A 118,584-nucleotide genomic window follows, 5' to 3' on the forward strand; every position below is an offset into this window, starting at 1 on the left:
TGCTTGCCGTCGCTGCGCTATCGTCATCGTGTAAAGCCCACCTCAACGGTTGTGATTGGTGCCTCGATTTGGAAAAATTGGAAATGGGCTTGAATGGGCTCTTAGCCAGACGGACTTGCAGAGCAAATCTCAAATTTGCCGGAAGTTCATCAGGGTTTTCCCAGGCTAGGAAATCCTCACATTGATAGGGGGAAAAAAACAGGGAGTCATTTCTGCTCATTAAAGTACTAACTGATAAACCAGTTGTCTAAATTGTTGCTGATTAATTTTCTATTCATAACTAATCAACTAATCTTTCAGCTCTATAATCATGTAGTCTACATCCACGACATTCCACTTCAGGCCGCAGGAAATTCCGCCGGATGCATGTCTTTTCACCGATGTCCGTTACCTTCTGCTTTCTTTTTGTTGGAATTTTAAACTCCGGTTGATTTATGAGGACTATGGTTAACTGCTCCTCAGATCTCTGCTGGGTAAATTGAGACAGCTAGCTAGACTATCTATCAAATCTGAGTTTCCTCTCGCACGACTAAAACAACTTTTGAACGTACATGTTCCACCAAAACAAGTTCCTTCCTGAGGCTATTTTGCAGCGGCTCCATGCGGAGCTTAGTGCCGCCCATGGAGATTGTGATTGATTTAAAGAAATGCCAATAAACCAGAGCACGTTGTTCTCCCATCCCGGAATGCTGTGTGGACTAGCCAGACCCTCCTCCGCAGTGCTGTGGAGGAACGTCTGGCAAAGCGAGACTAATCGCTTAGTCCCGTCGTAGCTGGTTTTAAGTCTACCATCGACGGTTACGATTTTATGGCTTATACTCCAATTGTCAATGGAGAAACTGTATTGTATCCTTACTTCCGGAACCGGCTGTGGGCGGGACTGTTGAGGTCTATACATAACAGTAGAACACATTTATGTTGAACATCAGCTTGTTTAATGTGATTATAAATATTGGAGAGAAAAAATAAAATTGTGATACGTATATCACCCTAATTTAAACACAAAAACATCAGTTTACTTGGGTTCCTTTGGGTTTCAGGACTGTGACCCCGAGGTCAGAGAGCTTTACTGCATCATCTGCTCAAGTGTCAGATCTGAATCCCTAAACCAGCTCCACGTTTGCTGCTCAGCATCCTGGCCATTTACCTCCTGTGAAGGAGCAAACATCACTCATGGAAAAACAACTTCTGGTTCATTGATTCATAGTATTTATTTAACATGTCACGTCACCTGTATGTATAGCCAAAATAAGTAAAACAGGCCAGTTCCAATCTGTCTTTCATGGGAAAACACAAGAGAGGGATAACTGCAGCGACGGTAGGCCTATGTAAAACTATTGAAACCTCTCTGCCTTTTAATAATGTGCAACACCCACATGCATTCTCTGCAAGTTGGGATACATGCTGTGCTGAATGTCATTTACAACATAGCAGTGTGTATACAGTCAGTGAAAGCAACACATATTGCTTCAGCGATTAAATTTCAGAGATCACCTGAAGTTAAATGTCTGCTACTACCAGCAAAATACATACATCAGAGAAAATAGTCCCAAAACGTCATAGGGGAGACAATAGATTTTTAATACATGAGGAAAATGTGTTTTTATACGTGAGTGCTCAAATGTCCCTCTACCATTCAGGTATTATCAAATCACAGTGACAGCAGAGATGCACTCAGCTACTGGACACCATTGATTAAATTTTTTTTTTTTTATTAAAAGGATAGTTTGTAATGAGGCTGCAACTAACAAATATTTTCATTATCTCTAAAGTAATTTATTATTTTATAAAATGTCAGAGTTTTAGAAAAAAATATCCATCACAAGCAACCCAAATTGCTAGTTTTGTACTATTAACAGTAAAAAAAACCCCAAAGATATTTAAGTAGTAACTTACTAATAACATTGACGATGGTGTCCCAGTAAACGAGCAATACCCTGAAGACCCTGAAACTGAAGCAACTATGGAATTCAGCCATATTTAATTTTATTATTTATACCTGTGCTTGTCAAAATGTCTTCAGTAAAAAAAGGCCTATGATATAAAACTGAGAAAAACAGCAATTATTTCAGAGGCTGGAACCAGATAATGTTTGGCTAATTATGAAAACAGTTGCAGATTATTTTTCATCAATTGACTAAATGATTGTCTAATCGTTTCAGCTTTATTGGACTTAAACATGTACTTGCCCATGACCGCAGTGCATCATATCAAAGTACTTACCTGGACTTAACAAAACAAGCTCAACTCATGGTCTACTTATTTGTTCTGGAGCTTTTCCGCCGTACATAGCTTATTCAGCAAATGCATTTCCTCAGTTGTCACTGAAGATGTTAAAAGCTAAGATGATTTTGTTTAAACATCTACAGTCCATTCAAACTAAGCAAACCATATCTGCTGTTGAAGACCTTATGATAAATGGTCCAAAGCGCCAGAACAAGTAAGTCTACTGCTTGTTTTACAATGTTCCTCTTCAGACCCTGGCCCATAATAATAACCACTCGTATACGTGCAGTTTAGTGTCCCAAATTTTTTTCCAAAAACTGAGTGTCCCAAAGCTATCATTTGCGGGATTATGACTGAACGCCTAACCCTTAACCCTAACCCTAACTTTGGTCACTGTGTGTGTGTGTGTGTGTGTGTGTGTGTGTGTGTGTGTGTGTGTGTGTGTGTGTGTGTGTGTGTGTGTGTGTGTGTGTGTGTGTGTGTGTGTGTGTGTGTTTTGCTGGTCCAGCCTGCCTGCCAGAGAGGGGAGTCGAGAGCTCTGCTGGGAACTACATGGTGCTCAATTTTTCAAGATGTCGTCGTTGGAGCAGAGGCTGTCGCGAATCGAGGAGAAACTAAAGCAGGAAAATGAAGACGCTCGCCGGAGAATCGACCTTAACATCGACATGAGTCCGCAGCGACCACGTCCGAGGCCAAGTGAGTGTCCACCCGGGAGGACCGGGGAGTCGGTAACAGGCAGAATAGCAGGGGGAAAGATCGGAGAGGCGGAGGGAGGAGGGACGGAGTGGCGGTGTTTTGCTGCTCCGTGCTACGACATGCTAACAGGCTAGCTACATAAACAAACACCGACTCAGCTTGCTCGGTTGATTTTACTGTAAAACACTAACTTAACAAGTGGGACAATTTCTAAAGTTAGTAAAGGAAAAAAAACAAAAAGAATTCAGCGCTGTCATGAAATGTCTAGCTGGCAGGCACGTCCCGAAATCTGCTCTGATTCTGTCAAACCAGCTAGCTAAGCTAACACAATCTGAGTGATAGTCGGTGGCAGGCCCAGCGTCAATCTAAACATTTGATGTAGCTAGTGTTCAGCCTAAGCCTAAAATCATATGGAGGTGCCATTTATCCCCAGCTTAGCTATAGTTTCACATAAGTGTTAATCAATGTGTTTGCTTGCGTGACTCCTGCGGCAAAGTCAGTTTTCACTGTCAGATTTGACCCTTGACGAAACAGACGCTAATATGTGGAAGCTATTAGATCTAGCTAGCGTTACCAACCCTTATGTTGTTATGCTAGCTATATAAACTAACGTTACTACTTAATAATACACCAGATTTATATAGCGCTTTTAGAAGTCCCCAAAGACGCTTTACATAGTAGGATACAAATAAAAACAAGTAGTTAACATTTTAATAAATACAATAAAAATAAGATTGCAAGATAGATAGAAACTTCTACTTAACATATAATGGTTCAATTCCTGTCTGCTTTTTAAAACTTTAAAAACATTTAAAACAGATAAAATACGAGAATAAAAGTTACAGTGCAGTATAAGAAATGAAACATTGAAGAGCAGTTAAAACAGTTAAATATATAAAAGCAGATAAAATAGGAATTTCTCTCTATATGCTCATATAGATTGTCATAGAGTGTCAACAATGCAACTTCAGTTACAATAAAAGATAGAGGTAAATAAGATCCAGAACTTAAGATATAACAATATACAAGAATATAAATAGTTACAACAAATACCATCTGTTAAGAAAAAGCTTGATAATAGAAGCTTTGTTGAAAAGATTGCAGTGAGTCTGAAAAAGGGACTTAAAGGAAGACACTGTGATTGCCAGTCTGAGATCCTCAGGCAGGGAGTTCCAATAAAGTCCTTCACAGTTTTCAGTGAATATGAAGTGAGAGTGTTGTAAGAACTGGTGAAACCGTAACGTTTGGGCACTTGAACCGTCTGCAGGAGAAAACTCTCAAACAAACGGAACAGCTAGTTCAACAGGAGAGTCTGCAACATGCCTGTGCTGACTGATATGTAACACCGAAATAAACACTGTGGTGGAGACAGAAAGCTCTTTTTTATCTTACCAGGTTAACATGGTGGGCTTTTAAAACTGTTAGCCAACAATATAAGAAACCCTATTCACTCACTGACTGTTCAGAGATCATTCTTTCCTACAGATCATCACTTGTCTGTTCATATGAGCTTTGAGAGACATTGACCACAGACCTGCTTCTTTTCTGTTCTTTTTAAAATGTTTCGTGAGGTTACGTCAGCTGTCTGTTTTGTGAATTAGTTAAAGGAAAGGCTGGTGCTGTATTTTTTTTATTATTGTCAACAAATCTCATGAAAAGACCAAAACCATGTTTTGACTGTGTATCCAAAGCCTGGTTTATTCCTCCGTGACGTAGACCAATATCTAGTAACGCTCCAATCCGACACTGACCTGATTAAGTTGATCGTGTTATAACCATGATATTACCAAACCCCATTAAATACAGTTTCTGTCTTAATGTTATTATAAAATTCATTCTTTTCCATCATCATTAAATGGTGGTCAGTGGGCCATTTCTCTTTCACCAGCAATCCCATCCTTTTAGTTAGCTTACATTAAGTGATCCCAATAAGTTCCACACACTGAGTTATACAAATCAGTTTTTTGGGAAAAAGAGACCTGTGTTAGTGGGTCTGTACTTTGTATCAGCAGATACTCTGAGTTTCTAGGAGGTGTATCCCACTTTTTTATTTTATTTCCACAGACAGGGTTTGGAAGTCGGAAAGTATTGAAAGATGGACTAGCACATTGCTGATTTTGGTCTTTTCATAGGATTTATTGACAATAAGAAAAAGAATAAAGTGTTTTTTTCCCTATCTGTGATGATATGATGGAGCGTGCGTGTGTGTGCGTGTGTGATCGTCTCAGTAGAACAGTGCAGTAATGTGCGTGTGTGTGTATATTTTCTTTCCTCTGTCTAGTCATCGTGATCCAGCTCAGTCCTGCTCCAGCCCCTTCCCAGCGTGCAGGTATCATTCAATCCATCGCTCTCTCTGCCACTGCACCTCTCTTTCCCCAACACCTGTATTCCCTGTTTCACCTTCTATCCCCTCCTCTCTCATATTTGTCCTTCTTATTTTTTAATCCTATCAGACAAAAACACAGGCAGTTCCCTACATTTTCACTAGTTAACTTTCCTTTTTTTTTTTTACTCCTGCCAGTAGAGCCTAATAGGCTCTCAATGCTGCTACTTCACTTACTGTAATTACTCATGTTTATCTTTGTAACACTTTTATCCATGTTTTTTACATCCAGTGTAATAATAGTCTAAAAAGGACAGACTGTGTGGAAAAAAGTTTTCTTACGCCTTTAAAAAGTTGCTGTAAAAGTCAGTTTACTCTCTCCAGCAAATACAGGGGCACATTGTATTTCAGCCGGATCGACTAAATGGTCTTTTAAGTAACATATAAGAAGTAACTTTTGTTGGCATAAGTTGACAAGGTTGGTTTTAGAGACACGGATTAACCACAACATTTAACATGCCAGAAAAAACACTTTCACATCCATACTTTCTCTCACACACTAAATTTCTGAAGAACAACCTCCACTGAGGGGTAGAAGTCCATGTCTATGAAACCAGTCTTTGAACAGTTCTGATATTTTCTCCCAGCAGTTATTTACACCTCCCCTCAAATCACATCCTCTCTCCATCTTTCCATTCTGACTCCTCTCTCTGTCTGTGCCAGTGGCAGGGCAGTGTTGGTTGTGTGTGTGTGTGTGTGGACATGTGTCAGATGATTAACCTTCGTTTTGCTGTAGGCAGAGAATCACGGTGCATGTGGCTTTTCTGCACGATACGATGTTTTGGGTTGCGTTTTGTCCGACACAGTCTCTAATCCAGCATCCCCACTGGTCCGTCTGCAGGAGTGCTGTGAACACTCTGGCTGCTCTTTCCCTCTCTGTTTTCTCTGTGTGGCGACTGAGGACTTCCTGTCCGAGTCTGACTGACTGACTGTCTGACTTCCAGCTTACTCTGCTATGCAGTTTTGGCTGAAATTCTCCTCTCTTTCTCTCTCTCTGTTTGATGTTGTTTCTCTGTTATTCATCTTCTGGCATCCCCCCTACTCCCCCTTCCTTTTGCAGCAGTACTGTGTGAGCTGGAGGCGGTACAGCAGTGCCTGCGAGTATGTTGTGTGTGTGTGTGTGTGTGTGTGTGTGTGTGTGTGTGTGTGTGTGTGTTTATGTGTCTCCCCATCGTCTCGCTCTCTCTGCCCGTCTATGCTCACATCCGTCCATCTGGAGCCAGCTGAACTATGGAGATGCAATCTGTGCCAGAGACTGCCTGAATCCTTCTTCCTCTCCATACTAACAACTCCTCCCCTTCACTAACTGATTCTCCCCTTACAGGCCGATCCATCCACAGGTGACTCGTGGATACAAACACCTGCTGGCACTCTCAGAAGAGCTGCCAGCCTTCTGCTACAAAAACTATAATAATGTTAATGATAACATTAACCGCTGCATGGTCCTTTAAATGTTTTGCAAACTGGTTTCGAACATAACAAAAAAAAAAAAAAAAGTTGCTGGTGTGAATTTGATAATAAGTAGGGATTTAAACTCTTCTGAAGCCACACTTAATGTTCATAGTCATAGTCTGAGCATTTGGTTGCATGACAGGTTTGTGCTAATACTACTTTAGATTGTTCTCCTGAAATTCTATAACATCTCTATTTGAAAATTAGTCAGTGCTTGCCTGCACGTACACCTGCTATTTCAAGGTCAGCTGAGTTTGAACATGTCTTTGAATGCATGATTTAGACCTACGGGGCTAGAAGCATGTTGCAACAGCCACTCAGTCGGCATCCAGGGTTATAAAGCCATTTAGGGCTATCAATCAGGCTGAGTCTCTTTGTGTGGATAATATTTAATGTCAAATTACGCTTTATTACAACTTGGGCTTTATTCTCATTATTTCGGCCATCAGTTCTGTCGGTTATGATAACATTGTGCTATTCACCAAAATACATCTCGGACATCTTGGAACATGGCGACGTTGCTAAAGATGCACAAGCAAGCAGTTAAATGATCATACAGGTTGTAAAAATACCCAACTTAGCCACACTTATTTGAATAGAGAAAACAAAAGTTAATCGTAAAATTATTACTCAAACTGTTAACATCTATTACATTTCACAGATTGACTCTCTGGTTCAACTTTAAACAATTGTTTTCCGTGGTTGTGAACACTCCCAGTTGTCCTGTACAATGAGGGATTAATAACAACATTACATGTGCTCTCACTTTTGGTTTTTCCTCCAAATAAACAGTTGGGTTGTTTATAAGTTAACCTGTGTGATCAACTGATTGTACTTTTTCCCTGTTGGTCGTATGTTTTGTGTAATGTGCATTCTGAGATCCCAGCAGTCATTTTAGTGTGTACAGTGCTGCCATAACTAATACAACTAATGGCTGCAGCTAATAATAGAAAACCCAAATGTTTATAAACCGTAGTTTTCCTTTAAGAACAAACTGTGGATCTCTACATCCCTAAACTGTACCTCCCAGTCTGCAGGCTAACCCTGTGCTGTCCCTCCCTGCCTGAGAATTGTGTTGCTTTTGCTTTGAGATAACCGTCCTGTTTGTTTTAACATTAGGTCGGGACATCAGCAAAACAAAAACAAAGCTGTGACTTTGGGGAAATAAAAACAAGTTCATATGGTGGTTAAATACTACGCAGGGTCTAGATAGCAAGGCTCTAGTGAAAGAACTCTTTGAGGCTAGTTTCTCTTTGTGCCTCATGGGAAATCATTTTCAGTCTGTACTAAACAGGATATGATAGAGCACATTCTTTTCTCATCAGACACTTTGATTTGTATAAAAAGAAAACCTGAAGCCCAGTTTTTAACAAGGAAATGCAAAGTCAAAGAGAAATTTGTTAAAGAAAGCTAATAAATCACAAATAACAATATACGTATTATCATATTCTCTAATGGTGCACAACAGCTTTAAACCACTGAAATGATGAGTCAGCAAATGCGTGAATAAACATAGTCATTTTACACCTTCTGGCATGCCGGCCTCGGGTGCAGAATGCACTGTACCATTGGTTCTGTTCTTCTGTCTGTTTCTAAAGTGTCATGTCCCCCCCACCCCAGCGCTCCAGTTGCCACTGGCCAATGATGGAGGCAGCCGTTCATCATCTTCAGAGAGCTCCCCTCAGCACCACCCCTACCCCAGCCGCCCGCGACACATGCTCACCCTGCCCACGCCTCCGTACGGCCTGCAGAAGAGCTTAGAGAAGTATGTGGACGTGTGTGTGTGTGTGTGTGTGTGTGTGTGTGTGTGTGTGTGTGTGTGTGTGTGTGTGTGTGTGTGTGTGTGTGTGTGTGTGTGTGTGTGCGCAAATGCATCCACTCTTATCTTGCTATGGACATTCACACTAAAACATATTTCATGTAGCATTGTCCTCCCTCACTTTGTATGTTATTGTGTGTGTTTTGTACCCACAGTGCAGAGATCGACCAGAAATTGCAAGAGATTATGAAACAGACGGGTTACCTGAAGATCGATGGTCAGGTGAGATGTGATACATGTTGAGTTTCTCTAGTCTGGAAATGTGAATCTCCTACATGTCATAAATTACATAACTTAAACCAGGGTGAGAGGTCATCAGGCAGGCCATATTTGATACTTTTCTTATGGTCAAAAGACCAAAACCAACTAACATGTTCTACTAAGTCTGATATATACAGTCATGTGAACAAATTAGGACACCCATGCTAAAGTTGACTAAAATGTCCATTTGCATGGAGAGATGATTTTATGGAAAGTACCCCATGCCAATCTCTAGGTATGGTGAAGGGTATGTGATGATGTCTGGCTATTTTAACACATAAGTATTTTTAACACTTGTTGGTTCTCCTCAGTATTCAGAAAGAATTGATTTCACTACGATGAAAAAGCAGGTCGGCTGGTATAGTAAGGGAGACCATTGTTAAAACCCTATGAAAGCAAACACCTGGTTCTTGGTTTCATTATTTTTTTAATTGCTGTATTGCCACTACCACAAGTGTCCTTGAGCAGAGAATCTCTATCAAGTAAAACAACCGCCCTCTCTGGCATTGGTTTCTCTTTGGCAATAAACAGAATATTATAACAACTCAAAAACAGTGAGATGTGTGTTGTTTTTGTCTACCAAGATAAAATCGAGATTAAGAATGGGTCGGCTTCATTTTGTTTGTTTTTCCTCCCTCCTATAGCCCTCTGGTCCAGTATCGCATCCTAAGCCATCCAAGGTTTGAAGATGCTGGGGAAAATGAGTTGACTCATTGCTGTACTCCAGATAGTTTTTACTTCCTCTCATTAGCCCAGAGAGGTTGCTACATCAAGCACTCAATCAGACGTCACTCACAGCATCTCAGTCACTGGTGATTCAATTTTAACGAAGCAGGGAAACAATGCATCGCCCCACTGTGTGCTGGTATTCTCAGACATGACTAATGGGAGAGCAGCTTAATTACACATCAAAATGTTTATAACTAAGTGGCCCAAAGGGGTTTACTGGGGGGTTATTACTTCTTACAAAGCAGAAAATCAGAACTGGCCTCTCATCTATTTTCAGCTTGGAGAGTTTGCATAAAAACAACTAACATTTTAACCAGTAATACAAATATTTTGAGAATGATCTAAAGTCTTGTTTTGTCTGTGGTTGTGCCTCCTTGTCCGTCCACAGCGGTATCCAGCGGAGGTGACAGACCTGATCAGTGAGGGGGAGATCGGCAGCGGGACCTGTGGACAGGTCTTTAAGGTGCGATTCAAGAAGACCGGCCATGTCATCGCTGTCAAAGTAAGACCCTTATGCCCTCACCTGTTCACTGTTCACACAACACATAGAAAGAAAGAAGATGATAACACGAGGACTATGAAATGCATCAAAAATGTAATATTTGATAGCACAATTACCTTTTAAACAGAACAGAATTGGTACATAACCCAGAATGAGATAAGAGACAAGCCCAAGAAATATTACCATATTACCTAAACTATATGTTACTTACTACTAGTTTAAACCTCTTTCTATTAGTAATGTATTTGATGGGAGTTGGTAACAGCTTCCAATCAGAGGAGACTGTACAGAACAGTGCGTTTCCGATCATTTGTTTTAGGTTTGGGAAGACATAATTTACATTAATGAATTAATTGGCATGATTGATTGTTAGCATTCCTTGTAAGCTGCTGGTGTTTGTGGCTAGTATGTTTAAGCTGTGCTAAAAAGAATTGAGGAGATGGGTTCCTGATAAACAACAGCAGCACTTAGACAACGTTTGTTTTTGACAGGTAACCAGGATCATTTGAACTGCCATAAGTCTCCTTAATACGATCATTGTGTTCTGTAAAATTGATGATCGGAACAAATTGTGATATGTGGGCTGGTAATTTTATGGCTTATTTTTAAAATAAAAGAAAGGAATTCCCTGCAGGGATCACGAAGACATAACCTCTTAAACATTCGTCCATATGATCAAAATACAGCAGGAGCTTGATGCTAACCCCAACTTAGCTCTCTAAATTTTCAGTTTCTGTTCTGCTTTAATTGTGACTAGTGTACCAACACAGTGGCAGTAATAACACCACATAACAACCCACCTATTTAAGAGATGACTTAATTGTAGAGGTCCGAGCTGTTAAACAACCAGGCAGTCAATCCGCACACCAGAGGAGTCTTTGTTTTGTGATTTTCTAATGGCTTGTTTTTACACACCCAGAATTGTGTGCGTGTTTTATACATTCAAATGCTGTCAGTAATCTCTGTGTGTGTGTGTGTGTGTGTGTGTGTGTGTGTGTGTGTGTGTGTGTGTGTGTGTCACCAGCAAATGCGTCGTACAGGAAACAAGGATGAGAACAAGAGGATCCTGATGGACCTGGATGTGGTGCTGAAGAGTCATGACTGCCCTTACATCATCCAGTGCTACGGCGCCATAGTTACCAACGTGAGTGTCCCCAAAGTACATTACTGTCTGTATTCTTAACAACAAAATAGTAGGGCAGAAGTAAAGTATATTAGCATGCAATGTGACTGCTTTTACTCTTATACTATATGTCAGTGGACTCCCCTGTGGTACCTCCTGAATAGGGGTGTAAGAAAATATCTGGAATGGCCATTTTCACAGGAGTCCCTTGACCTCTCACCTCAAGAGATCTGAATGAAAATGGGTTCTACGGGTACCCACGTGTAGCGGGTGTGTACTCTCTCTCTTGCGTTGTTATGTTACAGACTAAGCCGTCGCTCTTCTTTGGCTATCACAGCCGTTTATTCTGGTAAATAGCAGAACAGTGTTTCACAATCACATTCGTCGCTATAAAGAGCTCCAGTTAGCATGAAACAGGCTACTGCAGACTGGTGATGGTGTGTAAGAATTTACCCTAAAGTCTGCAGAATAGCACCAATAGATGGCGCTCATGTTACAGAAAAAGCCTGTCTCATGGAATCTACTAGCCAAATGAAAAGTTACTTTTTAATGGCAAGTGGAATTATTAACACCGCTACACATGCAGTTTGGAGTTTTTCTCATGCAGTACAAATGTGTTCTGCATACTGCGGCCCCTAAACAGTCTTTGAGTTGCATAAATTCCCACCATAAAGACATGCATGCTAGGTAATTAGGACTACAGTTGAAAATTAGCCGACTGGCTAACACTGGCGCATTTACAGAAATGTTGATTAATGTGCATTGGCCTAATCAAATAAACTTACAAACTTAAATTGGGGATTACTGGAAAGCTGAGACTCTTGTGGATTTAATGAGCTTAATTGTATTCATGTGTGATTATGTTAGTCCCCATGGTAGCCATTTCATTGTATTGAGACCAATTTTTTGCAACTTGACCTCACTATTAAAAATATTATTATTATAACATATTATATTGTAATATATTGAGTCATAACCATGACTGTAACCCCTGTATCATGATACGTATCGTATCGCCAGATTGCTGCCAATACACAGCCCTACCCCTGACCCTAACTGCTAAAGTCTGGATGAAACTGTGTGTTGTATTCATGTACAGACGGATGTATTCATTGCCATGGAGCTGATGGGAACGTGTGCTGAGAAGCTGAAGAAGAGAATCCAGGGCCCCATCCCAGAGCGAATCCTTGGAAAGATGACAGTGGCAGTAAGTGGGAGAAACACACAGATAGGAAAGTGTAACACTGCTCACTTGATTATTGTGTTCTCATATTCTTACTGTGTGTATGTTTCTGCTCCAGATAGTGAAGGCGTTGCTGTACCTGAAAGATAAACACGGTGTCATCCACCGAGACGTCAAACCCTCCAACATCCTCCTGGACGCTAAAGGTCAGATCAAACTGTGCGACTTTGGCATCAGCGGACGCCTCGTTGACTCCAAGGCCAAGACCCGCAGCGCCGGCTGTGCTGCCTACATGGCAGTGAGTGAAAACCCACACAGTCTACAAAGTATCTCACACAAAGTTACCACCTCCTGTCTAACACAATATAAAAAAAGACGTATGACACACACTGATTCCCTGAACAGAGTGTTTCCTGTTCTTGAATCCTTTCAGCCTGAGAGAATAGACCCTCCAGATCCCACCAAACCTGACTATGACATCCGAGCAGACGTGTGGAGCCTTGGCATCTCTCTGGTAAAACGGCTTTCATTTTATTACCATAAATTAAGTGTACTTGTTTTTAAAGTAGGTGCTGGGCAATCCTGGGGTGCCATAAGAACTGGTAAGCACCGTAACAATTTGAGCATTTTTTTTCTACATTTCATTGCAGTAAGAAAATTGAGTAAGAAAAATTTTTCAAAAGTGTCAAAATGGAAGAAATATGCAACACATCTCAAAATCATGCATATTAAAACAGTTGTTGTAATGCACAGCATGACGAGGTGATGGATAACATTTTGTGGAGAGTAATGACGGAGGGCCGTGGCCTAAAAACTTAAGGTCAGCTCAACATTTTTTGTATGACATTAGCATATAGTCTTTAACTGTCATCACAGTGCTCTGATGCGCTGACCTCAGACCAGCGTTCACAACCGGAGCTTGCTAGCTTATCATGAAGTTTGAAAGCCATAATGATTGTTGAAGTCAGGGATTTTTTGCCTCATCTGGAATTCCAGTTGTAGCTTCATCCATTATTCTGCAGCTGTGAACCGAGAGTGGTTACCTGATAACATGTTCAAGTTAGAGAAGGGAACTCACAGAACATGCACTGAACATGGATGGATAAAAACACTGACAAGAACAATTAATTATGAATTACTAGTTTTCTTCCTGGTTGGAGGTTATTATTACTATTATTATGTTTGGGTAAAAAAGAAATCCATGGGCAGCAGCATAGGCCGCCTGGGGGAATACATGGCCCTATGCACATTTCATTAAAAGCATATAGGAGGAGGTGGTGCTGCTTTATTGACAGTGGATGGGTTAATGTGTCCTTGTGTCCTCTAGGTGGAGCTGGCCACGGGACAGTTTCCCTACAAGAACTGCAAGACAGACTTTGAGGTTCTGACCAAAGTGCTGCAGGAAGATCCTCCTCTGCTGCCCCTCGGCATGGGTTTCTCCCTCGACTTCCAGTCCTTCGTCAAAGACTGGTGAGTGCTAATCTCACTCTAAAACTGATCCAGTCAGAGCTCTCAGGTCATCAGATGGTGGTTTTCTAACTGGACATAGAATAAGATTCAGTTCTGGTGAAGGTGCTTTTAGCTACTTTGGTCCTGTTCTCTGGAACAAACTGCCTGATGACCTAACATCTATCACAACTGTCTCCACGTTCAAGAGTAAACTGAAAATGTTATATCAGGCTTACATGTTTACTTACTATGTGCGTGTATCAGAGGTTTGATTCTCTGCCTGAATCCGATTGGGCCCGACCCAGACTGTGATTTCTCAAAATGTTCCTGGCCTTGATACGGGTAGGGTGTGTGTAAATGTCCCGGTGTTTTTTTTTTTTGTTTCTTTTATGCAGACCTTATAGTCTGTGTAATGAATAATATATGGGCTGTGTACCGCTGTATGTGTTGAGCGCCATCATCTGAATATCTTTTCAACTTACACGCATGGATTAAAAAGCACACTGGTAGAGAATATCAACTAGGTGTGTCGCCGACTAAGAATTTTCATAGTCGAATCAGAAGTCTTATCGACTGATCGTTGAATCATGTGGGTGGGGTCGACCGTCGGTCACGGATCATGGAAAGTGAAACTTAAATTTGTCATGGGGTGGATGGATTTATTTACCCACTTTAAAAAAGATTTATTAAAAGCTTCAAAGATTCGCAACGAAACCGATTTAGAATGTTACAGGGAAAAGTTGCAGCGGTCTGAACCGGCCCGGAGGCTCAACGAGCACCCGCAAGCACAGTATATGGTCGAGCGACCCAGAGAGTGACTGAAGAGAGCGAGCGTTGTTAAAACAAAGCGCCGCAGAGCCATTGTGTTTCCTGGTTGTCTGTCCCATTCTTGTGAATGGCTATCTCAGGACCCCCTGGAAAGAATTTCTTCAAATTTCTCAGGATCAACTAATTAGATTTTGGTGGTTAAAGGTCTAGGTCACTGTGACCTCACAAAACACGTTTTTGACCATAACTCAATTCATACACTAACTTTTTACACAAATGTCTAATAATAACCGGTGTGTAATAACTAACTACAGAGGGAAAAAATGTAATTTCCCCCTGCGGGATCATTAATCTTAATAGAATTAAATTAAATGAAGGTCATCTTCATTGTGGCATCATAATGTTCTGCAAAAACGCTTTACTGGCCATTATTCAGCGCCAAAACTCAGGAACAGAAGAGGAGACATTTGTCGGATGCTGAATTGATGACACTAATCCTGTGATAATCTGGTGATTAAATAGATCTTCTGTGCAGGACGGGTTCACGTTTCGCCAAAAAAGCACTTAATACCTTCTATTCAATTCCTTTAAACCTATAGTGCGTAGCTTCTGTCGCCCCCATGAGGAATTCTAAGTAATGACAACAAAACTGTCGGCGCGTCCACATGATACAAGCCTTCTGTGACCGCGCACCACCCCCCTCTTGTATTTTATTTATTTTAGTAATGTCACTGTTGCTATATGCACTTTCATGTAAAGAGAGTTTAATTTCCATGTAATGAAATGTGCAAATATGAATACAATTGTCTTAACTTGCCTTAAAATGTATCTTTTAAAATTCACAGCCTCACAAAGGATCACAGAAAAAGGCCAAAATACCACACGCTGCTGGTAAGACACCAGTCATAATGATGAACAAACATTTGGTTGAGATTCACCAGAATTACCTAATGGTCAAATGTAACTAAACTGTCTCCCTTCCTCTGTATCTCTTTGTCCGTCTCCCTCATCCAGGAGCATAATTTCATCCGCCGTTATGAGGTGTTGGAGGTGGACGTGGCCGGTTGGTTCCAGACGGTGATGGATCGCACCGAGTCGCCTCGCAGCAGCCAGTGTTACAGCCATCAGCACCAGCTCCACTCGCTCTTCAGTAGGTAGCCTAGCCCAGCCCGGCGTTAGCTTAGCCAGACGCTAGTCTTGCCTAGCTTTAGCTTTGCCAAGCCCAGACAGTCTGTCCTAGTCAAGCCCAGCGTTAGCAGCTAAGCGTAGCGTTAAACCCAGCCCGCCTGTCCATCTGTCCACCGGAGAACCTGAAGAGCCCAGGGAGGAGGGGGAGAGACGGAGACTTGATGGAGGGATGGACGGAGACGTGGACTGATGGATGGATGGATGGATGACACAGGTGGTTCTGTTTATCAGTGTGTTGAATCTGGACAGGCAGACATGGGAAGGAGGGGGAGAGAAAAAGGTGCACACTGCAGTTAGCTTCACTCGTTTACACACTGTTGCGTCTCGTCACACTATCATATCACGTCACATCACTGTGTGTAACAGCCACACACACTCGCATACAAACTGTGTGTGTATGTTGTATGTGTTTCTACATTTCGTCCACTTGTCATTAGTTTCTCACCTACATGTCTGTCTCCAGCATTGATCCAAGCCGTTGGAGAAGTCAACAGAGTAGTCACTACACACTGGATTAAAGCATCTGCTACATTAGCAAACCTGAATCTCTATTGTACATAAACGTTCTGGAGGGCACAGCCATGTCCGGTGCAGTTATGATTCTTCAGGTGTTTCTATTATCACACATTCTCAGGCTGTGTGTGTGTGTGTGTGTGTGTGTGTGTGTGTGTGTGTGTGTGTGTGTGTGTGTGTGTGTGTGTGTGTGTGTGTGTGTGTGTGTGTGTGTGTGTGTGTGTGTGTGTGTGTGTGTGTGTGTGCACGTGCGTGTTTCCTCGCCATTTTCACCTTCACACTACAGCTGTAACACACAAACCACAATGAATTAATCTGTTAGCTGTGCTTCATTTTTAATATGTAAGGATAGTAACTCTTATTAACTTTTGAATATCCGTCATTGTATTTAGCAGCTGCACAATTGGAAAAACAATGAAAAAGACTTACAAAAAAAATAGTGTTAGATTTTTAGAAAATTAGTGGGTTTTTTGTGTGTGATCAGAATGACTTAGATAAACTAAAAGAGATGGAGGGATACTAAGAAGAGAAGAGATAAGTTTGAAAGGAGAAGGAGATTTTTTCGAGGTGTAGGAGAGAAAAGCAGAGAAAGTAGAAGAAGGGAGTTGTACTCTCGATGGCGATTTGGAAGCTTGAATAACTGTTACAAGTGTGAGAAATGAGAGAGAGCTTGCAGGTACAAATGGGAGCAGAGTGTTTTTTCATTGAGAATGCCAAGAACAGGAACTTATCTTGTACTAAAAATATGAGTGGGGTAGATCTTATTACCTGTGGAGCATTTCTTTACTCTCGGTTGGTCTACCTCTTCCTCCTTGTCCACCTCTCTGTCTGCCTCTTCTGTTTAGTGTGATCTAGTGCTCCACAGTGTTCCAGACCAAAGGCTGCGTGTAGGTTGTTGTTCGTTGAGGCCAAGAGATTTAGACCTGCTCCTGCAAAAATTAAGAAACCTCACAGACACGTCTTGGTAAAGCACGTTTTCTTTGTGTGTTGTAAGAACCTAGAGCAGGGGTCTCAAACTACTAACCTAAGGTCACATCTGGCCCATGTTTAGAATTGATTCTTGAACTGACTTTGTCTGATCAGTGAAGGTTTTTAGTCTTTATAAGTCTTTAACTAACAATTTCAATAGCTCTCAATCGCTAATCATCTCCTAATTATTTTCTCAATTAATCATTCAGTCAGAAAAATGTTTCCAAGAGTCAGGGTCATAATTGCTTTCCAAAATGATTTTCAGTTTGCATCGTCTAAGACAAAGAATAGCAGCAAATTTTTTTTGGGCAGTTATGCTTGAAAAAACGATTTATCAATTATCAAAATTGTTGTAGATTAATTTTCTCATCAATCGACTAATGGATTAATCAAATAATCTTACCTACCTACCATAAGCAAAGACCAACAGCAGTCATATTTAGCCTAGCACAATTGACACCTAATTGTCTTTTTCAAACCCCAAAAGAAAGGTTGACTTGGAGCGCAGACAGTTTCAAGAGACCTGAACAATTGACTATTTTTCTTATTGGTTTTCAATGTGGCAGTTGTATCAGTCATCTAAGGACAACGCTGTCGTTCTCTGGGCATACAATCAGAAGCAGCATTAGGGTTAGTGTTTAAGCAGTGAACCTGGAAAACCTGCCTGGCCAGTGGGGCCCCAGGTAATTTGAATTTGAGACCCCTGAACTAGAGGATTGTTAAGATAAAATTAAGTGTGTCAGGCTTGATAAACAAGGCAAACCTGAACTGGTCAGTGTGTTTTAAACTGTGATGTGTAGATATACGTTATCAGCGCAGGTCTTTAGAGACGGACTGACTAGAGTCCTACTGCCCCCCCCCCTCTTGACGGGCCACAGCCAAAGCCTGCTAGATGTGCAGACTCAAACCTCCCACACCCCGACACGCACCAAACCAAATCACTGCTAGACACAGAGAACTGAGAAATGGCAACGATAGAGAGAGGAAACTGTTAAGTGTCAGAGAGTGAGAGAGAGATCCAGGAATGTTGTCAAGATGGCAGAAAAGATGAGTGAAAATCAAATGTCAGGAAAATGAGAGGAGAATACGGCGTGAGGTGAGAAGGAAGACAGGGAGTATTAAGAAGGTGTGATTGGAAGTTAAAGAAAAGTCAGAGACAAACTGGAGTTGGATGACAAGAAGTAAGTGTTTGAGTAAGGAGGAGAGATTTAAAAGGGAAGGAAAACATCCACCTGAGTTTTACAAGAGTGCCGAGCTCTGAGGCTAGCTGGTTATTGTAAAAAGCTTTCATGGTGTTACACCAACTTACCAATTATGATTTTAGCGAGTGAGTTAGTGTGTTGTGTTTATGATGTTTACTGTTCTGTTCAAACGATGTTATTTATTTACATTGCTACTGCTGCTGCTACTTTTTATTGCTTTAGACGCTGCTGTCACTTCTTTTCCCCAAAGGTCAAATACTTTTTTTCTTTTTTTAAGCCAAATAAGTGAAATAATGCAATGTCCACACGTGTTACCAAATACAGAGCAAGTCTGAAGAGTGCAAAAGCAAGTGAGAGATGGATTAGATGAGAAGGTGCAGGGAGGTTGGCTTCACAAAAAGTTCTAACTAACACAAAATATAAACACACCTCACCTCAAATGTAGCTCTATGTGTAATGGAAGTAGTTAATCATTTATATCCTGACGTCACACTAAACTGTACAGTGTAGATATGATTAGAGGGAATGTCTGTCCAGATGCTTTTTGTCACATCCATCCTTCACTCCGTCCATCAATCCCTCCATCTGTCCACAGGTCGCCTGCAAGCTTGACAACCTTGACAGTTCCCACCAAAGGTGTCCACAACTCAACATAAATACGAAAAGAGTGTTGTTATTGTTATGACTATTGTTTATGACCTTATAATTGATTACTCTCAGCTATGATATATATGAAATCTCTCTATAGCTAGTGGGAGAGGGTGACGGGAGGGGGACGCTGTACTATAGCAGTGCCATGTGTGTGTGTCATATACTGTACAGGGGGAGACTGGTGCACTAACACAAGACAGGGGCCAAGCATTAAAACCAGCTGGCTCATCCTTCTACTCAGTGAATTGACTCACTTTGGGCCTGCATCAGGAAGTAAATCCAACTTAGTCTGGCTGTGTCTGGGCTTCACTGAGCCACTGAACATGAGCGATCCTGGTTAACTGGTGTCACACAGCTGCTTATCAACTCCAATCCAGTCATGAGGGCGCTCATGTTAAAGAGTTCTTAATCGCATCCAATCAAATGTAACATCATCAAACCCATAAGCGGAGGACTTACTATGACACAGGTCATTAGGTTAGTGCAGCAGCAAACATTGATGTGATTCAAGTGAAATATAAAATCCTTACATACCTAGAGTAGAATAAGTAAGGCTTAACATAAGTGTACAAGGTATTTTTAAAGGGATATTTCAGACAAATTAGGAAATCTGGGCCTCTGCTGCTTTGATTGTAATCATTTTTTTTTCTTTAGGTCCCTAAGTAACCAAGATACACACTGAGCGGGACATTTTACAGTTAAAATAATCAACATGTCAATGCTCTCTGGTTGTCAAACTATGTAAAGGTGACACTGTTTCTCAATTACCTCAAATCTTGTTACTTATCTACTAACATATACACAGATCTGAAATAAGCAGTCTGTCCAATTTACTAGTCCTGCTCTACTACATTTCCCGTGAAAATAACCTTGATTATAATCAGGGCAATTTTTTTCTCCAACTTAGGACGCTCCCACCAGTACTGAGAAGGCTTAATACAACTGATGAGTAGACTAAACTTTCTGTGTAAAAAGTGAGGTGTCACTTTAAGTGCTATTGTGGATAAAGTGTGTGAAAGTTATCTACACTGTCAGGTGTAACAGTATTAATATGAAGCTATAATGGTCATTCATAAGGCTGTTTAGTGTGGTCATTTAAATCTCTTCAACTGCCCCGTTTTAAACCCACAGTGGAGACATGGTTGTATAAAAACAAACTCCCAACTTATGGAAATCAAAGTAACTCTATTGATACATTAAGACACTCTGTATGCCTGTCTCTTAATTACCTCTTACTTTAATGTGAACTCTGTACTATCTTTTCTGAATAATGACTCCATGTTTCCACTAATTGGTCAGTAGGTCGATCTGTTGGCAGGTTTGGATCTTCTGAAGTTAACCTGCTGTAGAGGTTACCATGGGGATCTACCCTGGTTAAACGTGAGCCAGCTTTGTGATACCAGTAAACCTGCGTTTAGCCCAAAGACAGCTCATGTCACTTCGTGATGCAGGCCCCTAAGCAAATGTGGTGGTGAGCTGGCACTGCTCCGTCAGCTCAGCTTCTGTCGGGTTTTGATCCGAAGACCTGAAACTGATTTAGCTTCCAACAGTAGACAGGGACTTTTTTTTGTTGGTCGTCCTGCTCTTGTAAACCCTGCAGATGACAGTATTCAGAACTGATCATGACAGATCTCCTCAGCCTCCCTGTTAAAACTCTTGTATAAAGATGTGGATCTGGTGCTTAGTATCCAGCAGCTGTACTGCACTGCCAGTGCAGCCTGAGGTGTGAACTACTCATTGGTGCAGTTTCAATAAGAGATGGGGCAACCCACTCTCACTACAACATTCACTGTTCAAACTGTGTGTGTGTGTGTGTGTGTGTGTCTGAACACAAAGCTGTGCTCAGTCTCCCACTGTCGAGGTTCTCCGTTATTGAGCTGATGTGTATTTTACAAACATACACTCGCTCAGCCGTGCTGTTTGTGTGCATTTTCATCCCAAGTCCTGATTGGGTGACGGTGCCACGCTACGCCTCTGTGAAACCAATCGTGTGTGTGTGTGTGTGTGTGTGTGTGTGCGTGTGCATGTGTGCATGTAAACAAAACATCTGATTACTGATCTACACACAGCAAATGTATAAAGTTTCAATTCTACACAGCAATGCTGGCTACTGCCAATAGTGGCTTCATGTGTGTATTAGCTTGCCAGTTGCAAACGGGTGTATAAAAACAACTAGTTGATAGCGTGTACCTGCGCCGTGCCTTGGCACCGAGGGGAACCGTGTGTGTGTGTGTGTGTGTGTGTGTGTGTGTGTGTGTGTGTGTGTGTGTGTGTGTGTGTGTGTGTGTGTGTGTGTGTGTGTGTGTGTGTGTGTGTGTGTGTGTGTCGTAAACCCATCTGTAATTAAACCAAATATCATTTTCTCTATGCAGTCATTCAAACCATGTCAGCTTGCTTTGATGGGGGGGGGGAAAAGCATCCTATACATACACAGATTTACTGATAAACTGGAGTTGGCGACAGTGTGTTTTTATTTACGAGCCCCCCTCCTAGTGTGATTAAACATCACCGCCTTCAGCTAGTTCACAGAGAGAAGAGAGAGAGCAAGAGATATGTTTTGAATGAGCTGACAAATATTTAAGGATTGTATTGGGGTCAGGGAGGGACACGGGGTTAGACCGGGGTTTGTATTTTGGGAGAGATACAGATCAATGCTGTAAAGTATATCAATTGCATGTTATTGTCACGTTTGTAACTGCCATTGTTTTGTTTTTTGTTTGTTTTTTTCTTCCAAGACGACGGTTGTTTGGGGCGGGGATGCACAAAACTTTATCCTTATTTATAATTTTTACACGATATAGTCTGTATGTTTGTTTTTGTTTTGAAAATGTTGAATTATTGCGTACTTAGGAAAAGACACACTTGTTTTTGCCTTTTAAAAAGAAAAATGTTCTTTCAACTTTGCAATATATTTTTTCCACTTTGGACTCGTCGTCGAGAACAAGCTGTATCTTTATTAGCAGACAGTGTTTGTTAGAAAACGTCCTGTTTCCCCTCATTCATGTGCCGTGTGTCTTTCTTAAAGTTAGCTGTGTGCGCGAGCGGAGTGTGTGTGATGTTTATTCGTCTACCAAAAGTCTTTATTGATGGTGATTATTATTAGCTTTTATTTTTGTCCATTGTTTTTTATTATTATGATAATTATGATTACTGTTTTATTATTATTTTGTTGTTGTTTGTTATTATTACCATTATTCAGGGCAAAGATGACACCAAATTGAACAAAGAAATAAATGGGTGATCCCACACAGTGCTGAGAGCAGGACAGTGTTGTCCGTCTTTCTGGAGGTTTCTTTTACCGGCGAGGGGGAGCAATCGTTTTTCTCATCGTTACGCTGTAGTGTCTGTCCACCTTATTTAAACCGCCACATAAAGATAACCTCTGAACTGAAAGTCTAATAGTATTTTTTTATTATTATTATTTTATGTTGTTTTCTTTGATCAGGTATCATGATCAATTCATTTCTTGTTACCCTGGTTTGGGTCATAAATTGTGTGCTGTTATTTAATTTCTTTTTTCCCCCCCCCCCCCCCATCCCTGCCCACTGCTTTTGGATTTAGTTTTTTATTCTATTTCATGTTCATGTTCATATTTTTAATTCTTTCTGGTTTTCTGATGCTGTAGTCGTGAGCTGATTAGGCAAATACCAGAGTTTTTTTTTTTTCTTTTTCTTCCTAATGCTGATACTGTCTTGACTGATGTTGCACTTGTGATGGGTTTTATTTTGGTTTGGTTTTGCGTTGCAGATTTGGGATTGTTGTGCAGAGAGGAGAATATCGGGTGTTTTCCTTATTTTCTTCGTCACAGCAGTTATTTGATCAATCATAGATCTGTGACACAGAGCACGAAAATGATTCAACAGTGTATTTATTTCACTGATATTTATTTATTGGTCATTTGTATGTTTTTTGGTTTGTTTTATTTTGTTTTTATGTGTATTGCTTTTTTGTGGAGGGATAACGGGACTCAAGGTAGAGCAGTAGTCTCTCATTGGCGTTTTACATTGTGTACAGAAAGCTAAATATTGTATTCAACCATCACACTAACGTACAGTCTATAAAGTAACAGATTAACCGGCTAAAATAGAAACCTACAGCACAGTAAGGCGTACTGTTTCTGGCTTTACTGTGACTGTCAGACTTATTTTATTTACTGTTAACCCTCTCAGAAGGCTCCAACAAACAAACGGCTAATGGTTTAAACTAGTCACGGCATGGTGTATTTGGACTCTAGTGCTTTGCTAATAACTCACAGTTAAAGCTTGTATTGTTTGAAACTTGGATGGTTTTTATTCTGAATGCCAGCAACAAAGCAGACAGGATTTGTGTTTTTTAAGTTAAAGGTATTCCAGCTGATGATAACTACTATGAAAGTGGACTGATTGGCTTGTTATTAACATGCACTCCCTGTTCGTGAGGAGGGACACGCTTGCTTTTAAATATCATTGAGGTTTGTTGCTTGGTTTTTCTGAATGCAGTCTAGATTGCATGACTTTGCTAGTTTGCAGGGTGGGGGGAAGATTGATGTCAGTCTCCACTGTTCAAAGGCATCTTGTATGTACAACACCATGGATTTGTCTTGGATTTAGCTTTACTGCCGTTTCCTTTCTTCTTCTTTTTTTTTGGCTGTATTCTATCCCCCCTGCCCCCAGTCTCATTTCAAACAGAATAAATGCCATTATATTGTGAATACCTCAGGATTTTTTTGGAGAAAAAAAACAATAAAACACTTAAAAATCAAATAAATAAATAAATAAAAACTCTGTCATGGTGGCATTTTTTTCCCAGCTCCCCAGTATGTAATGGATGGATGGATGGATGGATGGATGGATGGATGGATGGATATAAATTAATGGTAGTCTAATAAATAAAATAGAAATGCTATGTAAATTGGGTTTCTTGTTTTTTATTTTATTTTTATTGGGGTTCAGGCAAGAATTACATATACTTCCAGTTCTGAATATGTACAGAACCACTTTAACTCAAGTTTTAAACTTTAAGAATTTTACAAACACGATTTAAAAAAAAAAAAAAAATAAATAACACACACTACTAGGCTGACATAATTAGCTCGATGGTGTTTTAACTCCCCAACGTCTCCTTCCAGGCAGCGCAGCGACCGTTGACTTCAAGTCACCTAACCTTAACCCTAACCATAACTAGTGCCTAATCCTAGTGCCTTCCAGACAGTGCTGCCTGGAAGGAGACATTGGGGGCTTAAAACACAGATAAACACAAAATTACCTTCAAATCAGAGGGGTCAACTGCGTCCAAGACTGGTTGCCATATCTTAATAAATCCCTCGACATTGTTATGAATTGTGTAAGGCAGCTTTTCTAGAGGGAGTATTCTCAGTACCTCCTTATACCAATTGTGCAGTGCAGGGATGTCCTTATAAATCCAAAATGTATGAATAGTCTTTCTTGATATATAAGAGTGTTACAACCAATTTAGCATTATGGTTGTTCCTTGCAACGTCCACTTTAGCTGTGCTACCAAAATACACTGAAGAAGTGAAAGCTCCAAGTCATAACCAATCAAGACAACCACCTCATCTTTCACTTCTCTCCAAAATGTTGGTATCCTTGTACATTTGAAGTCATTTTAACCTTAAACTTACATTTAGTTTTCAGAGACTTTATACTTAGATAAATGTTGTATTTCCATCTTTACCACAAAGAGCACTGTGCTTTACTGCCTTAAATTTGATTCACATTAAATAATTTTTAGGAGAATGCTGACTATAAAATAGATGATAAATTAATTATTTAACTGTTTTCACAAATAAACCGATATAAACTTCACGTAAAATCTGAAGGTCTCCCCCTTATTTCAGAGTATAGTCAATATTCTCACTTTTTAATTCATGTTTTTGTTTTTCACAGGTATACATGTACAGTATACAAATGGTTGGCATTACTAAAACACTAAACGTGCAGCTCAAAAATTCTCCAAATGCGGACACACTTCACCTTGCAATTTACAGTTCTGTCCACAGCAGGGAGCACTATTCATTCAGAGACTGATGACTTCTGGTTGGTGTAGCGGTGCCATAACACATATAGAGAGAGGAAAAGAATGTATGAGAAATAACAAATCCCTCCATAACAACCTGTTTTAAATCTGACTTATCCAAACTTCTGTCACTGTGTTTTAAATAATCCTTGAAGTATTTTAGTGGGCCAGCAGGTGAGATCAATGGAGTGTATTAGGACGTGCAGTATTGTGTTTGTGAGTGTCACTGAACTTCTCGCATTCGTCTAAAATAAATTGAACTCATTGTAGGTCGTATCTCCCTTCTATCCACCAAACACAGGCAGGCCAATGTGCTCAAACACGTCAGAATAAACTTCAATGCAGATCTCTCCCTCTCTTCCTGCTACGGTTTCTGCACTTTCCCCCTCAGTGAAATTTACCATAAATACCTACATGACATGACTTGACATGACTGATGTTGCTCCTCGTTAAAAGCATGCACAGAAACAACAGATGATACATATTTTAACTGTGTTAACTAACTTGAAACACTTTTTTATGGTATCTACACTATTGTGTGTATTACGCAGAAACAAATAACGATAATTTTACACTGAGGCCATTATGAGGTGTGTGAGATGGTTTGCTGCCCTAAAGCAAGCTGCAGGAAGCTGCCTTATATGTGAAGTGGTGTAACAACAGACAGTGACCTGTGGCTGCAGAAATGAACCAACAGGATGATGACTGAGCGAAAGAACACAATCAGCTCTGGATAGACACTTTGTTTTCACAGTGTGCATATGAAAACACCATAATACAGTACGCTAACTGTTTACAGCAGAAAGATATACATTATATTTTGGAACATAGTTTATGTGTGTTAACCTGAAGTGAATATAGATAAAAGCCAGTATCATTTTTATCCAGTCACAAAGGAAGTCGGCAGCTCTGAGGGGGGGGCACCCTGATGGGTATCATTTGGATTTTTACGATTCTGATGCTGAACCGGTACTTTTAAAACAATTCTGATTCCTAAACCGATTCTTGTAAGTGTAATATGTTTACTAGCGATCACGTGCAGTGAATGGTTAATATGCTTTTACGTCCGTTTTGGTGAGCCCAGAGGGAAAATACTGCATTTTAAAAGTAGCCTACATTTACAGTAGCTAGCTAACGGTAGACTACAGAGAAAGTGTGATATTTTTACGTCCGTTTCGGAGCGACGGAGGGAAAATATTTCAGTCGACACATTAAGTGGAACCGAAATGAGGAACCAAAATTTGCATTCTAATCCGGTCCGATTCCTACTGGTTGCATAGGAAAACAGGTTTCAGTACCCAACCCTACTCGCGAGTCGCATATGCATAATATGCAATATGTAAATTAAAGCTGTATAATTACCTTTTTAAGGAAAAAGACCACAAGCCTATTTGAAGACCAATGAATCACCTAATACATACACAACATTGTTGTGGAACTTAAAATGGTAACTGTACCAGTATTAGTAACAATTACTAACATCAATTGTAAAATGTAAATTATGAAATCAAAGTATATCAGTAAGCATTTCCTTAACTCTCATATTGACATAGTTTTCAAGTAGCGTATATACTACAACAGCGTAATAATGAAATTTAGTTATGGCTTTTTGTTTTGGATCTATGAAAAATATTTCTGGGGGCGCCACTGAGCCCAATCAGGATGGACGGAGGCTAAAAAATGAATTGCTTTTTCAACTCTGTCTCAAAACAATACTCACACGCCCATATGTACATTGAAAGCAGTATTGGTTGATAAAATCATTCCTCCTTTCCGTACAAGGTAGATTTTATTATCATTCTCTCCATAGACAATATTTAGTGTTTTAGTATAATGTGCTGTACCTGTGGCCATGCAAGTATTGTTTAATGACAGTTTTAATATAATGTGAATCTATTATTATTGTTATTCGAACAAGATTGTTTTAATCTCTCCCTGAAACAAGTAACTGCATCAGAACTCGGACTGAATCAACATTAATCTAAAGTTTATGTGTATTACTGTTTTATTTTATTGCCTACAGTCATAAAAAATAGTGTATGTACACACCTTGTAATGCCAACAGTGTGTGAGTCCTTGCTCTGTTTCAATCATGCTGCGACACGCTGCCACTACATTTCTATCAGCCCATCTTTGATGTGGGACAGATTTGAAACAGCAGGAGGACCGGAGCTTGGGGTAATGACAGGGGTTGAAAAGAAACTTTACACCACACACAGCAAAAACACAACAATAGACCACGCCTCCCTCCACTTCTCTGCTCTTTTTGGAGATCTTTTTCTTTCTCTGTCTCCTCTCTCTGACCATATATGGTAGGAAATGAAACCAAAAGCTCATTGGTACATGGGAGACAAAGTGCAGGTAGCCATTTCCCTTGTTTGGGATGTGTTATAGTAAAATCATTTTCCTTCATTTATGTTTTGTTGTCAAGTAAATATAAGTTACTCTTTAATTTGTTTTTATAGAGAGATACAATACCAGAAGTGCAAAGACCTACTGAGAGTATACTGCACTGTACTGCATGTACATGCTTGCACTGACATGACTGACAGATCCATTGCCTTCTCTCTAAAACCATTAAAACATAAATATATGAATACACTCTTGCATGTTGGTTTGCCCCCTTTACATTTGCTTCCTCTCTCCACAAGCATTATTTGTTTTGTGTCATATTTCCACCTTGGACACATCAGCAGTGCCACACCCCTGCCGGTACAGACGAGACACACACACACACACACACACACACACACACACACACACACACACACACACACATACACACACAATCTGCCCAGATGCTCCAATCGTAAAAAGATAATCACTGGCTCTAACGCTCGGTCAAAGTATCAGACTAAGGCATTGTCATATCACCATTACTGTCTGGTAGTATCAGACAGTGTTGTTCAGCTCTGCTCTGATTGGACCAACTTGAGAGTAGATTGACTTTCAATCATGCACAATCACAATCAACCGAGTGATGAATGTGTTTGTGTCTATATATTGATTGCTTTGTGATGGTGGGATCAAGGTGCACATTTTTATTTGGAAAAAAAGTGTACACTAGGTTTCCAGATATATCTGAAAGTAAAAATACAAACATGAAACATTTTTAAGTGTATATGTGTATTCAAAATGGTGTCACAGCTATTTGCTATTTTTGTTATTGATACATATGTAATTGTTATTTTATTATTTATTATATTATTATAAGCAGGACACATCTAACAAAGTGTTGAGACTGTTTCCTGGATGATACATGATATCAAAATCATCTTAGTAGAGCCAAGAAAAGAATGCCTTTTTATTAAGGGTCTACTTTTTGATTCAGAGGTACTTTGCAGGCATTACTCATACCTCCACGTTTGCTGGTGAGCTCTTGAACGCAGCATGTACCGCGGGGAGGGAGGGAGGTGGGCGGGGCGTTTTAATTTACCTGCGAAAAATAAAACTGGGCGGATTAAAGGTGAAGACCGTCAGTCCTTGCAGGTTCCATACGCAGAGACACGCCTGAGCAGCTGGACCGAATGACAGAGAGGTGAGACGCGGCTGAATACAGAAGAGGCTTTTTCACTGAGCGGCTTCTTTTGAAGAAAGTATCGTCGAAACACGGACACAAACAGACGAACTGAGCTCACCTACAGTGCCTGCAGCTGAAAACCAGGTGTGTTGTCATTTTTATATAGAGCTGGGTGGTATTAACTGTGTCTTCAGCAGATGGGAATTGTTATTAACGACATTTTAAAGGGTAATGAAGAAAAAAAGACTTTTATTTTAAGAAAGACAAGTATGAATGTATTTGTTTTACTCAAGATGCCCAGGTGATCTCATCAGGCGACACAGAGGAGCCCTTTAAACCCGCGCATGCTCAATCTTCAGCGGCTTGTCTTTGAATATTGATTTATTTGTATTATAAGTTGTGCGTTAGTGTGCTAAACCTTTCTATGGGACTTTTGCTGAGTCAAGACTGTTGTGACATTCATTTACAGCTCAGGAAGTCACTTCTCTTTGTGATGCTCACAACACTAAAGACTCCCAGTATAACCATATGTAGCTTACAGACATCAACCACTTATATTTCCTACATAAATGTATATAAAGATAGCTTGTTTGATAAACTCTGTTTAATTGTAAATTAAAAGTTAAATTCATAGTTTAGTATAACTGTATGGACACACAACTTTGAATTTGACATGTAAAGACTGATTGCATGTTTTCTTTATTTACCAGGTAATAATAATAATATGCACTGTGACATAAACAGCATAAAGGTGTTTACTGTTTGGACTTTAGCTTATGTCTGTTATATTTACCGTTTGGATCCTGCAGTGTACTTTTGTCTTGTTGTTTTGTCAGGTAAACATGAGATGATCTTTTCTTTTTTTTTTCATAAAACAAACTGCACACACCCTGCTGCTGCTTGTCTACCAAGCAGAAACTTCCGGAGGCAATGCGGAAGTGCCTTATAAAACTGCATTCTATCCAATTTCCAGCAGGGGGCGACTCCACTGGTTGCAAAAAGAAGTCCCATTGCATAAGGAAATGACCGTACTTCTCACTTCATTTATTACCTCCGTAAACATTTTCCTAACCAGTTCATTTTCTAAATGATGGTCCCATTTATGTTAAAATAGATGATAAAAGCAGGGGATGCTTTAGGGGTGTGGCTACACACCGTCTTGTCAATTATGACAGAGGCTTAGCAATGCATATCCATGGCACAGTGTATATTAATAGGTGTCAACTTGTTTTTGTCTTAAACTTTGACCCTCTCACTGTGTTTTCATTTCATCGAAGTTAATTGGAACATTTTTGTCCCCTAAAAATGTATTGTTCAGCGTTCAATAACACCTTGCCAACCAAGCTAGCTAGCTTGCATTGGCTGGTAACTTAAGGGAAAGTCTTCTGATTTTCAACCAGCTCTGTATACCGCAGTAGGCCTACATGCAGATGAATGGCGCCAGTGCCCAGAGGCCAATCTTTTTTTTCCTACTATGGCCACGCCAAGACCCGCCCTTCAATAGCAGCTCGATTGGTTGGGGTTCGGCATTGACCTCGAGTGGTTAAGGTTAGGATAGCCGGTTGCGTAAGCATGGACGCCTGGCCAATAGTAGTGTGTGAATGCTATTGAAGGGTGGGTGGCCATAGTAGGAAAAAAAAATTATCGCAGGACGTCCCTGGTCCTAAACCACCTCTGACACTGGCTTAGCTGCGGCAATCTCCCCACTTAGCTCCGCCTTCTTGTCTAAAGATGCTCACTTCTGGCTCCAAAATACCAAGATGCCGACACCCTGAATGCAAACTTAAAATGGCATTCCACAAACCAGTGGGTGTACAAAATATACAACAAATACAAAATTGACAAGCAGTCACAAGAGGACATGGCTTTGTGGGGATGATGAAGAAGCGTGTCTGACAAGATAAGACTGTTTCAGCTGGGGCATAATTCTACTCATGACTTGTAGAAATAGTTTGCAGATCAAAATGTAGTCTTCCTCTTTTGGTTCAGCTTGAAAAATAAACAGCGTTGCCACATCTGGAACCCTCTCAGCCCTCTTAATTCTGCTCTCATCACCTTTTTATACATAAAGTCAAATGCAGACCTTTCTCCACTTTTTTGATGTCTTCAGCTTGCATACTTAACAGCTATCTACCCCTGTCCATTTAAAAAAAAAAAAAAAAAAAGCATCTTCTCATTCACTGTACTCATACTTTGACTAATCCCTTACGTCGGTGCCTCAACATTGTTGATATCTTATGAGTCCCTCACCCCACCGGCCTCGTACCAGCAGCCTGGCTGCAGATGGCCGGGCCTGGCTCTCTCTGAGGTAAGAGCCATGGAAGCCTGGATAAAGCAGGGATTGACTGGCAGCCAAGAACAGGAGAGAGCAGGGGCATGGAGATGATGAGAGAAGCATGCAAAGAACACAGGAGATGCAGATTAAACGGGTCCATGCAGACAATAGTGTTGTAAGGTTAACAAGGTGATTTTGTTTCCAGCATGGTTAAATAGTCTTGTGGGAAAACCCTTCCAGTCAGACACTAAGACTTAATTCCTCATCCTGAGGTTAGGCATGTGTTGGGTACTCTGAATCTAAAGACAAGAATTGATACAGAAAAGTAGGCGTGAAGATGGAAGCAGTTCGTTTTGAAATGTGCAGAGGCTGAGTTTGTGCAACTTCCTGAGGAAGTTAGCCCATGGATAGCTTTAACAGTGAAGCCACATACATGTGAATGTCACAAGTTGTGTGTGGGCTTTGTGTTTTAATGCTTTTGTGGTTTCAGCCTGAGAATGGATGATGCATTCAGGACCTCGTGTACTTACTGTAAATACGTGATGCTCTTAGTTTTCTCTGACTTCTGCTGCAGTTTTGATTTTAGTGCTGTATGATAAGAAATGTGACTGTGTTCCTCTTCCTCCTCCCCCACTGATGTTAGAGTCTGAGCACATAATGAACTTAAAAGAGATACGGATGACACCTTGTGCACTGATCCCTTTATCCCTCACTCTATAAACACACACACAACACACTGTCTTTATCCCTCTCTACACACACACACACACACACACACACACACACACACACACACACACATACTCAGCTGTTTTTTAATCATCTGTCCTCTACCTGAGAGGAGGCAGCTGCTCCTGTAAAAACATTCATATTGAAAACATTTATTTGTATAATTAATGTAGCCTAATGTTTTTTATTTATATATATATATATATATATATATATATATATATATATATATATATATATACATACATACATACATACATACATACATACATACATACATACATACATACATACATACATACATGTATCCGGTGAATAAGGATTTGGGAGAAGAAGACATTGCTTTACTAAAGGTTGAAAATTAAAAAAGGCTAGTAGGAACCACTGAGTTAGTCTCAACAGAAGTAAAAAAGAATGTGAATGTATTTGATTAAACAATCATTTGTAGGACCCTCTTGAAAATGAGAATTTGCATCTCAAGGGGTAGTGAAAGCAGATTGAAGGTGATGGATCTTATCTTTTTTAGTTTTTTTTCATTTTTTGTGATTCTTCTCCAGGGTGTGGTTGGGGGAATAATGGCATGTCTGTCTCTGCCCAGACTTGCTCCCAACATTCTTCTCTGCCTCTCTGACTGCAACGTATCCCTCCACCGACCTTACACTGCTAAAGGCTTTAAATGCTTAGAGCCAGTCTCAATGTCCTGAAGCCGGATATGTAATCGCTGCACATTTATCACCTGTGGCGGAAATTGCAGGTCTAAAGAGAGGGTTGGGGATAACGAGGAGTGGGAAAAGGAGTCGGGAATCTGTGGAATTCTGTGTAATGAGCTGGTGAGGAAAGACTGTGAGTCAGACAGGGACTAAAGGATGGACAAGTGGAAATGTAGAAAGCAAGAGTCATACTGTAGAGCTCTGGTGAAAAGCGGCTAATTGTTTTGTCTGACTGTTTTGAGCCTCAGTTCATGAAAACACTGGCAAAGACTGAAATGACCCATGTATAACTTTATGGGATTTTTTTTTCTCTGATAAGTAACATATTGCTACTGTAGGTTTTACCATTATCTGTACATGTGTCTGTTTTGAAGCACTTTAGTGCACATTTAGCTTTAGGTCATCGGTAAAAAGGTTGCGGTCTCATAATATTATAATAAAATAATAATACTATAAGATTAATAATACAGTGAAACAACATGAAATGACAGCTGTTATGATAATGTGCCCAAACCTGCGCTATACCTCCCTGTTACCTTCTGACAGAGCAGTAGATTTTATCGCCTTGAGGAGTTCATATTGGTTCACACACCTCAGTTAAATATTGATGTGAGAAGTTTAAGTCGCATATCAAAGTTTAAAGTCATTCTACAAACTCAACATGGGCTTATAATCCCACACTCATGCGAGCAGCAATAACCGACTCGGTTTTAGTTTCAGGACATGCAAAGTGCACTTTATGTCTTGCGTTGTACATAGTTGAATGTTACTTTAAATAATGTTTATAGTTTTGTGTCTCCCATCTGTATGTAATTGGAGGGTGGGCAAAATGTTCTCAATTCAATGGAGTCCAGTACAACACCAGCACTATAAAGAACTCAACGTAAGCTACAGTTTTTAATTGTTCAAAAGACAAAAAAATTATATTTTTGTGAATATGTTTTGGGTCATTTAGAGAAATGAGGGGAGAGAGAGGACTGGCCTCCAGGACACACCCCATGTTTAATGTTGATCTGCATCAAAATACACAGTAATACCGTAATGATAATTTGCTGTTTGTCATTGGTTTTCAAAGAATACCTTAATCCTGATTCTTAAGAATGAAAGGAGTTTCTTCCATTTGAATTCTTCATGATGCTTTTGCACCATTTGAAGTTTATAATTCAAAACTTAAGGCAGTTTATGTCGAGGCTTGTTGACCACTACAACAATATTGGTAAACCGTTAGTTCAAAATAATATAGAATATCAAACTAGTGAATATCTTTTTTTTCTGGTTCATCTAAATATGTTAGCTGCCAAATCTGGAGAGGAATTTCTGTCTTTTGTGTTTTTATCTGTGGTTTTATTTTATGGATGTTTGTTTGTTTGTGTTCTGTGTTTTGGTGATTAGTGTTTGTTGGGATGGGAGCCTTGTCATTCAATCATCATTATTCTAATATTCCATTATTTTATGGATTCATAAATTGAACCTTTGACATTGGTGAAGAATACATTTAATTTGTCGGTGAAAAAACTGTTGTACAAAGAATGCAAAATGGTAGAAAATCTAAATCCGTAATGAGCGTGGCATATATTGATGGCCTACAGTGAAAAATGTTCCTCTCCTTCACACCAAAATATTAGGTTCACACAGTGAAGCTTCTCTTCAGTAAACCAATAATGTTCACAGTAAAATATAAATTATTGGACATGTTTTGATGCTAGGTCTCTTTCAAAGGTCAGACTCCTCAAAATGGCTTCATTTTGTTTTAAAATGTTCTCTTGCTCTGTCTTAAAGCTATCATGACGGACGCAGACAAGTTCCTGTATGGGGACCGCAGTGGGGGGAGCAACCCTCTGGCCCAGGCCGATTGGTCCACCAAGAAGCTGGTGTGGGTCCCCTCGGAGAAGCTGGGCTTCGAGGCTGGCTCCGTCAAGGAGGAGCAGGGAGACGAGTGTGTGGTGGAGTTGACGGACTCCGGCAAGAAGGTGAAAGTGAAAAAATTCTCTTGAGTAATTTGTTTGTCTGTTTTTTAAGTTGTTGAACACCGTCCTTTACAAGCAACCAACCAGCATTTTCATTTGATTATCGATGTTAAAATGTGCTTTTAATAGGTTTCTGCTATCTACATCTTGTTCAGGGCACCCTTCTGACAGGTGTCTTGTCTCTTGAAATCTCAGGTGAAGATAAACAAGGATGACATTCAAAAGATGAACCCACCTAAGTTCAGCAAGGTGGAGGACATGGCGGAGCTCACCTGCCTGAACGAGGCCTCCGTGCTGCACAACCTCAAAGAGAGATACTACTCTGGACTCATCTATGTGAGTTTGGCTGGATACACATTTAGATAAAATCTCATGTTACAGATCTGTCTTCATGGCGAATGTTTTTTTTTTTTTTTTTTTTTTTTTTTGTGTGCGCACTCGTGACTGGTTGAATTAACACTCCTCTCTGACAGTAACCATCCTCTATCTTACCCAGACGTACTCTGGTCTCTTCTGTGTGGTGGTCAACCCGTACAAGAACTTGCCCATCTACTCTGAGGACATAGTGAACATGTACAAGGGCAAGAAGAGACATGAGATGCCCCCTCACATCTACGCTATCACGGACACGGCCTACAGGAGCATGATGCAGGGTACCACAGTTATGTTTGTTAAGGAAAACAGTTTTTGCTACAGGATATAAACCGTACAGAAACAATTTTTAGCCACATTTGTAGCCACCGATATGTGCATCACACATGGACACCAAATAAATGTACATAATTTAGGCTAAAACATATCAGAAAATAATGTCCATCACAATTTATTTTTTTTAAATTTGCATTTGTTTTGTTTCACCATCAGGAAAAAAAGCCAGTGATATTTAATTCACAATGATGTAAACAAAGAATAGAAACAAATCTTCACATTTGAGCAGCTGGATCCAGAGAATTGATTCATCAATTGATTAACCAATCAGTCGTTTCAGCCCGACATTAAAGCTACGGAGTTGAACAATCAATCACATGCTGTGTTATTACTGAGCTTCACTTCAGCTGCTTGTGTATGTTATGTCGACTTTTTTTCCCTGATTAAGATTTTTCCTCTTTCTCTTCCTCTCAGATCGTGAGGACCAGTCCATCCTCTGCACGTAGGTTACTCTGTCCTCTTGGTATCTTCATAATAGCTTGGTTTAGAACAGTGTAGTGTCTCAGTGTCTTTTCTTCAGTGATCAGTCTTTCTTTTGCACAGATTCATACAGATGGTATCTGTTGGTTGTAGGATCAAGCTTGAATTGATTGTTCCTCTCAAGACTGTATAGGCTTAAGTCAAAATTAAATTGTAATTGAGCAAAATTTAACAAAACGGTCTCACTTCAAGCTTTATTTAGTTGCAGTCCGCAAGCTTTTGAACATATCACATGATCTTAATCAGTAGATTACATTTGCCAGGAATTGTAGAAGTTATTAATGTTTTCTGAACAAAACAAAAAAAAATTAGGTTCTCTAAGTTCTCCGTAGAAGCATATTTCTTTTTTTTGTTATAGTTATATGTGAAAAGAGGTCAAACTCTTCCATTTATTGGAAACCTTGTCTTAAAGGTGGAATCTGTGATTCTGGAGAAAGATTGTTGATATTTGAACTCAACACCTGAACAAATACACCCCCCCCATCAGTGCTCCATCAGAACATTAGCATGAGTCAGATTTACTGTCCATCTCGCTCCCACTGCCTTTCTCTATATACATTAATTCAGATTCAGATAACTTTATTAGTGCCCAAGGGGGCAATTCAGTTTTACAGCCAACCCATCCATTAAGGGTTACACTTTAAAAGTGTATTAAAAAGTGCATTAGCACGCAATGTATATAATGTAATGTTATAATAATTTCAAATAAACAATAAATAGTACTGCAGCAGTCATACATCCCCCTGTATACAGATGCTTCTCTCTCTCCTGTAACATCCACACATTTACACATGACCCAATCATTACACACACCCAACCCCACCCACACACCCGCACACCCACACACACACCCACACACCCACACACCCACACCCACACACACACACACGGATGCATAGAATTCATTTACAGACCCCAAAAGAGTTAAGCTTCCTCAGTAGGTATATTCTTTGGTTTGCTCGCTTAATAATGCTATCAGTGTTCTCACTGAATTTCAGTTGTGAGTCAAACACTGTGCCTAAGTACTTATATGTTTGGACTATTTGAACATTTTCATTGTGTATTACACCCGGTTTTGGTTCGTCACTGTGCCTTCTAAAATCTATAATTAATTATTTAGTTTTAGACACATTTAAATCAAGGAAGCTGTCGTCACACCATCTGACAAATTCTGTAAGGGCACTGTTATGATCAGATTGGTTGCCCTGGAGAAGGGACAACAGGGCTGAGTCATCTGAAAACTTCACCAAGTAGCTGTTCTCCCAAGATGACCTGCAGTTGTCAGTGTATAATATAACAAGCAGGGACGCAGGAAACGCTGTCTTCTGTCCAGAGTTTTATGGTTTTTTCCTCACGCTCAAGGCGTCTGAAAGCGGGCTTGTACACAGGCATCAGATATATACTATTGTGGTAGGAGGCACCAAGGGGCGGCATGGCCATGGATCTATAGGCCCCATTTATTGAGCCATAGCAGAGATCTAAGGTGGTATTCCTCCACGTTGTAGAGCAAGTTATATACTGTTCATATGATCTTAGGGTCTTGTCTAAGATGCAGTGATTAAAATCTCCCATAAAAAACTTGGGAGCCTCTGGGCAAATGGAATCCAGTCTATTAGTGACGTCAGCGATCACTTGCGCTGCGATTGAAGCATTGGCTCGCGGGTGAATATACACACGCGTATAAAACAGCTGTTGGAATTCTCAAGGTCAATAGAACGGCCAGAGAGACACAGTCAACGTCGATGTCCGAAGTGCATATTCTTTCTCTCACTACCACAGTATTACAGTACCTTTTTATTTACGTAGAGGCACACTCCTCCCCGACTTTTCCCAGTTGTATTTGGGTCTCGGTCCAGGCGAATTGGGCTTCCAAACCCACTTATGCTTAAGTCCTCGTCCCGGTCTGACTCCCTCAGCCATGTTTCCGAAAAGGCGAGAAGAAAAGTGTCTTTTATTCCGGGTTTGCACCTGATCCAAGCTTCCAGCTCATCTGTCTTGTGTCTTAATGACTGGACGTTTGACAGCAGGATTGTGGGGAGTGGGAGTAGCCTACAGCGGTTGTCGAGCCTGAGATTTTTAAGTCTCCGATGCAGGCCTCCTCTTCTCCCTCTTTTCCGATGTTTGCTCCATGCATGCAATCTGCACAGCTCCGCCGGAATATCTGGTATAATACCGGCAGATGATGTTCGTAGGGAGATCAGAAACTCTCAGCTGTGAATAACTTTCCCAAGTGCTCCGTACTCCGAACCGTGGCAGGTGGAGAATTCCAGCAGTAGCATTATCACAATAAATTTTGCGAACAGTTAATCGAAAGTCCTTAGAAGCCGCATCTCTGGATCACTGGTGCTTTCACTCACGGATAAACATTAACATCCTCAATAGACACTCAATAAAACGATAAGAAAGTAAAAAAACAAACAATGGATGGGCAAGCTGCTGGGTCGCACACGCACTGGAGCGCCCTGAAAGTAGTCTTGTGTGTTTTTGCAACACAAAACACAATGACCCTGTCCTGTGCACGAGCAGAATTGTGATGTGTGGCTCGGTCAGAGCCATTTTGTTTCCCATTTAAAGAGCTAGGGCTGTTAATGAACACCAGATTATTTTTCAGCGCACACACAACGGACAGCTAGTGGACCATGAAGAGATGTTCCCTTAATTTTGACAAAAACATGTATTGCATTAGAATCACAGACTCCACCTTTTTAATTGTTGTGTGATGTGTTGCTTTTAATGCCTTAGGATTATGACGTTCAGTATACTAACCCCCTAATTGATATATACGGTGTCTAAATATTTCCATGTACTGCGTCTTTCTCTGCAGTGGGGAATCAGGAGCAGGGAAAACAGAAAATACCAAGAAAGTCATTCAGTATCTTGCCCATGTTGCATCCTCTTTCAAGTCCAAGAAAGACCAGGTCAGTAAAAAGTTTAAACTTTTTATTTCCTTCTCTTAGAAAAAAACATGATGGAACCCCTACTACATAATTGTATACAGTTAACCTGGGCCTACAGTAACCTGTAGGGCAGCCTAACACCTTTTTATACATACCTTTCTTTGCATACAATACTAAGCTATTAAAATAATTGTTGGCGTGATTTCATAAATCATGTTTTGATGTTAAACATATATGTGGCACAGTGAATCCTTTGAAATAACTGTGGATGGCCTTAGTGACTACCTTACTTAGGGGCCAGTAAGCCTATTATCAGATTTACATTTGCTAATAATATGTTGGATTCATGGTAGGCCAATTCAGTTACTTTGAGGACCCCCTAAAGGCCCTGGACTCCCTGTTGAAGATCTCTGCTCTAATGTTCCCTAATCGTTAGTGCCTCCCTGTTCTTCATGATGTATAAATAGACGGTTCTTCCCCTGATTAGTCCATCTCTAAAATGTAGTCTACCTGAACGATGTGGCAACTATTGCACATTCCTCTTTCAGGCCTCGACGTGCTGGCCTCACCTTTTTACTTGCATTGTGTGTGTACTTGTATTCTTTATATGTTGGTCATTTCACAAGTTTTTACAGGAAATGTTTGATAAATCACTTCATGATTCATCAGGTGACACCAGGTTTCCTCTGCAGTTATCTATTTTGTGTGCTGAAGTTGGTATCAAATGTGTTGAACTCTCTCCTTTTTCACCTCTTCTCCAGGGCATTGCAGCTTTGTCACATGTGAGTTAATCTCTCTGACTCCATGCATGGTGTCTGTTTATGCACATGCACTCTACTCACGGGAAATGTTTTATTGTCTTTGTCTGGGTTTTGAAGGAATTGCTTTCAAAAGCTATTTAAGGTCTATGGCTTTTTAGGAATAGTTTTACATTTTAAGAAATATGTTTACTCATTTTCTTAACGACCCCCGGGGCCCCGGGCTTCTTCCAGTCAGGGTAGCCCTCAGGTTCATAGGGACACACAAACCTCTCTACCACGATAAGGTGATGGTTCCTGGAGAGGAAACAGCTAGCCTGGCTAAAATAACGAAATGAACCTGACAATACACGGTTAAAGACAGACGGACGGACGGACGGACGGACGGACGTTACATTCGAACAAATACTAGACAAAGGCTAGCTGTTTCCCCCTGTCTTTAAACCAAGCAGCTTCTGGGGACTGGTGCTAGCTTTAAATTGACCATACAAATATAAAAGTATTATCAATCCTCTCATCATACTCTTGGCACAAAAGCAAAGAAGTGGATTTCCCAAAATGTCAAACTACCTTTTTAAATACAAGAAAAAATGAGCAAAAAACTACAATGTTAGGAAGATTTATCCCTCATATGTTTTAGATACATTTTAGATATAGTTTCTTTTAAAAAGCAAAAAAAAAAAAAAAAAAAAAGAAAAAATCACCAATTAAAAGAGTCTGGTATGGGTTTAAAGGATCAAGAGACATGATTGCTCAACGATTATTTCGCTTGTGACACCAAAGACCAGTTGAGCAGTAACATTATCTGAGGTTTGTCTCAAATGCTAAAATATGCCTCGGTGTGTGTGCCTGCAGTTTAAATGCCGTATTAGGGGATAGTAATCTACTTCACCCAGCAGCTATTTTTCCTCAGTCTGGTCATTCCTGATTTTGTCATTGTTATGTAGTAGTAATGAATATGTTTGGGGGTGTTAAGGTGCACTCCTGCATTTCCTTGAGTGATCTTGACTAACCAGCCTGTGTGCTTCCTGTGTTCTCTTGTTTGTGCCTGCATGGACAGGGATGGTCTTACAGGGGTTTTGTGCTTGAGTGGGCTTGCTGATATGTGTGTTGGAATGTGCATGATTCAGTATTGGCTTGTGTATGGTTGATTGGGCAATGATAACATCCCCTGAGATAAACCTTTGGAATAAACGTGTTTTTGTTGCACAGATCTTATGTTTGTATTAGCCAATGAATGTCTGCAGCGCTTTAAGAAAAATGCATGATTTAAAGCTGTGTTTGCCTGACTAATGTGCAGCTTAGAGTCATGATACAGTGTTATTGAAGTCTGTAGTTTCTGAAACTGTCTTCTCTTTGTCAGGGGGAACTAGAGAAACAGCTGCTGCAAGCAAACCCCATCCTGGAGGCCTTTGGCAACGCAAAGACCGTCAAGAACGACAACTCCTCAAGATTCGTAAGACCGACTTGATGCACCTGAAAGCTTACTTTTTTTTCCTTTTTAACATTCATGTAACATAACATTAATGTCTAAGCACCAATCAAAATAAAGGTGGGATAAACATCATTAGATATTAGAGTTTAAAAACTCGTGCTGCCCACTTAGAAAACAGGTTTTCAGGAACTTTTTAAATGTATCACATTCAACCTTAAAAAACATTACAATGTTTAGTGCTACATATGAAAATGGTTTGATTTGTTTTCTCTTGTAGGGAAAATTCATCAGGATCAACTTTGACGTCAATGGATACATCGTTGGAGCCAACATTGAAACTTGCATCCTTTTAGAAATATGCTTTATTACTAAATTTGTTCTGTAAAGAGATTAACTTGCTAGGTGGCTCCAAGGCAAAAATAAGCTTACCCAACCCCATTTTTCCAAGGGTGACAGAAACCAGTCAAAATGTCCATGCTGTAATTAGTTTGTGATAATTTGACTCAGCAAATTTGTTTAAAGTGGCTATGAGGAACTTTTAGTTTGTGTTGATTCTATCCCCGTTGGACAAAAGTGGTAGTGTTTTTACCACACCTGCTGTTGTAAACATCTTTTCTAGTGCGTGCCGTAATGTAATGTCCACGGGAGGAAAGCATGTACTACCTACTGTATTACTGGTTAGCGTTTCCAGTAGGTCATATAGTTGCGATGTTTTGCTTGGACAGAAAAGCATTAATTTAAAAGAAGAGAATACATTACTCTGTTGCATTTCAAGTGTTGCATATGGTAACTTGGCCTACTTTGGATGTATCGTGAGCTAAACCGGGTGTCACTGTAACTGTGTCACGAGCATTAGCAAGAGTTTGTTGTAGCAAATTTTATGAATGAAATAGACATTATATACCTTTCTAGGAGAAAGAGGGCCAATTCAGGGTCGGTTTTGAATCCTTTACAATAATGTAATTGTCTCCATCTGTTGAAAGACTGACTGACTGATGTCTGTCACTCTCCCTTTTTAGCTTTTAGTTGTTTAATTTCCTTTTTTTCTGTGATGGTCCTGCCCCAGTATCAGCCAACTTCTAAATTTAAAATACAATTAGGCCTGTATAAAGAAATATCCTGCTACCTTTTACCTGGCTGGATACTCACTAGAACACAGGCTTTTCTGGTGTTACACTGAAATCTATGACCCTTCAGAATGTGTTACTGTGGAGCCGTTCTGCCTGCTGTAAATTATTTTGTGACTTTTGACCCGGGCAAAGGCATTAATAAAAACTATAAAAATAGTATTCTGGGGTGCCTGGGTAGGTCACCTGGTAGAGCGTGTGCCCCATGTACAGAGGCTAGGTCCTCGACGCATTGGCCGCGGGTTCAATTCCAACCTGCAACCCTTTGCTGCATGTCATTCCCCCTCTCTCCCCTTTCAAGTCTAAGCTGTCCTTTCAAATAAAGGCTTAAAAATGCCCCCCCCCCCGTTAGTTTCGTCTAGTTTGCAGTTACAGGTCATTTATGATCATCAGATGGAAAATGAAACCGTTTCAGGAACATTTTTAAAAATTCCTCATAATTACTTTAAGGAATCGGATATGTATGTAAACATGATATAAACTGACTAATTAAAAGTAGTTTTTGACATAGGGCCCCTCTTTAAGACTAGGCCACAAGGTTGGGTAAAAATGCAGCTGCAAGAGCAACATTAGGTTCTTTTCAGTTTAATTGTACTTTAGTGCATATTACCAGCACATTTAGAAATGAATCGCATTATTACAAAGTACCACAAAAATAGCCTGTGGTTTTCAGAGGCCCTGAGGGTCTGTGTGTTTGACCAGCTTTGCTTCTGTACATTTTAAAGATGCTGTTTTCCCGCTGCGTTTGCATTTGTTTGTCCTTGACTGAAATGTTACCAGATCTGTTGGAGAAGTCTCGAGCCATCCGACAAGCAAAAGATGAGAGGAGCTTCCACATCTTCTACTACATGCTGACAGGAGCAGGGGACAAGCTGCGCTGTAAGACAATTTTATTACAGCGTAAATGCATCAAACTGAGCTACGTGGATGAAAGTTGCAGAGTAGCAAAGTAAATGTGTGGACTTGCAGTTCAAGAGCCAATACATTTGTTAAGCACTCACCTACACAGGAAGTCCACCAATATTGAAAACTGAGCTTCCCATTTCTCAGTTCAGTTATTTGTGCAATACAATAGTGCTGTCGTATGCATATAAGCCAAAGAGTTTAGCAGCACAATGAAAACGTACTGCCAGATCCCTCTCAGCTGAACAAGTCTATTAAAATGGTAATTTCTCTCCTCTTTTTCACCATCTAGCCGAGTTGTGTCTGGAGGATTACAGCAAGTACCGTTTCCTGTCCAATGGAAAAGTGACGATACCTGGCCAGCAGGACACAGACATGTTTACTGAGACCATGGACGCCTTTCAGATCATGAGCATCCCAGAAGATGAAAGAATTGGTACATATCATCTTGTTTTTTTAACTTGTTTATAGGTTTTTAAAGGATTATTTTTATTATCAATTAACGGTTCCCTGTGGAGTTTTAGACCTGTATTAGCACTATGAAACTGTTTTTCTAAGAGTTGGTCCCCCATTTTGTTTATCTCGGGCACAAGGACGCACATGCACACACACAGGTGACACAACACATATCAAGATTTGAAGAGTTTGTTTTTAAATTCTGTTATAATAGAATAAGTTTCCAGGGGTGTTTTTTTTTTAATAGTGAGATTATCAAACATATGGTTAGGTGGCACTTATTACTCTTCATGTGATTCTTTCCTCTGCAGCACAGAGCGACTTATTCTGTCTGTTTATCAGGTCTGTTGAAGGTGATGTCGGCAGTGCTGCAGTTAGGGAACATGACCTTCAAGAAGGAGCGTCACTCTGACCAGGCCTCCATGCCCGACGACACTGGTACTCACATTTACACAGACACCACCACCACCACCATTATCATCATCATCATTTCCTCTGTGCATGCTATTTGTTTCACTGCCATTTGTTTAAACCTTTCCAATTAATGCAACTTTTACATCCTCCAATCTGACCCCCATGTTTTACCCCCAGCTGCCCAGAAAGCGTGTCACCTGCTGAGCATCAATGTGACCGACTTCATACGAGCCATCCTGTCCCCCAGAATCAAGGTCTGCATAGCAGTCAAAACATTATTCGTTTCATTGACATTCAATAATAGAAAATGTGGACCTCATTGTGTCAGTTCATGTTTGAGTTAATTTTTTCACTTTAGTTTGAACCTGTTTTTTTTCTGTTTCCTCATCACAAATAAATGAACAAGTGTTTTTCAATTAGCCAGCTTCCTGTGTATTGATAATTTCAGTATCGCAGGATGACAGTGGACTATTTCTTTTTGCAGGTTGGCAGGGACTATGTCCAGAAGGCACAGACCCAGGAACAGGCTGAGTTTGCTGTTGAGGCTCTGGCTAAAGCCTCTTATGAGAGGATGTTCCGCTGGCTGGTCATGAGGATCAATAAGGCCCTGGACAAGACCAAGAGACAGGGAGCCTCCTTCATTGGCATCCTTGATATTGCTGGATTTGAGATCTTTGAGGTGAGGTGTTAGGGCTTGACAGATTGATAGTTATGCATCGTACCTCTAGTTCTGTGATCACACAGGACGCACTGATGGGGCTCTATTGGCTCAGCCACTCTGTGTGTTTGACACCACTCTATAGCATGACTCCTGTATTGCTGACAAAGTTCAATCTGATTAAAAGATGCAGGTTTAATTCACAACCAGAGGTGAATACATATTACCCAATTCCTCATAGAAATAAAGGGGCAGCAACATCCAGTGGGACTGCACCTAAAGAGGAGGTCCAATTATGCAAAATATGTACTGTGTTGGTAGGGTCTTTAACAGTGTCACTGGACTGTAGACTGAAGCCCGGAAATATACAGCAGGTAAAACTTGATGTCTGCAGCCCCATTGCTCTCCAGGCATCGAGGGTTTCTGAATAAAGTTGCAGATTAAATTTTCTGTCAATCAATTGTTTCTTTAATTCTCTCTTACAGTTGAACTCATTTGAGCAGCTGTGTATCAACTACACCAATGAGAAGCTGCAACAGCTCTTCAACCACACCATGTTCATCCTGGAGCAGGAGGAGTACCAGAGGGAGGGCATCGAGTGGAGCTTCATCGACTTCGGCCTTGACCTGCAGCCCTGCATCGACCTCATTGAAAAACCTGTAAGACGTCTCCTAGTTACTATTCCTCCCACAAATAACAACTCGCAGTACTTGTCTTAGCCTGAAGTAACCCTTGAGATGAAGGGTTGTTTACAAGACTTCTGCAGAAGTCATTGGCTGTATTTTCTGCAGAACAGGTGTGTAACACAAGCTGAGACATGTCAACTGCACATAGGTCAGTCTGCAGTTCAAAAGCTCATTTAATCATCTGTGTTTGTTGTGTTTTTTTCCCCCACTGTTCATCATAGGCCGGCCCTCCAGGCATCCTGGCTCTGCTGGATGAAGAGTGCTGGTTCCCTAAAGCCACAGACAAGAGCTTTGTGGAGAAAGTGCATCAGGAGCAGGGAACACACCCCAAGTACCAGAGACCCAAGAAACTCAAGGACAACGCTGATTTCTGCATTATGCACTATGCTGGAAAGGTCATTGATGAATACTTTGTTTGTTTTGTTGGATTTGTGACTTGTTTTTTTTTAATACAGAAATAGTATCAGCAAAGTGTAGTTAAAGTCACATCACTCATGCAGAATGGCTTCTGAGTGATGTATATTATAGTGGATTATTATTGATGCATTAACATGAAGGTAGTATTTCAAAGTTGTTGTACTTGGTGGAGGGGGAACAAATATTAGCTGCTTTGTATACTGTTAGTTTGATATATAAGAAATCATATTTTCTTAACTGATATACCTTTTATTTGAAGAATTTTAATATGAAGTTTAACTAATAATTACATCTGTCATAAATGTAAGTAATGAGTAAAAAGTATATTTTCCTCTTAAATGTAGTGAAGTAGAAGTATAAAGAAGCATAAAATGGAAATAATAATTAAAGTACAAGTAGCTGAAAATTTTACTTGAGTAAATGTACGTAGTTGCTTTCCACCTCTAGATGGCTGCAAAGTAACAACGTAGTCCTCTGGCTCAATTCTGATTACACAAAGTTTGGCTTGAAGAGGAACTTCTTTGCTAATTACACGGTTTATAAATCTCATAAATACTTGCACTGTGCTTCAGAATAAAATGGGGCATTGAGTATCATTAACTTCAATGGGCTGTACTTGATAATGAGAACATTGATATAGCAGCAAACAACTATTTGCTATGTAAAGATATAGTGGAGTAATGGCGTCCTGAGCAGAGAATGAAGTCCCAATCTCTGTGTGCTCTGTTGCAATCTGAGCTTCTCTGTTCTTTGTTTGTTCGTTGTTGAAAGCCAGTCCGGCCACGTGTGCATGTCAGTGTCTTGTGTGCTGGTATCAGACGCAGAGGGCCGTGACAAAGTGCTATTTGGCGAGTTGGAACGGTCTGTAAGAGCCGCGTGGAGTTAATCCGAGACCACCACTTTTTTCTGAATATTGAGTACAGCCCCTTTTAAAGTAACAATGGTTTGGGCGTAACCTCAACTGCAGTTCTTCATTACAAATGTGGCTGTCCTCTGCTGCAGGTGGACTACAAAGCAGACGAGTGGCTGATGAAGAACATGGATCCTCTGAATGAGTGTGTGGCCACTTTGTTCAACCAGTCAACAGACAAATTTACTGCTGACCTGTGGAGAGACAGTAAGTGGTGTAACTGAATTGATCCAAAATCTCATAACTGCTGTAAGTTACTGTTGGTACAAAAGGTATTGGAAATGCACCAGTTGAAAAAAATCAAAAAATGACAAACTGTGTGTGTGTGTGTGTGTGTGTGTGTGGTGACAAACAAACACGTTTAATTATGACAAATAATGATACATTTCCGTGTTATAAAACACACTGACAAAATTACTTTCCACTTTTTCTGTGTCCTCACAGTGGACCATATTGTCGGCTTGGATAAGGTGGCAGGAATGGCCGACTCCATGCATGGTGCATTCAAAACCCGTAAAGGTATGTTCCGCACTGTGGGTCAGCTGTACAAGGAGCAGCTGGGTAACCTCATGACCACACTCAGGAACACCAACCCGAACTTTGTCCGCTGCATCATCCCCAACCACGAGAAGAAGGTACAGAACAACAATCCTGGCACATTTAAATATAATGAACTACTAATGTGCACTGGCATGCTGGTGCCTGTATAAGACCCAACTTCAACTATAACAAAGAAGAAAAGAACGAGAGATTAATGAGCTTTGAATGCTGGGGAATAAAAGTGTTCTGCTTTACTTAACATGTGGGGATCCACCAGTAAAAGACAAATCTGACACATGGTGTATTAGACAGGAGATTAGACAAGTTTTATTTATACGGCCTAATATCGTATAACGTATGACACCCTCTATCTTCTGATGCTTTATTCAGATAAGAAAAAAACTCAACAATAAAACATTTATAGACAATTGCTAGATTTTGATTTGATGATAAATTATGGTAAAAAATAAACACACAATGGCGCTTTATGTATTTGTTTCTTCTTCAGGCTGGTAAACTGGAGCCTCATCTGGTTCTGGACCAGCTGAGGTGTAATGGAGTCCTAGAGGGGATTCGCATCTGCAGACAGGGCTTTCCCAACCGCGTCGTCTTCCAGGAGTTCAGACAGAGGTGACAAATAGCAAACTTGTAAACTTCATTCTTTTTTTTCAATATGTCCCTTAATTTTAGAAAGTATAGTACTAAGACTAATTCCTCAACATAATCCCCCCCCCCCCCCCCCCCACACCTCATATGTTCTCCCCTCTAAAGTAATAATCCTCCCACCAGAGCATTTTTAGACAAAACATGACCTTATTCTTTGCCTGAACTAGCGCATGTCCATGTTGCATCGTTTTGTAATCTTACTTCTGTTTTAGAGCAGAAGTGCGATTACTTTGCTTCATGTTGCCAGCTTTATTATCCTTGCGAAAAAGCTTTTTTTAGTTAAATATTTTTCCAGGCAAGAAAGTAACCATTTAGATTCTCAGTATGGTATCAGTTCATCCAAATAATAGCTATTTGGAAACTTGCAGACGTTTTTGAAAAACAAATTGGACCATGAAAGAGATAATGTAAACACATAAGACTTACCTCCTCAACAGTGAATGTGCCTATAATCCAATCTAAATTTATTTATAAAGCACATTTAAAAACAGTTGACCAATGTGCTTTAAGTGTTGTACAACTACTAAACCAAGTCATTACGCAAAAGAAATGGCACATTTAATTCCAAAAACAGATGTTGTCCTTTTTAGATTAAAAAAGTCCAACTACTTGAGTAATTTAATTCTGCTTGTCTGTCTGTCAGGTATGAAATCCTGACTCCAAATGCCATCCCAAAGGGCTTTATGGATGGCAAGCAAGCCTGTGTGCTCATGGTAAGAATAATAAATCAGTTTTAGAAGTAAGCAGTTCATCAAGAAGAAGAAAAATGCTCATTGTTCTCCATATCAAGCTTTAGGACTTCATGTCTTCATGTCTTCTTCATGTCAGATCAAAGCTCTGGAGCTGGACTCAAACCTGTTCCGCATCGGTCAAAGTAAAGTGTTCTTTAGAGCCGGTGTCCTGGCCCACCTGGAGGAGGAGAGAGACATAAAGATAACTGATGTGATCATCAGCTTCCAGGCCTGGTGCAGAGGATATGTGGCCCGCAAGTACGATTAGGATTAACATTGAAAATATTTTTACTTTTTACTTTTTCTGCATATGAATAAATGTAACATAACATGATGTACACGTCTAGACAAAATGGCAAATATGTTATTTAATTAATTGTTGTTTTTGTTTTTACTTCAGAGCCTTTACTAAGAGACAGCAGCAGCTGACCGCCATGAAAGTAATCCAGAGGAACTGTGTTGCTTACCTCAAACTCAAGAACTGGCAGTGGTGGAGGCTTTTCACCAAGGTTGGAGACAATGAAGTTGCTTTTTATCATTGTGTCACTAAAAGGTTTAGACAACCCAATAACAGGAAAGCAGTAGTTAAACCATGCTGTTGTCATGGTTACTATTATAACTATTAAAATATATAAATAATGGTAGCCATATTAATACGTGGCACCCTGTTTTTACTTGTATTTTTTTTGTTCATAAATTATTCTTGGAATATTATGAATCTGGGTGAAGCTGAGCAGTGATTTCTGTGCTGTCAATAATCAACCCGTGGATTACTTGGGTGGCAGCTAAATGGTGCTGCCTGCAAAATACAATAATACTAATCAATATAAAAAATAAATAATAAAATAAATATATTTTATAAGAACTAAAGAAAGGTCCATTTTAATAAGCACATAAATAAGGAAACTATTGGAGACATGTTCAATTCGAGTTGCAAGTTCTCATTTTCGCTTCTCCATTCGTCTTTTTGACTACATACCTTGATGTCATTTGAGAAATATTGACAACTATCGACTATCTGTGGAGCGCTCACCTTTTTATTGTACTGTAGTTGCTCTAATGGTAAATAAGAAAATGCAAAATAAATTAATTTGACTGAAGGATTTTTGCTCAGTCTTTCTTCACGGTTTCTCATGAGTGCCATTTCATCCACCCCAAGAAAGTCCAAATATCACTATATGTTTTAATAAGTTAGGGTCAATTTTTATTTTTTATTTCAGGTAAAGCCTCTGCTGCAAGTGACTCGGCAGGAGGAGGACATGCTGGCCAGAGAAGAGGAGCTGCTCAAGGTGAAGGAGAGGCAACAGCTGGCTGAAGAGCAGCTCAAAGAATTTGAGTCCAAGCAGCAACAGGTAAAGTCTCCAAAATAACACTGGAGTAAGATTAAGCTAAAGAAATCTGAAGTGGGTTAATTAATTTGTAGATCTGCATTAGGTCGTAAGTAGTCTTACTTCTGAATGATGCAGCTCTGAGATGTTGTTATTCAGTCTTACTTTGACTTTGACTCCCCACTGTAGCTGAACGCTGAGAAGTTGGCTCTTCAAGAGCAGCTCCAGGCAGAGACGGAGCTGTGTGCCGAGGCTGAGGAGATGAGATCCCGTCTGGCCACCAAGAAGCAGGAGCTGGAGGAGATCTTGCATGACCTGGAATCTCGCCTGGAGGAGGAAGAAGAGAGGGTCACTCAGATGCATACAGAGAAAAAAAAGATGCAGCAGAACATCACGGTCAGTTAAGTCCTGCAGGATACAGAATGTAACATGAGGAAAAACTTTTTGTTTTGTTTTTAAATGCACTAGTACAGTGTCTGTTCAAAATGTGCCTGTTTGGAACGGGCCGATTGCTTGGCCTGTGGCATTGCTGCTTGTAGCTTTTCTCTAGAACCATTGTAGGCCTACCCCAAAATGAACTTTCCCCAAAGGACCCCAAAGCACTTAATATGCAACCACACTGTATATCCTGCTACTGACTTACTCTATACTTCTTCTTATTCAGAGGAAAATTTTACTACATTCACCTGACAGAGAATGTTGCAGATTCAGATTTGTGTGGAGTAATCCCAGACATTTGCCTCATGGACTCATGGCGCTGCGCCATGGGCCACCCAATCCGGCCCGTTATGAGAGCCCCAAAAAAAAGTGCGTTAATCAACCACCAGAATTGGACCGAGTAGCCTACAGAAACAAACTCACACTAATAGAGACGGGAGTGTGATTGTGTTGCTTGAGAGAGAGGGGGGGAGATAAGGTGGAAGGCAATGCAAATAAAGAGTTTTAGTTTAACTACATTTTACTGTCTTCTTTTTCGTCAACAATATTGTATGTAGACACTAGGCAGTCAGCATTAAATGATGGCGGTGCTGTCTTGTCATTATTATTGTTAACGAATTTAACACTTAAGCAGAAGTGTTCATTTCCAAACAGGCTAAGTTGCTTGACATTGAAGTATGGATTTGATTCGCGGGGTATTTTGCCGATGATAATGTTATTAGTGTTATAGCCTAAGTTAACAGCACACTTAAACAACCAGACCCAGGGTGAGTCTGAATGAGGAAGACTGCTCTTTGCCCATCAGCTCTGATACAACGTTATGTTCTGCTGTGTGCTTAGAAGTGGTGAATTTACAGCTCACAGCAACTTAATAAAATATAGTGTCTCGCTTTTGTTTGATATTTAGTGTCGGCAAAAATGCCATTTTATTGAGTTTCCTCTTAGCGAAATGCTCTGAGTGAATTTAAGCTGGGCTTTTATTGTGAAGAGGCAGCATCTTTCTCACCATTTTTTTCCTCAACCTTTATTTTTCGTTCGTTTAGTTTAATTTACAGTTTATTTATATCCAGTACTGTCCAAACTGTTCCAAATTCCAAACCCCAAGTGCATTGGGTACCCAGGAAACTTTGTGAAGTAGATTGGATGAACAGTTCATGGGATATTTCAAAGAGACTCTCTCACACACACACACACACACACACACACACACACACACACACACACACACACACACACACACACACACACATATATATACATATACAAACCAAGGTTCCCCGATTTATTAGAGAGAACATTGCAAATTGTTTTGGTTTTTTTGTTCATCCAGGACCTGGAGCAGCAGCTGGATGAGGAGGAAGCAGCCAGACAGAAGCTCCAGATGGAGAAGGTCACGACGGACGCCAAGCTGAAGAAGCTAGAGGAGGATGTCATGGTGCTAGAAGACCAGAACAGCAAGCTCAACAAGGTCTCATACAACGTGTTAACTTAGCCCAGTGGATTTTAGTACTGATCATTATACAACCAATATTCCAGTCACCATGCAATGTATGAAAGACAAATGCAGCATAAATAAAACAAAACCATTACATCTAGGGCAACCATTCATTTTCTTTCTTTTTTTTTTTTAACCTCAGGAGAAGAAACAGTTTGAGGAGAGGATCTCAGAGTTCACCACCAACTTGGCTGAGGAGGAAGAGAAGTCCAAGAGCCTGCAGAAACTCAAGAATAAACATGAAGCCATGATCACAGATTTGGAGGGCAAGTATTTGTTGTTTCATAATTAATGTTGTCATTTTTAACCTTACCATCACAATTCCTTTTTACTGAGCCAGGAAGGTGTCATGGAGAAGGAGGGGGGGAAAAACCTAATTTGTGCATATGATTAAATAAGTGCTCTTAATTTGACATTGTTTGCTCATTTTTTACAGTTTTTGGCGCAAGATTCGCACTTCCAGGCTTACTGATAATGTTCAGAAACATCCCTATTTCTGAACATTAATGTGGGGTGGGGGGGAAAGCATGGATGCCGCTTAGGTCACCTACATACAGCTAACTACTGTGTAGTTTTCATCAAGGAGTGGCTTTGTTGCTTCTTTTTTTTTGTTTGGGTGGTGTGAGAGACAGAGATGGAAATCCGATGTGTCACGCCAAAAACAATATTAAATCAAGAAAGCAAATTTAATTTATGTAGAGCTCCGTGTCCATATTTTTAAATCCTTTTAATGTATTGTACTTTTTTTGTGTTTTACCTTTGCAAATAATTACAAGGTAAATAACAAATTTGGGTTTCTCGGCCTTCTCGTACACAGATCGTCTAAGAAAAGAGGAGAAAGTGCGTCAAGAGTTGGAGAAGAACCGTCGTAAACTTGAGGGAGACTCATCTGAACTCAATGACCAGATTGCAGACCTGCAGGCTCAGATCGCTGAACTCCGAGCTCAGCTGGCTAAGAAGGAGGAGGAACTCCACGCTGCATTGGCCAGGTTTAAAAAAAAAATCTATTTTAAAAACAACAAAAATGACCAAAAAAGATTGATTGCTGACCTATTGTCATAGTCTACCTAAAAGGATTAGTTTTAGCTTTAGATGCACTCCGTGTGAATGTTATTGGAAGTGAGAACAAACAGAGTACCTGTATGTCAATCTCATCCCTCTTTATCTCACCTTCAGGATCGAGGAGGAGGCTGCAGCCAAGAACGCGGCCCAGAAGACGATCAGGGAGCTGGAGGCTCAGATCTCGGAGCTGCAGGAGGATCTAGAGCTGGAGAGGCAGGCACGCGCCAAGGCTGAGAAACACCGCAGGGACCTGGGAGAGGAGCTGGAGGCCCTCAAGACCGAGCTGGAGGACACTTTGGACTCCACTGCAGCACAGCAGGAGCTGAGGTAACGGTCAAACTTATGTAGTCTTGCTGCCAGAAGTGTGTTTTGTGGGGGGGGGTTGTGTGGAACACGATTTGCAAAGATAGTATACATTTCTCTTTTGTTCTTGTCATATCTCGTTTGTTAATTTACTTCCTCATTCTGTCTCTCAAGGTCCAAGCGTGAGACGGAGGTCACCCAACTGAAGAAGAGTCTGGAGGAAGAGGCCAAGATCCACGAGCAGCAGATGGCTGACATGAGACAAAAACACAACCAGGCATTCGAAGAGCTCAACGAACAGCTGGAACAGGCCAAGAGGGTAATGAACAGGGTGGTGGAAAGAGAAAAATGCTCAATGCTTAACAAGCATTTGAAGAACACCAGTAACATGCGTCATGTGTGCTGCTCCTGCAGAACAAGGTGTCGGTGGAGAAAACCAAGCAGGCCCTGGAGAGCGAGCTGAACGAGTTGCAGATAGAGATGAAGACTCTGACACAAGGCAAAGGGGACTCTGAACACCGTCGCAAGAAGGCCGAAGCCCAGGTTCAAGAACTGCAGGTCAAATATGCAGAAAGTGAACGACATCGGCAGGAGGTGGCTGACAAGATAGTCAAGATGCAGGTACAGTATGGTCAGTGATTTATAGGGTGGGGGACTGAGTGAACGGGAAGTAAAGGAGTTGGTGGTTGAAAGGAAGACAGTTTGTGGTGATATTTCTGGCGGAGTGACTGATTTGTTTGTTTGATTGTGTCCATTCATTTTCTTTCTATCTAGTCGGAGCTAGACAATGTGAACAGCCTCCTGAGTAAAGCAGAGGGCAAGAACATCAAATTCAGCAAAGACCTTTCTTCTACAGAGTCTCATTTGCAGGATGCACAGGTACAAACACAAATGCATACATGTTTGTCTAATGCACCCTTGTCTGTCTTCTAAACTCAAATAAAGCTGAAACAAGTACTTGATTTATTAATCAGTTGTTTTGAAAATTGTTTCGACCTATATAGGCATACGAGCAACACAGTATCTGCCACACAACTCCCATGCATCGAACATCACACCTTTTTCTCAGTCAAATCTGAACACAGAAGTGATTCACATGTTTGTAGATGCAGTTTGACTCACACTTTTCAAGGTTATTGATATCCCCAGTGTCAGTGTTATAACGTTCCTGATAATGATCACACTTGAACACTTTCTTAACTGTTAAATGTCATCCAGTGAGTGTTTCTGCACATCAATGGTGACATTGCAAACAGGAACTGTCGAGCTACTTCAGCATGAGTTTTCATAGTGCAAATGTCCAAAAATGTTAACAAATATAGGCAAAAAAACAAAATAATACATGGAATAAAATCTGAGCGAAAAAGAAGTTTATAGCATGTTTTTCTGACGTTTTTTTTTTTTTCTTTTCCTTTTCTTACCTCCAGGCATTGCTCCAAGAGGAGACCCGTCAGAAGCTGGCCCTCTCCACCCGCCTGAGGCAGCTGGAGGATGAGCAGCACAACATGCGGGAGATGCTGGAGGAAGAGGAAGAGAACAAGAAGAATGTAGAGAAGCAGCTCACCACTCTGCAGACCCAGGTTGGTGCACGGTGTCAGGCTCTATCTGTACACTGAAATTGTGCTGTGTTCTCAGATCTTTATCATTCAACTGAGTTGCCTTTTAAAAAGGGTTGTTAGATCAGTACTAGAGAAAAAGGACTACCATAGCCTTGACTCATTCATTATGAGTCCACAATGTCCCCCAACTTGCACACATTCAATTCTTCACCTGTTCCCCTCTCTTTTCTTCTGTCTTCAGCTGGCAGACATAAAAAAGAAGCTGGAACAGGAGGCCTTGTCCCTGGAGGGGGCAGAGGAGGGGCGCAAGCGAATCCAGAGGGAATTTGAGAGTGTGATGCAGCAGCTGGAGGAGAAGACTGCAGCCTATGACAAACTGGACAAGACAAAAATCCGTTTACAGCAGGAGCTGGATGACCTCATCAGGGACCAGGATAACCTGAGGCAGACTGTCTCCAACCTGGAGAAGAAGCAGAAGAAGTTTGACCAGGTATCATGTCAACAGTTTATTTTGTGCACAGAACGAAGATAATAATATTAGAACGAACAAAGATGATTGCCTCAAACAATCTTCGATGCACTGTTCATTTCACCACAAAAAGTTCCCTTAATTAAGCAGTATTTAGTCTTAAAAATTTTTTTCAGTGTGATGTAGACCCCTAACTGCCTCTCCTGGTCTTTTGATTTCTCTAGATGCTGGCCGAAGAGAAAACAATTTCTACTAAGTACGCAGAGGAGCGTGACAAGGCCGAAGCTGAGGCCAGGGAGAAGGAAACGCGAGCACTGACACTGGCCCGCGAGTTGGAGACCATGTCAGACCTTAAAAACGAGTTGGACCGGGCCAATAAGCTGCTCAAAGCGGAGATGGAAGGCTTGGTCTCTTCCAAGGATGATGTTGGCAAGAGTGTAAGAAAAAAGGGCTGGGATGAGAAAACTGAGTCTGGATTAGGTCAGACATTGGTTTAGCTAAAAGTGTCAACATTTCAGTTATGTTTATCAAAGCAATAAAGATTGCATTATTTCTCTTAGCAGTTAAAATGAGAGAAGATTGTTGTAATCATTGGCAGCATTGACCCTCTTCACTGTCACACTGAATGTGTAACAAGGTAACCTCCTTGTCTGCAGGTTCATGAGCTGGAGAGGTCAAAGCGTGCCATGGAGCAGCAGCTGGAGGAGATGAGAGTTCAGCTGGAGGAGCTGGAGGATGAGCTGCAGGCCACAGAGGACGCCAAGCTGCGTCTGGAGGTCAACATGCAGGCCATGAAGGCCCAGTTTGACCGAGACCTGCAGGCCAGAGATGAGCAGGGAGAGGAAAAGAGGAAACAGCTGGTTAAACAGGTAACCTAAGTTGAAGTTTTCCACAAAGCATTGCACAGTTTTAGGTTCAATTATTGCATACAGTTGCTTGCAAGAATGAATTATAGTTTGACTAAATCGCAAATGAAGTAAAGATATTTTCCTCTACTTCAGGTGCGTGAGATGGAGGTCGAGCTGGAAGATGAACGTAGGCAGCGTTCTCAGGCTCTCTCATCCAAGAAGAAACTGGAGATGGACCTGGGAGAGCTTGGACTCCAGATCGATGCTGCCAACAAGGGCCGTGATGAGGCCCTTAAACAGCTGAAAAAAATCCAGGTAAAATAGTCCTCCGTGCAAACTCACTCACTCACTCATTAGTAATTAAAACAAAAAAACGGAGCATCATGACTTCCAAATTATTTTACAGTTCTTATAATACTAAGTCTAACATGCTATTGATGCTATTTACATATTTCTCAATGCATCATACCTTTTAGAATATAGGCCACCTGTTTTCAAAAACGCATAAAATGAGATATCATCTATAACCCAAAGTGTTATGCACAGTTTATAAAAGGACCTTTTTAAGCACCTTCCCCTTCAGAAGTTAGTAGACAGCCTTGTTTGTTTTTACATTGCCCATGTGGTCACACACTGTTGGGCCAACCCCTCACAATGCTGGGTGTCTAACTGCAGCACTGTTCTCTGCTTGTGTCTACTGTCCAGTCCCTAATGAAAGAGCAGATGAAAGAGCTGGATGATCTGCGTTTGTCCAGAGACGAAGTTATCAACGGGGCCAAGGAGACCGAGAAGAAGCTCAAGGCCATGGAGGCAGACGCCCTACACATCCAGGAGGTATGAAAGTCATTAAGGACAACGAACAACTCAAAATGGCTGGACAATTTCTTAGACTCAACTAGATATTACTGTATAGATTGTAGATGTTACATAGAATATTATAGGATGGTAATTATACAAAAAATAATATCTAATAAACCATCTGTACAACTGTGTTTGCTTATGACACTGACATACGTAATTATATTAGTGTATAATAGAATGGCAATGGAACGCTTGCTCTATTCAGCACAATGGATTTCACTGGAATACCATTGTTTTAACAATTTTTTTTGTCGACAATGTAATTAAATTAGCTCAAATTGCTACATTGTTTCTATGTAACTGCCTGACCAGCCTCAGTTGTATCAGGCTTTGAAATACTTCATATATTTATGTCTTATGCTTCCTCCAGGATCTGGCCACTGCAGAGAAACTCAAGAGACAGGCTCAGAGTGAGAGAGACGAGCTCCAGGAACAGATTAGCAGCAACAACACAAAGAAGTATGCACCAAAAGATAGTATTCCAGTAAATGAACTTAAGATGCACCCATTAATATAGATACATCTGCATCTAAATGCAATCCACAGCAACAAAGGAAATCTACAAGTTTGTCTCCAACATTAACTGTCGCTCCTCTCCCTAACTTGTTGTTTTCAGTTCTCAGCTGGCAGAAGAGAAGAGGAGGCTGGAGGCTCGTATCACCCAGCTGGAGGAGGAGCTGGAGGAAGAGCATCTTAACACTGAGATGGTCAACGATCGACTGAAGAGAATGGCACTGCAGGTACAGACACACAGCATCTCAGATATGTTGATCATAGCAGCTGATGATTTTCTTTTTGTTTGATGTAGGAGGAAACGTTTAGTGTTCAGCGGAAAGAAAGGAATGATTTTACATTTTTGGCATCAGTAATGACACCACGGTTGAACAGATAAAGAAATTGATAAAATCGTTGGAAAAAGACTTTTCAGTTAATGTCAGGTGGACTCTGAGGGTTGCAGTGAAGAAAAAAGGAACACAGGATGACTGAAGTCTTTAACAATGCCTCTCCGCTGTATGTTTCTGACTAGACGGAGCAGCTGACCACAGAGGTGGCTGCAGAGCGCAGCAGCTCCCAGCGGCTGGAGGGGGCTCGTTCCCAGCTGGATCGCCAGAACAAGGAGATGAAACTGAAACTGCAGGAGCTCGAGGGGGCCATCAAGTCAAAGTATAAATCCTCCATCACCACCCTGGAGGCCAAGATAGCTCAGCTGGAAGAACAGCTCGACCTAGAGTCAAAGTGAGTGATTTACCGACCAACTCCAATAGTTATCAAGGAAAACCAAAACAGTTTTTCTGTGTCATGAACACTCCATTTCTTCTTTACCACCATTAATTGTAGCTATAATTGTTTAACAAGAGATTATTTTCTTCATTTGTTTGGTGTTACAAATCCCTAGATCCAAAAAAGTTTCAGTAATTATGTTTCTGTATTCCTGTTTCAGTACAGACATATGTCTAGTGAGTTAATCAATAAAGCCCTGAGACTGTGTTGCGATTCCTCACTGCATTTGCTTTTCCTACTCACTTCAGGGAGCGCCAGCAGGCCTGTAGGTTGAACAAGCGAACAGAGAAGAAGCTGAAAGAGGTGATGCTACAGGTTGATGACGAGAGGCGCAACACAGAGCAATTCAAAGACCAGGTAAACTTCAGCACTAATCTCCTTTTTTACTTTTTCCAGATTATTAAAGGGAAGCGAGAGGAATATTGTTGTGTAGTTTGATCCTGACTTGAATCCTTGCTGCTCTGCTTGTATTTATTTTTTTTTGCCACTTGTACCTCTATTGGTGCTCTCCACCCTAAGTGAACTCTCTCTCTGCAGGTGGAGAAGACGAACACCCGAATGCGTCAGTTAAAGCGTCAGCTAGAGGAGGCAGAGGAGGAGGTGACGCGAGCCAACGCTTACCGTAGAAAGCTGCAGAGGGAGCTGGATGATGCCGCTGAGTCAGCAGACGTTATGAACCGTGAAGTCAGCACTCTGAAGAGCAAGCTCAGGTAGAGGCTTTCAACATTTGTGTACCCAAAGGGCCTTCCTCTGAGTGCGTAATAGTTTTCATGTCAAAGTTGAAAAAGGATCAATTTTACACATGGAGATCGGTTGACTTGTCATGACTGTAAAACTCAGCCTTCTGTCTTCTGTGGCCCTGGAGGAGCTCTGTCAAGTCTGAGAAAATAACCTGAGTAGGAATGCTAATTTTTGATCTTTTTCTGACCCAGAACTGACCCTCATTAACGGATCATTAACCATAAACCAAGCAGGCAACTGAGTCCCAGTTTACCTGCCCGGGAAGCTCGGACATACTTTCTGTATTCAGCGTCCGCAGACCACTGCGGACTTGTACCACTGGTTGCGCAGCCACGATGTTGCGTGCATTGTCGTGGACACATTCAGCCACTGTCCTAGTCCGTGCAACCGTTACAAGTCCTGTCTCCACTGCACCGAGTTTAGCTGCAAGGTTGTCAGCCGTGTGTCTGCCTGGCATACTCAGTGTGTGTAGTGTGTTTAGGACGGCCAATTTAACCCGCTAGTCCTCATCGATATAGTGGCATGTGTCACGTAGCTGGCCATTGTGAGCTCCTTTCAGCAGTTGGTCGTTAACAGCTTAAAACCGACTTGCTAGTGCAAAGATTGTACTAGCAAGTTAAGAAAGCTTGTTTAGCCTTATTTCTTTTACAATGCAACAAACTTTTGTAATTACTTTAAAAAACTGTTTATTGTTTTAACGGATGGTATTAATTAGTCAAAATTCTTATTGTCAGTTAACGATTAATCATTAAAATCCCTAAACCGGAGTGATGTAAGCAGGGTTCTCGGCATGGAAAGCCTGCAATGCATGCTGGGGATATGAATTTAAAAAATAAAAAAACTTAGGCAAGGAAGGTCTATCGAAAAAACAGCTGTGTGAAGTCTGATGAATTTGCATATTTGTTTAGGCTTCAATTTCGATTATACTCTTAATTTTTAGTCTTTAATATATTCATTAATACTGTGTGCCTCATTTTTTATACTTGTGTGCAGCACCTGGCTGTGTTTAAACCATTGTGTTTGTTTTAAAGACGGGACATGCCTTTCAATATAACGCGTACCATGAATCGCTCTGGCCTGGACAGCGATGAGGATGTGGACGTGAAGACTGAGGCACCTGAGCCTGCAGCTGAGTGAATGGAGGAGAGCCAAGAGGAAATAAGACAATGACCACAGTCAACATGCAGATATAGTTTAAAAAAAAATAAAAAAAATTTAAAAAAAAAAGCCATGCAAGCTATTAAGTAAGACTTTTTCTGAGAGGTTTTAGCCTTGTGTTTCCCTTGACATTCATCTTATAGCCTTATCATTACTTTCCATAAAAATACATTTATATTTTTTGGCCAAAGAATCGTATTCGTCTCAGTGAATGTGAGTGGTGTTTTTCTATGGCTTTACATTTTTCTTGGTCTATTTTTCTACTTATTAGGTATATCATATCATAAAATATTGCGCTTGTTACAAGCCATTGCAATTTTATTTGTACCTGAGGTTTATTACTGTACCATTTTTGGGAAAACCACTGGACATTTTATGCTTGTTTTGCACACAAACATGGGTCTTTTTGGGAGTTTTGATGCAGTTACAAGCTGTGGTTCACATTTGCTAGTGTCAGTATAAATCTGTACTGTATGCTTTTCTTCTCACTGTCATCCTTTTAATGTTATTACCTCAACCAATTTTGCACAATGCCAACAGAGACAAAACAAACACAAGAATAGAAATTGTTCAGTTCATCAGAGGTGGTGTAGTCGAAATACAGTAATGTTGGTACAAATTTTGTACCATCTATGATAGCTTGGTTGATGTATAATTGTTTACTGGTTTTCATAATTATTGATTGTTGGTGGTGGGTCATCATGTAGTTGCTCTCACTGTACTATGGTCTATGCTTTGCACAGCATAGGTGGTTTCTATTAGCACATCCTCTGAATGTTTTCATGCATATTTTAGATGATTAGTATAATACCTTAACATTGTATTGTCAGACAAAATACTGCCAACATTTTAAGGCTAATCTATATTTTATCAAATGCCTTTAATGCAATAAATTGACAAATTATCAAATGCATTTGACTTCCTCGTGTCTTTATGTGTTACCTCATGTTGATAAGTTGTTGGTTTAAATGATAGGTAGATATTTTTTTCAAGTGTGTCTTCAAACAACACTCACATATACTGAAACCGTAATCATTCCTCCTGTCCACATGGCTGTGAAAAAAACCCGTCCTAATGCAAATTTTTATATGATTAGGGACTAAATCCACAACCCTCTGAAGAATTTCAAAGTTCAGCAAACGCTATTGAGGCTTCTGCAGCAAAATAATGCTGCTGCCATTAGGGAGAGCTGAAACTTGCAATCCCTTGTGAAGTCTTTAAGTCTCAGCAAGCATCCTATCAACAATGGATGTCTTGTCTTTGAACTGTAAAACTTATGAACCTTATAGTCATTCTGAGGTTTCACATTCCACTACAGCCAGTCATTTCTTGAGTCTAAATGCAGCTCTCTAAATGCATTCATTTGTGAATTAAATCTACACCTAACTTTAACTGATGTTACGCTAAATATCACCCCTTCTTTGCAAAATGTTTGTTATCAATTATAGGGTACTGTGACAGTATATACTCAGGAATATGTTTCAGTTGTGAAGGAGTTTCTGTTTGAATTATGCAGGTATTAGAGGGCTTTTTGTTTAATTAAGAAAGGGCATGCTAGTTAAATTGTGACAATGATTTGTCTGTACAGTATAGGGTCTCAAGACAGAGTCGCAAGAGTTTGAAATAATTTTAAAGTGTGGATACTAAGCCACACTATGCCAGGAGATTCACATATGTAGGTTGTAAAAACACAAACATCTTAAAATCCTACATAGACTCAGTGTTTAAATTATTAATGAATGAATTAAATAAGGTCGCTCATTTACTTTCACAGTGATACATTATTTCTGTATTTATTCATACTGTTATTTATTTCATGTCTTATTTATGTATATAGCCTAGTACTGAACACTTTAGGACTCAATGATATTCAGGCATATGTTATTTTATATTTTTTGGTTTTGGGGAGGTTAAAAGTGTTCTTATTCATTCATTTAAACGCAAGTATTGTATTCAGTTTTGCTGACAGAATTAGATTTTTTAAATAATCATTGAATCTAAGCAGTATAAACAATAAGGGTATGTCATTGTAAAAATGTTGCCAGATGATGCACAGTATGATACACTGAATAACTGGTTGAAAGATACATTTTTATACCTACAAACGGAACAACAGCGACACCCTTAGGTCACTGCATTGAATCACATTGTACACATACCCCGGCTTGTTTTCCAAAACATTCTAACTAAAACAGCAGAATGTAAACTCTATTATACATACGTGTGTGCCTTATAATGCAGATTTCGCACACAAACACAATTTTCATCACTGACTAAACCAACCAATGCACCCTGTGGAATGTTGTGGTGGTAAGTTTAGCTACTATAGCTAACTTGTGTGTAGCAGTGAGATGATGGGTGTCGACACTGGAGGTGAACTTTGCTAGCCAGATGCTAACGGTCGCAGCAGCACAGCAAGTCGCGATTACGCCAGTCACTGTTGTACGACATTTATTACTGCAGTTAAAAATGTTCTAAGAAAAACAGCTTTTGGGACACGACCCACGTCGGGACATTAACAACAGAAGAGAGCCAGACTAAAGTTAAATAACTTAACGAGAGTGAGTTCACTAACGTTAGCTAGCTGACGAGCATTGCCAGAAAGTTCTGTATTCAGCCTGGCAATATTAATGTCTAAAGTTACTACCATTAGACTCTTAAGAAACGTTCACAGATCGTCACAGTAAATACTAAACATGGTGTTCCTGAAGCTGGCAGGTGTGACTATCACTTCCATCACTCCTTAACGCACTTCAAAGGCAGGTAAGAGAAGGTGGCATGCTAAGTCTAGCTAGCTAGCTAGTCAAGTAGTGTAAGTTAACGTTATCTGGCCGAGTGAAGCTCATAGCTAGATAGCTATCTATGGCGAAGCTTCGGCGATCTTTTTTTAAAAACAAACTGGCTGTCATAGCTGGTAGGTTTTACGGCGTTTGCCTTCAAAGTAACGTTAGCGGAATGTGTCGCTGTATCTGACTTGGAAGTAGCCTGTCCTCCTAAGAGGCTGATGTCATACTAACGTTACCCGCTACCTACTCTGACAACTAGCTAGCTAATTAGCTAAACTAGCTTGTTGCTACAGGCTTCATAGAGACTTTGTAAACGACCTTATTGTTTTGAAATGTGACTCATGGCTGCCATCTGATTTTTAGTAACGTTGGCTAAATTTAACCAGCTTCAAGACGGCAACACCAGGGGAGAAACTGGACTCCGCATCCAGGTCAAAGATGGAGTTCGCATCGGTGAGTGCACCTGTAGGATACTGCCTCTGTTTATTGTGGTCATCATACAGCCAGTGTAGGCTACTCAGTCTGTCAGTTAGAGCAGTGTTTTGGTATTTATATCTATCGTGTTTCTCAAATAGGTGTACTTTGAGTACTGCAGGGGGTACGTGAGATTTAAAAAAAAAAGTTAATTAGAAAAATATCAATCATGCATTATAATTCCTAAAATAATCATACACTATAATCATGAGTCAATCTAGTGATTCTAAACATTTGAAATGTAGCATTTATATTACATATTTTAATATTCTGCTATTTTGTTAAGCAGTTACACATTTTCACCTTTAACCATTTGACTGTCCAACTAAGCTACTAGTGGTTGATTAATGATTGAAAATGGCTCAGCAGTTACAACTACATGTCGGCAAATACTGATAGAAAATCCTCTATTACAGTGTGTGTGTGTGTGTGTGTGTGTGTGTGTGTGTGTGCGCTTTTATTTCATAATATCTATATATATATTGAGATAAATTGTCCAGAAAAATCAATTAATTCCTGCGTAAATACCTGACAAACTATGAATTTTAACACATTGTCAAATTCACACTAAAATCCATTCCAATATTACCATAATATTGATGTAACATTGCCCACAATGGCCTAATACATCTATAGATATTTAAGGGATAACTACCATGGTATAAACAGTGTGGCAAACTCTCTGACAGTGGAAACCTTTATGTTGTCTCACAGCAGTACACACCCATAGTTAAACCCCCAAATACAAAACCAGCTGCCTTTTAGCTGGTTGCTAATTACATTAGAGAGTTGCCTATCCAGAACAACATGACTTCTCTTCCCGCCCACTGTAATGAGAAAGCCATGTGCTTTATTTTGAAATGGCTGCTGTAGATTTAGTGAAAGTGCCTGAAACCACCTAACACACACTCACACACACACACACACACACAGCCACTTCATGACTCATACTGTTTGACAAAGATGCAGTTTAGCAGTGAGCTTTGAAAAGGGGAGAGAGAGAGATACAGATGTGTGAGTGTGTCTCTGAAAGATGAAGATAGGAGCCCATAGAAAAACGCAGGCTGGATTAAGCTTCTTATTTGGCTGTAAAACGGGGGGAGGGAGCACGAGAAGCAGCAGAAAGCCATTGTGGGCCGGCGGGGGGAGAGAGAGAGATGGGGGGGTGAGGAAGGTTTGTAAGAGAGATGGACGTTTATTTTATAATATGTAATAGCAGCATCACATAGAGAGGGACGTGAAAGAGGGCAAAATGCAGGAAAAACTGGATTCTCAGAGCCGAGCCCCAGGCAGGAAGGTAGGAGTGTGCATGTGTGCATTAAAGTGGCATGTGTGTGTGTATGTAGAAGCTACATATAGTATGTATTGAATGTTGTGTGTGCTGCAGACAGCTTATGTATGGTGCACACATTTTATTTTGTATTTGTTGCTATAATTGTGGTTATTGCCTTATTATAAGCATTTTCTTTTCTGTTTTTACATGTTTTTTCTGTGTAACTGTTCAAATGCTGCTACATTTAGTGTCTGTCTGTCCATGTTTAATTCTACCCAACAGTGTGTGTGTGTGTGTGTGTGTGTGTGTGTGTGTGTGTGTGTGTGTGTGTGTGTGCGCGTGTGTTTGTGCGTGTGTGGACTGTCTCTGCACATCTCCATCATCTTCACTCTGTGGGAACCTGGCCTCTGCTCTGAGCTACAGGCTTGTTTTTTGTAACGGAAATGTCATACAAGCAGATTTATGTTAAAATGAAAGTCCTTTATATGTATATAAGATAATGTTCATTACTTGGTGGCACATTTCTGTTGTGTCAGGATTTGTTAATGCAGATATTTGTTTGGATAATATCTTCCTGCCCTTTTCGAGAGAATCTGTGGCATTCAACAAGAGGTGATCAATGCCGAGAAAGTTGTTGAATGGTACATTGTACACATTATGCTTTTTACACTGTGACCAATCCCTTCTCCTTCTCTCCTGGCCTACTCTCTGTCTGCCATTTATTTCTCTCATCACTTCTCTCCCTTATGTCCTCCTCTCTTTGCCATTCCCCCATCCTCTCTTTCTTTCCATCCCTCTGTCATCATCCTCAGGCTCATCCAGTTCTCAAAGCCTTTTTGTGTGGCTCTCTCAGCGGCACCTGCTCTACACTACTCTTCCAGCCTCTGGATCTGGTCAAGACACGGCTGCAGACCCTACAGAACAATGCCAAACTGGGGTGTGTGTGTGTGCGTGTGTGCGTGTGTGCGTGTGCGTGTGTGTGTGTGTGTGTGTGTGTGTGTGTGTGTGTGTGTGTTCATACACATCTCATGTGTATGAACATGGAAACACACCCACTACACATTTTGCCTCCATATGCCATTAGACGCATGTACATCAGCATGTCCCCCTTTCTTTTGCTCTGCTTTTGTTTTTTCTCTCTCTGACTTACCGAGTTACTCACACACACAACATGCTCTCCAGACACAAAACAACACATACATACACAGCATGGCAGGACACAATTTGCAAGCAGTGCCAGCCTGAATCTGCTGTTATGACCCATATAGGGCAATTAGTCACACCAGCACTATGTAATCATACTGTCAGGCTGCTAGGTTACAATTGCCCCTGACTGAAAACAGGACCAGGAGATGGTAACGGCTAAAAGTGGAATTTTATTTTTAAACAACAATCCATAGGTGGAGGCCTTAGTACCAATTTCCAGCAGATAATTTCTGTAGGTAATTATTGTTCTACGGTTTATTGTTCACACTATGAAAATCCAAACTGGTTATCTTTTGTCTGTCTTTGAGTGTCTTTGTTTTGTTACATTTTTGCACCTTTTGAATGTGTCTGTGACCATTACTAAATTTCATCCTGCAGTGCACCAAAGGTGGGGATGTTCAACGTTTTAATCAACGTTATCAGGACAGAGAATTTCTTCAGTCTGTGGAAGGGAGTGTCACCAGTGAGTTAGTGAACCTGTTTATCTTTTTCAACATTTACAAGAGTTCCTGCAGTTATTTTGCCTGTTGTTGCACGTATGTATGTAGTCAGTAGTCCGTGAGGGTGTTTGTTCTCCAGCACCAATCCACGTACAGTCTTTCTGTCTTTCAGCTGACATAAGCACTACCTCTCTGTCTCTGTCTAGCTCTAAGAACCAGACAGACACTCTGTTTTGTTTTGTTGGTGTTGTCTTTTTAGCTAAAGCCACCTTTAACACCATCATATTAAGCAAACATGAGAAAGGTTTAACACTTCTGTTTCTCTTTGGCAGTCATTTGTGCGCTGCATCCCTGGGGTGGGCATCTACTTCAGCACCTTCTACTCCCTAAAGCAGCACTACTTCCTAGAGCGGGCACCCAACGCTGGCGAGGCTGTTCTGCTTGGAGCGGGTGCCAGAACTGTGGCTGGCGTCTGCATGCTGCCATTCACAGTCATCAAGACACGCTTTGAGGTGAGCAGCAGTTTCTTTACATACTGAGAGACATCAGAGCCAGAAGTTGTGTTAGACTTTCTCGCTGCCGTCATTTTGTAAATATTCTGTCATAATCAATTAATCATTAATAAATATTTTTTTAATGATAAGACATATTTAATTTATGATTGACATGATTTCATTTTACGTTAGCTGCTGCTGTCTAATAAACATTATCAGTATAACTTGCTTGTCCTTCATCCTCCACCGCATCAATCCCTCTTTTTTCACCTAGTTTGTTATCGCTATCACAATTATTGGGCTTTTTAAAGACTCCTTGGACACTCAGCTGCTGTGACATTTTGCAGTTTGATGGCTAAAGCCAGCTTTACAGTTATGGTAGATCGCCCTCAGTATTCTCATCTGTCAAAATGACAAACAGCCTTCAGAGTTTTCCGTCGTTGTCAATGACATAAAATATTTGGTTAATGCGACCTCTGCTCAGAGCCCATATGACCTGAGATGTGCTATATGATTTGTGGACATTACTACTTTTCTGATCATCTCACAGTCAAGTTTAATTGGCGTTTTTGAATTGTTAACTGGGCAGTTTACAATGCAAGACAGTTGTTAATGTATGATTGCATTTAGGCAATGATTTCTCTTTGTAATCTGTTTTTTACCTGTTTCGGGTATTTTGGTTTGAGCCACTTTTTTCTGGTGGGATTTAATCCTGGAATAAAAGGCCTTTAGCAGACAGACGTTTGAAATAGGCGACAATAATCTAAAAGTATTGAACCAACAAAAGTATTTTATGAACAGTCAAGCGACAGGAAAGAAGCTAGAAGCTACTTTTTGTGTTGGAGGAGTCTTATTATGTAGTAATACTTGTGTATGGAGTCTTCCTTTAATAAATAATAATAAAGACCTAGAACAAAAGTACCATTTTCATAAAAAAAAAAAATAAGTAAGATGTTGCTATTTTTCTGGTTATGACACAGAAAGATGACTTTCCCATTCTTAATCTCGCCGACAAAGCTCTGATTGGTGGGTTGTTTTTAAAACTGGGGAAACGGACGTCAATGAGCACAACACCAGTCCCTTTTAAATTGCTTTATAAAGTTCTGGAACCAGGCAAATGCAGGGCTACTTTTGCTGCAGTAGAAAACAGAAGAAGATATTTGTTTCAATTTTGCTATTGATTTATGATATATTCAACAAAGAGTGAGAATGTCCCTTAATGATATGTCCACCTTCATCATATTCATTAATCAGGTGTTCTGCTTAGTTATAGCACTCATTGACTGACATGACACTGCATAGCTGAGCATAACAAATATGGTGACCAATGAATGAACCATGAAGTATCTGTGAGACATTGTACCCAATGAATGACCATAACACCTAGGATCCATAAATGAATTACCAAATTCCACAACTCATAGTCCACAGCAGCCATCTGTATCACTGCTGTAAAAAAAAAAAAAAAGGCAATTAGTGTCATAAAAAGCAACAGTGTAAATAAACCATATTCCTTTTCCATGTTCATATGTTGTTTTAGAGTGGCTGCTACAACTATGTGAGTGTGGCAGGGGCTCTGAGGAGTGTGTATGAGACGGAGGGAATCAGGGCCCTGTTCTCAGGGCTGACCGCCACGCTGCTCCGAGACGCTCCGTTCTCCGGCATCTACGTCATGTTCTACAGCCAGGCCAAGAAGGCGATGCCTCAAGGTGAGAGCCACACGGCATCAGCAAATTAAAATGGAGGTCATTTAAATGTGAACCACTGTTTTCTATAGACATTATGAGCAGCAGGAAAATCAGTTAAGTGTGTAATGAAAGGTTTAGTGCTTTTTGAATATTTGTCCTCCAAAGGTGGCCTTTACCTGCTTGTACTGTATGCCTTAAACCTAAAGGTTTTTTGATGCCCCCAGATGGCCAACAACATGAAGTGCATTTTCATCCACCTGTTTTTATGCACTTTTTTTTTTTTTAAATGCCAAAAAGGCTTAGCTGAGGTGAAAAAGTTGGTGTATCGATAAAAACCAAATGCTTAAAACTAAATCATAATGTACATGAACTTAAATGGCACTCGTCACTGGAGAGACGAAAAATTGTGGCAGATGAAAACATCAGATCTGTGAGGACCGACATGAAGACAGGAACATTTCTCAAATACATTAAAATAAATTCAATATTGTGTTGTGTTTTTCACACAGTTTTCCATTATTTGAGATTTGACTGGAGCCATCTCATCGCGCCCTGTTTATCTGCATGTGCCCAACTCCTAATATTTGCATAGCAGTAGTGGATGGGCACGCACATTATTTAGAATTTTCTTTTGCCAGTTTTTCTGAAAATTGTGTGAATATTTGCGCTAAATTTGGATAGAAACTGCTGTTTGTATTTCTTTCAATGAGTACAACAACAAAGAGCTCCACTCTTTGTTGAAACGTGCTCTTCTACTTTCTCCTGATCCCTGGTTTCTCTTCTCTCAGAGGTAACTTCGTCGCCATATGCTCCGCTGGTGAACTTTAGCTGTGGGGTGGTGGCAGGTGTCATGGCGTCGCTGGCCACACAGCCAGCGGACGTCGTGAAGACCCATATTCAAATCAGCCCATCCCACTGGAGCACGAGAGATGCTGTCCGCTACATCTACATGGTGTGTGCTCATTTAATCACAGCTGTCAGTTTTTCTCTTGCTGCATGCGCATGCCATTTTCAGGGAGAAGCAGCTCATTCTTGCTGGCTAGGTTGTAGCATGGCAACTACATCAGTAACATTTCATTCAGAACTTTCCTGCTCTGTCTTCTCCCCCAGGAGCATGGCATGGGCGGGTTTTTCCGTGGGGCTGTACCCAGGTCTCTGAGACGCACTCTGATGGCTGCCATGGCTTGGACTGTCTACGAACAGCTGATGGCAAGAATGGGCCTCAAATCCTGAAGAGCATCAGGGTTGAACCACAATAATGAAATATGAGGGTATTAGGATGTACATTTTCTTCTCACTGAAAGCCCCATGAAAGAAGAAAAGGGGAGCTGTGAACCAGCACTACCAAGATTTTGAGAAGTGGAACCAGGTGGATAAGTGTGTGCGTGCGTGCGTGCGTGCGTGCGTGCGTGCGTGTGCGTGTGTGTTATTTTGCCTGTTGTTGCATGTATGTAGTCAGTAATCCGTGAGGGTGTTTGTTCTCCAGCACCAATCCACGTACTGTCTTTCAGCATTACCTCTCTGTCTCTGTCTAGCTCTAAGAACCAGACAGACACTCTGTTTTGTTTTGTTGGTGTTGTCTTTTTAGCTAAAGCCGCCTTTAACACCATCATATTAAGCAAATATGAGAAAGGTTTAACACTTCCGTGTGTGTGTGCGTGTGTGTGTGTGTGTGTGTGTGTGTGTGTGTGTGTGTGTGTGTGTGTGTGTGTGTGTGTGTGTGTGTGTGTGTGTGTGTGTGTGTGTGTGTGTGTGTGTGATATTTAAAGCAGCCATATTATGCTCATTTTCAGGTTCATAATTGTATTTTAAGGTTGTACCAGAATAGGTTTACATGGTTTAATTTTCTAAAAACACCATATTTTTGTTGTACTGCAGTGCTCTCTCTCACTGCTACAGATCCTCTTTTCACCTGGTCTCTGTTTTAGCTACAGAGTGAGACCTCTTTTCTTCTTCTTCTGTACTATCTTTGATTGCACTGCACATGTGCAGTAGCTCAGATGTAGATCATGTCAGCTAGCTAGCTCCATAGACAGTAAAAGAAAGGCTGTTTCTACAACTTCGGTCACTTACAAGGCAGGATTAGCTGGGAGACTTCTAAATGAGGGCGCACATGTAAGTAGTTCTTTTGTAGATTATGGTGAACTTGTGTGTGTTGTAGCAGTGCTTTGCTATTGAGAACGAGGTAGCATGCTAGCGTTAGCATTAGCATTAGCATGCTAACGAGCTAATGGTTGCGGTTAGCCTGCTCGTTTCGGCTTGTGACGTCACAAGCCGTGCCGATTTTGAACAGCTCACCCAGAGACTGAAGTCAGGACACATTCAGAAACTGTATCTCACTCAAAACAGCATGGATGGATTTTTTTCAAAGTTTGTATGTGTGTGGAAGCACCAGAGACACAAAAGAACACCCTAAATCCCAGAAAAAGTGATTTTTTCATAATATGGGCACTTTAAATGTTTATGAAAATGTGCCAGTTTGTGTCTGTAAGTCTAAAGTGACACTCCCTACGGTGAAGTGAACTTACTCCTCCTGTGACTATTTATGTTTGGACACCCTGAGGTCTGGCTGCCGAGGGTCTGTGACTGTGCTGGGCAGCATTGTTGCCTTTGACAAGGAGTTTCAAAATGCTGTCAATACAAACGGGACTCTCAGCAAGCTGGTGTTCTGTACATCTGCTGAGGTAACCAAAAGCAAAGCACTGCAGAGAGAAGAGCTCTGGCTTCCGCCATATTTACAAAACTTGCCTAAGATTGAGCAATGCTTCTTACTTGCCAATAACAAGCATACTTTATCTGCTTCTATATCTAATTTGTTTCAGGCTCACACAATCACAAGTACTCACACAGCTGCATTATGGGAAGAAAGTCCCAAGAAAGCCTTTGTTGCCACTGTGATGCATTTTGTGACTCAGCATAGTGAAACCAGATGTGCTTTTTAAAGAAGTAATGATCACGAAGAATCTGTCACATCTGGGTTTAAAAATATTCAGACCTATAATATCATTTCAGTCAGTTTATAGGTTTTGTAATTGAAATGCTTAATTCTTATTTTTTTTTAGGATAAAAACAGCAATGCAATTTGCAATTCCTGTGTTTAACACTTTCATATAATTTGTTTTTAGCCCTACACATTAAAGGTATTATATGCAGGATTTCCCTAAAACACAATGTATAGACCAATATAAAAGTAATCCCTATCAATAACAACCCACAAGAAGTGTGTGGCGGTGTCGGCCCCATATTTTTCGTATTTTGCTGTGTTCAAGATGAATCTGGGCATCAACTATAGTCTTTGGGCCCCACATGGGTGTGTAACACCCAGCCAATGACAGCGCACAGGATGTGCAGCCCTTTCACATCGTTGACCCTATGTGCTTGTGCTGCGTCTGTTCGACAAACACAGACACACATGCAGCGACAGGACGAAGCTCTGCATTTAAATACATTCCAGCAATGCAAATGCAGCACCTTCCTGCAGAGTGGTGAGGAAAGGTTGGTGTGTTTATTTGTGTGCTAGAACGCTCTCTCTCTTCACTCTCTCTCTTCACTCTCTCTCTCTCTCTCTCTCTCTCTCTCTCTCTCTCTCTCTCTCTCTCTCTCTCTCTCTGGCTAATTACTCTGTGTGATTACTACACCAATCCACAAATCCTGCTTAGTGTACCTTTAAGTAAATATTTTAATGACGGGGTGTATTTGCAATCTTTACTTTGGATTTTGTTGTCAATCACCTCCTGTGAGCATATTTTCAGAACATTAAGCTTGCAAGTGAAGCATTGCTTAATCATTGTGCCACTGTGTTTATAAAAGTTATACAGAATCCTTATCAGCGCTGGACGGATGTAAATATTAACGTTTTATTCCACAAATTTAGAATTATTGGTTGTAACAAAGAAGGCTGTATTTTTATGTTCATTGTTCAGTCTGCCCATAGCTATAAATGTTATTTATTAGTGATATGAAAAAGAGATGATATACGTAAATTGAGTGCGGAAAGTGTTTATAGAAATAATGCCAAATAGAAGATCTCATTAATGGAGGAGATTGAAAGACTTATTGGTCTGAACAAAAAGGATCATTACACACCCAAAGTGTAAACACACGGAAGAGTTTTGAAAGTTGTGACAGCAAGGTCATTAATGTCCAGTGTGATGTAACAGAGAAGGTGGTGTAGCAAAAAGAGATGTTTAATGACAAGAGTTGATTTCAGTGTTTGCTGTGTAACACAAACTGTATCTAAATGTGCCGTAATTCACATATGGAGGTTTGACCTCGTTGATTATCTCCGTTGATTCTCTGTTGTGACTATTTTGTTTACGGTCATTGTTATTGTTCGTAGGTATTTGGTCTGTGCATGTGTTTGCTCAGACAGACGCCGTGCCTGCTGGGTTTTAATGTCAATAAATCTTCCTGTTTTTTAAAAATGATTTTGACTTTTTTTCTGTATTGGAAATTAAGAAGTGGACTATGCTTTATTGTTGATTTATTGAAGTTACATTTGCATGTTTCAACTAAACATTGTAAGAGAGCCATGAGATATGACTATTGCACAGCCAAAACCAGCCATTACAACCACCAATTTTAATTACATTTGGACTAAGCACTTTCAAACAAAATCTAAAATGTTACCTCCAGCAAGAGTGAGCTGTTGAAAACTTTCATAACATGAATGAGATTTAATAGCAGATAAAGTTAAGTTTGTCCTCACAGTTCCAGTTCTCCCACAGTCCCTCTTTGGTTAAAGCTCCACAGCGGTTCCGTATTGGACACTGGTGGTCCTGATCTCCTCCTTTGGGCCAGGCCTCATACTCCAGAGGATCACCATTGACCCACAGCCAGTGGTCCTCCAGGTAACGCAGGCCGATCCACACCCGCTCAGTGATGGCAACTTTTTGGATCTTGCTCAGGGCCAGAAGGTGCTCGGTCTCAGAGGCCAGGCTTGTGACTCTGTTTGCAGTACCGCGTCGCTTGCTCCCAGGTCCTCTTGTACTCCACTACGATCAGGTTGAAACAGAGGAAGGGCAGATGCAGAGATGAGCTGGCATTGTGCCATCCATTCCAATTACAGTTGTGCCAACACAAGCAACACTCTCATTCACAATGTAATTTGGTTGGGTCGCAGCCCAAGATATACTTGTTGCATTACCTCCTGACCATCTCCATTGGGTTGCCTCGATGTGGAGACCGAACCACAAGGCCTTTAACATTAATTGTTGCATTTCAACCAACAGTGTAGTGATGGGGGACAGATCAGTGTCTGTCTGCAGTGCTGTTGAGCCTCAGGCCATGTGTAGGCATTTGGCACATAAACATGCTTTCCATACTGCCCTGAGCATTTTCCAAACCACAATCTCCATGTTGGTGAAGTTTACAGATAATTGTAGAGATGAGAACAAAGAGTTCTGTTCAAGGTGAAGCCTGCGTGTCAGATTTCTGTTGCCTCTTCATTGAAGTCAGTGAAAGCCTACTGCTTGTTTTCATACATATGAGATTATGAAAAATTAAATCTGGCAAATCAAATATTTTACAAAATGACACAATGGCCCAGCTCCATATAGCTGGAAATGTAGTTGTCTAACTGAAGAGGACCCGTCCATTCAATGTTCAGTAGAGGCCACACAAAGGCTGTAGCCGTGCTTGACTGCCAGAATTAAAATATAGAATGACACTGGTTTGCAATTCATCATCTGAAGTCAGTAAAGCCTCCTCCCATTTTCATAGAAAGTTTTGCAACATTATTTGTGAAACTATGGATGTTCTCTAAAATATTGACAATATGCTATTTTTGCCATGCATTTCTATTTTTCTGTAACTTCATCGTCATGGATGATAAGTAAAATGAGGCTATTAATATTGATGTATGACTCATGCATGAGGGTGATTCACTTAAACCAAAATACCCAAATACCGGCATGCTATAGAAGATCATGAGATGCAGTTGAAAACTCTAGCAAAGGCAAGTAAGTGGACTTTAAGTAAGACATATATATATATATATATATATATATATATATATATATATATATATATATATATATATATATATATATATATATATATACACACACATTTGCTGTGTAGGCTATGTATTGTTTATGTGTGACGTTCTCATACATCCCATCATGGATGTATTAAGAGAATGCATCCCATGGATGTATTACTTATAATCGATACATCCATACTGTTGGCAACGTACCTGACAGGCAAGACTCATAGACTGTATGGCAAGACTCGGTGCTTGAATTTGCCCACATAAACGGAAGTAAGTCTCACTATAAATTTGACGACACTTCCTTTTTCCGGTCTCTTTTGACCGCGAGGTGTCTTCGTACGGCGTATATTCACGTGGTGAGATACAAATCTGATACTATTGTCTCATTATTATCCTCACATTATGAGGACTTATATGTTAGTAAAGCTACCACTATGCTGCAGGCAGGGGTACATTAATGATGCTCGTGCTGCGGTGTGTCTGCTCTCTGTAACGTTACACTGTGACGCATTGGGCTAGTCACTGCATTTCAATGAAATAAGTAAAATAACATGTCATCTGCCGTAAGTTGGTCTCCGTGGGTAAATATGCAATTTGGACGGCTTTAAATAATTACGGCCAGTAAATATTTCCAAATATAAAAATAAGTGACATAAAAAAAAGTTTAGCTTTTCATCTCTCCATAGTTTACACAATCATAGAATGACATGAAAAGTGAAATGTTTGTGCACCATATGGTCCATGGCTTGTTTCATTTTTAAATTGACAGCGGACCCTGTTAACTGTTCTATGTTGCCATCTTTGCCTGAGTGTATGTTCTAACCCAGGGGTGGCCAACCAGTTGGGTATAAAGAGCCACAAAAAAAAACGCACCATAGCAAAAAGCCACACAACACATGCACGTCCACACTACAACAGCAACAGTGTCTTCCAGATCTGATGACAGTCATAATACATAGCAGTTTTCATAGTTTATTTTTCTCACTTAGATTGACTCGGTGGGAAACCTGACAGTCTTTGTTATCCACAATCCTTTTCAGGTCTTGCTAGAACTCGGTTGTGGCCACTCGAAGAACTCTTTCACTCATTTGTCACTAAAGGGGCTTTCAAACAGTCGGATTCAGCAGTGAAAGGGTTAACGAGGAAGGTGATCTGTGGCCGCTGTTTTTCCTCAGGTTGCAGAATCTGTCCTCAAAACTCTGCTGCATTATTTTCCATTTTAAAATAATTGGCAAATGTATTGGCAGTATTGGCAGATGCATTCAAATGTGTTTTTTTTTTTTTTTTTTTACTTATCTGAAATACTGTATGTTTCAGAAAAGTTAAAAACAACAATCAACCAATGACACAGCCCCCAGCTACACAGTAAGAGCCTCACAGGAGCAGGCAAAGAGCCGCATACGGCTCAAGAGCCACAGGTTCGCCACCCCTGTTCTAACCAAAGAGTACCTTCTACTACCTCTGTGTACTCTTGGTACTTCTATACTCTTTGTTCTAACTTCCTGATAAAATAAAAATGATATGGGTCCTGGAGTGTCGACACTCTAGTCTGTTTGTCCGTGCTGCGTTGATTTTTATAGTTATTATAAAACCAATGAATCAACATAAACCTCCAGCTGTGTTTCAATGAGAAATAAACTTTACTTAATACTTAACTTTACTTACTTTAAACAATTAACAGTACATATTATTTTTAATAAATAACCTTAAGAACCTTCTGCGAACTGTCTTTTGAATAACCTCCAGGGAACGTTCTCTGAAGGTTGTTTTTTCATTTTCTTTAGAGAACCATCACAGAACGTTCCCTGGAGATTCTGATTGTTTTAGTTTTTTAAAACCTTTAGATTTATTGGTCATATCAGGAGCCAAAAATGATTGTACAGTTGTGGTCTGCTTGCTGCTATCTGACTGTAAATGTTGTCTTCTCCTCTTCTAGCTCTTCCACTAAACTCATAACACATAAGATGTCCGGATGTGCTGCAGATCGAGGAGGAGGATGTGCTGGAGTTCTTTGCAGCAGGAACCAGCCTGTACTTCCAGGTAGAGCAGTGTCTGCAAGAGGAAGACTGACTGTAAGTTGGACTTTTTTTGGTTTCATCTTTTCTAAACTAATTCAGTTTTTATGTCCATTTCTGTTGTAGGTACAGTTATGAGAATCATTTGACCACTAGTTTATGTTGGCTAATGTTGGCAAACTCTCCCATACAACAGCTATTACTGAGTCAGTTTCATTTACCAATATCATGTAAGTGGTACTTATGGTCACTGCTCAGCAAAAGTTAGCATTAAAATAAATGTAATGCCTTTTTTTATTTTATTTTTTTATTTAAAGCTTTTTTCCATTACACTAAACATGCAGCACACCATTAAAGCCTGGCACTGATCTCGTCTGTGTTTAGGTGTCGGAAGTGTGCCAGAGTGATTTGGCTGGGTTTTCGCTAACACCATTAGGACTGCTGTCCCATGACTGGGGTTTGATAGTGACCTGGGCCACATTCTTGGTATAATGAAATTGTGTTTTTCTATTCTTCCTGTTCGCCTCTGTGTAAAAGCCTCTGATGCATCTGACCCTTTAAGACCAAATTCATTTACCAGCTGAAATGTTCTTGCATGTCTCTATTAATATGACCTCAGATGAAAGTGTAGCATCCAAATTATGTGTCTCTTAAACAAATTATCACACGATGACACTTGAATGGATGGATGAATGAATGGATTTTATTTGGTAGCTGTAGTGGTCTAAACTTTTGAGATCATAGCATTAATGTCAAGTTTCATGTGAAACTAATAAATAAAAAATGAATGATGTTAGTGTCATCAATTTATATACAGTATATATCTACTTTTGCTTGTTTATACAACCCTGGATCCTTTGTTTTAGGATAGTTTAAAGGAGTTATAATGTTAAGCTGCCAAAAACTATATCTTGTGTATTGTGGCCTTCATACCCAAGTTTTTGTAAAAGGCAAATAACAGATCACCTGCTAAATATACCTTAAGGCTCTGACACACCAACCTGACGACCGACCGTCGGCAGAAAAGGCAGTCGGACTGATCGGTCTCCCCAAATTGGTCAAAAAAGTGCCTCGGAACACACCGAAGCAACGCTGACTTGAGCTTACGTTCTATGTGTGCGCGAGACGTAATACGTCTCCATAACAGGTGCGCTTATCTGTGTTGTCGCCCAAAAAATGAAAACCGGCAGCTGATTGGACGAACGCATCACGTGGGTCTGGCTTCTCCCGAATTTCAAAGCCAGACCATAATGGCGGCCCGTTCGGAATACGATCTCGTATTTTACGGAAATAGTTCACCTAAACGTGTTTCTGAAAACATTTTAAGCGAGAAATAGGCCCTATAGTTGCTGAATCTGTCTTCATTTCAGATTTACAAAGGTCAGTTTAAAAGATTTTCGTCAGATTTTGAGAGGCATTTGTCACGCTCATCCTGCTCGTCACTTCTGGTAATTGGTCATTGAGTCCGACTGCCCACTGGCCGATTCAACAAGTCAAATTGGCCAAAATGAAGGCTGACGGCCCCTTCGACTAACGATGGCACGGAACACACTGAACAGACTCGAGTCACTGACCTCGGTTTTTTTTGTTTTTTTTTTAAATGTTTTTTTTAATTTATTTTTAATTGTATGTCTACTGCAATCACATGGGAAAAGTAACTACATTTACATACTATGAATTGTTTTTTTAATCGAATCGTTTTTAATCAAATCTTGAGCCTAAAAATTGATATTGAATCGTGACATTTTCTGAATCCTGCACACCTAGTGATTACTGCTTTATCCATTTATGCTTTCCCTGTACTCCACATACCCCACCTACTGTGCAAAAAGGTGAATTAAATAAAGTCATGAAAGTCAAGAAGACATTACTTCATACATACACATACAAATAAGTACAATTTAAAAAAATAAAATAAATAAATAAAAATGAATAAATAAAAAAAGCATCCTCCTTTCTGACTGTCAGATTAAATTTGTTGGTAGAAATAGGTTGTGCAAAAAAAAAATTGAAACATTGCAATGTATTCTGTAGTTTTAAACCGATTCACATTCTGATTTTAGCGGTTTTATTTTCTGCTGCCAGTGGACACTGTTCACTGTATTAGAAAAGGCTTGACCGTCAGATCACAGGACCTTGACCGAACTGCATTGATTCAGATGTCTGGGTCATGAGGGTGGCAGGTAATTTGGCTTCCTTTTTGTCTTTCCCTCTCCAGGTGTGTACATTATTAACGTGAGTGACCTGGTAGCAGCCAAGGCCATTGTTGCCATTGAGAATCCAGGCGATGTTGGTGTATCTCCTCCAGGAATACAGGACAGGTCTGTTTTTCTAGACAAAGCTACTTTAGCTACATCTTTTTTATAAGTGATTCTAAATAGAACATTCCATCAGTTTGGTCTCAATGAGATGTTCTGGTAAAGAAAGACTCACTCTAAAAAAAAAAAAAAAAAAAAAAAAAAAACACATTCTTTGTCTTCCAAATTTAAAAGTTGAAAACAACTCAGCTCTGTACTCCGGGTTTTTCTGCTACAGCCTCATTTGGTCTGGTATGACCACTAGTTTATGGTGGCTAATGTTGGCAAACTCCCGTACAACGGATGTTACTGAGTCAGTTTGCCAGCTTTCTTTTCCTCTTGAGCTATTTGTACTATTGTTGCATTTATATCATTTACCAATATCATGTAAGTGGCACTTATGGTCACTGCTCAGCAAATGTTGGCATTAAAATAGATGTAATGTATTTTATTTTTTATTTTAAGCTTATTACATTTCACTAAACATGCAGCACACCATTAAAGCCTGGCACTGATCTCGTCTGTGTTTAGGTGTCGGAAGTGTGCCAGAGTGATTTGGCTGGGTTTTCGCTAACACCATTAGGACTGCTGTCCCATGACTGGGGTTTGATAGTGACCTGGGCCACATTTGAACATACAGTATATACTAAAGTGCCTTTTTATTCCTCTCATCCTCTACTAACTGGGTACCTTCTGCAGGCTCACTTACTCTAACAGCGTACTCACACTTGGCCCGGTTGCCTTAAACCGTGCCCGAGCACGATTGCCCGCCCTCCCCACTGCCCTGCTGGCCTGCACTCGCACTGGAATAACACATTCAGGGCCAGAGCACGCTTACGTTTTACGCTTACGTGTACATTACATTACGGGACTCACCGACTACAATTCACGTTCATCTGTAAGTTAAGTACCGGGCACGTTTAGCGATCGCACTGATGCGTCCCGTGCCCGAGTCCAACCGAACCCTGCCCTGGCCCACCTCTTTCAAGCGGGTATGGAGTGATCACACTAGTCAAGCGAATTGGACTTTGGGGTCAAACGTGCTCGGGCACTGTTTACCTGCATGTGAGTGTGCGTACGCCCTAAATGTTATAACCTTTGCAGTATTTGTTGCCTTGTTTCTTCAAAGCAAATGGCAGCACATTTCCATTTGGGACCCACAAAGCACTGCCTCAGGTTACTTCAATTGTATTCTGCTTCAATGAATGGGCACATTCTTCAGTGACAGGATTAGACCCATGTGCACGCACATTGTTAGGCTGTTATCTGTGAGCTTTTGCTGGTGTCTTTCACAGGAAAAAGGATGAGGGATGCATAAACTACAGTTGAGGACGATGTCATCCTTTGCCCCAGGGGCTGTTGTGAAAAATCTCCAGGTAGCTTCCCTGGGAAGTTATGCCTGATCTCTAGTTCTACAGAGACCCAGAGGAGGTGAGTGGTGCAAAATGACATAAACAGATGCTGGGGGTCTCGTTGCACTGTATAGTTTTTCATCATCAAAAACTGAGATTTTACAGACTGAAGAGCTATTCTTTTGTTGGGCAGATAATTTCTGTCTTAGATTGAGAAGAATTGTTGGCAGCTGAAAAGGAACTTGGCAAGGAGGAACATTTTTGGGTGGAGTTATGACATGATTTCTTTACTACTGACAATTTGTAGTTTTTAGTGTGAATGTATAGAATTTTTCCACCTTTCACTTAGAATTTATCTTGGACTGAGTTGTAGGATCCTACCATCTTGTATAGGAAATTGTCGGGTTGATCTTGGTTGGTGGATGAATGTAAAAACAGTTAAACAGAATGCATATTAATGACATATTTCTCACTCAGTTTCCTCAGAGGACTCGAGTGCCCAAACTGCCACTGAAGACTGGTCTGCAACTCCCACAGCACAGGCCTCCGACTGGGACGGTGTTAGCTCTGACTGATCCAAAGTCATGTCCATCAAAGAAAGAAAGCGAGAAAGGCAAAGCACTATGAGCTGAGAAATCAATAAAGTTGGCTGGTTTTTCATAAAACTCTTGTTTTTTTTTGCTTGACTTTATTGAATATATGCATAATGTTTGCACATGCATAATATAATGGTAACTTCTAAAATATTTAGATACAAGTACATGGTACATGCATGGTTCAATGCCACATACTACAGTATTAATAGAGCTTAGCAATAGAGCTGTGCGACACCTGCCACCTGTTTCCTTAAGGACAAAACCCAACAGGAAAACGCATACGAAATGCAAATGATGCGTTTGAAATTTATACTTTTTGATTCTCGGGGGAAATTACAATGTACACTCTTGTTAGAAATCACAACAGGCCTGAAATACACACATGCTCAGGACCTATTCATGCACAAATGGAGAGATGTCAGAGTGAGTGGGCTGCCAGTACTGGACCAGCGCCCTGAGCGGTTGGATGGGGTATGGTGCCTTGCTCAAGAGCACCTTGGCAGTGCCCAGGAGGTGAACTGACATCTCGCCAGCTACCAATCCACATACATACTTTGGTTTGTACGGGGGAATACGATCAAACAACATTAAAAAGAACCTGATTTTTCATAACTACATCAATAATTAAAATGATCCAATTAACGATCCATGTTGAGTTCTATGAGGGATGGACGTAACAAAATAATTGATTAAAATGGAGGTAATGAAAATGCACTTATACAACCATGTGTAAACCATAGATGTATGGCTATAAATGTCAGTTGGGTATTGTGAATTATTACTAGTAGACTGTAACACAGCCCAGTTGATTATCGGAGCAACACTTTAAAATAAAATGTCAATCAAGTTAATCATCACTTTGTTAAATTACTGCTTAATTTTTCACATGCATTTTCATAATTTCACTTTACTTTGTTGCTTCCACCATTAAATGTTTGTTCCTTAAATGATTAATGGCAATTTTGTGTTGTTAATGATGAAGGTAAGACAGGGAAAATTATGAATCATGACAGATATCACAACTGCTTAGATCAAATCACTTGATAATTGACAACCTTTTAAATTGCATGTATTTTTACTGCCCCGCTTTTATCAATTCTTTTTTGTTACTGCCACCATTAATAGAGTTCTGTGGATAAGATTTATCCACAAGTTTTATGTGCTGGTTGAGATTCAGAATGAGTGATCACGAAACTGAAGAACTTGTTATTGAGAGCAAGATACAGGCATTATACATGGATACCATAGATATAAATACGCAGGGATACATTGTGTGAGTCAATTAGATGAAATTCAATGAATAATTGTGAGCAAGGGTAATTTGAGGATGATTGATTTAAAACAGTCCACCCCAGATGGGACTCGAACCCACAATCCCTGGCTTAGGAGGCCAGTGCCTTATCCATTAGGCCACTGGGGCAACTAGAATGTAACATCGCAGAATACATTATTTCTAATAAAAAGTGATATACATGTTGATGAACATACTTGATTTATGGATGTATTTTATGGCAGAATCTTGTACATAGTCTTGTATGATAAATATATTTAGTCAAAATTCAAAATCCTTCGTGTTCCGTTGCTAGGCAACAATGAACAAACCACTTAATCAAGTTCAACACGGAAGGGTCGAGCTGTTTCCTGTTGAGCCCCAAACTCTGTTTGACTACAAAATAAATGTCATTCGAGAGCTGTATTCTAAAACGGTTGCAATGTCCCAACGTTTCCTTCAGTTGTCATCTCCAACCTGGGGTTCAGCCCTGTCCGAGGTTTTTAGATAAGGGCCATGAATAGCTAGATAACATCAACGATTTAACCTTAATATGTGTTTAATTGCCTCACTACATTGTCAGGTCCTTTGCTTGTGCCTTTAATTTGAAAGTTTGAGAGCGGAAAAATTGATCTATGCAATCTTTAAACTATCAGCATCAGCTAGCTAACGTTAACCAGGAGGATTGTACATTATTCTCCAGTCTAAAAACGTGTTGACTTTAACTGTAATTTTATCAATGCCCTGTTAGTCGTCAGGGAATTCAGTTTACGTTGGTAGCGTTATCTGGCTGGTTTCAATGAAAGATGAAACTAGATTGCTAAAAACGTTAGGAATCGTGCGTAACAGGTAAAAGCTAACGTTAACAATTGGTGTTTTCGTTGATAGAAACACCCAACGTTACCTAGGTTAGAGATAAACAAGTCTTAGCTAGCTAGCGCTAACGTTAGGTGCCTCTAGAAAGCCTCGTCGACATGGTGAGTTATCATTTTTTATACCTTATGCCAGGACCATTGTCAATGCTGTCTCATCATAACTTAGCTAATATATCTCTGAAATTGTCGTACATGTTGGCCCCAACCAACTCAAAGTCTTTGATAACTTTGGAAATTCAAATTGTGTACCTTGGCAGATCCTTTCTCGCGTGAAGCCAGCCGTGGGAGGAGAGACACCGTTGAGCATCAGTGAGAAAAAGAGGAAAAACAAGACAAAAGTTCCTAACTTGGAGGAATACCTGCAACAGAGAGACTACCTTGGGGCTTTGACACTGTTAGAGGTACTTAAACACATAACATAACACATGGGTTAATAAAGATAATATATAATAATTGCTTGCTAATAAGGCTTTTGGGTATAAGGACCATCCTTCACTAGAGGGGAAAGTTTTAGTGTTTCCATGCTGACATGCATTCATGGACCACAATTAATGGAATCAATTGAATTAATTGTGTGCTGTACTGCAGCTGACCAATATCTTTATTTTTCAACTGTAAAATATCCTGCTTAGTATGTATTGTTGTGGTCACACCGAAATCAAAACAAAATCTAAGGGTCCATAATATCAAGATTGTTTGTCATATCGTTATTGGATTTTTAAAGTAAGTGGTCTGATAGTTACTGATATAGACATAGTTACTTGTGCCTGCCTGTGATCGATTTGACCATGCTTTTTCAAAAGTTAGGAATTAAGCAGCAATTTCCTATAATACAAAATATCCAAATGTGATGATTCAGTTGAGATTCAGTTTGTTCTACTGCAATGTCTACTGCAATGTCTCTAGCAGTTTATCCTGTGTCATGCCCTGAAACTCCCACATCTCTGCTACAGACATCTCTTTATTACTGAGTGCTGCTGCTGCAGCTGATAATTTGTTGCTGTGTCATCTCTAGTTTCAAAGAAGTATTGGCGAGAAAGAGGAGCATACGGACCAATGGATTGGCTACTGCGCCTTTCACTTGGGTGATTACAAGAGAGCTATGGAGGTATTTTCTGTTTATATATGTCTGAATAAGTGTGTGTAGTTTGGTGCAAAAATACTACCCCAGATGCAATAATTAAAATAATCAATAATACTGAATACCTGTCGGATAAATGCAAGGATGTGACTGACTATTTTTCGTAGAGTCTGATCACATTTGCAATATTTCCTCATCATGTTGTGACAGGAGTACAAGTCTCTGACCATGAAGCCTGAATGTCCTGCTCAGGTGTGGGTCTTTCTGGCCTGTGCACTGTTTTTTCTGGGGCTCTATAAAGAGGCTGAGGAGGCTGCATCTAAGGGTAGGCTTTCCAGCTGTTACATTAGTAAATTCCTTTTTTGTACTGTATGCTAACCACGGCATGCAGGCGAAACATTTTTGCTATTGAATTGTACCAAATTGGTGTAAATATGCTGTGAGTTCTAATTATCAATAATTATTGGTTTATTTTTCAATTATGTTGCTCATTCATATTATTTCAGTGAAAAATCATATTTACAAGATACAAAGTCATTTTGGATTTTTTTTATTTTGTAGCTCACCAAAACATAATCCAAACATCACTAATTATGAAAGGCCGCCATTTTTGTGCATAGGGTTGTCCACATACTTTTGGACAACCTTCAATTAAAATAGTTATTGTGCACCAGGTTGTATTCAAGAAGTCTGCAGGATTTTATTGTGAAGACTTTTTTGCAGCTTGAGAAACACAAAGAAATGTTTTTTTTGTTGTTGTTGCCATATCACATACAGTGCTGTTCAGTCAGTTATGTAATTGCTGAGAGAACGTTTATTATATTAATACATGTTGCATGTTTTTCCCATGTGGTTTGCTGTCTAACTAAATTTGCTTTCTCTTGCTGTCTGTAGCGCCAATGTCCCCCCTCCAAAATCGATTACTCTTCCACTTGGCTCACAAGGTAAGAACACTACTATATTATTTTATTATATTATGTTTACTTTTCCTCTCTGCCTTCACTTACACACTAACCATTCACTGCTGAGCTGCCCTGCACCGTAGATACAGGTTTAAGTGTAAAATATGAAAGAAACATACAGCTCTGTATTCATGTCATACAATACTGATGTTATAGTTAATTCCTTCTTGTGTCGTCTGAGCTCAACAATGAGGAAAACTTGGTGGCATTTCTAGTGTTTGTGTAATAGATTTGAGTATTTAAACTTCTCATGACTTTTTATTCCTTGGGTGATTCATATCGTCTTGCCCCCCCCCCCCCCCCCCCCCCCAGTCTTTTTAGCTTTTTGTGTCATCGTGATCACATTTCTGAATGATGTATTCCTTCATTGCCTGTTGTCTTCAGTTCAATGATGAGAAGAAGCTGATGGGTTTCCACCAGAACCTGGAGGATGTGACAGAGGACCAGCTGAGCCTGGCGTCCATCCACTACATGCGCTCCCACTACCAGGAGGCTATAGACATCTATAAACGCCTTCTACTGCAGAACAGGTCTGTGCTTTTCCACTCTCTTAAATTAATTTCACAGTCCTGTGCCATCCTCACGCCACCTTGACAGGTGTGAGTTGTTAATTTGAGCTTCATGCCTTATGGAACCATAAAGATAATAATAAGTGTCAGTGCAGCTGGTCTGCTGAGCTAGCTTCCTCTAACACTGATAATATCTGAAGTAGCAAGGGTAAGAAAATGAAAGACTTTGATTTCATAGTGCCACTTCTCAGAGATCTATTGTTGGCTTTGTGGCATCCGTAGGCCAATGTGCATCTGAGGTTTTTTTTACTAGGTTCTGCTGTCAACCTAGTAAGAAAACCTCAGATGCACCTCAGCCTTTTAGCTGCATGCCTACTACTTCTTCCAAATGCTGACAGAAAAATGCAAAAATATCAAAATAGCTCTATGCAAAGATTGCAGAAAAACCCAGAGTACCAGCCCATTTTGGCTTGATGTTCCTTTTGTTTGATAACTTGCAAATATCCATTCCTTTTAAACTCTTTTCTGGCATTCAGGTGTTCCCTTGTTTGTGTCTGTTTGTTCCTGTGATAACGTCTTGTCTCTGACTTTTTGTACATGAGATTCATTAAAAATCTATAAAGAAAATATGTCAATTTATAAAGATATTTGTTATCATAATATACAATAATAATAAGATCTGTTATTTGCTGAAATGCCATGTTGACTATAAAAGAAACATTTATGTTGTTAATAGATTCTAGATATTATTAACAACATATATATATATATATATATATATATATATATATATATATATACTTAAAACGGATCATATTTGAGTCAATGCGGTCAAATCACCAACCACTTTTATTCGGCCATGAATTGGAAGGAATTCCTGATTTACTTATCTAATTTGAGTAATAATTTAATTAACTCTGTATACACACTACTATGTCAAGCAATATAAGATCATAGTGAACAACAATTACAAAATGTACTGTTCTAAACAGCATATGTTAATTAAAAAAACACAATATAATGTGTCCAGCTACAAGTAATACTTCTGAAAGCTAGTTTCACACCCTCATTGCATCTTGTCTTTCAGAGATTACCTCGCCCTGAAAGTTTACGTGGCTCTGTGTTACTACAAGCTGGACTACTATGATGTGTCCCAGGAGGTGTTGGCTGTGTACCTGCAGAGCATGCCAGACTCCACTATTGCCCTCAACCTCAAGGCCTGCAACCACTTCAGACTCTACAATGGCAAGGCAGCTGAGGTATTCAAGTGTTTGATTGCCGCATATCCTGGCTGATATTTTGGTTGTCTTCATATGTGTTTTCACATTTTCATACATACATTATTAGGTTTTGTTCGGTCTGTGAAGACTGTCGCTATCTGTGTAAATATAGATCGTCCAAAAGGTTAATAAATGAAAAGCATTTTTATTTTTTTAAATCTCCATCCAGGTCTGTGGTTCTATCACCATGCACCAATAGGTTAACATAAAACTCCAACAAAGGCAGATATTTGAAATTAAAGCAACAGCTAGCAGTACTGTAACTTTTAGTAAGAAGGAACTAATTTAATATATTTTTAGTGGTGTCAGTGCACATTATTTGTGCTTTTTTTTTTTTAAAACATTTAATTTATGTATTAGCCTTGCATGCACCATTACAGTTGCACCAGTTTTCTTTGGGGAGAGTAGCAGGTGGATGGTTTAACTTCTGTGTGCTCTCTCTCCCTCTTAGGCTGAATTGAAGAACCTAATCGACATCTCCTCCTGCTCCTTTGAGTTTGCTAAGGAGCTTATCCGACACAACCTGGTAAGCTCTTCACAAGCTCTATCTGTGAGTGTGTAGTGTAGGTGTGTGCCAGTGTGTGTGAGTGTGTGTTCATACACTAGTGACTTACATGCTACTTTTCCACACTCTGAATCTCTCTCCTGTGTACTGCAGGTGGTGTTCCGCGGTGGGGAGGGGGCGTTGCAGGTGCTGCCTCCTCTGATCGATGTGATCCCCGAGGCCAGACTCAACCTGGTCATCTACTATCTCAGACAAGGTGTGTAGCCATGGCATTGCAGTTTTCTGGAACAACAACAACAACAACAGCAACATATTTCTATTTAAATGCAACAAATGTTTATACACAAATACAATGCAAGAACATATTTCTATTAAGTGTACTCTCTCATCATTTTTATGTAATCTGAAAACAATGTAATGATATACAACACAATGAGATCACTTTCTTATGTAATACTTGGCTTTATTTAATATAGTTAAGAATCAGTAAGTAATTATTATTTTAAATATAGAAAACCTAAGATAACTCCCTTCTTCATTATATCATGCGACATGCAAAGTAAATGCATCATCGCCATTGTCACGTTGCTGTTAATTAAATATTGCTGTAGTTGTTTTAAGTCTCAGATTTCAGAGAACACCTACCCTAGCTCATGGATTCACATGCATTTCATACTTCCAGATGATGTCCAGGAAGCCTACAACCTCATCCAAGATTTGGTGCCCACAACACCTCAGGTAATGATTTGAAGTGACGTTGGGTTTTCATGTGATATCACACTCATTCTTTAAAGCGTGCTGTAACTATTTGGTCTCAAAAAGAAACTTAAAAATAATGAAAAAAAATACAGTAGCTGTGTTTAGCTACCACCAGTGCCAATCTTGACTTGTTTGCATTCAAGGTTACACTTTTTTTACAGGAAAGAAAATGTACAATGAAAACCAGAATCATGCCAGGTTAAACGAAGCCTGTTAATAAACCTCCTCTCCTCGCTCCAATTAAGAGTTCCTGGAGAGCCTTTTCTTTTATGTAAAGCACTTCAATGTGGCCTGGATCTAAAAGCCTGTGAAGCTGGCTTTTGTATCTCTTTTATGCATTTTTGTACTTTTGTACTGTTAAAGTGGATTTTGATGAGGGTTTGAAGCAGCAATGAAAAAATAGATCAAATGATTGATAAACTGATTATTTATCAACTTGTTTATGTTTAACTAGAAAGTGAATTATTGCTTGTAAGTGCTCTTTATATGCCTTTTATCAAGATAATCAGTGTTGCCTTTCTCCCTTTTTGAGTTCTTTGACCATATGTATATATACACATATATATATATAAACTTTGATGATTCACTTTCTCAGGAGTATATTTTGAAAGGAGTGGTAAATGCGGCGTTGGGACAAGAAATTGGATCAGTGAGTATTTTTGTTAAATAAATATTGTCACACTCAATCAAATGTGATAAGAGTGAGTCTAAGAGACAAATATGTTTGCGCTCTTCTCTTTCAGAGGGATCATCTAAAAATTGCTCAGCAGTTCTTTCAGTTAGTTGGAGGCTCGGCCAGCGAGTGTGGTACACTGAGTAGACATTTGATCAATATGAGCTTTTAAAGCAAAACTGTGTGAGAATGTGTGTAACATTGTTCTCCCTTTCAGACACTATTCCTGGCAGGCAGTGCATGGCCTCCTGCTTCTTCCTCTTGAGACTGTTTGAAGATGTTCTCATATATCTAAACTCAGTCAAGGTTAGTGTTGCTCAGTACAAGGCTCACAAAAGCAGTGAAGAATCGCAGTGAGATGACTTTACTGTGATATTAGTATGTAAGATGTTTAAAAAAGACTCCCACACACTGGGTGACAAGACAAGTAGTGCTTTACAGATGCAGTACATTTATTCAGGTGTGTGGACTTTTGTATGCACTTTTCTTTTGAACATGTGGACACTTTTGGGTAGGCATAATTATGCTTTTTTCTCAGGGTTACTTCTATAATGATGATACGTTCAACTTCAACTATGCTCAAGCTAAAGCAGCCCTTGGCAACTACAAAGAAGCAGAAGAGGTACCTTACTTCATCGTACATCTACACAACTGCTTTTTGTAGACTTTGATCACTTCTGATTAGTTGCTGACAAATTGTTTTGGACTCAATATTTCTTTCAGATTTTTCTGCTGATTCAGAGTGAAAAGATCAAGAATGACTATGTCTACCTCAGCTGGCTGGCACGATGCTGTATGTATAGTAGTCGTACCGATGATTGTATATTTAATTACAAAAATATTTCTGTAGGTCAAATTCATTCATGTAGAACAATTCTTACACATCTCTTTCAACTTAACATACATTTCAACTTTAAAAGGAATTGTAAACACTTTAAAAGAGTGAATACAGACATAAAGACAAAATAAAAGAACATTAGAAGGCAGTAAAAATAACAGTAGTTCACTAATTATATATTGATTGATTGATTGTTAACTAGCATGTAATTACCAAAACCAGAGCAATATCTTCTAGTCCCTCAGTGTTCGCCAACATGCTTGCTGCATTTGGCACTAGCTGCAGAAAGGAGAGGCCTTTTTAGGTAGACATGAAAAAAGTTGCAGTAGGCTACACCTGATGAGATGAAGCATGAAGAATACTCTCAGAGATCTTAAGTCGGGGAAAGACTGAGGAAGCCTTTATACTTGTTCACTGAGGCTGAGATCTGAATCCAACATCAATGCCAGATTTCTAGCCTTAGGTTTGTAAAGAATTCAGGTTCACTCTTGCACCTAGATGGTGTCACTCAACAGCTCTAAGAAATGGATTTCTCCATTAAAAGATTTTTCTCCCCTTCCTTGGCTTAATCCACATCAATAAAACCTGCCCACAGGCGTTTGATATTTTCCAAATCTTCATCTATAAAAGTTGCTGAAACTGCCTATGAATGATGGATTATTGAACACTCGTCTTGTTCTTGTCAGACATAATGAACCAGAGGGGTCGGCTTGCCTGGGAGCTCTATCTGAAGATGGGCACTTCCTCCGATTCCTTCAGTCTGCTGCAGCTCATTGCCAACGACTGCTACAAGGTGACATCATCCTCTGTTTTCTGCCTCATGTATCATCTGTGATGACCACTCAATTGCTGAAACAATTAGTCAATGAATTGCTTAGTGGATCGACAGAAAATGAATTGCCAACTTTTTGATAATCAGTTAATTGTTTCAGTCATATTTCAAGCAAAAATGCCAAACACTCTGGTTCCAGCTACTGTTTCATTGTATTGTATTTCCAAATTGTTACTGGTTACTTTTCTGTCAATCGACTAATTGTTTAAGCTCTATTTAATGTCTTCTTCTGACTCTTTCTTTATTAGAATACAATAATTTATTGCTAAAGGCCAGGGTCCTTCAATGCAACAAGTTACCGTTTCCTGAACTCAAATATGTCACTTGTATATTTAAGCATGATTCCAAATCGGAATCATGCTTAAATATATAAATATAAAATTTCATTCTCTACCTGGCTGCTTTTGTCTTATTCATGTTTTGTCTCTGTCATAATTATCACAACTTGCATAAGCACTTTTTAACTAAGCTGTGGTTAGTGTATGTTGTTAGAGGTGTTGTCTATCAAAATACCCTCAGTTTTCTCACCATATCTTTGAAATGCAACCAAAAGTGTGAGCAGCAGTGAGGTCCGAGCTCCCATGAAAGTAGTAAAATCAAACATATGTAGGGGTCGCTAATACAGTGCCAACAACTATTATTTTAATTACAAATAATGCATTTTTCAATGTAATTGGTATAATTTTCTTTAACAAGATAAATACGCTAAAAGAAACATGTTTTCCAAGAACTACGCACCATATTATCTCGTGAAAGGCTACACTTCACACCAAGCCACCAGGTGTGCAGTAGAATATCGCACCAACTATGCCTATTCATGAGAGTGCGCAAGCAGCAAACATACTTTTTTTTTTTTTTTATCTCCGCATCTAACTTATTATTATTTTTAGATACACCTACAAAGCTCATATTGTAACTTGAGCCCTGTAAGCAGACATGTATTGTTCTGGATAAATTCTTTAATCTAAGACAAAATGCTTATTTGGTAAAGAGGTGATTTAATCTTTGCCTGGGAAGTCAATATGTTGAATACTAGTGCTCATGATCACAGCCTGTGGTTCCAGATGGGCCAGTTCTACTATGCAGCTAAAGCGTTTGATGCACTGGAGAAACTGGACCCAGGATCCAACTACTGGGAGGGCAAGAGAGGGGCATGTGTCGGCATCTTCCAGCTCATACTGGCAAACAAGGAGTCCAAGTATGATTGTCTCTTTTTCATTACATTACATTACATTACATTCATTTAGCTGCCGCTTCTATCCAAAGCAACTTACAATAAGTGCATTCAACCATCAAGATACCACCCAAAAATTGCAAGAGTCATGCGAGTACATAAATTCATCATATAAGCAAAAGCAAAGCTGCTTCAAGTGCTACATTTTAGAAACAAGAGAGTTCCTCTGCAATAATGTGTTCACATCACACATTTAACAATGTTGTTTTTTTGTTGTTGTTGTTTTTTTTGGGATCAATCTTTTATTATTTTTTAGCACCATTTATCATACAGACTAACAAAACAAATTCCACAATATGTGCCAGGTAATGTCAAGTGGTGCATAGAACAGATGAACACAAATTGAACAAGAACAAAAACCCTCTCCCATCCCCCACCCTCTGTGGTCTCGAGGAAAGAGAAAGTTTATGCAAAACATCATATGTCCTGTCATTAACCAGTAAAACTGATTAACATCTGGACTGATCAAACTTCTGTGGTCTGTTTGTTTGGGTGTGATGTCTAAATAAAAAAAACATGAGCGATGGTGCATTCTTGATCTAATCTTGTTTCCTCACGCATCCTGTTTGTGTTCTAGGGAGACACTTAAAGAGGTGTTGTCTCTGCTGCGAAATTCAGGAAACCCCCAGGTTGAATACATCATCCGAGTTCTGAGGAAGTGGGCCAAAGACAACAGAGTCCTCCTCTCATGACAACTTTGGGCACTGAACTTCAGCTCACTACATACAAGAGTAGCTACATTATGCAGACATCATCAGTCATAGTGCATTTGGTCATTTCACTTGATTAAATCATATTTATGATATCTACACCCAACGAAGAAATATGGAGCTGTTATTTCTGCCACACTATTGTTAAAATATGTAAGTTTTGAATTGCAATTCTCTATATACTCGTATATTTGTATTAAAATGGGACTGTATTTTTATTATTAAACGACTAAACGACTTTTTAAATGCCTTTTAAATGATTTATATGAAATTCAGTACAGTAATTTACATCACACAGTTTTTTCTCAGCTTTTTTTAAGCAATACAAAATACAAAAACTATTAGCAGAACAAGAAAGAACAGAACAATAAAGATAAAGAAATTAGGCACAAGATATGAGTGTATACTGTGAAGGCAGGGAAAAAAAGAAACGGGAGCAAGACATAAATAAATAATTGGGATTATCAAGAGCATAATAAATATATATATTTACAATTCTATATACAAGAGGCAGTTTGTGCAATTAAAGATTTTGACATCAGTTTATTTTGTTTTCTATTCATCTTTGTGTATATATATATATATATATATATATATGAATGAAATGCTAACAAAGCAAGTAGAAATAAAAGATGCCTCCGTGAATGTGATATTTGCCCAGTGAAATAAAAAAATTAATCAATCCAGCGAGTATCAGGATTATTTTTGATGAGGAGATTTTAATGTTGAAACATTCTACTTTAAAGGACACCAAGTGCTGTACATCTTTCCAAAATGCATGTGTATGTATAAAGGAGCATGCTCAAAAGTTTATATTAAAGAATAAAATAAAAGGGTTCATCCCCAACCTAAATTTCTTCTGCTACATGTGACCTGTGAACCATTTATATTCTACATACTAACTGTAAGCAAGAGTTGAGTATGTAGTGTATTGACAGCAGTAAAAAGTAGCTGAATTAATACTAAAGTGCCACAGTGCCAGTAAAGTTCGGAAGACAACCTTGATGGTTCATTTTAAATTTGAATACAGCAAAATACAGACCAGAGCTATTGTCATTAACCTAGATTTATATTGATTTTGTCAGCAGACCTCACAATTATAAAATAAGAATTTTATCCCACTCTTTACCAGATGTTGGCTATGATGCAGTTATGTTGTTAACCAACTGAAAATAGGACAAAGAGGTGGATATTTAGCCTTTTTATATTGTTTCATTGTGACAGAGGTATCCACAAAAACGACCTGGAAACGCTAATGTGGATGCCATAAGCCTGATATACGTATACTGTATAGTGCGTACACAACCAGCGCTCCAAATGGACGCAGGATATGTAAGGCAGCCATCATGTTTTCACGTACCCGTAGTTAACAGCAAGTATATCTCTGGCTATACTGTAGGTGGACGCAAATCGTTTTCACACTTAAATGCTATTTCAAAATGTAGCCACTTTAGTATTCTAATTGTAGAAGTATTCTAAATTTTACTCCTCATGATTAAACTGATCATTGTTGCCAAAATCTGTGAAGTGCTCTTTCAATTGCAAATTTGGCAACTTGGCAGAACTGGCTACATTGCACACAGGGCGGTAGGTGGGGGATAGGGGCCCAAAACCAAACTTTGCCCTGCGTCTTTCTAACAGGTTAATCCAGCTATGGTTTCTATCAAAGAAGTAAAGACAATACAAGCATCAATGTCAAATTGAAATGAGTTCACTAAGTTTATTGTAATAAGGAGCTGCTACACTTAAAACTGAATATCAACAGGTGGTCAGTAGTGCCTGTAACTAAATCAGCTGTGTTAGGCTGGCTGACAAACAGCCAACCATCTGGCTTGCTTTCTTCCGTTTAGGATTTGCTGTAAGTAACGTTACATTGTACATTGAGTGTGTGCTGGTGCCATTGTAGAAAAATGCACAATTCAGCATTTTCCTGAATAGACATAAAGAAAGGCTTCAACTGAAAGCTGTCGATTATCGATATCTGGATACACAGCGTGTGGTGTATGTATCCCACAGCCTGTCCTTCACTCAGACACTATATAAAGGTCATAATAGAACTGGCAGTGTTGTTATTATCGCCTGTTGTGACAGAGGCGGGTTTAGGATCGGGGCACGCGGTGATTGGACGTGACGAGCCCCCCTGTGTCACGATGCTTCAGTTTTGTGCGTACGCGCAGGCGCAGCGACCCCTCTCTTCTGATATTTTATTTACTCCCGAAACCCAAGATGGCTCCTGTGAATGTCTCGGTCCCATAGCAAATTGAGGATGCAAGTAGCTGTCGTAAATACAACTTTTCCCCGATCGTCGCATCCCCTGGAGTTCAATTCGTATGGTGCGGAGGAGGCCCTAACATCCGTCTAGGCATTGAGCAGCCGTCGGAGCTTCGCGAAACCTTCTTCAATCCACCAATTTGGAGTAGTTTCGCGAAGTAACGTTAGCTCGTCTCCTCGCTGTCTGTCCGGAGAGAGGTTCAGGCAGCTCATCCAAATGGCCGAACCGAGAAAAGTGCAATTTGTCACCCTCTCGGCCTTCGCAGCTGGAGCAGCCACGGAGTCTAGGAAACGCCGGCTGGAGGACGAGGCCGACTTCAACTTCGGTGGAGCCGGGGAGGTCGAGGCAGCGACCGGGGCAGGGGCTGCTGCCAGCAACGGTCGTCTCAGCAAAACCGGCGACAGGGACACGGCTGTAGCTGAGAAGAGGGCGACGGTGCGGCTCAACCTGTCCCTACCCGAGCCTGACGACCGCTCCTCCGCCGAGTTTAATTATGGCGAAATCATCCAAAACCTCCAGGTAGGATCTCCCAGTTTGACTAACATTACCATGCCGGGTGAGGGTGGTTATGGAGTTCATTTTATTTGCTCTTGCAAGTGTTTGTGTGGACTTGTCATTGCTAAGTAAGAGGGGGGGAAGTGCACCTTGTCCTTCCGTGGACTGGCGTGGTTGAAACTGACCATTAGTACGACTCAACACAAAAGACAGCAGCAGTTTTTTGACCACGCAGCCAGCCAGTCCACTCTGTGCTTTGCAACTTCAGTTGCGCTCTATCAAAGTGTAACGTTAGCTTTTTATCGAGGGACCTCCTCTTTTTAAACATGTAGAGATAAAGCTTATCTCGTGCTGCTTGCTACCTGTGTCCTGTTCACGCAGGCTTGCCCAGCAACAGCCCAGCCACACAGCCATTACAGCACTTGGAAATGCCACATGCAGTTTGGCCCTCTGGCTGTGGGTGATAGATGATAGAGCATTGCTGATGGAAGTACCAGGATGTAGCATGGGAACAAGGCAAATGTCAAAGCTGAGAGATAAGCTCGCCTCATTTTGATACTGTACAGTTTGGGACAATCCAGTTTTTGCTATTATGTTTTACATGAGTGGTACATTGGGGGGATGAAGTTTGCAAACTACAGTATAATTAAATATTTCTTATTTTTAGTACAAACGGTGGCCTTGCCAGCACCATGTTTAGCCCTTTATTTGTTTGTTTTTGTTTTGGATTAAATTATTTACAGTTTGCTGCAAATATTGGGATAATGTAGGCTATTTATATTTTACTGATTTGGACTTTTATTCTAGGTTTGAACATAGTCAGGTTGTGTTCCAGTGTGAGGGCCCAAGGCACTGAAACGGTCTAACCAAAGCTCTGACATCTGATTATTCCTGTTCATTATCTTTAATATGAATGTTTTTCATCATTTGTTCCAGGCAAAGAATAATCCTCCAAGTCTGACTTCAGCCCACAATCCCAACGACCCCTTTGACGATGACGAGAGAGAGCGGCTCCAGGTTGAGGCCCTGGCAAAAAAGTTTGAAAATAAATATGTGAGTTTTTCATTTGAAGGGTTTCTAATTTGATCATCTTAGAATTATAGCCTGACCAATACTGGATTTTTGAGGCTGATACCAATATTGACATTTGAGTTTCAAAAATCCCACAATGATATAGCACCCGATGAACACAAAACATAAACAAACATGAGCGGGACATTTTACAGTTAAAAAATCAATTGTGTATATATATATATATATATATATATATATATATATATATTACCAAAGATAGATATATATATATATATATATATATGTCTTTGGTAATTCTATACTGCAATTTCTTGTTACTTATTGTCAAACACATACGACAATACCACTATCTACAATAAGCTAATATCACTGATATATTGGTTTAAATTGGTTTGTTAAGTAACTAACTTGGTATAGTCAAGTAAATTTAGTTTATATATACCAAGTAGAACAACAGGTGACACCCTTTATCCTTAGATCTGTGGGAAAGAGGGACTAAGGGACAAACCTCAGTAGCGACAGAGACAGTTGTGCATAATGTTTAGTGATATTTTTAGTCACTTATTGACTGTTGCTATAGCTTGACTGAAATGGGATATTTGAGGCAGATATTTGAGAATTTAAAGTATCCAATAACATTGCAATGGCTTATTGTTTTTACATTAACGCATACGATTAAACATTTTTAATAGACTTCCCTTTTTTGTTGTTTTGTTTTTAAAGAATGGTGGCTGAGATCTGTACTGAGTGACATTTTACAGTTAGTAACCTAGTCAGTGCTCTCCAGTGGACAGATTATGTAATGGAGAAAATGTTTCTGAATGACCTGAACACATCTTTGGCTTTTCTTTAGTGCAATTTATTTCTTCTTATTGGCCAACATATATGCCAATAAGAATATATCTGTAAGAAGCATGGTCGATTTAATCAGTCAGGCTGTAGTTGCCCATAATGCCCATAAAACAGCCACGTGGAGAAAGTGAGGACATTTTGTAATTCCTTACTCTAAACATTTTAAGATTAAGGTTAGAATAAATGTGAGGATTTTTCATGTGAATCAAAATTAAAACTTAATATTATGTAATATTTTTAAATTATTTTTCAGGGTAACACAGAGAAGAAGAAGAAGAAGGACAGAATGCAAGATTTGATTGATATAGGTTTTGGCTACGACGAGACAGACCCCTTTATTGACAACTCAGAAGCTGTGAGTGTCCCTTACTTTATTAATAATGAGGTGATTTTTCACCTACGGTTATTGTTTTTTCGAGGATGTCACTTTCATTTTGTCTCCCTTTAGTCTTTATAATAACATTGCACATGGTTCTCTTCTCCCTCATTATCTGCTGATCAATTTGCTGTCATCGTCACATTCCTGAACTGCTGTTCTTGTGTTTTGTTGAGGTAGACTTTATTCCTCTGTGGTTAAATATTTATTTCCTGGCTTGATGTTTCAATACTGTGCATTCAGCGGCACTTCTAAAGATAGACGCTTGTCCCTTTTTAAAACCAACCTGAGACTACGGTCTAAAATCATCCTCATGACTCATGCATACGATGTACGTCCTGCTTGTGTCCACACAGGGACATGTAATTGTTTTTGTTTGATACTGTTGGTTGCTCAGTATTCAGAGGATATCACTCTCTGTCTGACTGTAATTGCTAGACTTATGCTCTTTTTATGGAGTCTCTGCCAATATATATATTGTTTTGTTGTTTTGATAGCTGTCCTCTCTGCACTCACAAATTGTCAGCGCCTGTTTGACCCTTTTTTCCTTTTGTTTTGACATGCTCCGTGATGGAAAAGTTTTTCATCTGTGGCCTGGAGGGATTCATTTTTTTTGTGTGATTTTATTTATTTTGATGCACAACACGTCATCCGTTTTCACTGACCAACATAAGAGGCCAGGCTTATTTGTAAAATGTTACCAAGAAACATTATCACAAAATCCACTTTTGTTGTGTAAGAGGATTTACTGTTTTCTCTGAAGTTATAGCACACACTGTTTTCTTTTATGTTTCTCAGTATGATGAGCTGGTTCCTGCCTCTTTAACTACAAAGCTCGGGGGATTTTACATCAACACTGGCACGCTGCAGTTCAGAGCGACCTCCGACTCCGAGGGCGAGGAGGACAAGGTGAGAATACCATAACACGTTCATAACGGAACATGAAGAAATTGTTATATCAAAATCACTTTCAGGCCTCGGAAATGGTTTTATTTTTTATTTTGATGAGTTTATTTGACATTGTGAAAAAGTGCATGAAATTACATACTAACAAAAATGATGATGTGGATGACACAAAGTCCAAGACTTATTGCCATTATAATTCTTGATGTAAATCTAGCAAAGATGCAGGAATGCAGGTGGCCTAGCAACATTATACTACCAACAAGCCAATACATTACATACTTATGTTATCACCATTAAAATAACTCCAAGTCAAAGCCTCAGAAAATAAATGACATACAATAACAAAAACTACGATGATAAGCTCATACCTTCAAATTGTTGCTATTCTGTAATTAATAGCTGCTTATATTTTGATATGCAAAGGTAACTTATTCCAATCATTTGCACTACAAAACCTAAAGGATCAAGTATCAATGTTGGAAATATGTAAAAGAAAAATAAAGATATGTCTTTCTAGGCCATGCACGTGGCATGGGTCTAGGGGTGGCAATGTCAATTGGTCCAGACTGAAATATCTCAACAACTATTGGATGGTTTGGCACAACGTTTTTACAGACATTCATGGTGCATTGGAAGATAAATCCCAATGATTTTGGTGATCCCCTGACTTTTCCTGCCTTTGCTAATTGGCATACGTTAGCATGCTAACATGCTAAACAAAGATGGTGACCATAGTAAACATTATATCTAATTAACATCAGCATATTAGCATTGTCACTGTGTGCATGTTTGCATGCTGACGTTAGTATTTAGCTTAATACACCCATGTGTGTTAGTACAGCCTCACAGAGCTGCTCATGTCTTGTTTTTATAGCACTGCTGATAAAACAATTCTTGATCAGCCTGTGTCAAGTTCAGTGAGGCAAAACACAGTTGGACACTGTGGACAAATGGCAGTCTAGACAATTGTAATGTGTCATAGTAGAAGTTATAAATTATGTTTTTAATTTGACTTTAAGAAGTGTGATACCAAACCATGCTTTATTCAGTAGTAAGTTTTCCTGGAGAAGAGTTGTGTGACGTATATATTTTGGTAAATATTTCTAGAATTTTGCTTGTCCCTTTGTTCGTGCAACATATGACACAGCAGGATCTCAACAGGCACATGAATGTCCTCCCTACAGGAGCTTGATTTTCATTAGTTTTAGTGATTCGTGATGTAGACGTTATCTGTCACCACATCAAGCATGCACGCTCACTCACACACACACACACACACACAAACAAACAGAAGCACAGTGTGTGTTCCATCGATTTTCACTGTGCACTGTCATCTTCTGCTTATTTGAGTTAAGGAGTTTATGTTCTCTCGTTTCAGAAGCTGAATGACAACAAGGAACAGGTGATTAAGAAGAGGAAAAAGAAGGAAGTGAACAATCTGGAAGAGAAGAACGCGAAGAAGAACAGAGGACCTCAACAAGGGTGAGAATCATGGCAGTATAATATTACTGTCTGTGTTTATTTTTGTGGTTGTCTTGTCTAAGTTGGTTCATGTGAAGGAATTTTTTAGGTTTATGTTAATTAAAAGCTAAATACAAGTAAATGTCTCCTGAGTAGCTAGCAAGCTGCCTTATCTCTCGTAAGGAGGCCATTACTTTCCACGGATCTGTAAACTAGACCTATAACAAAATCTCCCACTTAATCAAATTATTCATTACCGTTAAGTCAAGCTATTTAAAAAAATGTGTCGCACAGACACTGTTATCTAAATGGACATGTTTCTCTACTGTGGTTGAAAAGTTAACCTTTTAGACACCAATTGGGCTACTGTGAATATGTGATGACGCATTTGTCCACTCTTTACGGTGCTTATAATCCACCACCCTGTGTGACATTATACTCCTGTGCTTTTCTGCGGATCCTATTATACATCTATCATGAGGCAGGGATGCTGACTGTGAATTGCTCTTAGTTGGTGTGACAAGCCAACCACCTTCCAGGAAACACTCCATGATCCACGATTTGATACGCTCAATACTTTAACAAGCTGCTATTGCCATCGTGCCATTATAAAACAGATTATGTTTATGTGTTTGTATGTGTGTCAGATCTTTCAGAACATACTGCAAGTTAACCCCCACAGTTCCTCCTCCCACAATTCTCAGTCGTCTTCTTTAGTGTGTGTTGATACCTCAGTTTGCCAGTGAAAATGTCTTCTATTTGTAGCATGGGTTTCATTTATTCTTCATCTTGGGCTTTTTTACCTCCAACTTCCCACTTTTCGGTTCCTCTTAAATGGAACCGAAATGGTCTTTGTTGTTTGTTTTTAGGATCTCAGATTTGTTCAGCGATTCAAAAAGGTCTTTTGTTGTGCCTATTTATGGTCATGTCAGTCAACCAATTAGAGCTTAGTGGGCAGGACTAATAATGTATCCCCATTATTAGTCCTGCCCACTAAGCTCTAATTGGTCCTCTTCCTACATAGCTAGCTAACTCCATTAATGAAAAACCGTAATAGAAAAATGGCAAGAAGCGTGGATGCGATTGACACAGCTGTTGCTTTAAGTCGAATTTTACAAATACTTAATACTCTTAAATGGACATATTTATGTGATCAATGTAAAAAACGAACACCAAAATAACAATGTAGCATACCTGGAGTACTCCAGAGACCCGTTTCAGAAAGCATGTTTGGTGAAAACTCTGACTTTGTTAACCCTGAGATGAGGGAAACTCTGGGTTTTCTGTTTCAGAAAGAGAGGTTAATCAAACCTGAGAGAGAGAGAGAGAGAGAGAGGGATAATTCCAGCCCGTTTCAGAAAGAGAGGTAACTTAACCTCAGAGTCAGTTACTATGGTAACTGAGTCTGTCAACCTAACCTGGTCGGGAGCAGGTTTTCTTCAATAACCCTCGAGACACAGTGCTCTTTCATTTCCTCATTCATTCATTCAGTCTGTATCAGGCGCATTTTAGCGAAGTTTTGTCATTGCATGAATAAAAAAATAGGGTTGGTTTATTAACCATGTTAGGCAGACTATAAAACGTTTTTTTTTTTTCTGAAAATATGGCATTTCCTTTTGTCGACAATCCCGTTGATGAAGAAGCTGTATTATTTCACAGGAATTTAAACACACGTCGGTCGATGATATTGAGGCCTGACTAGATGCATTTTCATTTACAGATAACTACCTATTTGAGCGGAATCATTTTTCTTCACAGTCCATCAGATATGTAGGCTTATATAACCATATCTGTCCTCATATCACTAACGTCACCCATCGTGGACATGCTCTTACATCCCAGCAGATTCTTTGTGTCGCATTACATTTTTTGCAAACAGCAGTTTTTCTTACAACATTGGTGATGCAGAGCATATTAGTAAAGCCACTGTATAGCAAAGCGCCGTCAGAAGAGTGTGACTCGCTCTGAAACCATTTTTTTGTAGTGTTCCCTGGACACAAACCAGTAAGAGCCATTAAAAATGAGTTCCACAGGATTGCAGGTGAATGATGTAAACCCTTTGAAATAAAAGATTATGAATTATAATTCTGTTAATGATTATGCTGACACGCACACGCTTAACTCAACTCAAATCAGCTGTTCTGGAACCGAAAACTCAGTTTCCCATCTCAGGGTAAATCAACTCAGAGTTCAGGCTTAGACTCAAAGTTTGTTAAACGTCCTTCCTGAAACGGGCCCCAGGCACCGGGACACTGTGAGATGTAAACAGTTTATCAAGGTTTCTGATCATTCTCTGTTGGTACAGAACATAGTGACTGAAATGTTGACACATCAAGACACAACTGCTCACAGATTATCAGAAATTGCTAACTGGGTTTCCCCCATTTCCATGTAAACGTAATATCCTGAATAATCAAATAATCATTAACTTGGATGCTAAAGTTTATGTACGCATACTTAATGTCAGGCTGAATGAATGAAGTGAAACTAAATGCTGAGTCAGTCGGAGGCATTGTATTGCCTTTCATTCAAAACATCAAAGCATTTTGCTAAGAACAAGGCATTGCTGTACTTTCCTCCAACAGAGCGACACCCCTCAGTCTCCACCGGCCAGAGAAGAAGAAGAGGAAGAAGCTGATGAAGGACTCTCTGTACCTGGCGGCCATGCTCCGCCGCTTCACCCGGGAGAAGGAGGAGATGAGGAAACGACACCCAAACATGGCTCACCCCGGCCTGGTAGGAGGTGTGGCTAACAAGCCCCACTCCACCAACTCAACGAACCACCTGTTAGCCTCTAACTCCACCCACTCACAAGGCAACACAGCCAGCAACGACTTCTCACTGGCAGACCTCACCTCGGACCCCGCTGTAATGTCACTGCTGGGCTCGGCCAATGAGAAGGAGCTGCAGGATCTCCTAGGCGACCTGGACTTTAGCGTGTTGGACACTGACCAGCAGCACGTCATGGTGGCGGCCAGGGAGAATGGCATTCTGGGAGTTGGTGTTCCGGCCCCTAAAGCAGCAGCAGGTGGAGGTGGAGGAGGCCAAGGGCGAGGCCTGGGTTCTTCCAGCGGACTGTTTTCTCCTCCTCCGCTGCCTGATGGACTGCCTGCTCCTCTTATTAAACGCATCGAGGACCTGCGGGCGGTGAGTCAACTGTAGCCTGTGTATGGGCGGCTGTAGTTACATGTGAAGATTCTTTACTTAAGTTAACCACAAATGCCCATCAGCTCAGGAAGTGGCACAAAATGTTTGTTATTTTTTAGTCCAACGAGAATAGTCTCTTTTCAAGCATTGGAGAAACATGGCTCCAAGCTGAACCCTGAAGCTTTTTATGGAACTAAAACAGCAGGGTTGGCATCACTGCTTTTTTAAAGAAGTTCTTATTTTTTTTTACTTGTTGCTTTTATATTTTGCAGCCACAGAGTCCATCCGTAGCAGAGAATTGTTCTTTTGGTAACAATGTAAAGAGAGGCAATTGAAAACTATGACTCAAGTGAAGTATACAGAGGTGAAGAAGAGAAGAGTGAGGAGGAGGGAGGCAGAAAAATGAATAAAGAAATTGATTTTTTGGTTGCTTTTAAAGATATGGATAAAGCTTCAGAGATTCAACATTAGTAAAAAGTATTTTCTTCTAGGAAATTCATTAAAGGAAGCGTCACTTAGGTCACTTGACCTGTAGTTTAAATTATTTGGTCTGGCCCGAGATAAAAATGTTCATGTTTTTAGTTTATGTCCGTTTTTTTGGTTTATTTTTCTTAGCTGGTCGTCACACACGCTTGCAAGGAAATAGTTAATCATGAGCAATGCTCGTCAAGACTGTAACTGCTTATATGTTATAAATGGACAGGTAAACAACAGAAAAGAGGCATTTTGTACCTGACTTTTACGAGAGGATAGTTTATTGTGTGGCTGCTATATGTCTTTCTTGAGGGAAATGACAAAATACAGAGCAGGACAGAAACACAACACATGCTGTTGTAATAAGCTCATACTTTCTAAATGATCAGGCCAATAAAGACACTTTTGTGCACTCACTTTTTAATGTTGTTTAAACCATGCATATTACTACATGATGTTCATTTACACAGACCAGGAGATCCTTGATGGTTCCTGTGGTCAACAGGTGGATTTAACAGTAGTTTCTTTTTAATTCATGCTAAAATTACTGCCTCCTGAAATATATGGTTGTTTAGTCTGCGTTCAATTGACGGCTTTCACACCAGCCAAAAAAAAGCATCCTTAGAAATTTATGGTTAAAATTAGAGTCAGGTGAAGGTCCGTTTCAAGTAGAGGATGAAATGTGTTTCTGTTGGTACAAAGTCCTCAAAGGCACCACATCACACATATATGTATTTTGTACTGTATGGAACAGTGCAGCTGGTATGCTGACTCAGTCTTTTCTCACACAGGCCTCGCGGCAGTTTGATCAAGAGGGGAGGAAGAAATTTTTCACCTTGGACATGAATAACATTCTCCTGGAGTGAGTAGGACAGCTTTTAAATCACTGTCAGCCAAATCCCAGCTCACTTTCCTCCTCCCTTTCAGTGTTTCTCACTCATTTTCAGCAGATTTCCCTTGACACCTCTCCTGCTGTCTTTGTGTTTTGCTTTCTCTCTGTCTCTCATTGTCTGTGTTAGTGGCATTCTTCTCATTTCCATTCCTCTGTTTATGTTCACCCTCCTTTCATTCTGTGCAACTGGTCTTTATTCTTCTGCATTGATCTACCACCTCATTTTTATTCTGTCTCTCTGTATCCCACCATGTTTTTCTAACTTCAACGCCATAACTGTCCATCTTCTTGATCTTTCGACTTCTTCTGTATTTCACAATCATGACTATTTCTCCCTCCTCTTCCTCCTCTCAGCATTGAGCTGCAGGTCCAGGAGCAACCTCCTGAGGTGCGATCAGGCATCTACTCGCACATGGAGGCATTTGTGCCGTGCAACAAAGAAGCCCTCCTCAAGCGCCTGAAGAAGCTCAGTCTCAACATCCAGGTGAGTGAGGCTTATCTGTGGAGGAAGTGAGAAATGCCCTCGGTTTAAATTGATCTAGAATCTGATTCACCTTTTTGATTCCTCTGTGGTCATTAAAAGTCAGATTCAGAAAGACGCTTCTGTACATGTGCAGTATCAAACATAATCACAAAATATTTTTTGGTAAACCTGTGGAAAACACTCATCATCAACACACCATCTAAAACTTGCAATCACAACAATAACTGCACTTCAGGATTTAGGATTCTTCAAAGAACTAGTTTGTATCAAAGTCGTCCAACCACATCTGAAGGCAAAAGCGTCCGTCGTAGAGAGGGGTGAGACATAATTGTCTGAAAGGGGATGATGGTGCACACCTTGTGGACATGGACAGTCTCCTTCAAGGCATTAAAACTGTTTCACTCAGTTGAACACATGAAAAGTGATGGTTGTGGTGGTTGTGTGAAGAATGAAAAAGGAGGATGCGAGTAGTTTAGATCCTGCATACTTTCACACCTCTGCACACCTGGCCAATTGCTGCGTGAAGTGGGTGTACAGTTGGACTGTTGTTTACAGAAAGTTATAACAACAGTTATAATTTATTACAGCAACTTCTATTAATAATAACAAAGAGTCAACCTGATACAAGTGCAGGCTATAACCTTGTAATTAATACATGAACTCTGTTGTTGTTTTTTAAATCTATAATAAAGAACATTGTGTCATGCATTGTGTCAGAAATAAGACTATAACAAATTGTCATTGGTTGACATAAAAAGAATGGGAACTAAGCCATCATAAGTGCAGCCTGTAATTTTTATATATATATATATATATATATATATATATATATATATATATATATATATATATATATATATATATATATATATATATATATATATATATATATATATAACTGGAAGTGGAACTGTGCTGGGAAAAATTCAAGTACCTATTCCATTTCGGACAAAATTTCGGATGAAAATGATCTAAGACGACAGAAACTATGAATCTTCTAGTAGTATCTCTCACAATCCTCTGTACATCTTTGCAGTAAATGGACGTTGAGGTTGTACAGGATCTGTACCTTGTTTTTCTACTCATTTAACTACTTTCTATTTGTGTTTTTATTGGTTTTACATCATACTGGTGATTTGTTATGGTCCCTTGTGGCTTATTTGGCCACACACTGGTTCTCATCTGTGACCACAAGATTATTTGGGGATTTTTCATAACAAACAAATCAGGGAAGCAACAACATATTCCAAGTTTTTCCCTCAACTGTCTGATTTTCAGCAATATTTCTGAGCCTTTGAGCTGTTTCGTTCAGCTCTTGCTGATCCACTACTTTTTCCACATTATTTGTGCTTTTTCATATAGCTTTTAATCCTCCACCATCTTCACTGCTTCAGTTGTTAATATGCAGGGATCTAGTTCAGTGAGGGCTGCCACTGAAAATGGGTTTCTAAATGTCTTTTGTCATAGACCATTAAAGTTGCATTGTTGACAAAATACATTAACATACTCCCTCACTCTCTCCCCCTTTGACTCTTCCTCTTGATGCCCCTGCTTCTTCTCTTTTTTTTTTCTCTCCCTCCTCTACCATCCCTTTTTACCTTTTCTTTGTTTCTTCCTTCATTCTTTTTCTTCTCTCCCACTGTTGCTTTCCTTCCGTCTTTTTCCATTCTCCTCGCTCTGACCTTAATTTTCTCCCTCAAACTTTTTTGTTCCCCCCCACTTTTAATTCCTTTTGTTCTCCCGTTGTCTCGGTCTTCCTCTGTCCTTAACACAACCACCCTTTCTCTCACAGGATGATCGCCTACGGACGCCGCTGTTAAAGCTAAAGCTGGCAGTGTGTAGTGTGATGCCAGAGCAAATAGCCAGATACAACATGGACTGCATGGCCAAGGTTGCAAAGTAAGTACATTTTTTTGTTTTTGTTTCAGAAGACAGGCAAGTTAGAAACAAACAGGTAAACTAAAGCCCTTGTAACTGAACACTCACACCATAAACCTATGTAGTAATTATTGCTAAGATTATACAATAGTGTTAATTTAAGCTGTTGGTTTGTAAATGTATGCATGTTAATTTACATATTACTGACTGTGTGTGTGTGTCCTGCAGGCAGCAGTCGGAAGAGGGGGATAAGAACGGCTCAGAGGAAGAAGATGAGGAAAAGCCTGGGAAAAGGGTGATGGGCCCACGGAAGAAGTTTGTCTGGGATGACAAGCTCAGGTAAAGATCCAGGACTGTCCTGCTGGAATAGCTGGCTGGATGGTGTGCTACGTGTTTGTGATGCTGCAGGTTTGACTTTGTATCCTCACTCATTTTTCTCCTACCCTGTCCATTGTCTTCATTGTTGCATCTATTCTCTTGCTTTCCACCGTTGGTGTCTAATCTCACTCTCTTCACTACATCATGCAATAAAATTAGTTTGTGATTTTTAGATGTGATTTTTGGCCTAAAATATATGTAATGTATACACCTTTAAAACAGTACTCCACAGATTTAGCATTGCACTCAAAATGAATGCAACAGAACCAGATATCCTCTTAGTATTCTACTCATTCTTCTTCTTTGTCAAAACCTGGTGCTTACATTACCCCCAATGCAACTCAACCACGGACAGTCTTTGGTGTGTTATGCTTGTTGCGGCTAATGTAGCCTCGAGCAGAGGAGTGGGCTACAGAGGTCTGGTAAGCTCACATCTTCACTTCAACTCCACGGCCCCAGATTTTATTTATAACTTGCAGTCCTCAGATACAACCATCGCTGACTCAAGTGACATCACTTTAGACAATTTATCAGACGTTGCACAGCTTCCTCTGGAGCCACAAAAGGCTTTGGACAACTTTTTTCACATATGCAATAGTACTCCCCAAGACCTGTAAACAGACTTTGATGTGTAAAATCTGTGAAGTTCCCCTTTAAAATTACTGAGGAAGGCCCTGAATTTTGTGCTTGCAAAATTGGGGAAACCATGAGTAAAGAGTTAGTGTCCTAATGTAATTACAAAAACCTTGGGACTGACTCACTGCTGCTTTTCAATCATTTGTTTTCATAACAGTTTCCACATTTTCAGGAGGTCATAATTACCAAAAACAGTCTCCTCAGTCATTATGTGCTCAACACCTGCAGCCAAATTTAGATTTTAATAGCAAATGTTCCATGTTGATTGAACATTTGTGTTTGTGCAGGAACCTGCTGTGCGGCTTGGTGCGAGTGAAGCTGAGCTGCTACGAGATGGAAAACCAGTGTTCTCTGTCTGTGGAGGACTACCTCAAGGCCTTCTTAGATAATGAGGTCAAACCACTATGGCCCAAGGGCTGGATGCAGGCCAGGTCTGTGTGTGTGTCTTTGTGTTTCTGTGTTGTTGTGCAATATGCAATATATATATATATATATATATATATATATATATATATATATATATATATATATATATATATATATATATTGCATATATATATATCAGCTGGAGAACAAATTCCTTCATGGTGCGAAGACAATTACTGAAACATGTTCAGGGTGAGAACAAGGGAGTTCACCTTAAAACTCGAATTACGTTTTTTTAAAGGTGTCGCATGTTTTTCCCTACTTGTTAACTTAAATAAGTAATATTGTGTTAGTTCTCAAATCTTTACCTCTATGACATCCAGTTACAGTGATGTTCTTTAAACTCTGCGAACTTGTGCATATAAACTCACTTGAGAAATGTAACCCGACATTAATCCAGCCATTCTTGTCTTCTGGCTGTGTGTTTCTTACCGCTGTGTTTCCTCTGCTCAGGATTCTGCTCAAGGAGAGTCTTTCTGTTCACAGTCACCTCACTGGAAACCTGTAAGTATTTTCTTTATCTCACACAGGTCATGTTTCCTCAATAACAACTCAGGGGTTTCTCCGAGATCGGGCTTGAATGCAAAATGTAAATAGAAGAGGCTAAATATTTGCCTGCATTTTTCCATACAGAGTCAAGAGGAGAATGGTGCCTGGGCCCAAGGCCAAAGCCAAGGTGAGTGACAGCTCAGATCATGTACTCTACATTGTTTCTAAAAATAGCTAGCTGAATTCGTTTTTTAAACCCACAATGATAATTAAATCTGAAATCATTTTCCAAACAGCATTCTATCATGAGGCAACAATATAATATACTGTACTCACTGCCTCATGATGTGTCCTGGCTGCTAGTATCATATTTGCTCAGTTCTGAAGACAGAATTGTTATTTAATATAAATTTCATTTTATATGACTGATACAACTAAAAAAAGATCTACAGTATTTGGCGTCTGAAGTGTCATATTTTATTATTTCCATGTTTTTATCTTTGTTATTGTTGTATAAAAGCTGCTGGTATTCAAACAATAGCAGGGGCTTAGCCATCATTAACAAATAAAGGCCAGGTAAAAAAAAAAAAAAAAAAAATACCACAGCTCACATGGTGAATTTAGAGTCCTGTTATACTCTCCAATCTGCAGTTCCGAGTTTCACTCTTTTAACAGAAATAATGTTTCATAATTATAAATGGTTTCTTCGTTTTGTGAAATTCATTCACATTTTTTCCATCCTTATATACCGTACTGTTGAAGGATTTACTTATTTGCATGTCGCCATTTTGAGTCTTTCATAATTGTAGTTTGTTTTGAGTTTGCATTGGGGGAACAGGGGGAATAAAAAAAAAGAAAGGCCTGGTCCTCTCTGCCTCTGAAGTTCTGACACTGATCACAAGTCTTCTGTTCTAGGAGGGTGTTTGGATCCACAAATCACCTCTCACCATGACCTCCACTCCGTCTCTGCCCGCCTCCGCAGTAGCGCTGACCTCTAACCGCCAGCCCCCCTTCTCATCTTCGCCCCCAGAGCCCATCTGTCTGTCAGACTCACTGGATGAGGATCTGACTGCTCCCTCTCTGGACTCCATCTCCCACGCTCTGGCCCTCCTCAACAATGCATCTAAGGGCATAAGCCTCTCAGACAGTCCCTTGTCGCCCCCACCCCTGCAAATGGCCACCTCCTCACCTCCCCCCGTCACCCCTCACTATCCCTCAGCCTCTCAGCTCTCTGCCTCGATCGCATCCACAACGCAGCAACATTCCCTGTCTAAGGTGGAGAGCACTCCGCTGTCGGCTGCGTCTGCTGGGAACTTGCCAACAACAACGCTACCAACCTCCTCTTCTACCTCCTCTTCCTCGTCTCCCACCGTTTCCTCCTTGGCTCGTGTGCAGGCAGCAGGCCTGTCGCTGGCCTCCAGGACGGCAGGTGGCCCCTACAGCCTGATTAAAGCATCTGGCACCATGGGCCAAACCCAGACTCAGAGAATTGTTACCATGGCATCATCCAATCACAGGCCAAGCTTGGTAATGTGTGGGAGTGGAAAGATGCATCCACACCCATCCCCGTCGCCTCCGAAGCAGCGGCCTCCTCCCACAGCTTCTCCTCTGCTGCCCCCCCATCAGAAGGTCTTTGTTAACCCGGTGGGCATGCTGGGAGCTATGGGAGCCCCTCAAGGACTGGCCAAGAGCAGTGCCAAAGGCAGTAGCATCAACAGCAATGGCAGCGTGAGCAGCAGCATCACACCTTGTTCCTCCCCCTCCTCACTGTCCCGCTCCAACTCTACCACCCACCCTGGCCTGCAGTCCTTCTGCCCTCCCTCCCCGGCGGCCTCCTCGCCATCCCCCACCTCCCATACGTCACACTCCTCTCAAGGTAAATCCCACACACACCACCACCACCACCACCACCAGGCCAACTTCATCACGCCCATGCAGGCCACCCTTACCAAGTCCTCCCATAGCAGCAACTCCTCTCCCATCATCAAGCTCACCCCTCGGCCTCCTGCGCCCACCCCACCTCCCTCACCCTCCCCGTCATCCTCGCCCTCACACCCGCTCTCCCATCAGATGATCCCTAGCCAACAGCAACAACACCAGTACTCCCCCAAAACCTCCAAACCTTTTCGGCCCCCCTTCAGTGTATCGGGTGGCGGGCAGGTGAAGCAGACGCAGGGCAGTTTCAGCTTCGCCGGAGGCCAGAAAGCTCAGTCCACGACGAGCAACAGTAGCATCAACAACAACAACTCCATCAACAACAAGGGAGTGATATCAGCTCTCTGCAGTCGCCCAGACAAAACTCCCCTGTCTTCTGCATCTTCAGTCTCAGCCAACCACGGGCAGAGGCAGAGGGTGGTGGGCGGGGCTCAAAGCTCAAAGACCGGAAACGGTTGGGCGGCTTCAGGAACTTTGGCCACGTCCTCCACAACGTCACACCTCTCACAGGTTAGTTCCTTTGGGAACAAGAATATTGAAGAAAAACATTTTATTGGACAATGGAGTTACATTTCTCAATAAAAGGAAACATTTTTTATCTCCCTTTTCATTGCATCTTGTTTCTGCAGGTATCAACAGCAGGCACTTCCCTGCTGGGCAGCCCCTCAGCTCTGCCCCTGGGCTTTGGGATGTTGGGAGGCCTGGTGCCCGTCTCGCTGCCCTTTCAGTTCCCCTCGTTGCTCAATTTCAGCCCACCTGGAGCCCCAGGGGCCGCTGGCATGGGCTCAGTCCCCAGCTCCAACTCAGGATACACCCTAGCACAGAGCGACCTAATGGGTGAGTTGGCACACAACTTGTGAAAGCATTTTTTTCAGATTTGTTGCTTAGCATTGATTAAGAGAAAAAAGGGAGTTATATTTGTGATTTTAGACAAAATAATTCGGGGGGGGAAGCACATCAACATTAAGGGACACAAAACGGACACAGTTGAACGGTAATAGTAAAACTTCTTGGCTTTATTGTTTTAAAGGATAATGTTGGTGATGTACCATCATTTTAAAAAGGAACTCTTAGATGTGTTTTTAATAGTTTTTGGACAGTGCAGCTCTATGGCACAGAATATTAAGCCATGTCAGGTTTTGGATACACAGACAATACTTGTTGAATCAAATCATCATTGTTTATTGTCTTTTCATGGGATTTGTTGACAAAATATAGAATATCACCTATTTTTAGTTTTATTTTTTTAATTAGTTTTTATTAGTTTCAAAAAACATTTTAACCCTGATTTTATTTTGTTTTTGTTTTAATGATTAGCCTCATGAATATACTTATATAGTATAGAATATACTTGCAGCTGTGATTATACAGATGAAGAAGGCTGAACGAATGTTTTTTGTATCAAAATTGCAATTTAAAAGATTGCAGTTTACGTCACTTCGACCGTGCCGTCTGCAAAGAGCCCGCAAATTTAGTCAGCTGTAGTTAAGCAGTTTAACAATTTAAATTATCTGTAAATTGTTGTTAGTTTTTTTCAAATGTAACACCCAAAAAGAAACCCATTACAAGCAATTCATCATTTTTATGTTTTTTTTTCTTCTTTCCATAGAGAAATAAATTTGACTATGATTGGTACAAACTTGGTTTAAAACTATACAGGGCTGAAGTTTAAAATCGCAATTTAAATCACAACCGCAACATTTGTCAGAACAATAGAAATTGATTATTTTCCTCAACTCGTTCAGCTCTATATGAAGTAGAAGAGGATGTGTACAGTATATAAAGCAGGATAGAAAGTGATATTAAATGGGAACCATTTACATATTCATAGGTGTTTTAGTCCAGCCTTGTGTATGTTTGTGTGTGCGCTCATACTAAAGTGTACCAGCAGCACCTCCACTGTGCCTGTTGTGCTCCACATCTCTCGCTGTGACCCTCTCGCCCGGTCTCCATTTTGTTTTATAAACCACCGTCTCCCTCCTTTGTTCTCTCCATCTTTTGTGTCTGTCCATCATCTCAACCTTTTGTACCTCGCTGCCTCACTTTGATCCTCTCCTCTCTCTTGGTGCTGGTCCCCCCCCTTCATATTTTCCATGTTCCCCCTGATTGTTGTTGTTGTTGTTGTTGCCTTTTTCCCTCTCATCTTCCCTCCATCTCTCCTCAGATCTGTATAAGAGTCTCCAGTCAGGGTCGCAGGCAGCCCTACCTCCTCACTTGCAGCTTGCTTTCTCAGGTAATCTGCATTCCTACTCCTCCTCTTCATCCTCCATCTGTCTGCGTCAAGACAACCTGTCGTCCTCTCCTCGGCTGCTGTGTTGATTGCTCTGTAACTTCCTGCTTGCTTCAGTATATTTGGTGTTTAGCATGCAACGGGTTTGTCCCCTGTAGTTGTAGCAAAATAGACTCATGTAGTAAAGCTACTGAAGTTATTCAGGGATATATTGTTGTTTCAGTAGTTTGCAGAATACATAGTGATGATTCAGTGTTTTTCTGTGATGTACAGATGGTTCTTTGATTTGAGAGCAGCAGTCTGATTAACATGTGAAACTGCATTGCGTGATTTGGCATAATAATGAAAAATTAAAAACATTTGGTAGTTGATGTCTCAGTGACATGTGGTTTGAATTCTGTCCACCATGAATGTATGTAGCTTCACCTGTGGCTGAATTCAGTTCAGTCTCACTCAAGTCAAAGAACCATCTGAAAATCTAAACCAGGAGACACAAACTCAAACACAGCTTATCCTGTTCTACAGCAGCCTGTTGCACCAGCTCACTGTGTGATGAAGTCTCTCATTGCCGGACCTATCTCCACATGTATTATTTATTCTCACTTGCCTCTCAGGGCTACTGTATTACGCAGATTGTACAAGAAGAAAGCTTTTCCACATGGAAATTCAAAAAAAAAGGGTTGCCAGAGCTTGTTAAACTTTGAGGTGGAGGCTTTCAGTGCACGTTGTATACATTATAAATATTACATAATGAATAGTCTGGATCAAAGGAAGTACATTTCCAGGATAAAGCCTGATATCCCGCGCATGAGCCGCACGCCCGATGTCAGGCTTTACTCCTCACCTTCCGCTTTCTATGTCTTGCCGTTCTCAAAATCTCTTCGCCACGGAAACAACAAACTTCGAGCTAGCAAGCCACACTCTGAAAATGACAAGTTTTGAAGAAAATTTGGATCGTGCAATAAGGCAGGCCTTCTTTGTTATTTCAGGGAATGATTGTAAAGATTTACAAGGAATGTTTATGGCATTTACTATCTGATGCCAGAGTTGTTAAAAAATCTCCCATCCTCTCATCTCAGATGCAAACCAAAGCCAGGGTGGAGACATGAAGAGGAAATCCCACTGACCAATAAAGGCGCAGGAGGCCGACACCAGCGGGGTGACATCACAGCCTCCTGGACACATCTACCAACAGGAATCTTCACTCTGATGGACTGACACAGTGATGTGGTATGAGGGAGCGGGGCTCCACTGCCTCTTTTAAAATGGACCTAAAGGAGAATCCGTTTATCCTCGCTACAAGTGGCAATGATGAATTAATTTAACTGTATTTTCTAATGAACCGGGTATGAGAACAAGACTGAGTGAATGACGAGAACACTTTTATTTTTGTTCAGCTTATTTTTATTTTTTGTCAACATGTTTACATATGACTGACCTTGATCACTGTGGAATGAGTGTGAGTGAGGTGGTGGTACAGATGAGAGTAGTAGTACGCTACGTAATATAATTTGTATTTAAGCTATTGTGGAATAACAGGACTCTTGTTCTTGCAGTACAAAAAGAAGAAAAAAAACAAACTGAGTTATGAATTTTTATTTTTCTGTCTTTTTGGGAATCGTTGTGTCCATAGAAATTGTATTGTTGGTCACCTCTGCTCCCACAAATGACTGTTAAGTAGTAGCTTAAATTAATATTGATAAATTATTTGTAATTTACACAGGGACAAAAGTGTGTGTGTGTGTGTGTGTGTGTGTGTGTGTGTGTGTGTGTGTGTGTGTGTGTGTGTGTGTGTAAGCGAGCCGTGAGGTTGTTTTGAATGTGTGTATGTACATAAAAAAAAAAACACATACTGTTAATCTTTCCAGATTATTCTGTATGAATGGGTAAAGCCGTATATCCCCTTTTCACAATAATGAGCGAGTGTAAGTTTGATGCCCCTCTCTTGCTCAGTGTGTTTTTGGTGCTGTTAAATCACACTGGACCTTTTCTGGAAAAAAGACTTGAATCGAAAAAGTTTTGGGCTCCTCTTCTGAAGAGGCGAGCCACCTGTGAGAGAGGGGAGAATCGTCAAGATTGTAGCCTACTTGAATTGTTTTAGTTTATTTTTATGTGAGGTAAGATTTTTTTATTTACTTTTTCTGCTTATTGACTCAAACCAACTTAATATAACTCAAACCAACTTAATATAACACAACGCCTTAGTTTGTATTGAAAAAGTATGAAAAAGATCTATGCAGGACTGTAAAACGCTCAATGCAAAAGTGCAAGTCGTCGCTTGGCTTTCAACCTCTACTCCACTTTCAATGCATTTCTGGAGTTGTGAATGTTTGTAGATGTTATGTCACCATAGACTGTAAAAATAGAGGACGTAGCATCCGTGATGTTACCCATTGGTTTGTGGACTGCCGTTTTGAAGCTTCAAGTTTGGCAATACAGGCGTCACCGTCGACGAGAGGGTGGGTCTGGGGGAAATGACGCGGCCAAGCCAGTGTTTATGGTTGCAATGGCGCTGCGCTAAATACTAAACAGGGAAAGTTGCTGATTTTCAACCCTTCTGAAGCGAATCATGCAGTGGAGATTTACCCACGGGTAAACGCGGACCTCCATGTACTGCCGCCATTTATATTCCAGTACGGCAGTACAGAAAATTGGCAAACTTTCCCTTAAGTTATCAGCTAGGGGTAGCTAGCTAGCTTAGTTGGCATAACGCTGAACAAGACATTTTTAGGTGACCAAATGTTCCAATTAAAAGTGCAGTAGGTAAGACTTATAAAACTACCTTTCTGTCATATTTGCTGAAACTGACCCTATGTTATAGTAGAACTACATGAAGCAGGTAATTAAAAAAAATCCAGCTCCTCTGGCCCCACCTACAGCCTGTAGGTTTTGCAAAAATCCACAGCTCCCTGTTCAGATGCACCAATCAGGGCCAAGGGGGGGGATGTTAAAATCTTTTGGCTAAGTCCTTCCCAGTCCTACCTACAGCACCTTTTAAATTTAATGAAGTGAAAACACAAAGTGAGAGGGTCAAAGTTTAAGACGAAAACACGAACTGCACCCAAAAACAAGTTCACGGCTATTTTAATGTACACAGGGCCATGGATATGCATTGCTAAGCCTCTACCATGATTGACAGGTCGGCGTGTAGAGCATCCCCTGATGTCAATTTTCAAATAAATAATTTACAAAATGAACATCATGATGTATTGAAGACTTGAAAGTAGCGATTTAGGCCATAAACTTATTATGAAAATGTTTACTGAAGTAATAAAACAAGTGAGATGTAGGGTCATTTTCCCATAGACCTTTATAGAAATGGACTTCTTGGCTTCACTTTTCAGGCCCAGAATCTTCGTCTACTATTTTTACAGTCTATGTATGTCACTCGAGACTTATTTTTTTTCTGATGTGTGTTTATGCATCTTCTGAATAAACATACAGGGACTAGAGAGAAATGACAAAAAAATAGTTTCTGGTGAGTTCAGAGGCCGAGCTGAACACAAACAAAGTCACACTCCCATAGAAACGGTTATGTCCGTTGCTAGCTAGTTCAACTACTGTTGTACAGTCAGTAACGTTACATTGTCTGTCTGAACACACCTGTAGAGATCACATTACCTTTCCTCGGCTGAATACCTCCGTTAACAAAACCGTTCTTCCTGAGTCTCTCGCTGTCCTTCCCCGACTAGTTCCATGTGTGTCTGACTGACCAGCTGCACCGAGAACGGCGCCAAAGATTGTTCTTTAACGTTAGCTCATTTAGATGGGGTGTTGCTGGTGTGTGTGTGTGCGCGTGTGTGCGGGATTATTCTGACATCTCCCCCCAAAATGTAAACCCGTGAGTGTCAATGTGCGGTCCTTCAGGATGTCATTGTGAAGTCTTGTGACTGGAGCAGTGGGTGACATCTTATAAATTGTGCTTTCTTTGGGGTTTGGGAAGGATAAAACTGACATTACGTGGTTAACTGGTTACTTATTTGGTCTTTTGTAGATTATTTTTGTGTGTCAAATATGAAATTAAACAAAACAGGTGGTTTTCATGAAGACTCTTCTAGACTTTTTTTCTTCAAACAAACTTGTTTCTTTCTCCATCTTTTAAAGTTACAATTTCGAAGTGTGCACAGGACAACGGTCTAGGGTCTAAGCAACTCGTTTTCTGTGTCTTCCAATTTACCGTTAAAGAAATACATCGATCAGCAGGCTCATGTACACTCACCTAAAGGATTATTAGGAACACCTGTTAAATTTCTCGTTAAAGGTCCCATGGCATGAAAATTTCACTTTGAGTTTTTTTAACATTAATATGCGTTCCCCCAGCCTGCCTATGGTCCCCCAGTGGCTAGAAATGGCGATAGGTGTAAACCGAGCCCTGGGTATCCTGCTCCGCCTTTGAGAAAATGAACGCTCAGATGGGCCGATCTGGAATCTTGCTCCCTCCCCTTTTCTGCTGGCATGCATGGCCCACCCATGAGAGAGAGACATTATGGCTTTCAAACGAGCAAAGTGGCAGTTGGTCAAGGCCACACCCCCACCCTCCACCCTCCACCTCAGAATGGGAAAGAAAGGTGATCTAAGCAACGTTGAGCGTGGCATGGTTGTTGGTGCCAGATGGGCTGGTCTAAGTATTTTTTATATTGCTCAGTTACTGGGATTTTCATGCACAACCATTTCTAGGGTTTGCAAAGAATGGTGTGAAAAAGGAAAAACATCCAGTATGCAGCAGTCCTGTGGGCGAAAATGCGTTGTTGATGCTAGAGGTCAGAGGAGAACGTTACGGGCCGAGTGATTCAAGCTGATAGAAGATCAACTTTGACTCAAATAACCACTCGTTACAGCTGAGGTATGCAGTGAAGCCACAACACACACACAACCTTGAGGCGGATGGGCTACACCAACAGAAGACCCCACCGTGTACCACTCATCTCCACTAAAAATAGGAAAATGAGGCTACAATTTGCACGAGCGCACAAAAATTGGACAGTTGAAGACTGTAAAAATGTTGCCTGGTCTGATGAGTCTTGATTTCTGTTGAGACATTCAGATGGTAAGAGTCAGAATTTGGCGTAAACAGAATGAGAACATGGATCCGTCATGCCTTGTTATCACTGGGCAGGCTGGTGGTGGTGCTGGTGTAATGGTGTGGGGGATGCTATCCTATCAATGTGGGCCAACATTTCTAAAGAATGCTTCCAGCACCTTGTTGAATCAATGCCACAAAGAATTAAGGCAGTTCTGAAGACGAAAGGGGGTCAAACACGGTATTAGTATGGTATTCCTAATAATCCTTTAGGTGAGTGTATATGCATCAACATGCATAAGGTGCTTTGCATTAACCATTAAATGGTTGACTGTGGGTGTGTAGAGGGCAGGATGTGAGGCTGATCCACGTGTGGACAATTCCAGTTGATTTGGGATTTATACTGGGAAGTTGCGCAGATTTTCTCGTTTGTACGTACTCAAACATTCAGTTGGGATTCTACGTGCAGTTTTATAACCGATGCCTCTGTGGTGTCATTTTGGTTTCTAAAGAAAAGGATCAAACTCCTAAACCTTCAACGCTGAAATGGAGATGCAGTTTCTCTGCTTGGCCTGTCGTGGAAACGGTGAACATCAGAGCAGCAGCACGCTCATCGAGTATCGTCACCAACCAGGTAAGGCCACAACAGAGATTTAAATTTGAAAAAAGGCTGAGACATTTCTTAAAACGGCTGATCACTGTAGTTTTTCGCAAACATTACTCAGTCTGCAGTAAATGGGGCAATTGTTTGGGATTGTTTTCACATTAATACGTTTGGCGCTCCAGTGAGTATTTACAGCAGCTGGACAGTGCAAACAGCGAGGCTCCTTGTGTGTTCTTGGAAAGACAATACTTGGTAGAATCAATTTACTGGTTTTGGTCTTTTCACTGGAATTGGTATAAGAATGATAACCCTTTGGATTTAAAAATAAGTGACAAGAACAGGAAACTAGATATGCAGCTAACGATTATTTTCAGTATTGATTAATCTTCAGATTATTTTCTCGATTAATCACTTAGTCTATGAAATGTCCGATAATAGTGAGAAAATGTCTTATTTTCTGACAGTCCAAGGTGACCTCTTAATATGCCCGTTTTTTTCTGTTTTTTAAGCCAAGGACCCCTTAACTAAAAGAGAGACAGAGCAGGGACCCCCTACTACTATTGTATAACATGTTGCATATTAAACTGGGCCTACAATAACGTCTGTGCAGCCTAAAGCCTTTATACAAAACTTTTTAGTGCATAGAATACTAAGCTATTAAATTAATAATTGTTGGCATTATTTTATATTATATTTACATGTATTATTTACATGTTTTAATGTTGCACATACATGTGGAAGAGTGAATCCTTATTAACTGTATCTGTGGGTGGCTACCTTAGTGACTACCTTAC

General features: G+C 40.2%; 5 protein-coding genes, 1 long non-coding RNA gene and 3 other non-coding genes across 22 annotated transcripts; 8 read left to right on the top strand and 1 right to left on the bottom strand.

Moving 5' to 3' along the window:
• Positions 1–2,718: 2,718 nt before the first annotated feature.
• map2k7 (mitogen-activated protein kinase kinase 7) lies at positions 2,719–21,122 on the top strand. 4 transcript variants are annotated; one of them, XR_004897062.1, is made up of 13 exons: positions 2,719–2,922; positions 5,204–5,251; positions 8,378–8,522; positions 8,732–8,798; positions 9,955–10,068; positions 11,093–11,212; positions 12,291–12,398; positions 12,493–12,672; positions 12,808–12,888; positions 13,702–13,844; positions 15,437–15,482; positions 15,606–20,412; positions 20,466–21,122. XR_004897062.1 is itself a non-coding variant. In XM_031288912.2 (13 exons), the coding sequence occupies exons 1-13, from the start codon at positions 2,799–2,801 to the stop codon at positions 18,221–18,223; spliced, it is 1,410 nt and encodes a 469-aa protein (XP_031144772.1). In that variant the 5' UTR covers positions 2,719–2,798; the 3' UTR covers positions 18,224–21,122. The 4 variants fall into 4 exon arrangements, 3 of the variants coding, with proteins under 3 accessions (XP_031144772.1, XP_035856270.1, XP_035856272.1); XM_031288912.2 differs by having other exon boundaries at positions 15,606–15,741; positions 18,126–21,122; XM_036000377.1 differs by having other exon boundaries at positions 15,606–21,122.
• A 7,452-nt stretch (positions 21,123–28,574) lies between these two features.
• Positions 28,575–60,572, top strand: LOC116042687 (myosin-9-like). Of its 2 annotated transcripts, XM_031288988.2 has the most exons (43): positions 28,575–28,793; positions 34,143–34,333; positions 34,526–34,666; positions 34,827–34,983; positions 35,453–35,480; positions 38,343–38,436; positions 39,177–39,197; positions 40,537–40,629; positions 40,886–40,949; positions 42,516–42,614; positions 42,931–43,074; positions 43,437–43,532; positions 43,686–43,762; positions 43,993–44,187; positions 44,652–44,825; positions 45,074–45,247; positions 46,272–46,386; positions 46,624–46,814; positions 47,228–47,349; positions 48,029–48,098; positions 48,214–48,374; positions 48,517–48,625; positions 49,337–49,468; positions 49,634–49,840; positions 51,213–51,350; positions 51,520–51,643; positions 52,195–52,366; positions 52,554–52,766; positions 52,917–53,061; positions 53,157–53,363; positions 53,517–53,621; positions 54,170–54,322; positions 54,543–54,791; positions 54,995–55,207; positions 55,427–55,639; positions 55,772–55,933; positions 56,324–56,452; positions 56,850–56,938; positions 57,096–57,219; positions 57,507–57,715; positions 58,009–58,117; positions 58,298–58,470; positions 59,533–60,572. In XM_031288988.2, the coding sequence occupies exons 2-43, from the start codon at positions 34,148–34,150 to the stop codon at positions 59,636–59,638; spliced, it is 5,883 nt and encodes a 1,960-aa protein (XP_031144848.1). In that variant the 5' UTR covers positions 28,575–28,793; positions 34,143–34,147; the 3' UTR covers positions 59,639–60,572. The 2 variants fall into 2 exon arrangements, with proteins under 2 accessions (XP_031144848.1, XP_031144849.1); XM_031288989.2 differs by lacking the exon at positions 39,177–39,197.
• A 1,207-nt stretch (positions 60,573–61,779) lies between these two features.
• LOC116042859 (mitochondrial glycine transporter B-like) lies at positions 61,780–71,362 on the top strand. 7 transcript variants are annotated; one of them, XM_036000392.1, is made up of 10 exons: positions 61,780–61,969; positions 62,809–62,898; positions 65,005–65,129; positions 65,777–65,861; positions 66,171–66,350; positions 67,873–68,041; positions 68,809–68,972; positions 69,131–69,334; positions 69,418–69,445; positions 70,469–71,362. In XM_036000392.1, exons 2-8 carry the CDS (start codon positions 62,884–62,886, stop codon positions 69,251–69,253), a joined length of 861 nt encoding a protein of 286 aa, XP_035856285.1. In that variant the 5' UTR covers positions 61,780–61,969; positions 62,809–62,883; the 3' UTR covers positions 69,254–69,334; positions 69,418–69,445; positions 70,469–71,362. The 7 variants fall into 7 exon arrangements, with proteins under 7 accessions (XP_035856285.1, XP_035856282.1, XP_035856280.1 ...); XM_036000387.1 differs by having other exon boundaries at positions 61,796–61,969; positions 62,832–62,898; XM_036000390.1 differs by lacking the exon at positions 61,780–61,969 and adding an exon at positions 61,990–62,422.
• A 2,936-nt stretch (positions 71,363–74,298) lies between these two features.
• Positions 74,299–80,343, top strand: LOC116043007. Of its 2 annotated transcripts, none has more exons than XR_004103355.2 (5): positions 74,299–74,368; positions 75,949–76,084; positions 78,246–78,348; positions 79,620–79,755; positions 80,154–80,343. It is a non-coding gene; the product is annotated as an uncharacterized LOC116043007 (long non-coding RNA). The 2 variants fall into 2 exon arrangements; XR_004103354.2 differs by having other exon boundaries at positions 80,163–80,343.
• On the top strand, positions 76,368–76,510 carry LOC116043120. Its single transcript, XR_004103396.1, has one exon. It is a non-coding gene; the product is annotated as a small nucleolar RNA SNORA62/SNORA6 family (small nucleolar RNA).
• LOC116043119 lies at positions 78,812–78,954 on the top strand. Its single transcript, XR_004103395.1, has one exon. It is a non-coding gene; the product is annotated as a small nucleolar RNA SNORA62/SNORA6 family (small nucleolar RNA).
• A 1,276-nt stretch (positions 80,344–81,619) lies between the features above and the next one.
• trnar-ccu lies at positions 81,620–81,692 on the bottom strand. Its single transcript has one exon. It is a non-coding gene; the product is annotated as a tRNA-Arg (tRNA).
• A 296-nt stretch (positions 81,693–81,988) lies between these two features.
• ttc26 (tetratricopeptide repeat domain 26) lies at positions 81,989–92,227 on the top strand. Its single transcript, XM_031289521.2, has 18 exons — positions 81,989–82,519; positions 82,675–82,818; positions 83,433–83,525; positions 83,709–83,823; positions 84,393–84,442; positions 84,845–84,990; positions 86,057–86,228; positions 86,701–86,775; positions 86,908–87,010; positions 87,437–87,492; positions 88,109–88,162; positions 88,257–88,320; positions 88,404–88,492; positions 88,725–88,808; positions 88,910–88,979; positions 89,711–89,817; positions 90,921–91,054; positions 91,668–92,227. Exons 1-18 carry the CDS (start codon positions 82,517–82,519, stop codon positions 91,780–91,782), a joined length of 1,674 nt encoding a protein of 557 aa, XP_031145381.1. The 5' UTR covers positions 81,989–82,516; the 3' UTR covers positions 91,783–92,227.
• Positions 92,228–92,692: 465 nt separating this feature from the next.
• On the top strand, positions 92,693–114,038 carry ubn2a (ubinuclein 2a). 3 transcript variants are annotated; one of them, XM_036000371.1, is made up of 17 exons: positions 92,696–94,591; positions 95,504–95,620; positions 96,708–96,809; positions 97,629–97,739; positions 99,115–99,218; positions 101,783–102,344; positions 103,610–103,680; positions 104,065–104,194; positions 105,987–106,093; positions 106,301–106,411; positions 107,374–107,517; positions 107,966–108,016; positions 108,146–108,188; positions 108,917–110,446; positions 110,566–110,773; positions 112,101–112,169; positions 113,246–114,038. In XM_036000371.1, the coding sequence occupies exons 1-17, from the start codon at positions 94,289–94,291 to the stop codon at positions 113,290–113,292; spliced, it is 3,810 nt and encodes a 1,269-aa protein (XP_035856264.1). In that variant the 5' UTR covers positions 92,696–94,288; the 3' UTR covers positions 113,293–114,038. The 3 variants fall into 3 exon arrangements, with proteins under 3 accessions (XP_035856265.1, XP_035856266.1, XP_035856264.1); XM_036000372.1 differs by lacking the exon at positions 112,101–112,169 and having other exon boundaries at positions 92,693–94,591; XM_036000373.1 differs by lacking the exon at positions 96,708–96,809 and having other exon boundaries at positions 92,694–94,591.
• Positions 114,039–118,584: the final 4,546 nt, after the last annotated feature.

The sequence above is a fragment of the Sander lucioperca genome, chromosome 4, assembly GCF_008315115.2.
Source record: "Sander lucioperca isolate FBNREF2018 chromosome 4, SLUC_FBN_1.2, whole genome shotgun sequence".
Lineage (NCBI taxonomy): Eukaryota > Metazoa > Chordata > Actinopteri > Perciformes > Percidae > Sander > Sander lucioperca.

What these genes read in the sequence shown, in the direction of transcription:
- LOC116042687 (XM_031288988.2), top strand. Translation starts at nt 34,148, where the DNA reads ATGACGGACGCAGACAAGTTCCTGTATGGGGACCGCAGTGGGGGGAGC. An exon ending in AGATGCAGCAGAACATCACG is followed by an intron (nt 49,841 to 51,212) that starts GTCAGTTAAGTC and finishes TTGTTCATCCAG; the next exon opens with GACCTGGAGCAGCAGCTGGA. An exon ending in AACAGCTGAAAAAAATCCAG is followed by an intron (nt 55,934 to 56,323) that starts GTAAAATAGTCC and finishes TCTACTGTCCAG; the next exon opens with TCCCTAATGAAAGAGCAGAT.
- LOC116042859 (XM_036000387.1), top strand. An exon ending in TCATCAAGACACGCTTTGAG is followed by an intron (nt 66,351 to 67,872) that starts GTGAGCAGCAGT and finishes ATGTTGTTTTAG; the next exon opens with AGTGGCTGCTACAACTATGT. An exon ending in CTGTCCGCTACATCTACATG is followed by an intron (nt 68,973 to 69,130) that starts GTGTGTGCTCAT and finishes CTTCTCCCCCAG; the next exon opens with GAGCATGGCATGGGCGGGTT.
- ttc26 (XM_031289521.2), top strand. An exon ending in CATCTACTATCTCAGACAAG is followed by an intron (nt 87,011 to 87,436) that starts GTGTGTAGCCAT and finishes TCATACTTCCAG; the next exon opens with ATGATGTCCAGGAAGCCTAC. An exon ending in ACTACAAAGAAGCAGAAGAG is followed by an intron (nt 88,809 to 88,909) that starts GTACCTTACTTC and finishes TATTTCTTTCAG; the next exon opens with ATTTTTCTGCTGATTCAGAG.
- map2k7 (XM_031288912.2), top strand. Translation starts at nt 2,799, where the DNA reads ATGTCGTCGTTGGAGCAGAGGCTGTCGCGAATCGAGGAGAAACTAAAG. An exon ending in AGCCCCTTCCCAGCGTGCAG is followed by an intron (nt 5,252 to 8,377) that starts GTATCATTCAAT and finishes CCCCCACCCCAG; the next exon opens with CGCTCCAGTTGCCACTGGCC. An exon ending in TTGGAAAGATGACAGTGGCA is followed by an intron (nt 12,399 to 12,492) that starts GTAAGTGGGAGA and finishes TTTCTGCTCCAG; the next exon opens with ATAGTGAAGGCGTTGCTGTA.
- ubn2a (XM_036000371.1), top strand. Translation starts at nt 94,289, where the DNA reads ATGGCCGAACCGAGAAAAGTGCAATTTGTCACCCTCTCGGCCTTCGCA. An exon ending in AAATCATCCAAAACCTCCAG is followed by an intron (nt 94,592 to 95,503) that starts GTAGGATCTCCC and finishes CATTTGTTCCAG; the next exon opens with GCAAAGAATAATCCTCCAAG. An exon ending in AGCACAGAGCGACCTAATGG is followed by an intron (nt 110,774 to 112,100) that starts GTGAGTTGGCAC and finishes ATCTCTCCTCAG; the next exon opens with ATCTGTATAAGAGTCTCCAG.